General features: G+C 45.2%; 2 protein-coding genes across 2 annotated transcripts; both read left to right on the forward strand.

The window, feature by feature from the left end:
- The first annotated feature begins 4,570 nt into the window (after window positions 1-4,570).
- LOC146203943 (collagen alpha-1(XI) chain-like) lies at window positions 4,571-14,138 on the forward strand. Its single transcript, XM_084603704.1, has 3 exons — window positions 4,571-4,730; window positions 11,447-11,638; window positions 13,891-14,138. The coding sequence occupies exons 1-3, from the start codon at window positions 4,571-4,573 to the stop codon at window positions 14,136-14,138; spliced, it is 600 nt and encodes a 199-aa protein (XP_084459830.1).
- Window positions 14,139-14,754: 616 nt separating this feature from the next.
- Window positions 14,755-120,082, forward strand: LOC146203944 (uncharacterized). The gene is made up of 59 exons (XM_084585986.1): window positions 14,755-14,920; window positions 15,332-15,526; window positions 16,933-17,010; window positions 17,742-17,804; window positions 18,043-18,117; window positions 21,890-21,961; window positions 22,045-22,101; window positions 22,661-22,714; window positions 23,266-23,319; window positions 23,678-23,731; window positions 24,317-24,370; window positions 24,478-24,531; window positions 25,726-25,770; window positions 28,288-28,341; window positions 28,422-28,466; window positions 30,358-30,411; window positions 33,392-33,436; window positions 37,210-37,263; window positions 38,049-38,093; window positions 39,468-39,521; window positions 68,738-68,782; window positions 69,025-69,132; window positions 69,707-69,760; window positions 72,380-72,433; window positions 75,035-75,088; window positions 79,245-79,289; window positions 80,453-80,506; window positions 82,552-82,650; window positions 84,495-84,548; window positions 84,645-84,698; window positions 86,020-86,073; window positions 86,799-86,852; window positions 87,511-87,600; window positions 90,155-90,208; window positions 91,580-91,633; window positions 93,494-93,547; window positions 94,011-94,064; window positions 94,984-95,037; window positions 97,454-97,507; window positions 98,478-98,531; window positions 100,553-100,660; window positions 101,751-101,858; window positions 102,353-102,460; window positions 103,851-103,958; window positions 107,116-107,169; window positions 107,303-107,356; window positions 107,421-107,474; window positions 107,638-107,745; window positions 107,854-107,907; window positions 108,788-108,841; window positions 109,234-109,287; window positions 110,035-110,142; window positions 111,072-111,125; window positions 112,400-112,435; window positions 112,524-112,559; window positions 112,652-112,669; window positions 114,455-114,933; window positions 118,234-118,525; window positions 119,945-120,082. The coding sequence occupies exons 1-59, from the start codon at window positions 14,765-14,767 to the stop codon at window positions 120,080-120,082; spliced, it is 4,584 nt and encodes a 1,527-aa protein (XP_084442112.1). The 5' UTR covers window positions 14,755-14,764.
- Window positions 120,083-144,179: the final 24,097 nt, after the last annotated feature.

Raw genomic sequence — 144,179 nt, forward strand, 5'->3', positions numbered from 1 at the left:
GAAACTTGAAATGGTCTGAATTCCCTCATGCTCTTTCGCGGAACGCGCAGTAGGATGTGGCCATGAAGGAGTTTGTACAGAAATATGATATCAAGTCTGATACGACGGCAGTGAAGAGAAGGAAGATTCAGTTGGGCACTCCTGGTGGAGCGAGAGGGGGAAGTTGCGCAAGGAAAGCGATAATGAAATATCCGTAAAACTGTTGTTTGTACTCTGTCAACCTTGTCCAAGTTCGATTTGCAAGTGCCATTCCAAACAACCGACGCGTACTCCAAGAGCGGCAAGCATATGGACAGATACAGTTTTAAGAACGGAAGTGGAGTACGGAACTCTCTCGAAAATCTGCAAACGAATCCGAGTGTGCGCATAGCCCGCTGAGCAATGCGTTTAGTGTGAGAGGAGAAGCTGGGCGGGGGGGGGGGGGGGGGGGGAGGGGAGGGTGCGGTCAAAAAGTACACCAAGGTCATTAATTTTATCAACCCTGTCCAACAGCACAGAATTCACAGAATAATGGTAGAGAAAGCTATGTGTTTTACGAGTAAAGGACACAACCCTAGTTTCGGAAGAATTGAGGATAAGTCGATTCTTCGCACACCAATCAGAAAAGCAGATATATCCGGTTGAAACAACAAGCAATCTTGAAAAGAATGTATTACCTTGAATATTTTTATATCATCAGCATAAAGAAGAAACGAGGAGTTCTTTATCGCCGAGGAAACATCATTGATAAAAACGGAGAAGAGAAGCGGGCCTAGTACTGAACCTTGAGGAACTCCTCTCTTTGCAGGGTAAACGAAAGAAGTCTGTCCATTGACACTGACAAAACAGAAGCGATCAAGGAGATAGTTGCGTAGAAGGGCTACGAGTGAGGCTTCAACGCCAGAGAGTAGAAGCTTTTCAAGAAGTAGTGAGTGAGTAACAACGTCGAAAGCTTTGCTCATATCACAGTACACAGTGTCAACCTGACCCCTCTGAAGGACTGCTGCAGAGGCATACGTCATAAACGTGACTAGGTTGGTAGAAGTAGAGCGACCCGACATGAAGCCATGTTGATTCGGTACTATGATATGTTTGAGATGGAAGGAAAGTACGTTGTGCAAAGCTAATTCGAAGAGCTTAGAGGTTGCACATAGAAGAAGAGATCGGACGATAATTGGAAACATCAGATTTGTTTCCAGACTTGAAGACAGGAAACACGCGTACCATTTTCTACACGCGAGGAAAGGCAGCATTTTTTAAACAGTTATTGAATATGGCAGTCAGTACTGGTACAAAGATATAACTGAAGGCTTTTATTACGGCGGCTGGAATGCCATCAGGTTCAGGAGACAAGGATGGTCTCAGACGCACAAGACTCTCAGTTATCAACTCCTCGTCAAAGAGAATGGAATTAGGTAGTGCACCAGATGGGAGTCAAACGGAATCACAATGTGGATGTTTGTAAACGGAGGAAAAATGTTGGGCAAAACTGTCGGCAACATCCCGAATTTCCGAACCCTGAGAGTCAACTACGCTGATACTTGAATCTGATTTAATGGAACGCTTGCGAACGTAACGCCAGAACTGACTAGGACAATTTGAGGCACTCCTCTCTAAAGACTCAAGAGAGGAGTCGTAGTCCCGCTTGTGTAAGCGTTTGCAAAGAGAACTCACAAGGCGAAACTCATCTGCCCAATTGTGAAACCCAGGGCGTTTCGCTTTACGATGGGCCCGTTCCTTGAGTTTTAACGCCGTTATTAGTTCCCTTGAAAACCAGGAAGGGAACTTCGTACTCGTAGGAGTATGCAAAGGTATGTACCGAGGCGTACCATCAAGAACTATTTCTGTAAAGCGACTGACTTGTCCATCTGAATCAATAATAATAATAATAATAATAATAATAATAATAATAATAATAATAATAATAATAATAATAATAATAATAATAATAATAATAATAATAATAATAATAATAATAATAATAATAATAATAATAATAATAATAGTATTATTATTATGGCCTTTATTTTTCATCCAAATTGATACAAACAGATACATAGATACAGACAGCGCACGCATAATACACACACATATGCTCACGCAGAACAGGTCAGGCACAGTCAGGAAGTCCGCTAGGCACCGGCCGCGAGTCAGGCGTGTACAATAAAAACAGCGGCAGGGCTGCATTGCAGGTAATGATGAAAGAGATCATCCAGTTGTTTTTATATGCAGGACTTAGTCGCGCATTCCCTTTGATTGCAACTGTCACTTGGTACCTTGATCCGCAGTCTTCAATATTTTGTGCGCGTGTCTACGGCAAGAATACCGTATTTAGTGCTCACTGGGAGTGCGTTCTGTGCTGCTGCAGTAGCGGCTGCGTGCTCTTCAAGGAGAAGGTATCAACCAGAACCCCTGAAGACGGGATTCGGAGCATAGGGCTATAAAGGACGGTGCCTCCAGCCTAAAACGGGCTATCCGAACACGCAAACGTGATATGTTGAGTGAAATTTAACGCTTGTGCCAAGCGCCCCTGTATAAGAAAGCCCCCTCCCCGGTACGTGTGCTGCTCCTTACGGCCACACATTGCTTAAACTGGATGCGGCTTGCAGCGTTGTCGGATTGCCTCTTTAACCGAACATTAGGCAGCTCGAATGGGTGGGTGCGAGGTCTCGGCTGCTAGCGCTGCTTCGGCATGGAGTGACGAAACTGTACTCGCCACAACGAATGAATCAGTGCGCCTCTTCTCCACAGTGGAGCGCGCGCATCGCATTGCATCGCAAGAATCCTAAACGCAGATTGCCATGCAGAACCAAGCGCAGTGAATGAAGCAGGAGCCTTGCTATGCGAGCGCTTCAACGCGGCGAACAGCTAGTTTTTTGCGCGCCTTGCGAAGCGGCGCTTGTAACCCGGAATTGTAGATAGCATTCTTAATGGCCGCGCCGGAGCGAATGACCGGGCATGGAAAACATGCGAAGTTATGGCCACTGCGATGGAGCGATTGTGTTTTCATGAAAAAAAAAAAAAAGCGTACGGCCTACACCTTTCATCCTGATTCAGACTGTGCATTCCTGTCTGCATATTCAACAGAAAAATTAGAGGGTTTCAAAGCTGCTGAACCGAATGTGGAGTGAACGCCTTGGCTGCGGGCGACTGAGCGTTGTATTGAACACAAGTAGCATACATACACATGTGCAGCTTGAGACTATACAGTATTGTCAGCCATAACCCTCCTTCAAATGGCACTCAATCATTCCTCGTTTCATCCTCGTTATGAAGGAAACGCTTTCACGACGCCTGCCGGCGTTGCCGCCGTATTCTAATGCCCTCGCTCGAGTGGCGCGTATGCAACGTGGGGGCGTTACTGTCCTGCGCAAACGTATTTCACCGCGGACATTTTGCGCATTCCTGAGCATGATGCGACTGCGTTACTGGCTCCGGCCTTCGGCTCCCCTTTGTGATTTACGTTCCCGTTCATGCACTTGGTTAGCCGCCAAATCACTGCCCTCTTAATTCCTGCCGTTTACCATCGCACGTCGCCTCAAATATGCTATACAACATTGCCACATTATGTGACCGACCACCCGACACAGTCATAAAGCCCAGCTTTAACCAATCCGTCCCAACGCCCCTGTGTGGCCTCTAAGTTGAATGTCTGACTTGGGATACAAGGGTTCCGGGTTCGATTGCCATGTCGCTTTCTATCTTTCAGCCGCCGAGTTGGACTGTGCCACCACGATGGCGCCTACCCACCTACGATCCTTTTCCACTTTCCACCCTACACTTCCACTTTCTCCCTTTCTGCTGCTATCTTTCTGAGCTCCGAAGGAGTAACGTTCACAACGCTTGCCATAGCTTGCAATGGTTGCAATAGTGTGTACACCCGGGGCACTCCATTCTGGGTACACTTAAGCTTCGCTCTTATTGCAAATGCAGGACGCCATAGCGTCAAGGGGTGCCCAAGGATTTCAACGCTGCCATTCTCCCGACTGTGAGCGATGTCTGTGTTCCGGATGACCGTGACAGGTTGCGAGAGGCCGAGAAGAATATTGCGCCCCATGTTGGCCAGTGCCAATTTACGTATACGTAGGATAGCCCCTGGACCATCCTAGAGCTACACGCTGGTTTCGCCGACGTCGACGGCGATGCTTTGAAATCCAAAAACGGGTGTCAAGAAGTGCGGTCTAAAAGGCGCTGATTCTTTGGTCAGGTTCACAAAACCATCCTTACGACTTCGTACGGACGGTCGGTAAGCACAACTAACTGGCAGCCGCAGAATTATTGGTTATCGTAGCGAGCTACAGTACTGAGTGTTTGAATAACGTCAATACGGTAGTCTAAAAAGAAGGAAGCCAAAGACAAACGAAGAGCGCAATGGGGAATGTCACGTCAGTTTTGATTTTGTAGAATTTGTACCATTTGTACAGATAATGTTTTACATTAGAGTACTATATATGCCGTCTGGCCCATCCAGGAACAGCGACTACAAATACTACCAGCTGCTTCATGGCAGTGTGCCGTACGGCGTATTGGCACCCTCTCCCTGAAACAGGCTCTCGTCGCAGCGCAGGCCTCTGGCATCATTCTGGGGAAAATGGACGGCGAAGCTTGTGGCCAAGACTCCCAGCAGGCCGCGAACCCGACGAGGCGGCGGAGGCGACGGCGTCGGTCGCCCGGGGCCCGAATAACCAGCCTCGCATTCATCCTGCTATGCCTGTACTCGGCCGGGACGACATCGGGCCAGCTTGTGCCAGGTGCGTAAACCGAAGCTCGGGTGACTCGTGGAGGTAGAGTGTGTATGCTAGGATGTGCGAATCCACGAAAAGCAAGGGAAACAATGCGTACTAGTGATTCACAGGCGAGATAATAAGCGCGTAAATATTATATACGTATACATATATACAAAAGAAGGAAGAGAAAAGAAAATAATTCATGTCGTTAAAAGCGCAGAAAAGGTGTTTAAAAATTTTGGGGAACACTCAAGCTTTGTCTTTAAGGGTATGACGCGAGAAAGTTCCTATTTACCAAGCCGTACTAACGCGAGAGCGCGGTTTATGGACAGCGTGCCTAACTCGGAGTATATGGTTCCGGAGGTATGGTTATCGATCCCACACTCCCATCTCATAGGCGAAACTCGATTGGCAGTCTTTGCATATCGGCCATGTCACGTGGTCTCGTGACGACGCTCAGCCCGATCACCAGTCAGTTCACAACTATGTCACGTGCCAAGTGCCACGCGCGAGAGGCATGGCCGTGATTTTTCGCTCACAACGCCAACGCCGAATTGCGGGACTTTTAACATTATCGCGTTAATATTCACGGATTGGAAACCTGCCAACTGGTTTTCGAATTAGCCTACACCCTATGAAGAAAGAAATGATTGAATTGTGGGGTGAGTGGTACAAACAAACAAACAAACAAACAAACAAACAAACAAACAAACAAACAAACAAACAAACAAACAAACAAACAAACAAACAAACAAACAAACAAACAAACAAACAAACAAACAAACAAACAAGTTGCCTGGAAATTAGGACAAAGGACACATTGAGTGGAAGACTAAGAGTGGGGTGCTTGGTGTGTAAAGCTACTAACAGTGAACACCGACAAATAAATGGATCAATTATTAAGGGCTAAAGCGGACCACGAAGTCATAGAGGAATGGATTGATGCGGTAGATGACATACGGCCTAAATGAGAGCAATCATGCATATGGGAAAGTTAAGTACATGTAACAGCTAATTAGAGCCAAGAACAGGCCGGTTCTGTCGGTCGGTAGATCGGTTTGGTCCTGGATATGGTAAGCAATAACTCTGATTATGGCTTCTCATCGCTAAAAAGCAAGCAGAATTCGCAAATGCAGGATCGGTTTGTGATTCGCTGTTCCGACTGTTTTTGAGTGTTAATGCAGGGTGTATAAAAATTTACTTCAAGATTTTTAAATAAAAACGATAAGCAATCCATACAAGCCGTCTCAGCCCGTGTGTTCTGCTACCAGGCGGAAGAATCCGTCATATGGTGCACGTCATGCGAAAATAGCAAAAAAAATTTGGCAAGTGGATCGAAAAGGGATTTTTTTTTTTTTCACTTTGGACCACTAAAGTGTGATGAGGCGAAAACCTTTGCTTGAAACGCCGCTGTGCGGCGTTCGAGGAAGCATCAAATGAAAGACGTAGCACGGCCGCCTGGATCGGACGCCTGGCAGGGTCAGCTTCGTACACGTGGATGTCATCGGTCATAACCGGGCGTGACGTCATAATAGGATGCGACGTCATAATGACGTCACTTCCGAATACTACACGTGAGCAGATGTGAAGTCATGAGGACGTTTCATCTGGTCATGACGTCATGTACAGACATAACCGACGACGTCACAATTTCGCGGTATCCCGCGGTATTTCGCGAAGGAGTGTGAAGCTTCTCGCGGGCAGACACTCATAAGCCTATTAAGGCTTTCGCCTTAATATCCTCCTGTTCGACTGGCTGAAGGAATCACAGTGAATGTGTGTTAAAATTCTGGGGCGACCCAAGTGCCAGCTTTATTTATGTATTTTTTTTATTTGCACATATTAGTATCTCTGGTAGGAGACGTTGCAGGAGTGGTTACAAAATGCAAAGAAGTACTGAGTATTAGATCGTAATATGAAAATGCAATGCAGTGACAAACTCTTCTGGAGGCAAACTACGTAAGGAATCATTAAGGCTGTTCCAGATTTCAGTCGACATGTTAAAAAAAAAAAGAACGCTTGAAACAGTCTAAAAAAGCACGAAAAGGCACGATATTCAGGGTGTCAGTGCGCCGTGTTCTGTGCGATGGCTGGCCTGTGAACGCTATGGGGTAGCAATGGGTGACAGCTGATGGACGATCCTGTGCAGCATGAGAGAGAGAGAGAGAGACAGAACTTTTATTTGTCTAACAGAGTGTCTATCCCGCTCTTAGGGAGTTAGACCCAGAAGGTGGTACAGTCGCCTTAGTTGCAGGCCGGTAGTTCTTGTTCCCTGGCAGCATCTTCGCCCAGTCGACGGGCTCTTTGGGCTCAATTGGGTCTGAGCTTCGCAGAAGGGTCTCCCAGGTGCCTTTAGTTATATTTTTAGCCCTGCTTGGTGACTTCGCACATTCCCATATTATGTGATCTAGTGACAATGCGGTCATACACACGCCTGCATTTTAAAGTCTGGAGCGATAATTCCTTTGCCCGTGAAGAAGGTGAAAAGTTAGTCTGTGCTCGATGGATATTTCGCCGTGTCGACATACAGAACAGTTTGGACGCATCTGTACTAGCGCAGGAGTGCCTTGACTCTAGCGGTCCTATGACCGGCGTAGAGTTCGGGTGCATATTCTTCAGGACAGCGGGACTCTGATCTTAGTTGCCAGTTTTCGCGGGATGGAGTGGTACCTCTGTTGCTGCAGTTGTGTCGGCTCCGGGGAGCCTAGTGGACGCAAAGCTGTCCAGCCCACTCACGTGTCTCGAAGGCGCGTTAGCTACGGTCGTAACGACGGCAGATAAATCTTGTTTTTTTTTTTATTTGATTATTTGTTTTTCACTATCACATGCACAGTGCGAGGACCAGACAACTGAAGCGTATTCAAGAATAGGCCGCACAAGAGCTGTGTACGAAGTTAATTTGCACTCTGTAGTAGCGTTTTTAATGTGCGTTTTAAGTACTGAAGTTTTCTGGGTGCTTTAGCGCACATTGTGTCAATGTGGGCGGGCCACTTTAATTTAAACGTGAAGGTAACTCTATGATATTTAAATACGTCGATGCGTGTTAATTCGAGCCCATTATGACAGAAACTCGAAAGCAACGAGTTTTTTCTTGTTATTGAACGTCATGGATGCAGTTTTTTTTTTTTTTTCATATTGATAGCCATTCGCCATTTTTCACTTCAGGCACAAACTATAGAAAATGTGACATCCGCTGGTCGCCAGGATTGTTGATGACCGGGTAAAGTACGCAATCGTCAGCGTATAAGCGCAGTCTTACAGGTGTGTTATGTACTACTTCGATGACATCATTAAATCAAATGATAAATAGAAGCAGGCCCAGGACAAAGCCCTGAGGGACACCTGATGTAACGTCAACTGAAGCAGACCGTTCACGTTTATATGTAACAAATTCCGATCTCAGGCGCAGATAGTCTCTGATTCATTCTACAAGCCTCTGACCACCTAGAAAATCTTCGAGCTTTACTGAATGATTGCCGTGACACAGCGTATTAAACGCCTTCTAGCAATCTATGAAAATGATGTCAACCTGGCTCCTAAGATTAAGTGTTGTGGCAATATCAAGAGTGAATCCAATTAGCTGGGTGACCATAGAGAATCAAGCTTGGAAACCGCGCTGACGGCATGGGATAATGTTATTATTTGCCAAATACTGTGCAAGGTGTTTATGAAAAATGTGTTCCAAAATTTTGAAGCATGTAGAGATTAATGAGATCGGTCTGTATTTGGTAATGATCTGCTTCCTGGTTTAAATACTGGGATGATATTAGCGGTTTCCCAAGTGTGAGGAAGAGCGGAAAAATTGAGTGATTTGTTGAAAATGACAGTTAAATATCGGGCATTTCATTCAGAGTATATTTTCAAAAATGTGTTTGGTGTACAGTGGCCTGTACTTTTGTAGCTATATACGTTTGATAGCGTATCATGGATGTCGGAAAAAGTTATTTATATGTCAGCAAGAGGTACTAAAGCAGTGCTCGCGCAGAATCGTAGATTGCAGCCGCTGTCAGTGATGAAAACAGATTTGAAGTAATTGCGGAAGGCTTCAGAAATGCTTTTTGGGTCAGAAGACTTATCGTCATTTGTGATTGATGAGGAAGCTGACTCAGTTAGGCTCATTAATGTCCAAAATTTCAACCAATTTTCTCTCATAAACTGTGTGAAAGTGCTAGGTAGTAAAAGTAGCTGTTTTCATTTTGACTTTCAGTGTTGATTGAAACGAACTTACCAGCTCATGGTTGTCATTTGAGTGACGCTTAACTACGAAGGCTCTTGATGCGGCGGGTCATCTGGAGTTTCGCTCTGGTGTACCGGAGTGTTCAGGGTGGCGTTTGATGCATTTGGTGAGAGAAAACTTCGTTATACATTCATGTGCAATGTCTGTATATCTACACCACAGAAGTCCGTCGACGCTACACTGGTCACTGCTAAAAACACTTGTCAAAATTGATCTCATTGTGTTGACAATGGCGCCGTAATCAACAGAATTAAAATCCAGCACACCATCGTACACAGGCTTACAGGGCTTGCATGCGAAGTTAGAACTAACTATTACAGCCATGGGACCTGATAAGCAGTCAACTTGACATTCAACGCCATTTTGCAACAGCTGCTGGATAACAAAGACAAGATCCAAAATAGCATCTTTTCTGGTGGGGACATCAAGAACTTGCGGTAAGTCGAAAGAAACAGTCATGTCAATTATAAAGAATCACACATGGCCTTATCACGAGAGGCAGATCACAGGGAGCGCCATTCCATACCTGGAACATTAAAATCACCAGCGATAATAAATTTAAACGTGTCAAGCATCTGTTCAGCAGTATAATCACAGATGCTTCCAAATACGTTTTCGTTCCTACCAGGTGGGCGGTACACAGCACACACGACAATCACAAAACCATAGACAAAAATTTTGCTCTTGACGCACTCGGCACCAGCAACTTTAGGTAGCAAGCAAAATTCAATACCGTTTCTGATAAAGATAGCTACACCGCCACCCCGCCCCGAAAGCGCTATTTTTTCTTGAAACAGGGTAGCCAGGAAGCAAGCAATCAGATTGTATATTTGACCCAGGTTTCCGTAACATGTCATAGAGGGGTGGTGGCATTCAACGAGCCAACTAAAATTGATATTATTCACGAGGTAGGTATGGCGGGACAGCTTTCCTGGTTCCCGTGTGCCGGCTGGCTTGCGGACCCTCGTCGGCGTACAAACACCGTGCTACGTACTCACTCGACTCTTAATCTGTGCCTCTACAACACAGCAGCAGCTTCTAGGCTCCCCTTCGTGTATTGCGCGTCTTAGTCGTTGTCGTCATAGTCGGAGTAACACGCCACCTTCCTGCCGTGGTAGGTAGTAGCAGAAAAAATTGCCCACGATTACGTTACTTCCTAATGCGAAATTTGAGCGCAGCTGATCAGCTGTTTGACCTTTTCGATAGATTAAAGATAAGATTTCGAGCAAGACACGTATGTACAATTACACACATTCTTTTAAAGTTTTCACACGTTTTCCAACTAAAAACACTCCACTAACAGTTCTCGGCTGTCATGAAAGAAGCTTTCTGGTCGGAGAAATGAAGTGCAATTGAGTCATGATAAGGTTGCGGGAAGCAACGCGTGGGCCCATAGGAACGTTGCGCGACGAACAGGTAGTAGCGACTAACTGATGTCGCTGACGCCGCTAGCGAGTGAAGCGAGTGAGAACGGGATGCACCGTGATCCGCTGAGAGCGAGCTGGCGTTTCGGCAAGCGAAGAGCACCCTCGCCGCCACGTAAGAAAAGGGTGGGGAAGGGGGGAGGGGGGGCCCTCCTCTTTCCGCATGGCGGCGACGGTGCTCTACGCAGTCACGTTGTCTTGATTCGCTAGGGCGGCAGTGGCATCAGTCAGTCGCTGCTAGCGCTGCCTCTGGTAAACCCCCCCCCCCCCCCCTCTCTCTCTTCATGCGAGGCTCCGGTTGCCGTAGCGCCGGCTCGAACTGGGGGGATGAAAGGGGGGCGACGCTGGTTACGAGGCCGACGACGCCGACGCGAAACCCAGGAACGGGCGCCAAAGAGCTGGGCTCTAAAAGCACCCCCTGCCACAGCCAGCAAGTGGCAGGTGGTAGCGTATGGTGAGGGTGAGGGTGATGGCACCTGCCAGCTACCACCTGCCAAAGGCATGCTCGTGACGTTTTTCGCTGACAGTGCCGAAAGCGAATTTTCTAATGAATTAGGCCTTTAACGCTATCGCGGTAAAATTATCCGAAGCCAACAAAACATGCTTTCACCTTATAAAATAATATTGGAATAATTGTGACGAAGTTCGAATAAAGCGTGACGTAGTTTTCTTCTGGGAATGCTTAAAAACCCTGGCCATCACCGACGCCATACAGCATGCTTCCGTGATCGGTCTGTGAGGCAAGCATGCATGCTTTAACACTCCGACGCGACAAAGACGCGTGACGGTGTTCATATGTTCATACATCACTTCCAAGATCGAAAGACGTGACAGCGTTCAGGTAGATGGAAAACCAATGCGTTACAGGGGCAGAATATCTCTGCATGCGACAGTTTAATTAACAGGAGTGTTCTGCCTTAGCGCAGATTGAACGAAGGCAACAGCCACTCCGAATTTATTGTAAAGCACTCGTATTTCTGATAGTCAATGAATGTAAAACTGATGTGGCTCAGTTCTCCTGAATTTTACTGTTGTGGCTAATAACTAGTGTGGCCCGGTCGCGGCCTATGTGCGCGCAGATACAGTAGACCTGGTGGGCCGTGTGGACCTCGGCCTGCTTCCTCCGGGCGTCGAGGTACGACCGGGCATTTGTGAGCAGCGGCCCGCCTGGCTGGACGCCGACGGCACGCCTATGTTCCTCGGGCCGGACACCGCATACGGCCTCACGCGTGCCACCAACCTTTCGGTCCCCACAGCCGAAGCCTTTCCAGGTGAGTGCGGACGCAATATTCAAGGTATTGTTTGTGTGTGAGTGTACATGGAGGCCCAACACCTTGGTATGTTCCACTTCAAGGAGGGGTGTATTGCCAATTGTCAACGCGAATGGATTAGCTTTGAAACTTCTGCGGCCGGCCTTATTGCCCACATGGACATAGCATGTTTTAGTGAGGTTGAGGGATAGGTCTGTGTTGTTGAGAAATTTTTAAATGATATTTATGGCATTTTGCAGGGAGTCTTGCTGCACGTGCACTGAGCGGTTTGTAGACCACATAGTAATGTCATCTGCGTAGGCTAGCACTTTAATATTAGGAATTGAAGCAAGTTCATGTATGAGAGGGATAAATGCAATATTAAACAAAGTTGGGGCTAAAACTGAGCCCTGCGGTACTCCACGATTAGAAATGAAATGTCCTGTTGGTTTTCCATTTACAGGGATAGCATGTACATTCTTCAGGAAAAGGCACAGTTTGGCTATCCGATGTACGCAAAAGTGCCATGAACACACTCGGACTAATTCGAAGAATAGCAAATCGTTCTGGTGGTGCCCGATCAGATACCGCTCGCCGACGTGTTCGTGTTGTCTTTCAACCGCGGCTTCTATACCAGGCACAGTTTCGAAAACTGACAAAACGGCAATGGTCCACACTCGAGGCACTCAACCACGAGGCCATGCGAGTCATTACGGGACTGCCTCGATCAACTCCTATCCGTCTACTCCAGGAGTACGCCCACCTTAACTCGTTGGCAGAATTAACTGCCCAAAGACAGACAAACAGAGCAAGAAAAGCTTCCCTTCGTCTTGAATTAGAGAACCAGCCACCTCCATGGGACTACTACCACCTTGCTTCTAATAAGCCTCTACTCACGAAGAAGTCGCAGCTCTCATCATCATTCCCAATAACGTCTTGCGCAACACATGATGACTGTATTATTTACACAGATGCAGCCGTAACCCTAATAGGTGGTTCAGTTGCTTTTATAAGCTCAACCCACCCTCACCTGAACACCAATCGAAGTTACCTTACCAACGCCAAATAAACTCTTGCCTTCGAACTGCAAGCTATCTTAAACGCCATAGAAGCGTTACCTGCCGACCCTACGTTGAAACAAGTACACATAATGACTCACTCTAAAGAAGCCCTAAAACATTTAAAGAAAGTCCATGGCACTCTTAGGGTCGCACAGGCTATACATGCTGCTTGTCACCGTTACCAAGTGACTATAATCATTCACTGGGTTCAAGACAACAATAATTTGAATACCATAACAGCAGACGTGCTTCCTCATGCAGAAGATGTGTTACAACCTATTCATGATTCCTTGCCACCGGATCCACTCCTGACCCATTTGACATCATCAGCATCCCTCAGGTAGCGTACACGTGCTCTAATTCCCCCGTGTACGTACCCCCTTCCCCCCAATCTAGCAAGGGTGGAGGAGGTATCTCTGAGACGGCTCAGAGTCGGAGTGGCCCTTACGCCCGCCGTTCGACACCAGTGGCAAAGTACTACTATTCCAGTTCCCGACAAATGCCCACACTGCGAAGAACCCGCTTGCGACACCACTGTCCGGCATCTAATATGGACATGCCCAGGAACTTCGCATATACGAAAGATCATTTTACAAAAAGCTGGACTTTCACCGAGTAATGACTCTCATTTCCACTTATTGATAACAAACAACATTTATGCACGCAGTTTGTGGGACTTCTTGCACATGGCTGCACTCCACACATTCCTGTGACTCTACCACAACCTTTTATGCCGTGTGGCAAACTCAGCGCCATAAATAAATAAATTGTGTGTATGTGCGTACGTGCGTTTTGAACGTCTGTATAAGGATGGCTTGACATAAGTCAGTCGATTCTCTACGCCTCCACATGGCTCGTTCGCATTGTTATGCGTGTACTGCCCTTTGGCTGACTGCATTGAGAAAGGAAAATAAATGAGAACTGATTTTAGACATGAACAAACTGAACACGTGGCCGGTGGGAGTCGAGCCGACGATATACGCATTACGGCTGTGTCCTCTTGTACTTTCGCAAGGGATTTACGTTATTGTCAAACATTGGCGATGCTTACCAGTGCCCCTCCCGTCAATTGCAGCAGGAATTGGGGGGCTTTTCAAAGCCTTTATTTAATTGGAAGTCTCTCAGACAAGATGTTTAGCGTTACTCTGGCGACACAGCGTGTCGCGACACGCGTTCGCACCTATGCAGCGTGTTTCCTCTATCACCCCGCAGGAGGCTTTCCACGAGACTTTTCGGTGCTGGCCACGTTCCGAATGGAGCAAAACACCCGTGGCTATCTGCTGGCCGTGTACGACTGGGACGAAAGAGAACAGCTGTCGCTGCACGTGGGCGACAACTTGACGTTCGCTCTGCGCTCTGCCAACGGCAACGGGAGCGCCGTTTCCGAGGCGGTCTTCGCCGAGGCTTTCAACGACGGAAAGCAAGTGCACTGGCAAACTTTTACCAGCCCACACGGCTGAGGTTTTCGCTCTCTAACACCGTGTATTTCTATGCTCCCCAATTCTGAAACGCAGGATGAAAAAGAAAACTACACAGAGAATAAAACTATAACTATATAATAAAGCTATCAAGAACAAAACTATATTACGATTTACATAGGCTTTTATCATTGTTTCTTTTTGTCTTGAATCCGAGCGCGCTTCTTTTGTTATATACACAAAACTTTATGCCCTATTGGCTCAGGCCGTTGCTGACCCTAAGAAATAGAGCTGTTTTTTTCGCAGTTGCATGGTAGGCCTGGCGAAGCGATCTCGCCTCCAGAACCTTGTACATGTTTCGCTAGATCTTTGTTCCCGCTGCGCACCCCTTGCAGAGTATTATAATGAGAGGAATTTCCGGATAGAAAGAGCAAGCAGTTGCTTCCGCCAACTTGCCAGTGGCTAAATTTTGGAGCTCGTGCTGCTTCCTCCTCCAGCCCAACGCAAGAAGATACAGCGCAAATTGGCAGACTACACATATGCCTAATCACGAGCTTTAGAACGATCTTGATGACAGGAGTCGTGGCGCGCTCTTCACAACGTATTGCAGCTTCCCGTAGTGCGGTGTGTATCTTCATAACGAGCCTCCTCATTCCAGGTGGCATCGTATGGCGTTGAGCGTGAAAGGGGATGCGGTCACTTTGGTGAAAGACTGCGTGGTGCGCGAAACGGAAGAGATGGCACGCTCGGACGACGCGCTCGTCGACACCTCGGGCGTCACCTGGGTTGGGCAGGCCCTGGAATTTGACATCGACTTCTTCCAGGTGCGACCACATACATGTCCACCGTCGTAGCAAACTATAAAAGGAATAAAATAGTAGCGCGAAGAGAAAGCAAACTTGGAGGTCGAGTATTGAAGCCTATACGAATACTGATAGAGGGCGTTTAGGGCAAAGAACTGTCCCAAGAATGGTCAGCTGTGATTAAGAATTTATGTAAAGCATGGTTTCAGCAGAGTGATTACTAACAAAATGAAATGTAAGTCTAGTTCTTCCGGCTCCTAGAAACAGTCTTATTCTTCAAACTTGAGCACTGAAGCCGGAACTGCAAGCTTCCATGCTTCGAGACGTTGCAGCAACGCAGACAACCAAGGGTGAAGACACCGCTCGCGCATTCAGGGAGAGCACACTTTGGCAGCGTAACCGCCACGTCCATTGACTCGCGTTTGCATGCAGGGAGACTTGCAACAGCTGCTGGTGGTTCCTGCTCCGGACACGGCGTACGAGCTGTGTAGTAGCTACGTGCCTGGTTGCGCCATCCCTCTGCCGCCTCTCGACAGCGACTACGGAGACCCGCTCGTCAACCAGACAGATCCCGTCGAGAAGGAGCCGCACCCACACCCGACCGGAGGCGGCTTCTACAACGAAACGGTCGGAGGCGCTCGCTCGACTCACCAGTGTAGCACTCACTTATTAATGAACTGCAGTTTATTTGTTTCTTTCCTTGATTTACCGTTGTCCAACTGCACCGTGTCTATTTGGCTGTTGACAACCCATTCGATCACTGTCTCACTTTTCACCCATACCACTCAGCCACTGTCCACTAGCCAGCAGCGACGTGTGCACTCAATGGTGACCTGTTATTTTCGTGCCGGTTACAGACCACTTGTTACATTATTCAGCTTCGTTATAATCACTAAGTGCTTCATCCATCGGCTGGCTGTTTGATGCTTAATCCACCATCTGCTTGCCTAATCATCGGTGCTATTGGAGTGCGCTGGTTACCTCTACACATATAGTCATCCTATCATGTCCCGGATGCAATGTGCACAGCTCGTCGTTGCAACCTCTGGGCTTCCTTCTCTTTCTTAGTCTGTCCCCTTGCTTCCACAGATGTTGAGCACCACGACAGAAGCGCGTTCCCCTAGCCAACCTCTGTATATTCCTCACGCTGAACCTTCTCTCTTTCTATCTTAACCATCGAGAAAATCGGTAATTATATAATTTTATTTTTGTAGTTTGCGTGGCTGTTGCAAAGTTTTCAGAGTATATTTGATGTCAGGGAGGTTCTAATGTGCTGAAATGTTTGTCGTCTTTGAGGCAATACCTAAGCAACAACAAAACCAGTTCACTTAGAAGCAAGTGTGTTTGCAGGCATAATATATGCACTACAATTAAAGGCGTTTGAAAAATCTTTGCCTTTTCAGTAGGGAGATAGCGCATTACACCAATACCGGTACTTGTCTCTGTCAATGATGGGTTGCATACTCTCGTCGTACGGTGCGCAACTTTTGCGATGCGGAAAGAGTGAAGGAAGATATTACGTTACTGCATTATTCTCGGTAGAGAGCAGGCAGTGATTCATGACAGCACGAAACAAAGGGAACAATGGATGAAAGAGAGCCTCAGTCCGCCATCCATGCAAGTTGTTTTGTCGAAATGTTGGTTACCAGACTGAAGCCCTCCCCTCAAACCTTGCTCACTTTATTTTGATATTGTATTGTTATGTTGCCGTTATTACTGGACACTGTTTCATTACCATTAGCCAATGGTGTAGAAGAGGCTCTTTTTTGTCTGCTTGCTTTTTGCTTCTGTCGCCCAGGTGCTATTTGCAATGCAGCCTTGGGTCGCCATTTAACACTTCTTGTAGCATAAGAACTGCCTTGTTTCATCCTGAACTGTGAGATGTGTAGCGCGCTGTATACACGCTGTTAGTCCTTGGAAGTTCTGTTCTCCTTTGCCGCAATGTCATTCTAAACACAAAAACGTCTTACGGAGCTTAGCAGTTACCCCATAAATCTGGAATTTAATGATTCCGCGTTTAAATTCTTTTGCAGGCACCATATCCATACTACCCGAATGGAGAGGTAACACCGATTCCTCCTTATCATCCGGGGATCACCTACCCTGTCGAGGTACGTTGAGTACTCCTACGCAGATTAGGAATGCGCAAGCCTTTTTTCGGCGAAACCTAGTATCTTTAAGCATTTTCTGTAGTATATATCGACACAGTGGTTTTGAAAAATTGGAGTAGTGCCGAGAAGTATATTCCCACTGAAGATCATTTTCTCACTTTGTGCAGTAGTAATGAAGGCATTTTTTTGATTTCTCGACCTGTGACTGCGACAGGCTTACTCAAATGTCAGTGCCATTTCACAATAATAATTGCGCACATTATTATTGCAACATTAAATTAGAATAGCGTTTCTAAATAATATGCGCAATCTTATGAATCTAAAGCAAGGTCCAGGTTGATAGCTATGCATTTAAATTGTGTCGCGCACATAGCGACCACTACGCTTCAGTAAACTCTGCAGTGATGCTGCACGCTCCTGCAAGTACAGTCCTTTATTATTTCTTGAGCTTCAGGTACGCGACATGAGTCTTAGCGCATTGGCATGCGGCCACAGTTCCAGTGTCACAACAAAAGTATACCAGGGCATTTTGAGAAGAATGTAGTCCCATAAGCATATATGAATGCATGTGCTATCGTGGGCTCGTCCATATGCAATGTGGAAGAAAATTTCTCACTCTTCATTCAATGAATCAAAGATGCAAGCTCAAATATTCATGCACTGTCGTAGGCAGGCTACTGGATTTTGACACATATTCAAGCATCCTTATTTCTGTGTGTTATTTTCCACAGGGACCACCGGGGCCTCAGGGATTTCCCGGATCCCCCGGGATGCCTGGGCCTAAAGGCGACAAGGTACCGGAGACGCATGCTGCTTCCCCTATTTTGCCAATTTCTGGCACTTCGCAGTGGCAGTTGAAGACGCACATGAAGAAACTACACGTATAGATAGTTAGTTGTACAGCCATCAATGCGCCTATTTTATTAGTGTTTTGGGATCGTGTACTCGTGAGCAGATGTGCGTTTGTCCATATGTATGGCGGAAGCGTCAGTGTACTTACGTTTCTGCCATTTCTGCGTCCATTATTTTCAGGGTGATCCCGGGAGGGACGGACTGGCCGGCACGGCGGGGCAGCCCGGAGCCCCTGGGCATATTTTTATGATACCGGTACGTTTGCTGAAGTGTATGGCGAGAGGATTGACATGCAAGTTCAGCGCTGTGTGTGTCTTTTTCTTCTGCTTCGTCCCATGTCTTCGCGCTGTTTTATACGGAAATGCATAACCAACTCTCCCAAACTGCCTTTCTACTCAGTTGATAAGAGGGCCGGCAATGTGAGGCTTAACAAGTTGGAAATCCCGTCTAAATAGCGTTGCATAACAACAGCACCAGTCCTAATGATAATATGCATGTCTGGATAAAGTTTGGCAATGTTAACGGGTACTTTCGTACCACCTCAAAGTAACTAATAACCAGAGCAGTACATGTGTATATGCCAACTTTCACCGTATTGTTTTTGCTACCTCTTAGTGAAAGGCTGCTTTAATGAGAATAAAAGAATAGATGAAAATTCATCATCATCTTTATCATCATCAAACTATTCCCACTGCAGGGCAAATGATCTTCCTCAGGCGTACAGTAAACCCGGTTCTGTGCCAGCTGCGGCACTATATCCTCGTCGTTTGCGCGAGATAGCTCTCAGTACAGGGGGCTTTACGCTAACGCGGACATCATGTACGTAATGAGGCTTGATGATTAGACTTTCAACTAACAAGAAAAAAGAAATGAACTTGGTGATTTCGTGGTTTTACGTGGCAGCATTATATCGCTAAATTGAAGACTGTCAACATCAAATGTGAGAGTAGTGCTTTTACATTTTCCTAATCGGAAACGTAGTTCGAAATATCGAACGTCCAAAGTGCGCATTTCAAAGCTTGTTTAAGTGGATTTCTTGTACTGAATAATTATATCATAATGTTATTTCTTGGCAATGTCTCCAAAATAATGTCATCGTCTTCAGCGCAAAATTAAATACGGGAACGGCGTCTCTATTTTATGAATAAGAATTGTGATAAGTGTCATTTCATGATTGTGTAATGTGCGCGCATGACGGCCACAGTGTTTCGAAATAAGCTCGATCCTATTTACAAAACCGTCGTTGTCATCCCCGAAACAAACACTGGCGCAGGCATCACGCCCAATGACCTCGGCTTAAGCACGCAATTTGCACAGGCTTGACGTTGAAATTGCGGCGTTCCTGAGATAGCTGGCGGCGTTCGTTGACAGACACCTTGTCGCGGCTGTCGTGCGGCGTGCCTGAGAATATTCGCCTCTTGGCCAGCTGCGGCTGATGCCACGCAAATGCATGATCGCCTCGTTTGAAAATCAAGAAAGAAGTGCCAATGTTCGTTTTCGAAAGTTCAGACGAAACGTCTCATCATCCAAAATCGTCGACAGGGTGCAGAGTCCGGCCGATCGACGTAAATAGCCAACGGTTAGCGGAGTCAAACTGCCGCATGCATTGTACTACTACAATAACTCCGGCGAGAACCGATGGGGGTGAGTGCAAAGGCAGTTTGCTGCACCACGATTCGACTAGCAACACTGGTTTCGCTCGCGACCAACTTGGCCCAGCCGAAATTTTATTTTAGCGACATTGAGGCGGGAATTTCAAGTGAGCCCCCGGTCAGGATCAACCCTTTACGGCACGGTAATTGACCGCAGTAACGTGCAGTATGAGTCCGTGGTACCAAAAAAGAAAGACAAATGACCTAGGAAACCCCTCTCTCCCCTATCCACATAGTGAGGACCAGGGAGAGGCCTTGCTGGCTGCAGAAAGTTCTATTGATGGCCCGAAGGTAGCCGGCAGACTGCGGAGTTGATCAAGGCAGCCGTCAGGGCCAACGCAGTTATTTATCCATTCTTTATTCTTTATTCATTAATCAGTTTTTCCAGCCATTGTTTTCTTGAGGAATTTTATCATAATGTCAGGTCACCGACTTGGAAAATATAAAGCAATGGGCCGTAACGGTGCATAACTGGGAGCCAAAAGTTTCAAAGTTTATTTACTTCCCATGTAACACTACAGATGGAGGAATCGTAGAAAAAAGCTGTCCTTGGGCAGCTTTTTAGCAAAGCTTTTTAGCACAAAAGTTAGCAAAATAACCAGTGCATGCGTTCGTCATCAAACTAACAAAACCTATAAGATGAGCTTTACCTCCTGCGCTCTGAGCGCTTGATGCCGCTGTGTTAGAAAATGATAGCACTATATTTTATAAGTTACGGCCTCAGTTTACGTTTAGTGGTTCAACTCAGCATTTCAATTCTGTCATGGAAGGAAGACAGGAGGAACAAGCTACAGGCTGCGTTCAATGTTCACTGGTGATCTTTTGATTTTGGCTTATTGTGTCTTATTCGGGTTCTATTTTCTAGCATATCATGCCCCACGCGTGAGTCGCTGAAGAGAATTTTCTCTTTTCTTTCCTCAATATTTAAACAATCTGTCTGAAAGAAGTGCATTCAGCGTAACCACAATTGAGGATGTTTTTTCTAAGGATGTTTTTTGACAGCTTTTTTTTCTTGCAAACTGGCAAAGAAAGCTTATCACAAAGGTTTACTAAGCAATAACTCATTAGCAATAATGAACGGGAATTTCCGCTAGTTAGAAAAGTTCTTCGAGGAGTTTGTTTAAGTTAAGGCAGTGCACCGTAAAAACGATTAATATGAAAAACAAAAAGGATCAAAGGTCACATTAGTTGCATAAATTGTGAAATTCAGCTATATCTCGCATACACATTAATTAAACAACTAATGAATATTTCACTAATTTATAGGCTCCTTTAGGGAGCCTTTTCATCCACTGTAACAGCTTTTCATCCACTGTAACAAATGCTGCCACACGTTTCCTTTCCTTATGACTACTTGCGACCACAGCACAAACGGACACGATATGTGGCTTCAGCAGAGCATGAACGCTCGTGCATTAAGCTATGCTATGCACTAATCGTCAAACCTCTCCAGCGCGGACAGCCGATACTACTATGGCTGGTATTCCCGTATTATGCAGCTCGGCGTATGTCGATTCCTGTCTGAACTATTCGGGCAAAGTCTTGCGGATGCTTGCGAGCAGAGCTCTCGCGGCCGGCGTCCCCTTGCGTGGACCCCCTGTATATCACCCGTCACACACTTGCGGTCTCTGTCCTTCGAACTACGTGCAGTGTCCGAGAAGGGATTTTAAACGTTTAGCGGCGTCTTATAATAGTACATAAGTTCCGAGAATGGTATAACATTTCATTTAATTACGCTCATGAGCCTCCACTGTATATGGCGCTCAAGGATAGCTGGTTACCATTATGAGAACGACGCACGGCCTGCCCGAATTTATTTTCGAGAAACCGTGAACAGGGTTTTGGCATTTCAGAAAGCTGCTGCAGAACCTCCCGAGTGGCTTTCAAGACTAGAGCCTTTGTAGTGCATGCGTGAATTTTAACGTGATGAAGCCCGTTCCGTGCTGCATGATCACGACGTGTCATATGTAAGTACCGTATGTAAAGTTTTGCGTGATTTTTCTTGATTTTGTTTTCATGAAATGCGATGGGTCAAAGCAGGCAATAAAGAAAAAACGTCTTGCAATCGTGCATCGCACCCTGTGACGCTAAAGCTTGCACACAACGCGATACACATGCGAGTGGTCGCGTGCCTTTGTTCCTCCATCCCTAAGGCTGCACTTTCCTCTTCTATGCTTCTCCTCAATCCATTTCCTCTACTCCACAAGCCTTAGATGGTGTTGCTCTCCCTTCATCGCTCGGAGCCTTAGCAGTGCTCCCCCTCCCTCACTTGCGGCGCTCTAATGTGTCGTCGCCCTCCGTCCACGCTCTACTTGTGTATGCGCGATATAAAACTGTCACTGTAAAACGATTTTCTTCTCTGTGTCTTATTACAGTACCAGACAGCAGGCAGTACCAAGGGCCCTGACAACACCGAAGCTCTGCGACAGATGCTGAGCCAGCATATGGTAGGAACTTAGTCGGCGTCTTGATGCGCGGTTTGTTGCGCCTTCCCGTGACGCTCAGGTTCTTTTTTTTTTTTATTTTTCAGCTGGCTATGCGGGGGGCTCCTGGACCAATGGGTTTAACCGGACTGCATGGACCTGTGGTGCGTTTTAAATGGATGGAATTAACAAGGCGTACATTAATAGCGCGAGCAACTTACTAAAATATGCGTGCACACACACACACACACACACACACACACACACACACACACACACACACACACACACACACACACACACACACACACACACACACACACACACACACACACACACACACACACACACACACACACACACACACACACACACACACACACACACACACACACACACACACACACACACACACACACACACACACACACACACACACACACACACACACACACACACACACACACACACACACACACACACACACATAATTTAATGATAAGAAAAAAGAACATTTTACTCGCTGCTACTGTTTAGTTCGCATTGACACAATAAATTAACTAAACGGCAACAGCCAATTTAATGCGTTTCGCCTATTTCTGGGCAATTGCTGATGCTAATGCAAACCAATGTTACTGCACTAATATCGGCCAATATCGGTAGCATGCGCAAGATCACAAGCGGTTCTTATATTTTTGTATAACATGCGGTCATTTTGTTCAGGGCCCTATGGGACTACCTGGAGAAAAAGGGCAGCGCGGGGAAGCAGGAGCTGTGGTAAGTGACCGCTTCGAGTGAATGTCGTTGTGCGACGCTTTTATCGCGAGTAGTGGACGCCGCAAGATCGCCACTGTTCTGTAATAATCACATCCTATTTTTTTCCGTTCAATTTCGACCCTGTAAAAGGATAGAAACCCAACAGAAATCCACGCAAACTCTTGGAAGCATGTCGACAGTCGAGAGCATGCATATAGGCAATGCTCGCCGGTGAATTTCAAGATTTACGAATTGGAATAATGCGTGGCTTTTCACATGCCTCGACAATGTATTTATCTGATTCTTATAACCTATCCATGGTCTCAAATTTGGTGTGCGGAGCAACCATCAAAAATTGTCAGCGATTTACGACAGCATGTCATCTTCTCAAGGAATGAATCTATAGCTATAGTGCTTCTTTGCTGGTTATGAGCTATCGAAAATGGCTGTCGATAAAGTGGGTGAAGCGAGTTCTCGAAAGCACAGCAAAAGTCCAAGTTTTTGAGTTTGCTCTGCATAAAATGCGACAATTTTATCATGACATAGCGGTGGATTAATTGAATTACTCACAGGGACCAAGGGGAATGCGAGGTCAACAAGGCACAGCCGGAAAACCTGGGAGACGGGTAAGCACTGCCATTTCGAAGCTGCACCTGACAGCTGCAGACGTTGCCCTTGCTTTATTTGTTATGTAGTGCTACAGGATAAAGCTTTTGAAAAATAGGTAGCGCATTCAAATTTGTGTTGACATTTCGTTTTATCAACGTCGGAACGATGACGTCTGTGCAAGCTATTTATAGCATGCTTTTGTGTCAAAGACAGCAGTCTTACTGAACACTAAAAACCCTTAAGCGTACAAAAAGCGCCTACTCCTTCTTGGTAACTGCTGAGGCCAAACTGTTTGGCACGGCCATCAGAAACGCAGCTTGTAACAGGTACGCGCAACCCATGCGTGCACCGTTCTTGACTCCACATTGTTTACAGGGACGAAGCGGCAAAGATGGGGAGCGTGGAAAGCCCGGGCCTCCAGGATCAAAGGCCAGTGATTATGCGCTTTGATTAATTTTGAACCTAAATTTTATGTGCAACAGAGTCATGTTTTCAAGCGCCACTTCGTGGCTTTGTTTGCCACATGGCTTTTCTAGCTGATCGTGCGTCCGTTGAGTAAAGATCGCTTAGAGCAAGCAGATAGGCTCAGTCGCGGCGAAAATAACAGGGAGCACACTTGGGCGTTCTAACTTTTTTCCTATCAATGCGTAGAAGAAATTGGCGTATCTGCTGCGTCGGCTTGTGAGTGAAAGCGCACGAATTAAGCGAGCAAGATGTTCGCGTAATCGTCAGTTGTCCCTAGGTAAAGAACGGGGGTTTGATCGCCCAAGTATGCTCAGTATTATTCTTGCCGCGACTGCACTTAACCAATGAACGGTAACTATTACTTCTTTTACAACATCTGCAAATAATGGCAGAAGATCACAGTGATGAAAATTGCATTAAATGCGAATTAAAAAATGTCACGCAAGTGAGCGACGAATAAACTTTTTGATACTTAGTGACAGGCCGTATTTCCCCACAGAGCAGCCGTCGACACGCTTGCCTCAAACATTATTTCTGCTCACGACGCAGGGCGACGTCGGTCTTCCAGGTCTGCCGGGACTGCCTGGAGAGAAAGGTGAAAGGGTCAGCATTGAATCAAGCATATTTAGTGGAATGGTCGCTTTCTTACGACGTGACCAAGTGACATAAAGGCATAAACGTGGCATTCCGACTTATCCTAATCGACGCAGGGTTTCGTCGGAGCTCCAGGTGATCAGGGACTGGTCGGGCACGAGGGCCATCCGGTACGTTGTAGATACGTTTGTCCATGTAGTGCTCAACGACATGCATGTGCTGATACCGATGCCACTGGTTTAAACCATTTTACGGTTGCCACTATTGTAGTGATGATTTTCTAATGATACGTTTAGTACCAATAATGTGATGCTGTTTAGGAACTTCCGCCCATGGCATCCCCCTTTGGCATTCTTGAGCGGCTGTTTAGGAATAAAAGCGATATGTTGTAGCTGTTTAGCGAAAAGATGATAATGCAGATCATTATTTGCTTACTTCTTAATACCTTGGTGCATGAACGTTCAGCTTCCAATTATAGCTTAGCAAGTGAAAATAGTAATTATCAAAAGTGCAACCATCTTGACTTTAGTTCATTGATTATAGCGAGTCGGCAAATAAATCCACAAAACACAAAAATGCGGCAACAAGAAGCTATAGCCTAGACATTCGATTAGTCGCGCTCAGTGATCGCAAGCACTTGAAGGAAACGAGAAGTGTTATTACCCACTCGTCCGAGCGAGGCCAACGACCGCATCTTGATATCCCTACTTGCTGAGACAAAAGTGCATCAGTGAAGTTTTGGGCAGCAAATTTGGTGAGAAGTTTGGTTTATGCACGTGCACTCCGATCTTATTGAAGTCCAATAAACGCTTTTTGATTTGTTACCATCATATCAGGTTAACCCAAGACGGCTGCTGCGGGCATGGGCTTATGGCATGCCCATGCGAGCCCTTTGCAAGGCTTGAAAGATAATACCTTTTCTTCCGTACAGGGCTTACAGCATTGAACGGCGCAGCTTGAGAGTGCTTACCTTGCCTGCAAATACATTGGGAATTTCATCATTGCTTTATTTTATAGAAAACGCTAGTAACGTGCGTATGGTTGCAAACATGCTTGCGAATCCATAACATCCAAGCGTGGCATAACGTTCATACATGATAAACGTAACGCTACTTCGAATTATTTTGCGCTTTACGACGAACAGTGACCCGAATCTAGGTTATGGAATGAAGGCTCTAACTACTGATAATGCACGAGCGATGTGCGAAACAAGTAATCCGTCTTCTTCTTCAGAGTGTGACAGCGCTATAAAAATGCGGAGTGAGGCGAACCAGTATATGATGCACCCATCCCAGGAGAAGAAACTCCAGATTACAAGCTTTTACAATGGCTTATGTACTTTCATCATACCTTCCAATATCCAGGGTGACGATGGACCTCAAGGGCTTCCCGGACTGACAGGCGAAATGGTAAACAAGAGTGAAATATTTACTTATGGGTTTTCGTCGTTTTCCGAAGGAGGGATTAAAGACAACTACATATACAGCTCGTTGCGTTATATGTAGGTACATACGTACGGTGTAGCATGCGGGTTTAACGTCCCTCTATTTTGGAGGACTTTGGATGAATTTCGGCTACCATGGGTTCTTTAACGCGTGATGACGTTGCATTGCGCACTGGCTTTTCACCATTAAGCTTGCGCCGAAATGCGGTCGCCGCTGCCGGGATTCGATACCCACTCTTGGACTCAGCAGCCTAACGTTCCTCAATCCAGTGTGAGGCACCGCGGCGTGTTTCTGGGTAAAAATAGACAAGACATCAGGCAGCGCAAAATTTTCTGAGATCAAAGTTTCGTTGCCCATACAGTCTATTAGAGTGTGCAAGAATAAATGAGGTCGTTAGGACGAGAAATGCGCCAAAGGTTACCTGCTTGAAAACGCGCTGCGCACCACGTGACGAGGTTATTGTTTAGGAGGTGGCAGCACAGGCACTACAAAAGTTTTTTACGTTTCTTTTGTGAGAAAATGCGAAGGCAGCCGTCATTTGGTGGGTAAAAAAAAGCGGAATATGTTGACAAAACCTGCCTTTAGAAATACAGTCATGCCCGGCCGTCATTATGCACACTTCGGTTCATTGCGAAAATAGTCAATGAAGCAAGTCGTTGATAATAAAGGTTTGGTTTGGTTATCACGGAAGGAAATTCACGAGAGAAAAACCTACAATTATTATCAGCTTTTGTGCATAGTGGGTGTCAGTAAACTTCCAAATCAAACACAATTTTGAAGCTGCAAGCACATGATCCCTGTACCTATATACAGTGCTCTGAAACTTTATCGGAGACGTTTTGAAAAATTCTAACGCCTCAACCGATGGTTCATTTGCACTGAAACCGCGTACAAAGCTTGCACGGTATTGTCCCTTTTGTTGTGTTAGTCTTACAGTTGTTCTTACCTGATTTGATCCCGCATGATGAGAAACTATAGCTATCTGTGACGAGACTGAAGGAGCGAAAGACTCGAAGGCCATTTTCCGGCGAAGGGCCGGCACCGGTGGCGTCATCTACAATCATTGCAAAAACGTGCCATGCTTGCCTAGGAACTTTCGAATCGTGGTACTTTCCTCCAGCGTCGTCAGATGGCGCTATAGCTGCGTTTTGCTGGAAGCTGGGCGATGGCGTTTTTTTTTTTCTCCTCAATCTCGTTGCAGACGGTTCTTGGTTTTTATTATGCGCGGCCAACAGGTAATCACATGGTCAAACAAAGAGGTCAAAAACGCTCAAGCTTTCTGCGCGGTTTCAACGCAATGAGCCTCCGATTGAGGTGGGAGAATCAAAACGGTTCCGATAAAGTTGCAGAACATTGTACATCCGCTTGTCTACAATACACTCGATCGACGGCGTGTCATGAACAAATGATACTACTTCTACTGCAACTGTTCTCGTACCATAAACCGTTGCTGTATATGACAATATTCATTCGGCTGACAGCTGCTGAATGTAGCTTTCTACATGGCGCTAGAAGTAGAGATTTTTTTTTCTTCACTCCCATTCATGCAGTAGAGAGAGAGGTTAATCGATTGGGCAACTTCTGACCGTAAAGTATGACCCCACTACACACACACACGCGCACGCACACGCACACGCACACGCACACGCACACGCACACACACACACACACACACACACACACACACACACACACACACACACACACACACACACACACACACACACACACACACACACACACACACACACACACACACACACACACACACACACACACACACACACACACACACACACACACACACACACACACACACACACACACACACACACACACACACACGCACACACACGCACACGCAAAGGGGTTCATATCGCACAGTCATTTAAATTTTTTACTGGTATTCTAGAGCCCTGCTCTCAAAATGCTGAAAATAGAACACCTGGTTGGGGCAGTAGAGACTTCGTCGTTATCACTTTCCATATTAATGCGATTAAAATGCATAGATTCCATAGGCTCTGTGCATTTTCCTTTCCTCCATTGTCTGGATAGCAACTTTCCATCGCAATCAGGAGTAAATACATTGAAAAAGTTTGGTCCTCAAGAAACTACTGCCCATAATTCGAGTCAGCTATAATAATGAGTGTCGCATTAACGAGATGCAACTGCACTTTGAAATCCCGCCAATTTTAGATCTTTAAAGGATTCATAGTGCTGATTTCTGGTAACATCAAAGGGCATTTTAAGCAAATGCATAGTCATTATATTGTTAAGTACGCTTTCGTCTGAATTGAGTGCCTTATTTATCGTATGTGCAATGAAGAAATAAAATGTTTGGCAACACGATATAGAAAAAAGCATAGCCAATCGCAATAATGCTGCGCGAATGCACTTTTGCAATTGTTAAAGCCACGTTGTTTTATTATTTTTTTTTGTTGCATTCTTTAATAAGTACGTTCACATGTGTGCCTTATCCAGGGTCCAAGAGGCTTTCCTGGCCCTCGGGGATTCGCGGGTCTCCCTGGTCCACCGGTGATTACTTTATGCCTTGATTTCTTAATTGTGCCAAATTATGCATACAAGATTTCCTCGTTGAAACTGTTGCATTACAGGGCATTCCAGGATCCGAAGGACCAGTTGGATCCAAGGGAAGTCCGGTAAGTTAGAATATCAACTGACTGCTTTTGCTCATTTTTTTTTCCCCGAGTACTGCATGCTTGAATCTAATACCACAATGAGCTTTCAAAGGTTATCTCACTTACGGTGAGTCATGACAGATCAAAGAAGCTACCTAGGCAAACGAAGACTTGTTAATAAGCACAAGAAGCAACTGCCGACTGTAATTGACATGTGGACAACCTCTGTCTATAACAGCCGTTTTTGATTTCATTATTCCCCTACTTCCTTCCTTTGAAACGGCAGAGAAAAAAAATTTAGAGCTTAATGAGAACTGAGAGAGAAGCCCTCGTTTCTGAAACATCGAGTTTCGTGCCCAGAATCCAAGAGGCATGTTAAGTTTACTGCAACCTGCGGCATTGAAGAGTGGTAGAGGCTACATTTTTCCAATTTCGAATGAGTGGTTTGATATTTTTGCTGCGGAGGTGCCAGTTTATGCTTTTCTGAGGGAAAACGCTTTCGTGCTAAAATCGTAGTACGTGCGCCCATATTGCAATTATAGTCGATTTATAGTCTCGAGGGGTGCCATATTCTGCACAATAGTCCGTTGGTTGCTTCTGAGCGCCTCGTGCTGTTTATTGTTAGTAGATTAGTATTACGAGTTATCATTACGCGATAGCGGAAGGACCCCCATCTCGGGACACGCAGCGCTGTCGGCACAGCCAGCGTGCGAGGCATCGTTCGTAACCGATAAATCCAATGGAGCTCAAAGAAAACACACACACATTAAGGGAGAGATACAAACAGAGTCAAACCTGGTGAAGAGGCTCCTGTAACATATAGAAAGAAAATTACAGAAAAATATTTTGCTACTAATTAGGCCGGATATTGAGGGTAGAAGCTAGGCGTTTTGATAGCGAGATGAAGACATCACACACAGACAATGAAGGATTTTTTTTTCAGTGCGGTATTTATTACATTATAGGAATGTTTTATACACATGACCTTTGTCGAAGCTATTAGGTCACCAATGTCAAATCAATGCGAAGTAGAATACGGCACAACTGAGTACACTAGAAAATAGGCAGTGCAGAGCCCTACATTATTAAGCAGTGCCACTCCTGTTCGAACTGACTCTGCGCATACACTTCTCTTACCTATTCTTAATGAACAATCATGCTGCTGACGTGGTTTTATACAGAAACAACATGTTCACAATGCCGAACCATCATACGCATTTTTCAGAGACTGTGTAGGCCCCGAAGGCTTTTTTGCTCAGGCCTGCTAGAAGGGGACCAAGTGCATGCCTTGTAGTCTTCGGTTTACTGGCGTGTCTCGAATACGTACAGTGATCCTAAGCGTAATGATGAGTATGCTAATTACGAGCTAGTAATTGACGCTAAAGCGCATTTCCATCGAAAAAAACAAAATGCCATTGTGAATAAAAAAAAGAAAGGGACGTACAAACAAAAGCAAGTCATCAGAGTGAATCGCCTGATAAGGAGTTGGTAGCGAACGGTAAGTAGGAAAGGTGACAATGAGGTCCATGAACGCTGTCGCGTTCCAATGTGCAGGCGAAGCCTAAGCGTCTCTCAAGTTTTTTTTTATAAATCTGGGCGTTCATTATTAACTTTAATTTTTTGTTTGGTTGGGCACTTTTTCATCTGTAGCGTGACAGTTGCAGACTATTTGCACAGTTTTTTCACAAACTTGTGCGTTACTTGAACAAAGAAAATTGCTCCAACTGGCCCATTGTGCGTGTTTGCTACATCAACCCTTGATTATTGACCTACAAGACAAATGCACATGTAGGCGAAACGTATGAAACCCTGAACGCAGAATATATTTCTTCAAAGTTCTTGCATCTCGTGGGAATGAGGGGCATGCGGAAGGTAACTGACCTGCGCTCCTCCTTTTTTTTTTTTTTTTCAGGGTCCTCCTGGCATAGCTGGCCAGCCAGGGCGGCAGGGGATGCAGGGTCCTGTGGTGAGCACTCATTCCTTTTTGTTCTTGCGTGAACTTATCTGTGCGGCCGCGCATGAAATCAGAAGCAGGCGAGAATTCAAAAGTGTTAAATCTTTTAAGCTCTGCTAAACAGCAGGAGCAGTAAACGCATGCGTTGTTGCATTTACTTTAGGTGAAGGCTCCTTACTTAAGCTTAAGCTCCTTACTTTAAGTGAAGGTGTGTATAGTCTTGCTGTGTTGCACGGTTTTGTTCGTTGAGTGAGGGTGTGGGGCATATGCGCTTGTGGCAGAGGGTGAACATATTTTTATGTTCAAGTAAAGATGAGGCTGTCACCACCGAGAATCTAACAAGGTGGGTGCATTACCTTCTCTCCCAGCAGCGAACGTCACGAAAGCGGATGGGCGATAAAGGGTCAGCAAATGAATCGGCGCGCACGGTTTTGGGTAAAGTGGAGAGGGGACACCACGTGACTCTGCTCAGATTCGCGATCGCAGCTTCATTTGATGGCACTTTATCCCCATCTGCAGTCATGACAGAGTCTTCTTGGCTCGCTTCTCCCTTACAAAAATGAGTATGTAAAGTATGTGTTCCAGTTGTTTACTTACGTAAAGCCAATCAATAAATGTCTCACAAAAAGGACACACAAATGTTGTTGATATCCAGTCCACACCTATCAAATAGTGGCACTCCGAATTGTTGACTGGGTGTACTGATGTTGTTGACTGACAAATTGTATTGAAGTTGTTGACTTAGCACAGGTTGTCAACACAGCACTAATTCTGCGAATAATATTCAAGTTGTTGACTGAGTGTGTTGCTGTTGTGGAGTTTACAAGTTGTATCATATTTGTTGACTGCACACAAAATGTCAACCTTGCTGTAAAAGCATCCTACGTCAGCTATTGTACAGCAGTAACTAAGTGATGTATATGTAAATATTTAATTTATATCCTTTTATTAAATGTTTGATCAGGAAATGTATTCGAATAATGTGACATTATTTGAACATAGCCACAAAGGTCTCATTGCAGGGTCAGAAAACCGCACACTGTACCGCCATACCAATATACTAGCGACTACGGGATTACTGCCGTTGTCAGATGGGAAGGGGATTGACACCCGGAAGTGTCGTGTGACGCGGTAGGTGTCAACCGTCAGTGAATGCGTTCCCTGGATCAGGAGCCCTAGTCAGTGTCTTGTTGTTGTGGCTGTAGGAAGAAGGAAAAGAAAATGCACGGGCCTGCTACCTGCTCTGCATGTAGCTGAGCCACCTCCGCTGCCTCGTGCAGACAGAAAGAAAATAGAGAAGAAAGAAAAGGAAGAGAAAGACGCGCGCCGCAACAACGGCAGTCATCCACCACCTAAGCGGTGGCGGGCGCAATGACGGCCCACAACAAATAAAAACTCGGTGGCAGGCGAGCCCCCACCGCAAGCGGCGGTGACCGATCCGTCCCAGCCCCATCAGTGCAGCCTGACTCCTACCACACGAACCCCATTCCCCGGAACAGTTGTATACCGAATTTAGTTCCAAAGTATAACCCTATGGTTTGTTGTATACAAATAAAATTACATTTAAATAAAACCTACACATTGAATACTTCGAATTACTAATTAAAACTTAAACATATAAAATTAGCGACCGAATCCTCGACCGCTGAAACTCCTCAAACGAATCGATTTTGATTTGGGACGTTTATTAAGGGGGGCATAACTCTGTAACATGCAGCCGTACGGGAGTGGTACCAAACGATTTATCGGGATGAGATCTATAGGAAGCGATGCATCGTATATGTCAATCACGTGATCATAATTTCTCTGCTAGGCGGCGCTAGACGGCGTATGCATGAGTATATAGAGCAGTCTTCTTAGGAGCTCAATTTTTTTCTCAGCATAATAAACGATAATTTTCTTGTTAACAGGCTGCCGCGTTGAAACTGATTCTATTATTTTTTTGCATAAGTAAAATGCAAGAAAACCCAAACATCTGTTATTATTTGCAACGCGTTTTTTATTTTTTTGTGCCAGAAGGGTAAAATGAAATAAACATGGAAGCAGACTAATCAGCAGACAAAAAGCACTAAAGGAAGAAAGAGAAAAATCACTAGCAAGAAAAATGCTGACGGAGTTAAGCTATTAACTAATGTCTCCCTGATAATTTTTGAAGATCATTCGTATAGGCTTCAGCCAGTCAACCCATAGTTAACAAAATTTACACACATGTTAGTCAATAACTATATGTATTTACTTAGGTCAAAACATGGTTAAAGAACTTTACACAAATGTTAGTCAACAACTACGCTGTTGACTGAAGGTAAATATCCATTTCGTTTACACTTGTTTACCACAGTCAACAACATGTGTGGAAGCTGTTGACTCTACAAGTTTTCCACAGTCTGTCAACTCTTTGTCAATGCTAATTTTTGTAAGGGCTGGCCTTGTCATCTCGGTGGGGGCGGCTATTTCCAGGCAAGTCTCAAATATTACACTGAGAGCTGCAAGTTTTAAAGAATTCTGCTCGAGCTAGCAGCATTATTATAAAATATGAGACGGCCTTGCAGCGCATTTGAGTTTTAAAATTATTTTGAAAACTGAAACATTGGTCGGTAAAGTAATATAAAGTAAGCTATGTTAGTGAGATACTGTTTAAATAGTGCTCTACTCCATAGGTAATACTTTCACTGTGAACCCGAAACATCACTTTATTTTTGTTGCTTTGGTCAGTACGTGGCCCCTACATCCTAACCAATAAAATGCAGCAGAAAACATTTTAACATACGACGCTTTCTTATTTGGTCGGAGTTGCATACTATGCGATTTTTGCACCGTGCGCCTTGCCCCTGGCTGAGGGATTTGGTATAACGCCTTACAGGGGGTCAATCTCGTAAGGTATGAAATGTATCATATTTGGTCTCTTGTGGTTGTCATTACGTGGCGTTGTTTTAAATGAAAAAAAAAAATTAATGACCTGCTTTTCATCCTTTTATGTCATTTCTTATTTCAGGGCTCCCCAGGTCCTCAGGGTGTACCAGGACCACTAGGGCCTCCGGTACGTTTACTTCTGCCAGAAAAAAAAGTGACATAAATAAAAACAAATGTGTTCTTTACTGCAACTATACGGTATTTAAAGTTGCGTGTCCGTCAAAGATATGTGGTGTGAGCTAAATAGTTGCAGTTTTAGCATGTGTATAAAAGAATTCACAATTGTTAAACTGATTTACACATTAACAAAGTAGCTTGAAAGAAAGCTTAAGGTAGCACAATAGAATGAAGCCCTGCCGTCGTGGGGCAGTAGTTACGGCGCTCGACTATTGTTTCCAAGGATGCGGGATCGAATCCCGACTGCGGCGGCCGCTTTTCGATGGAAGCAAAAAGCAAGGCGCTCGTGTGCTGTGCGATGTCAGGTCAAGTTAAAGAACCCCAGGTGGTCGAAATTTCCGGAGTCCTCCACTATGGCGTTTCTGCTAACCTGATCGCTTTGGGACGTTAAACCCAACAAAACAAACCAAGTAACAGAACGAAGTAAAGGCCTGTGCTAAGTTTTACAATAACAAGTAGCGGGCAGAACCCATTAAGTAGGAAGCCAACGAGGCCGAGTGATGTCATAGCTTAAAGTCCGGCTAAACAGATAGCTTAGCGGGATGTGATAGCAAATACTAATGCCATTTGGCTAAAAGAAGGCTTTAATAATCCAGACATTTGCGTAAAAGCGAAGTACACGTGACACAACTACTTGTAGATTCCAATGTTATTTTGCTGTCAAGTGGAAATTACCGTCGAAATAAGAGGAAATCACTGCTGCACGCGTATCAGAGAGTGCGAAGTCTCACAAACCCTAGACGCAAACACCAGCGCTGAATTCTCGCCTCACATTATGTGCACTCAGGCTGCGTTTCACCGTTGTATTCAGCAGGTTCAGAATGTACAGCAAGCCTTGAATGGCAGTCATGCTGTATTTGCTTGCTAGGTGGCCGGTGTAGCGGAGAATTAAGACTACATGCGCGCAACATTATCTCTCATGGCTCACTAACAGAAAAAGTTTCTCTTAAGGGGGGGGGGGGGGGGGGGTTCATCATACATGAAGCACTTGAGCTGCTAAAACGAAAGGCAGGATTTCTCGTGCATTCGTTTGCCCATTCTCTAAAGCGAAGCTGTGAGGCGGTCTGCGTTTTCATCTTACCGCTATAACAGCCAGCTCTACCGGCCACGGGACCGGCGGGCGGGCTAGTTGCGGTTTCCAACCATGTTTCTGGTTTTTAGAAGCGGTTTTTCTGATTACTCGGAGTGCTTCATTGCGAATGCATCATAAAGTTACGTCACTGCGGTTCATTTTTTTTTCTGCGGGCGCTTTGAATGCGGAAAGTAACGAGGAATTTGATTTGCAATATCCTCAAGAACGCAGGCAGCTTTCTGCGCAGCGAAAGCGCCTGTAGCGCTCTTGAGGAATAATCTATCCATCCTGCTTAGTTTTATATTTATCTTTATTGTCCCCTTATATTTAGAACAATACGAAAAATGCCAAGCAAGTCGGTCTTCGAAAGTGAGGCATTTAATACCAATGGGAAAGAAACGTTATCGGGGTCGGTAGAGAATGAGACAGAGCGACGAAGGGAGGAAATTTTCTTATATGTTCTTTTAGCACATGGTGCAGGAGAGAGACATCAGATGCTGCGATGGAATTGTCAGATGATGACGGATATGATTATGTAAGAGCAGGGTTCTTTCTCCTTTTGAGCAGGAAGAGGAAATGCAGTGTAGGAATTGTATGCGCGTTGCCTTACTGAATAATTGTGAACTTTATATTTGGTTTTGATGACGCATAGCATTGAAAGTCATGCAAGGACAGGACCAGACGTTCTTCGTGCCAAACGTGGGTAACGTTTTCAGTCACGTGTGAAAATGGCTCTGCTTTCCCACAAATGACATTTTGTTTCTATAATTAGGTCATTCTTTTCCTGTTGGTCTTCTTGTTCCTGAATCGCTTTTTTTTTTTTCATTTAGAATATGTCGCGCAGGAAATGAAGCTTCGTTCGAGAACGCCGCCGGCAATGGCGCAAAAGCTTTAAATAGCATCTGCGTCATTGATCCGCTGTAAGTGAATCAGCGCTCTCGAAAATGGCCGGTTGATCGTCAACAACTTTCACACGTTCACCTGCGATAATCAAATGAGCTAGAAATAAAGGCAATCGTTATACTTGACAGCGCGACTGACCAATATGGCCGACCAAGTTGCCGGGTGATTATTTTTTACGTTTACAAATTTCGATTTCAGAACCTGCCAGAGCTGCTTCAATGCGGTCTGTGCAGGCAGATTGTACAGGAAGGTAGACGTTATGTCCATAATAGAGTGTAATTTCTAGACATTTCATTAAATAAAATTACCTAATGAACTGTGTTCTTGATATTGAGGAGCGTTATTATATTGCGAAACTAAAGGCCGCTTACATAGAATGTGCGCCCAATTTATAAATATTCTTAATCGGCAATAGTTCGAAATATCTAACATCAAACAAGCACGTTTTAAGGCTCTTTGAGGGAGCTTTTCGGCATTGCACATTTCTGAAATGTCGTCGCTGCGCATGGTATTGTAGCCAACAATCACGTTAATTTCTTCGACATGATGAAATGCACAAACGGAGATTGTATTTGAGGAGTAAGGAATGCGAGAGACGCCTTTTTATAGATATGCAGTGTTGGAAAACCAGCCAACAATCAATGAAATACGATTTTAACGCTCGATATATCTACCCACAGTGCTCCTTAAGTAAATAAAAAAAAGGGGACCTACTCTTGATGTTAATGGCCCTCAATTACGCAATTATTGCCCCTGAATTTTATAATGTCCTGTAGAAAACTTGATTACTTAATTCTAGCAATTAATCCTACAACCGTTAATTAAGTTATTCCCGTAAATGAGTGCTCCTTGCTGTACGACCACTTGTACAGTCCTCACAGGTGTATCTATCATAGCTTATGAAATACAAGCATGTAAAGAACATTTAAAAAATTCACTCCGTATGTGATCGAGAAGTTGTATATTTAATGCAATGCGAGCTCTACGGCACTGAAAATGTTCTCATTCAACTGCCGGTCCAAAGCGTGCGTGTCATGTTTGGTGCCGCTTATCACAGCGCTCCTGTCGGTGCAAAGCGAAAACTGCCGTATAGCAGTCAACGGCCTGTAGCTGGCAATGCAATTGACATTGGGTCACGTTTCGTAGACAAGAGACGTTACCACAATAGCCAGAATGGTTGTCGAACGTCGTTTAGAGACGAACTCCCAAGGTAGCCGCAGAGCATGGACACTCAAAATGTTTGCAATAAGAAAGTGATCATATTTCTCATTGCAATTGACGTTTTAAATGAAACAAAGCAGCAAATGTTTGTATGACGGAGGAATTAAGAACAGGTAGATTGTAATTATCGGGAAGGGGGGTCTCAACAATCTTTAAAGGCGTGCGATACTGTGTGCGTGCCTACGAGACTTGCATACTTCTTATGCTAGCTTCTTATGCATCAGTGTGGTTGACATTTGTCCTTTTTCGCGTGCATAGAAGCTGCTCCCGTGAGCACACAACTTTGTATTGTGTGCAGTGCCGCTAGCGTCGTTGTAGCATAAACCGATGAATTCTTTAAATAAGAACATCATGCCCAGTTACATAAACATACTTTTGATATTCCCACTTGATGCCAATGTCAATGAGTAATCTATGCAAGTCAGTCATGAGTCGCTATCGGCGAGCTTTAGAAAAAAATTAAAAGAGCGGCAGAATATTTATCATGAATTGGCGGTGTTTAATAAATCTTTTTACGGACTTCCCAGGGACCCAGAGGTAAGCCCGGACTTCCAGGCCTTCCAGGAGCGGACGGAATGCCCGTGAGTAGAAACCCAATAATTATAAGCGAACACTTTTAAGAGTGGAAATTACTTTATTTCCTTCTGAGGCTGCAGTCGCAAAAAAATATTTGCGCATGACGCATGAGGGACATATTATGGGCAAGCAAAATTCGAGAAACGTTACAGTAAAGCACACCTGAGTGCCCAGCTGAAAAAACAAAGTGTATGTGTGTGTGTGTGTGCGTGCGCGTGTGTGTGTGTGTGTGTGTGTGTGTGTGTGTGTGTGTGTGTGTGTGTGTGTGTGTGTGTGTGTGTGTGTGCGTATGTGTGTTGTCCAGAGCTCAGTGTTTTTAAGAGAAATGAACTGCATTATAGTCCTCGCATGTGTATCGTTTTCGTGCTTTTGTTCATGGCCCTTGTTTACTAGGTGTTCAGAAATATGAAAACAATCAGAAGTTCTATCTCTCGTTATGTCTTCGGTGGAAGGCCCCGTCAGTAAAATATAGGGAAACTGTATGATTTTTTTATATCGCATCTTGATGCGGACAACGTGGCAGTAAAAAAAAAAGTCTGCTAATTGAGCATTCTATTAAGTAACTAGCGTGAGGGACATGAACAGGTTTCACATGCTGAGAAGATAAATGGCGGCACCCTCAAAGTACCCTTCGCGCCATTATACTACTCTGAAGGCATATTCTTATAACGACATTTAATAAGCTAAATATTTGAGCGTATATATACTCTAAATAAACGGCGGGAAAAAGGTACGTATTGAACGAGAAGCTGACCTGATAGATTGCGCGTGCATTTGCTCTTCATTCCAGGGGCCGCCCGGAAGTTCCGGCCCACCAGGCAGCAAAGGAGATATGGTACGGTGCATACAATACATGTGCGAAGCGCAGCGTGTATGTTGTACCCCGCAGTGCATGAGCTAGAGGCGGGATACAACTCCCAGAATATTAGAACGAAGGCTGCGCTCTATGGCAGTGGACGAGCGCGGTTTGTATTCCCAGCTGATCATGGTGTAGGAACGTGGTCGTGCTTCGTACTCGCATCGCCTCGGCAACGTACAACAGCAGAGAGAGCAGCTTTTCGCCATGGAGAGAAGGGGTTGCAGCTGAGCAGGGCTGCTTGCGTGGACAGAGTAATCGTGCTGTTAAATAGTTTGAATGATAAATTGTACATCTAGGAGGAAATACGCACCCGAGTGCTCCACTTCATTCCGGAACTGAAGCAGCAGCTGCATATGCGCCCTCTATTTCAACTGGCCATCGAGAGCCTGGAATGAGCGGCTTGTTTTATTGGACACACATGCCCATAGCGTCCATGTGTTTGTCATTATGTAAGTCCTTCAAAACCGATTTAAATGAAAATTAAGAGGCTCATCTCTATCACTTACAGTGTGAACGTAAAGTGCTCTGGAAAACACTCATCCATGACTGCCGCGAACTTTGTTTGCAAGGGACAGATCGGAGCCTGTCAGGCTTATTCCGAGTGCTCGAATGAAACGACCTAACTATAGATTTATAGGCCGAGCCTACTCTCGTACTTACAGTGCAAAAGTGTACCTCCATGTCGGAAAAAAAAATTAAACTTCGTCGCAGTACTAAGCCGATTCAATAGCTTGCTCATTCAATGGATTCAATGGCTTGCACGAGAACTCCAAGTGCGATGATGTTTTTCTTTGAAGCGCAGGCGCAGCTTTGAAATGGAAAGAACTAGAGTAGATTACGCGTCGCGAGTAACTGTTCAAAGTCGACTGGTACGAGCATACAGAGTTTAAGTTTGGGGTACTCTGCGGCCGAATAATCTCCCTATTACTGCGCAGTTGCGTAATTTCAAGGTGCTTTCATTAGTTTCGGCTGCCGCGTTGGAAGACACGGACTTTCTTGCACATTCATGGGCAGTTAGCTCATGTGTCATCCCGCGAAATTTTTCAGCTGAATTTCGAACAAGCGTCATTCTGCTTTGTATACAATAACAACAAAGAAAATCGATGGTTGCAAGCAGTTTCACTAAGCTTGCGTAACGTCAACCGAGCACGTTGTTACGGAAGCTATCATAATAGCAATCTATGCGGAAGCAGCACCTGTCCTAATTGCTATCGTTTCATTTGTTTGCAGTGTCGCTGTGCGTCATAATGAGTTTTAACGGCTTTGATTTTGCTGACACATGCAGCGTCAAAACGCACATCTGCCATCGTCAGCACCTGATTTTCATCCCTGCTGCTGTTCTGTTTTCAGGGGCACGCCGGCCAGCAGGGGCCCACGGGATTTCCGGGACCACGTGGTGTCAAGGTATGGCTTGTTGGACGGCGTGCATTCTCTAATAATGAAGACTACTGCGAAAGGCGAGAGGAACGTCTGATATGCGGTGAGATTAGAGCCTAGTTGTCGTCTCGGCTTGTCATCACGTTCACACGGCTTCAGCAAGTTCTCTTTTAAGGCCGAGATACATGTGACGTTTTTTTTTCTTTTCATGGTGTTCGCGCGTCGAAAAGTGCCGCGCTGACGCGACGCCCAGCTGGACGTACCTGAGCGATCAAGCGGCGAGCGCCGGCCCTTATCCCTCGATGTGAAAGCAAACGCGATGAACGAGTGGAAATAACCGCAGAGCGAGGTCCGTGAGAGCTGCGATGCTGCCCCTTTTGTTAATATCGCCCCGCCGGGGTGGCGCAGTGGTTACGGCGCTCGACTACTGTTCCCAAGGGCGCGGGATCGAATCCCGGCCTCGGCGGCCGCTTTTCGATGGATGCGAAAAGCAAGGCGCCCGTGAGCTGTGCGATGTCAGTGTACGTTAAAGAATCGCAGGTGGTCGAAATTTCCAGAGTCCTCCACTACGGCGGAAATGCCAGCTTTCCGCGCATCCGCACGGTTTCAATGACGCCGCGCTGGCCGCGCCACCCACGCATCAAATATCTGGTAGGCCCAGATTGGCGGCGGCGGGCGTTTGCTCCAATGCAGGGCGTCGGGTGAAACACGCCGGGTTAACGCGGTAAAAGCGCGCGATGTATCCTGGGCCCGCTTGCACAAAACAATCTTAAGACTGTCTTAGCTAAGTCCAGACTTAACTGGAGTCTAAAGAATAGGCCACTAGCATGGCCGCTTAAGACTGGAGTTAAGACTGGGCTTCAGTCCTGACTTGAATAAGTCGCTTGTATGATTACGACTCTAGTGCTGTCTTGGTTAAGACACAAGGACGCCAGGTGTCTAAGTAGAGAAATTAGGGAAATACAGGGATGTGCTGTCACTGTCCCTGCTGTAAGATGTACACATTCCGTCAATTTTGCGTTGTGTAAAATTCTTGTCATTGCTTTTTGCGGCTTAAGATTGTGTTACGAGGAAAAATGCCCCAAGTGGTTGCTGAGGCCGTTCTGGGAAGCCACTCTGGTGAACATGAACCCGAAGCGTTCGACGTTCGGAACACGAGCCGTCTTAAATAAGCGTGGTCTTTCTAAAGACACCATTTAAGTCTGGACTTAGCTCGGACTTTATCGTGCAAGCCGGCCCTGGACTTTAGGCGCAGTCCCCAAATTGCGGTACAATTTTACCAGTTGATGCACTTCCCACAGCAGCATGCGTGCATTGACCTGCGTTTGTGCCACTTGATAGTGGTCGTTTCGTCGGGGTTTAGCAGTCGGTTTGCCATATATTGTGTTCAGGATAATGAAAAGACGACGTTGCAGCGACGACGACTTAATTGTGAAGCTCAACGAGCGTATACGTGCTTACATACGTGTGTTAGTCTTAAGTCCGCGAAGAGTGCCGGGAAAGCGATCGAGAACGGAAACCGAGAACGGAAAAGGGATGGAGGCCAAGAATGCAACTGATCGTGGCGACAAAATCGACCTGTGAGACGCCCAATTGGACAGTCACTTGAGATACGACAACACGGACCGTGAGACGCCCAACTCGGCTGCCCCTTGTGAAACGAAAAGACAGGTCTGTCGCTCCAGACTTGCCAGTAGTTAACACCAATCTGCTTTCATCGAGTAATGCACTCAGCAGGCAAATTAGTGGTTATAAATCTTCTTCTCAAGAAATTTACCCTGTGGAAGCAAGCGTCATTACCATATGTCGGTGTTAACACAGCTTTGTGACATGCCGAAGGAGCAGAAAAGCAGTCCGCGGAGGACATACACCTGACGATCGAGTACTGCGAGCGCAGAAAGAGACATAGTGGAGAATTGATCGTGGAAGGAGAGCACTAAATTGGATGCTGTCACCGCAACGCGTAACAAAACCGGCTTCTCCTGGACCCAGGTAGATCGAGGTTGTCGAACCCAGGTAGAGCTTGTCGAAACGTTGGCTCGACCTGCAAACTGAGGCTTCCCCCTCTACCCTTGTTGAGGCGGCTTCTCCTGGGCGGGTTGTCACATATTATTAAAGTAAAAAAAATAATACTAATGCCATAAATTTTGTAATGCCATAAATTTTGTCGTTTGGCGTAACAACACACTGGGAATACAGCCCTGATGCTTGCGCACGGGCATGCCCATTCACGTATCGCGCATGTGCGTGCACGTTGCTCAGGCTTAGTTCTGCGGTTCACCGCCTTACTCTGCTAATGACCACGGCTCCGTTCGCGCACACCGGATGTGCGCCCCTGCAAGATCTGTCCTCGGGTACGGTTATTATATTACCTGTTATGTAACACACTGGTGAATTATGTGGCACACTTCATGTGCCATGCTGTGCCCCCGTCTGTTATAACTGTATTGTTTGCAGCCCTGCGCAACACGTATTGTGTACGGGATGACCAGAGTTACGGACAACCACATTTCAGCCAAACCTCCGCAGTGCTGCAGCGGTTATAGAAAAGTCTCCTTATCTGTGCACGCAGAGCTTCTAGTTTCGCGTACAGTGTACCGCCCATGCACGTTTAGCTGCTGGTAAAGAGGCAAGAGCGAGAAGCAATACAGCTCTCATAAAACCAGAATCACCTACCGCCCAATACCAGGATCTGCGGATTCTCAAGTGTCATTGTGTGTTTTGACGAAGCAATGCTGATGGCGTACAGCGTGAAAGATTTTGGTAGAAAAAGGGGAAGAATTCTCTGAGATTACACTGGTCAGAGAGGCGAGTGTCAGGGACACCGCAGTCAGAAACACGACGGTGGTGAAAATCACGTTCTTTGACAGACAGAGCAGCTGGAGGGACCACAGTGGCAAACAATACATGCGTGGTACTTAATGACAGTGGATGCTGGCTAAGCGTAGTGAGTACACAAGACTCATTATGCCGATTTAATTTACTATAGGGAACTGTAGGATATATCAGTCATAGTATGCTGTTGTCCTATTTTTAAAGGCACTCCTAGAAATATTGCCGCAAACCCTTCAAATCTTTATTTGTTCTTTTTTCGACAGCTGTCGCCATGCGGCCTTATCACTCGGATTCTGGCATGCGGGTAAAGTTTGTATTCTTTGTTTGTTCAGGCTCGTTGTTGCGAGACGCACCTTTATCAGTTTCTTTGTCGTGCAATATATGCTGTGATGTCTCGAAGGTTACGGCCACTAGCGTATGTTTCAGCAATGGTCTAGGTTTTGCTAGTCACCGTTTGCGGTTTTATCTATAGTTTTATTCAGCCCCTATAAATTGAGCGTTGACGGGTTCGGCAGGCATCTTTGTTGCTATCGATGCCGCCGATTTCTTAATTCTTTTGCGGGTGCAAGTCAGCGCAATAAAGAATTTCTTTAAGCGAAGTTCAAGCCTCCTCATTTGTTGACTACGGCATTGTCACCGCTATGGGACATCTGATGGAGGTGCTGCAAATCGTGTCCCGGCTTACGCCTTCAAGCCAGGACCACAGCCATGTTCCTGTCACCCTGGGCGGCCAGCCAACAGGCCGCCGAACCAGCCGCCGACTTCAAGGTCTCCAAACCGAACATGGTCTTCTGCCGGACCCCGTTCGACTCAGAAAGCGTCAACATAGGCAATGGCCCAGTCTACAGCACCGGTTGTCTTCCTGCAGCCCCGGGAGCCCCCCCCCCCCCTCCCCCATTTTTCAAGGTCTGCCCACTGAAGATGCGGAAGACTGGATGGACCTTTTCTACTGTGCGGCAGAATCAATGGCTGGAACGGCGCTGAGAAACTCAGGCAAGTCTACTTTTCTCTTCAAGGACTTGCTCGAGTCTGGTTCGAAAATCATGAGACCTTTTTGAAGGTTTGGGAGACATTCAAAGCGGAGTTTTTGACGGCCTTGGCAAGTTCTGTCCGAAAAGAAAGAGCCCAGGCCCTCCTTCAATAAAAAATTCAGCTTCCATATTAGCCTTTCCTGGCTTATGTCAGCGTCTCTTCCGCCGTGCCGATCCTGGCATGACAGAGGAGACCAAGGTGAACCGGTTAATTCGTGGTGTGAAATATCAGCTATTTGCAGGTCTTCTTCGCCAGCCGCCAAAGACTGTTGCGGAGTCCTACCAGGAATTAGCAAATATCGAAGACCTTAGAAGCAAGGACGCGACTTTACAACCTGCTCCTTGAAATGCTGTGTGCAAGCCACTACGACACCACACCTAAATGCGGAGACAACCTCCGTGAGATCATCCGTCAAGTTGTTCGGGAAGAAGTGCGCCGACTCTTGCCGTCGCAAGCGCAGCCACAGGCTACGTCGCTCACGGGCGTCATCCGTTAAGAAGGCCTGCAAGTACTGAACGTTCCTCAGGCGACGGCTCCGACAGCTCAAAGGTAAGAAGCAAGAGACATGAATTATGCTGCTGCATAATGTCGTCCTGCGCCCCGACGTGAACTTCCAAGCCCTCGCCGCTATACCGTCCTGTTTCCGAAAGCCGCACTTTGGCTCGAGCCCGCAAAGCGTACCAACGACCTCCAAGCCCCTGGAAACGCGACGCCTGGAGGACGTATAGCAACCGACCACTCTGTTTTCACTGTGGTGAGGCTGGACACATCCTCCGTCATTGTCCGTACAGGCGAATCGGCCTGCGTGGTTTTGCCATCGTCGCCCAACGACCTCATCCTGGATAGCGACCACAGGAAATCAGGAAATCGACGACTTCCTGAAGAGGGGACAGCACGCGTCGCCAAGTCGTTTGTCACTCTCCCCATCACTGTTCAGGTCGCGCTTTGCGTCGCCGGACCAAAACTACGTGCGAGGAAGGCCCGCTAGCCCGCGCAGGGGAAACGAAAGGCAGAAACCTTTGAAGGTGAGGTTGCTCAATGGAAGAAAACCGAAGATCCTCCGCCGACGACGACGAGAGACGACGACACAGCTTTTACAACGACGCGCCCTATGAAGACTACATCGACGATCTCGCGCCCAGGCTCTAAAGTGATACCGCTGCAATGCACAACGACAACAAGCGAGGACAACACGACCAGAGTGCAAGTCGACACCGCCACCCAGCGAAGTGATAACGCTGTGTCCCGGCCGTGACCTTAATAAGCGACGCAGACAAGATCGGACACCAAGGCCTATGTGCAATGCAAGGACGTGAACAAGAGACCCTGAAGTTGCTATCGACGGTCACACAGTCACTGCCCTTGTAGACATCAGAGCTGAGTATTCAGTCATCAGTGGACCGTTTTCCTCCTAGCTCAGGAGAGTAACGACCGTTTGGGATGGCCGGCTGATTCGCACCACTGGTGGTAACCTCAATACTCCCTTTGGACGATGCACTGCAAGATTAACCGTAAACGGGCTACTTACCCCATGAGCTTGGTGGTTCTACAGCCTTGTTCGCGTGATGTGATTTTGGCATATACTTCCTAAATGAACATAGAGCGATCATCGACCTCTGATCCAAGCTGATCAAGCTCTCGGCGGACAATGCCATACCTGCTACGACGACTTTGATGCAACACTTTGCTCTTGACCATGCCGCGCCGATCAAGCGTCGTAGTCTCTGTGGGGAGCGCAGACATCGAAACCGCTGAAGACATCATCGAAGCAAACACCCAGTTGCTCTTGGAATGAGGTCTCGACATGACAAGAGACATCGCGAATTTCTGGATAGGAAAATCTCAGATGCTGGTAACAAACTTATCAGAAGAATACCGACATCTCAACAAGGGCACGTCAATCACGTTTCTCGGCAAATTAGTGGACATACGAGATGTATTTGCTTTCCCCGACAAACCCCTGGAAGATGCACCTGAGCAACTTGGACAGCCTACGTTTGACATCAATCCGGCACTACCCCAGAATAGAAAAAAAAGCAAATTAGCAGTCTTCTTCAAAGCTACAGCAAGTGCTTTCTTGTTAACATCGAAGCTGCGACAAAAAACCACTTGCCAAGCACCGTATTATGGCGTATGAACACGCTCGACCTTCGCGCCAAAGCACCTACCGCGTATTGCCACGAGAACGCCAAGCCATCCTCCGCGAGCAAGTTCAGGACATGCTTCGTGACGACGTCATCCAGCCTTCAAAGAGCCCCTGGGCGGCACCGTCGTTTTGGTGAAGCAGAAAGGCAAGACATTTTGTTTCTGCGTCGATTACCGGCGTCTAAACAGCATAACGAAGAAGAATGTGTACCCGCTCCCGCTCATCCACGACACATTGGACCGGCTTTGTAATGCAAGGTCGACAAGAAAAATGTGCGGTTGATGCGGCGTTTAAATCGGAAGCACCGCAAGTGAAAGCTTTTAAAGAACTTAAGCGTCCCTTACAGTCCCCTCCTGTCCTCAGACACTTTGACGAAAACGCCGAGACAGAAATACATACCGACGCAAGTAGTGTTGGCTTAGGCGCAGTTCTCGTTCAGGAAATTGGCGGACAGGAAAAAGTTACCGCGTGCGCTAGCCATTTCTGTCGAAAGAAGAAGTCAACTATTCCACGACGAAGAAAGAATGTATTGCCATCATTTGGGCCACATCAGAATTTCGCCCCTATTTGTACGGACGACCATTCAGAGTTGTGAGCGATCACCATGCTCTGTGCTGGCTCGCCAACTTAAAAGACCCCTCCGGCCGCGATGCGTGATGGAGCCTGTGCCTTCGAGAATTCGACACCATAGTCGTGTATAAGTCCAGCTGCAAGCGTTCCGCGCAGACTGCTTGTCACGAGATTGATGCGCCGCTGACCGAAGACGACGAAAACGGCTTCTTGGGACCGGCTAGCGCGAGCAGGTTTGCAGAGCAGCAGCACTCGGACCCTGAGTTGAAAGGCCTGGTTGGCAGATTACCTGGAAGGAAAGATCACTTCTCCTCCTCGCTGTGCTCAGGCGTCATTTATTGTCATTCGCCTTAAACAATGATATCGTGAAGAATAATTTCCCAGCTAACAGAACCGCGCAGCTTCTCGTTATGTCCAAATACCTCAGACCGGAGGATCTGCAGGCGCTGCACGATAAGCCGACAGCAGGGCATCTCGGGTTTGCGCGCACGTTGCATCGGATACAGGATAAATATTACTGGCTTCGGTTACCTGCCGACGTTGCTCATTATATAAAAACGTGATGTGTCAGTGACGCAAGACGCAGCCAGTCAGACCGGCTGGCCTACTCAACCCGACACCACCCACGATTATGTCATTTCATCAAATTGGGATGGATTTCTCTGCCCTTTCCCAACTTCATCAGCGGGGAACAAATGAATCAGCGTGGCAACCGATTGCATGATCCACTAAACCGAAGCGAAAGCCCTGCCAAACGGTACCGCAGCAGAAGTTGCTAAGTTTTTCGTCAAATGAATTCTCCTGCGACACGACGCTCCTGAAGTGCTCATCATGGACAGAGGAACTGCATTTACGGTGCAGCTCACGCAGGCTATCTTGCATTACAGCCAAACGAGCCACCGGAGGACAACAGCCTATCATCCCCAGACCAACGTACTTACGGAGCGCCTCAACAAAACGATCGTAGACATGATCGCCATGTAGTACGTCGACGCCGAATACAAGACCTGGGACGCCATCCTGCCGTACGTGATCTTCGTGTCGACGCTCGACGCAATGCGGCTGCACATAACCGACGAGGAGAACCTGCACGTCACCGCCTATCTTCAGCTTGCAGAGGAAGCCCGATGGCTTGCCCGGCTACGCATAAAAGACCAGCAATACAATGACGCGCGACAATTACAACTTGCGACGATCAGACGCAGTTTATAGGCCGGGAGACCGGGTGTGTGTTTGGACGCCGATACGCCGCCGCGGAATGAGTGAAAAGCTCTTGCGGCGGTACTTCGGACCATACAGAATCCTTCAGCGTATCAGAAAGCTCGACTACGAGGTCATCTCCGACGGCACGACCACATCCCAACGGCGCCGGGTGCGCCCAGAACTCGCCCATGTCGTCCGCCTCAAACCGTATTATGCGCAAGTAATGCCGCAAACCATTCAAAACTTTATTTGTTCTTTTTTGGACAGCCGTCGGAATGCGGTATTATCCCTCTGATTCTGGCACGTGGGTAAATTCTGTATTCTTTGTTTGCTCATGCTCATTGTCGTGAGACGCAGCTTTATCAGTTTCTTTGCCACGCAAGATACGCCGAGATGTGTCTCGAAGATTACGGCCACTCGAGTATGTTTCCGCAATGTTCTATGTTGTGCTAGTCACTGCGGCTTTATCTAGATGTTTCTTCGCCCCCTTGAAATTGAGGGTTGACAAGTTGGACTTCAAGCCTTCTCAAGTTCAAGCCTCCTCATCTGTTGACAGCTTTGCCCGCACTACGTGACAATATGGTCTGATCCAAGCTTCCGTCAGATCTGTACAAAAGCCACGGTTGTCAGGTGCACAAACCTGGAAGTCGCATGATTGGTTACGGAGGGATTAGTTTCTTGCTGCATAGATTAAAACAGAACATTCAACGCATTTTACTACTTCACCCTTCCGCACGGCTTCACAGCTACGGCAGATCTAATCCTAGTCGGGTTGAGGTGTTTCTGCTCGTTAAATGGGGCGGCCCGGATAAGCTGTTGAATGCTGGCTGCTGCAGTACAACGTTACAAATATTGTGTATTGCAAAGGGCCATTGAGGAATTAGGGAGAGCGGGCCAAAGTAGACACAAATTTGAAAATTGCTGATTTATTTATTTTTCACAGGTGCAGAAAAACAAATAATGCAGCAATATTTGACACATCTCTAGCCTCCCGCACAGAAAATTTGAAAAGCTGAGCATTAGCGGAAGAGTGCAAAAATTTTAAGATTTCGAAAAATTCAAAATGTTGCATTCTTTCGGGCGACCCATTCTTTCTTGCGGTGTCGTGACCCCTTGGCACTCTTGATCCTTGGCGTAGATTGATTTTTCAGTCATGTTTTGCATACTGCATTAATGCATATCACCCTTTTTTACTGCTTGGGCTGTCCGGTGACATTGAGCTGAACCAAGGTGAACCCTGACTCACCCGCATTGCTTGAATCCTTTCATCACCAATTGCACGCATCGAGCTCACCAAGGTGTTGACACGAAACATTATACAGCCTTCGAGCAGCTCCTGGGCGTCACCTGTCATGCTTGTTAAAAAGAAGGACAAATCTGGAGGTTCTGCGTTGATTACCGACACCTCAACAAAGTTACAAAGAAGGACGTTTACCCACTTCCCAGGATAGATGATGCCCTCGAGCGCTTGCACGGTGCCAGTTATTTCTCTTCGATTGATCTTCTTTCCGGTTATTGGCAGATCGTGGTCGACGAACGAGACAGAAAGAAGACCGCCTTCGTCACTCCCGATGGCCTGTACTAATTCAAGGTGATACCTTTTGGCCTGTGTAATGCGCCCGCTAAATTCGAGCCTATGGTGGACTCTTCTACGCTTTACCCCGCCAGGGTGGCGTAGTGGTTACGGCGCTCGATTACTGTTCCCAAGGACGCGGGATCGAATCCCGGCCTCGCCGGCAGCTTTTCGATGAGGCGATAAGCAAGGCGCCTGTGTGCTGTGCGATATCAGTGCACGTTAAAGAACCCCAAGTGGTCGAAATTTCCGGAGCCCTCCACTACGGCGTCTCTCATAGCCTGAGTTGCTTTGGGACATTAAACCCCACAAGCCAAACCACCATCTTCTAGGCGGTTTCAAATGGATGACGTGCTTATGTTATCTTGATGACGTCATTATCTTTTCTTCGATCTTTGAGAGCCATTTTCACCGCCTTGATGCCATTTTTGGAGTCTTCCGAAGAGCTGGCCTTTAGCTGAATTCAAAGAAGTGTAGTTTCAGCCGACGTGAAATCAAGGTACTCGGACACTTGGTCGACGCCCGCGGCGCTCAACCTGACCCCGACAAAAGTCGTGCAGTAAGTGCGTTGCCTACACCCCGCAGTAACAGTGACGTTCATAGTTTTCGGCGGTTTGTCCCCAACTTTGCGAAGACGGCTCGTCCACTAACACTTGTTTTGAATTCCATTTTTCGGGGGCCAAGAACAATCTCAAGCCTTTTTTGTGCTAATTGCAGCCCTCACCAACCCGCCCGTCCTAGTCCACTTCAACCCTTCAGCACCAACGGAGGTACGCACCGACACCAGTGGCCACGGTATTGGTGCCATTCTCGCCCAACAGCAGACGGGCGGCACTCACGTCATTGCTTATGTCGGTCGCCTCCTTTCAGCGGCTGAGCGGAATTACTCGATCACAGAGCGTGAGTGTTTAGCCCTCGTGTGGACCATTACAAAGTTTCGCCCTTACTCGTTTGGCCGCCTGTTCTCCGTAATCAGCGACCACCACGCCTTATGTTGGCTTTCTACGCTGAAGGAACCTACTGGTCGTCTCGGGCGTTGGGCGCTGCGTCTTCAGGAATACATTTTTTTTTATCGTCCTCAAGTCCAGCCTGCTATACACTGATGCCGATTTGCCGATTGCCTGTCCTGCAACCTGGTAGATCCGTCACCTGAAAGCGAGTGTGACGATGACACCTGTGTATTGTCCATCTCTGACCTTTTAAACATTCGCTATGAGCAGCGCTTAGATTCCAAGCTTTGCGGCATTATCATCCGCCTCAGCACTGATCACCCTGACACTACCCTTGCTTTGTTTGTGCCCCACAACGACACTTTATATCGGCGGAATCTGCGACGAGATGGCGCTTATCTTCTGCTCGTGATCCTCGACCACCTATGTGACACCGTTCTTCAGCAGCTGCACGACGCGCCCAATGCGGGCATTCTTGGCGTATCTCGTACGTACGACAGCGTCCGCTGGCGCTTATTTTGATCAGGCCTCTACCGTTCTCTTCGTCATTACGCGGCTTCTTGTGGCAGGCGTCCGCGACGGAAGTCTTTGGTTGTGCCTGCTGGATCCCTACAGCCGATCGGCATCCCAATAGACCCAATTTACCGAGTTGACGTTGATCTCCTCGGGCCTTTCCCTCTGTCTGCTTCGGGGAATAAATGGATTGCGGTGGCTACGGACTATAATACGCGCTACGGCGTTACATGAGCGATACCCACCAGCTGTGCAACCGACGTGGCTGCGTGTCTCCTCCACGACGTTATCCTGCTCCACGGTGCTCCACACCAGCTGCTCACTGACCGTGACCGTTGCTTTCTTGCTCGAGTAGTCGAAGAAATTCTGTGTTGCTGCTTCATTAAACACTACTTCACCACCGCTTACCATCCACAAACAAACGGCCTCACCGAACGCCTCAATCGCACACTCACGGACATGCAGTCAATGAATGTATCGGCTGATCACCGTGACTGGGATATTACTTTACCGTTTGTTGCCTTTGCGTATAATTCCTCCCGTCACGATACAATGGGCTTCTCGCCCTTCTATCTTCTGTTCGGCCGTGACCCCTCGCTTCCGTTTGACAGCGTACTGCCTCCCACCGCTAATGAAAGTTCCTATATTCGTGACGCCATATCCAGAGCTACGCCGCCCGTGTTATTGCTCGCCGCTGACTGGCTCCCTTCCAAAACTCTCAAAAACGGCGCCATGATTCTCATCGTCGGGATATCTACTACTTTCCGGACTCTCGTCTTGCTATGGACTCCCGCTCGTAGAGTTGGGCTCTGTGAGAAGCTCTTGCCGCGCAACACAGGCCCCTACCCGTCTCTTACGGCTAGTCACTTCCGTTACATACGAGATCACCCCTGTGCACCTACAGCGACAGTTCGATATGCCACGTACCAAAATCGTTCACGTCGCTCGCATGAAGCCGTACCACTCCAGCTGTAGTTCCCCGACGTAGAGCGCACTGGGACGGTGCTTTTCGAGGCGGGGTAATGTTACGTATATGCCACTGAAGAGGACGACGATGGACAGCAGAGTGAGGGACGACGGAGCTGAAGCAACGGCTGGTGCTACCCAATTCTTGGCCGATCCCCCTCTGTGGGTATGTGCCATATGTTATTTGGCCAACAACAACAACACTTACGTCTGTCATCAGCTGTTGTGGCTTCCTGAACTAGCCTTCTGCCACGTATCAATATATTGTCTGAAGTTTCGGTAATCCGAGCCGCTCAAAAAAGCATCGAAAATATGATTAGTAGTCTTTCAAATCGTGTTGATGCGCTTGAAAATATCATGGATACTTACCAATCCGAGGAAAACAGTTCTAGCTCGGCCACTAAGCTTACCATCGAGAAGTTATCTTTAGGTATCAAGGCCCTTACGAGAAAATGTGACGACTCTGAGAATCGTCTTCGTCGCACAAACCTGCTTTTCCTTGGTATCAGGTATGTAAAGGGCGAAACTTGGGCGGAGACGGAGGCAAATGTTATCATATTCTGCTCTGAGAAGCTTAGTTTAAACATCGATAGCTCTGACATTAGGCGTGCCCATAGACTGGGTCGCTTCCAAGAATAAAAGAATCGGCTCGTTGTGGTTAAGCTAGCCAATGACAAAACGAAGTGTAGTATCCTCTCTGCTGGGCTCAAGTTGAAAGATCTGCCATATTCAGTACGCGAAGATTACTCGGCGCGTGTTCGATTTGCCCGTGGAAAACTATTCGAATATGGGCAGCAGAGCTCTTCTAATTTCAAAATGCGCTTTGACAAGCTTATCATGGTGTACATTTATAACGATGACTCCGACTCCGTGCAGGAAATAAAAACATAGCAGTCATCGCGATAACACTGGCACCCGGTCTTGCCGCCATATTAGCCTGTTCAAGCTTCCATCAGTGCGCCTGCGTATCGAACCATGTCTGTCGTGCTCGCAAACGTTCTTAGTTTCATACCAAAAAAGGAAACTGTGAAAACTATCTTAAAAAACAATCAAATCGATATTGCGGTATTCACCGAAACATAGTTGACTTCGGGCCTCAGTAATGATGAAGAGCTTGACGACATGTCATCTTTCACCGTTCATAGGCTTGATAGGGCTGGTCGTAGGGGCGGTACTCAAACTCGGTTACACCTTCCTTCACTATTGATGTTGCATGTCGCCATGAAATTTTCTGCGTAAACTTTTAGCCTCCCCGAAGCACAAATATGCTGATTGCCTGTTATTGCCCACCGGATTGTGATACCTCTTTTACTAACGATCTGCACTCGCTCCTTCTTGATTTGAGTTTTCGCTTTCCTAACGCCAATTACATTCTTTGTGGCGATTTTAACTTTCCCGTAATTGATTGGATAAGCTTATCTGCATCCTCCCGCCATTCCAAAGATTCGATTGATCTCGTTCTTATGTTTAACCTTGCCCAAACTGTAAGCATACGAACTCGCAATAATAATAATACACTGGATCTAGTCTTTTCCACCGATCCCGATCCGATACGGTCAATTCAATGTGTCAGTGGTGTGAGCGATCACAAAATGCTACTATACAACGTATCCTTCCCCGCATCTATCAGAAAGAAATCCATAAAACATATACGGGGCTGCAGGCGAGCAGACGTGCCTGGTATATACAAAGAGTTAGTCATATTTTACCATTCCTTTCGTGAAACTGCTTCTCTAAAATCTGTGAACGAAAACTAGCTTTTATATAAGCAGAAACTCTTATCACTGATTCATAAGTAGGTCCCTCTCGTTTCTATTCGTGGTAATACAGGAAACCTGTGGTATTCGAATGCTTGGAGGAAACTATACCGAAAGAAAAAAAAAACTATTTTTTCGTGCAACGAAGGCATCGCATTCTGAACTTAAATGGGAAAAATATTTTACTTGCCTGAAGGAATATACACAGCTTTTGAGACGATCAAAGAAAAAAAAAAGAAAGATGGCTTAGCTCTGCTATGCCTGGATATCTGTAGCGAAAAGCAGGGACTACCTCGGGATGAGAAGAAGCTAATTTCTCCAGACTTCTGCGCCACTCGCCAGCAGCTAAACTCTCCTTGGCTTCCATCTCGAGCGCGTCTTAGTTCACGGGCGTTCTATAACTCGTTTACGGATGGATGGATGGATGGAATATAGGAGCGTCCCCTTTGAAACGGGGTGGTAGCAGTAGCTATCATGCTCATTTTTCTCCATATATCTTAATTATTGATTTAGAATGGTTAACTAAACCATCATTCTATTTATTAAATTTTGCTCCTACATTACTAACATTATGTCACTTCTCTGCTTTTAAGCCACCAATCTTCCAGCCGTTTTTTGCTGGTTTCCACCGCCGGTTTATTCACCCGGCCACTGTTATCTCTAAACCCCAGAGCTTCAGGAACAGTGATTGCGCCTGCATCAACTTCCGGATGGATACCATTGCATTCGAGTATAATATGGTCAATTGTTTCACTGGAGTTTCCACATACAGCACATGCGTCATCTCCATTGTTAAATTTCTTTTTGTAGCTGCGTGTTCTAAGGCACCCTGATCTAGCTTCAAAAAGTAGGGCACTTCCTCTTGAGTTATCAAAGAAATCTTCCTTCCTGATCTGCATTTTCCACTTTCGGTATAATTCCACACTCTGTTTTTTTTTCATCGAATTTATCCAATTTTTACCTTCTGTGTTTTTCACCTGTTGCTTAATGCTCTTTATTTCTCCGTCCTTGTTACTAGCATACTTACTAGTTAGTTTCCTAGTTCTTTTCCTCCATTGTGAGTCAACGCTTTTTAGGTACAGGTATTTAAATACCTTAGCTGCCCATCTGTTACTGTCCAATTTCCTCAGGCGTTCCTCATATAATATTTTACTCTGAGCTTCCCGTACTTCGAAAGATGCCCAGCCCATATCTCCCTGTACCGCCTCATTTGTAGTTTTGCCGTGGGCACCTAGTGCTAATCGTCCAACGGATCTCTGATTTGTTTCTAATGTCGACTGTACCTCTGATTTTAGGCACAAAACCGCATTTCCGAAAGTAAGTCCTGGCACCATAATTCCTTTCCAAATACCCCTCAATACCTCATACCTATTGTATCCCCACAATGCCTTATGCTTCATTATCCCGGCATTCCTTCGCCCTTTGGCCTTAAGTGATTGCTCATGCTTTCCAATGTATGCAAGGCAAGAAGCGCCGCCCGGCGGCGTTGGGGCGCACTCGTTCCCGCCTGTCCTTCATAGCTGACAGCAGATGGGTGACGTCACATCCTTGATGTCACTCTAATTGAGTGACTTGACTGTTTTAGTCTTTGGTACTTTCAAATTGCGCGCCAGTCGCAGTATCTGTCACTTGCGGAACCCCGCTATCATCCTCACGGTAGAGAAGCGGAATTATGAAGAGCGTTTCACGACCCGGGGCGTTGCACAGCGGCGAAGCGCTCGGCTGGGGATCCAAGGGATGGAGGCTCGATTCCCGGATGGAGACTAATTTATTCTTTAAAGAAGAGGAGTTGCACAAAACGCCGGCAGAGCTTGGTGAGGGGGCTGCGTAGCTGGCGCTCAGCTGGGGATCATAGCGATGGTGGTTCGATTCCCGGATGGAGACTAATTTTTTTTTTTTTTTCAATGAGGAGGAGTCGCACACCTCTTAAGCGTTGCTAGGCAATGCCGGCAGAGCATGGCGAGAGGCTGTGCAGCTGGCCTTGGCTGTGACGTTACTCGGTCGCGGCATACGACATACGCGAAGCTCGGCTCCGACCCTCGCAGTGAATCTTTTCGCTTCAAAAGTTTCATCACTAGGACCTACTCTGCAGTCTTCGTACCAATCCCCAAAAATTTTGGAACATACTTGCTCCTTCGCGTAATAAAAGCCACAGCATTTCCTTATTTAATCACAACAGCTCTCAGTGCCGATTGATCAGCGTTCAAATATCATAAATTTATACTTCTCTTCTATTTTCACGCGTGAACCGACCCTGAACACACCCACCCTACCTCCTTTAAACTTTGCTCAGATGCCTCCAATTCATATCAGTTCTGAAGGAATCGAAAATTTGATCGACAGCTTGAAAATGTCAAGTAGCCCTGGCCTTGACAATATCCTTACAAAGGTACTAAAGTCCACCAAAGTTATTTCCAGCCTTACCTTTCAGGTCATATTCACCCAGTCCTTATCAGTTCGATTCCGGATGATTGGAAACTAAGTAGAGTATCCCCAATGTTTAAATCAAGAAACCACTCCGATCTATCCAATTATTACCCGATTTCATTAACTTGCATAGCCTGCAAAGTAATGGAACACATCATTTGCTCCCAAGTTGCAAGCCACCTTGATAGTAACTCATTTTTCTTTAAAAATCAGCATGGCTTCCGCCCCAGTTTTTCATGCGAATTCACTACTGATCTTCACTTTAACATTGACTCATCTCTCAAAAGCGACGTCATATTCCTGGATTTCTCCAAGGCATTCGATCACATTCCCCATCAAAATCTAATGCTCAAACTTTCCCGTTTTTGTATTGATCCATTTACTTTATCCTAGATTAACTGTTTTCTCACGAACCGCTTTCAATACAGAGTCATCGGAGGGCATCATTCCGCCACACACGAAGTAATCTCGGGCGTGCCACAAGGATCCATGCTTGAGCCATTGCTATTCATTAACTTTATAAATGACCTCCCTTTTGGCATAGCATCACCCATTCGCTTTTTCGCCGACAATTGCGTATTATACCGTCACATTTCTTCTCACGATGACCAAGAAACCCCTCAGAACGACTTACGTAATACTGAAATCTGGTGCACAGACTGGATGATGGAGCTGAACGTAACCAAATGAAAATTCAGGCAGGTCTCACGTAAGCGTTCAAACATTTCCTATACATATTCACTACAGGCAACTGTTATATCACAGGTTGAAACTTATAGGTATCTCAGCGTCCTAATCAGCAGTAAACTAACATGGAATGAGCATATCACAAAACTAGCTTTTCGAGAACTCTGGGCTTCATAAGAAGGTCATTTTCACTAGCAGTGCCATCCATTCGCAAACTTGCGTACGAAACTTTCATTCGCCCGAAGATCGAATACGCAGCCGCAATTTGGTACCTTCATCAGACGTAATTAATTAACGAAATTGAATCCATCCAGAATCGCGCTGGCCGTTTTATATCTTCAAATTATGACTTTCGCTTCAGCATCAGCAGTATTAAGACATCTTTCGGTATCAGCCCACTAGCCCTAAGACGCAACATTCCTCGCCTAGGCCTGTTTCATAACCTGTACCACAACTTCAACTACCTCCGTGATTCTCTACTACTTCCACCATTGCGCACATCTCGTCTGTTCAACTTCATGAGCATCCAGCGCTTACATGGATCTACTAACGCCGTTAACAAGTATTTTCTACCAGCCGCAATTCAAGAATGGAACCAGCTTCCCGAACACATTATAACTGAACGTGACCCTACTAGATTTAAAGAACGCGTGACATGTCATTTCGCATCACAACCGATTGTCTCCTCTTTCTTTTTATTTGTAGCGCCTCCTTCATTTGAATTGTCGTATTTGAGCATTTTGACTTTCTGGGCCTATGTTTAGACCATGAACAATTGTTATTTTATGTGTTACCTCCCCCTCCCTTATGCAACACCCCACTCCGGGACCTTAAAGGGTATAGTAAATGATGATGATGATGATGATGTCCCAAGTTCTGGGGCAAAATGCGACAGTGCGTGGGGCAAAATGAGACGCCCTTAAAGAACTAGACATTGACCCCTTATTTACAACAAATAGACACATAGTTCGCTCAATGGGCATCAACACAATCTTCGTGAGCCCGTTGCCCGCATGAACATCATTGGATCCAGACAGACCCCTCATCGCTGGAGTCCCAACGGGCTCTGACGAAACGGGCGAGGGCGGCGGCTTTGTCCAGCGGGGTCACGGACTAAGGACTCCACTCATGTAAAGGGTCCTTTTTGGGCCTGCACACTCTCATTTTCTAATTAAATGTTTTTCACCCCCACCACCCCGGAGTTGTTTCCTGCCATAGACCGCCACACACTAAGCAACTCCAATCTTTCGCTTTGTACGCAGCTTGGGTATGCGAGCGTTTTGAATTCCCACCCTTCTTTGCTCCATGAACGCACTAACCCAGTCTGATCCAGCCATTTTCTTTTCTCTGTTGAACGGATGGGCAATATCATTGGACTCTCAGTAGTTGTAAACGAGCGTCTCGACGTAATTGTAAGTCAAAAAGAAAATTGCTTCCTTCATAGATAAAATATGCTGCACAAGCAGCTGTTCTTGCGCGTCAGAAAGGGTGCGCCGCTTGGACCCCGAAACACTTCTTCATTTTTGTCACTCTTCTGTGGAGTGCATTTTTCGGAACACCAATATGCTTTGTGGCACCGCGGATGGAATATATGTTATCTTTGACGCTCTTTGGCGTTTTTTTTTTTTCATATTTTCTTTCTGTATGTCCGGACCATCCTAAAGAGCAAGAACGTACACACATGTCTTAAGCAGTAACAAGTCACTATCGTTACTTGTTGATCGCCGGTCCGGCGTGAGTTGATCGCAAAGCGAACGTAGCGCCCCTCTGCTCCGCTTAGGTAGATAGGTGAGGCCATTGAGCTAATACACAGGCGGACATTTTAAAATACTACTAACCCTCTTCTTTCAGCAATGGAACAGAAAATAAAATTGCGTTTGCGTTTTTAACACACTTTTGTGCGCATATGAAAGACACCACGTCAACTGATGGGTCTGAAGCAAGGAGGTTGCAGACGCGGCTCAAGCGTCTCGTCTGCTACCTGCCTGCTTAAGATACGTCTGCAAACGCGGTGGCGTTTCATGAATACAAAGACATGTTAAAACCGCAAACGCAATTTTATTTTCTGTTGCATCACTGAAAAAAGAGGGTAAGTAGTATAAATTTCCGCCTGTGTATTAGCTCAATCGCCTCATCCAGCTACCGGAGTAGGGGAGAGGGGCGCTGCGGTGGCTTTGCGATCAACTCACGCCGGACTGGCTATCGTTTAGGCCCACTTCGCAACGCGCAGTTTTCCAACTGTCTCTGTATAAGAACGCTGTATTGAGCCATGGAGACCCTTCTCCATACATAGAGCGTACACAATGTCGCGTTTTGCCCCGTGCGTAGCTTCCTACCAAGATAATTTTATCGTTTCAAGAGGCGGAAACAAAGAGCTGCAAAGCTTCGAATAAATAAGAAAGGTAACCAGTTGTAATAAATAAATACTTACATGAATCCAGAACGCTTGGAAATCCAGCTTGCACGGTGTCGAAAATTAAGGCGTGCTGAAATTCTCACCTTTTTCAGACCTTTCCTGTTCACGGAAGCGCACTTGTTAATATTTTTTTCTCTTCAAGGAGAACCAATCCCGTTCATCTTTAATACGTACACAGTGGACATACGGCGGCGCATGTTGGCTAAATACACAACGCTAGAGATCGTTAAGCGCTAAGAGGTCGCGTTTTGCCCCGCTCTCCCTAAATCTAGTTTTACAATCGTAGCTGCTTTAGAGCAACACTGAAGAGAAATAATAAAGTAATCCAAACAGGTAGGCTATTTCTCGATAAAGTTACCGACTTTCCGCGCGGAAAGTCTGTTGCGTTACAGAAAAATTAGCAATGTAAAACTCCAAAACATTTTAACAGTCAAAGTATCCGCGTAAACTGAGCTCAGTGACGTCATTCGTATGACGCATTTGCCGAGGACCAATTAGAATCTGCTCCTATGGAGACAGAAAACACGGCCGGAAGCCGAAATTAGCCTGCTAGTCGAATCAGTCATTAAAACCGCCATATGCCAATGACCCGAGCATCGAGCATACCTCGAAGCTTGTCCGCCTTCTCATTGTGCAGGAAACATTGAAGACGTTGTGCTCGCATCGAGCTTCACATGTACACGACATGCATGTATCAGCGTGTTAGCACTGCCGCGCAAAAAAAAGATAATCAGAATAAAGAGGCACTTTTAAATTTCAAATCAGTCTATGGCTGAAGTGAGAGCGAACGTCCTTCACCGAATCCCTAGCAAGCACAATAGAGGGTAAATGACGTTGACAGGTTGGCGTTCTGGAATTCGCATGCATGCAACGGCCACACGCAGCCCGAGTGCACGGAATGCTACAGGGGAACGATGGGCGCTCGATTGTTTGCGTCTCGTTCATTTCTCAGTTGTTTTTATAACTAGGCGACTATTTGCATTTCGAGTGCGTTCACCGGTCTGCTCTCATATTTCAGGAGAGATTTCACACTGAGGGGGAAGTAGCGTTACTCGAGAAAGCGGCATAAATAAAGTGACTCACCTCATTTGTTCGAATACGTGAAAGGTCACGCCACGTATACTTGTTTTACGTAAAAATTACGCATTTGCTATATTATGACGCTAACTTACCAATCCAGCCAGACTTCTTATTCCACTTTAGGTGCCTTTTAAAGAGTTTAGGATCAGTCTGTAAGGCACTGCCAGCGACATAATCGAATGTCATAACTGAAACTTTTGCTGCTAAAATGAACACGTACACGTGATTCAGGGGAGCTTGATCATATCGGCTTGGTAAGAAACATAGTGGGGCGCTGGAAGGGGGGCTTTACGTGTAGATGATGTTGTGAGAGGATTATAAATCGGGTGGTTCTGAGAAAAAGAAGTTAAGTAGTCGGCATTTTGGCTGTAGTATATACTAACAGTCTACGTCACTACAGTCTAGTCCATGCCATTATCAGCCAGTGCACTACTCCGACTAGTTCAGCTAGTTTTATTCAGAGCAGCATAGCTCGCCGACCTGCGTAAGCCTCTCAGTGGGTGGTTTCAAGGCCGTGATCCAGTTTTTCATCGCGGACGTTTGCGGATGCCATGGGTTGACCGGGAACTGACCTCAAACGTCGGTGGACTTCTTCACGTTGGACGGTTCGGACTTTCTTGCATAGACGTTCCAGCGCGTGCCTCCTCATTATCTGGAGTCGGGCGAGGAGAAAGACAATCCGGGCCACCTTCCGCGCGTTCAGGCGAAGTTCGGCGACGGCGCCTTACGCCCCTTGGTGGACGAATACGCGGACTTGGCTCGGCAAACTTCTTCCAAGGCCACAAATCGCGAGTAGAGCAGTTGTCAGTAAGGGTCGGTCCGTGCACAGTAGAATTGTAGCGACGCAGTGGTGGAACACGCCAGTAGCCTTCTCCCACTCCTTCATAAATTTCACAGCCGTCCGCGTCTATGACTGGCTTGACCTCTTCGACTGGTTCTGACGATTCGGGCTCTTCCTTCTGTGCTTTGTTCGGCGACTCACCGGTGATCATGTGGTAGATCTCATCGAAATTCTCATCAATTTCCGCTGCCGAGGCTCTTGCAAAAAACTCTGCTAGGATTTGTGCTTTCTCGTCGTTGGAAGTTTGATCCTCGCCAGATGCCATCTTGTTACGGTCCGCAGTATTTTCTTTCTTCTTTTGCGGTGGCTGGGGCCTTTTCGTCTTCCTTCCTCGTTCTTCCCAAATGTGTCGCAGCTTCGAGGTGCGCAAGTGCTGCTATTATTGGCAGCGTATTGAGCAACAGAGGAACAATAACGCTGCCTCGTAGCTTCCGTCGCGTTTAACCCCTTACAAAACTGAATTATTAAAAGCGGCGGATGTCTCTCAAAGAAGGCTCTTCTGCCAGTGGTGTCGACCGATCCTTACGAAGTGTTGATTATTTTGATGAGGATTCGTACCTACTATAGTGAAAAAACCAACACCAAGTTCACAAAACTGTTTCATCTCTCAGGAGGATAGCTGGTACAAAGGCTGGGTATTGCTATTAAAGGCTAAAGAGGGACCACCTGAATGCAGTTCACTTGTGTCCAGAAGTAGATTGTTTTTTTTTTTTTTTTTGTCGTCCTTCGCGCAAAAACGATTAGCCGAATGATTTCGCAAACGCATTTTCAGTAGCGTTAACACCTGGCGGCATCTGGGTTAGATTTGAAAGTTTATACCACGAGAACGATTGCACCAAGCCCGCAGGTGCGCATGTTGAGCGCTAAGAATGCACCAGCGGAGTGGTTATAAGGGCGCCTAATAGTTTGCTGCGATAGAATCACTCGCTTACGTTTTTGGTTGTCTATTTTTTGCATACAAGTGTGTAGCCGGCCAAAACTCAGCAGCTGCCATTGCTCTTCTTCTCGACACAAGGCACAGGCTGGTCCCTATGCTGGAGAACTCACATGAGAGCCATAACAGACCACTACCTGTTGAATTATAATCTGTCTATCGTAGGCTGAACAGTTGCCTTGGCTGGCTACATTCTTTGTATTCTCTGTTCATGAAATCACTGGTCATAAATAGTAAACGGTTTATGATGGCTCCTAAAATAGAGGGGGGGAGTTTATACTCTTCCTTCAAGTGCACTACGCGACAGCGCTAATAGGTCCCATCTGCGGCTTTCTGAGGATTCGCGCTTGCGTGTATACACTTGCTGTTCGCTTAATCAATAAATCCATTTGTGCCTCTGTTATCTTTCACATGCTTCTTAGCATACAGCCGCACGCTATCACATTATTTGAAAGACCACCTGACCGGGACATAATCATCCTCTTCATCAAGTAGTCCTTGTGAAGGGCTAGTTGGGTCATTTTAGACAAAGATACACCCGATCCTTAGGATTTAAAAGGAGAAGGTTAAGAGACGACCCAACATTAGAGCGCGAGAACGTTTGAGCTTAGACTTTTGTCTCGTCCCTTAACCTTGTCCTTGTAAATCTTAAGCAGCGCATATATATTTGTCATTGTCACCAGCCTGGCAATAACCATTGAACGGCACAGCCCTCTCCCATAGCCTTACAATTAACGCGCTCCTGTGCCAGCTGCATCTACCTGATTCCGCAGACTTCATAATTTCATCCGGAGGCTTAACTTTTTGTGTCGTCACTGCTATGCTGTCTCCATATCGTCCTTAAAGCTTCCGACGCCTTTTCGGCGCGGAAAGGCACCTGCGTGTCGGATAAAGTTGCAAAGTAAAGCTACGAAACTGGTTCCCATTCAAAGCGCCCGCGAAAACTGACCCAGTAACGTTAGTAGGATGGCGCATTTGCCAAGGATCTGTGACCCATTAGAGCCTCCACTCCTAAAGACAGGAAGCACGGTGGAACCTGAGCCCAACATTCCATTAGAGTCAACCGTTACAGCTGCTAGATACAATGATTCCCCCCCCCCCCTCCCCTCCCCATTTCGCTACACCCCGCAACGAAAGGCTGGTTCTCCACTGCATTGCGCGCGCCTGCGTCTATTGGGATAGCACACGTATAGGATAGATATAAGCGCCGTGGTGCGGAAGCCGTAGACTGCAGAAAAGCAATTACCTACTGCGTTTACGCCCGTCTACATCTTTGACGACGGCCAAAGCTTGTGGTATTCGGTGCGTTGAACGGTGTCATGAAGTGCACACGTAAGTTTACAGGAATACTCAAAAGTATTCGAGCGGCAGTTACTTCTGACGTGTTGAGTTTAAAATAAGATCTAAGGGAAAAATTGCATGCGCATTGCTCATCGAGAGACACGCTGTGCTGTCGACTAATGCATGCTTGTTGACTGGCTGCACAGTATACCCGCAGACGAATCTTGTTCATTCTGCCATGGTTGTTGCGATTTTTACGTTCGTGAATTGTTCCCTGTCGACTGTCAGTGGAAAAGAACCAGGGTACTAGTTTCGGATTGCACTCATTGCAATCAGATGGCTGAATATAATTCTCGTTGGAGGACGTCTACCACTAATACTGACTTAACTTTATGAGCGCCTGTATGCTACATGTTATCGAAGGTAGCGAGCCACTGAACGAATGATGCTAAAATCAGACCTTCAGTGCCGGCGCCTGGTATGCCGCATGCATGATTACCCGTGTTAAAAAACACTCTCCTTTAGGGAGCCGAATGAGAGGTGGTGGCACGCTCATGTGTCAGTTCCAAGGTTTTCAGCATACCTCAAAGCATGTTCGCCTTCTCACTGCGCAGAAAACATTGCACACTACGCGCTCGAATCGAGCTTCAAAGCTTCTCATGCACGCAGCATGCATATATAAGCCTGCGTTCATGATCATGCAAAACAGGAGGCATTTTTTTTTTTTAATTTTAAAACGCCCGCAGCCTGCAAAACGTAGACGATTTAGCAGCTGTAGTGAGAACCGACCTCCTTCATCGAAAGCCTAGCAAACACAACAGAGCGTGAATGCCGTTCAGTGCTTAAGTTCTGGAATTCTGCAAGCATGCAACGACCACACGCAGCCCGAGTACACGGAACGCTAGGCGAAAAGTCAGCGCTTGAGAGTTTGCGTCTCGTTCTCTTGTCGGCCGTCCGGGTTGCTCTTTAATAACTATGCGATTCTTTTCATTGCTTGATACGCTCAACTCTGCGCTCTCACATTCCAGCATTGCCCAAAGACGGCGAAGTAGCGCTTCTCGAGAACTCGCCTAAATAACGTGACTAACCTGCTTGGCGCGCATGCGCAAGTGATAACGCCACGAGTGCTTTGTTTTAAGCAACCATAATACAAATCACGCATTTGCGGTCGTATGACGCTAGCCTGTAAGTCTAGCGACATCGTATTCCACTTTAGCTCGTTTTTAATTAGTTTAGGAGTGGTCTATACGGCGCTGCCAGATGCATAATCGAACGTCACAACTGAAACTCTCACGTTCGCCTGCTGGTCAATGAACGCGTCATTCAGGTGAGCTCTTGATCATGTTGGCTTGGGGAGAAACCTGTTGGGACGCTGGTGGGGCACGTTTATTTACAAATCACAAGGTTACGAGAGAAAAACGATTCGCTTACGCACGGGTAGTTCTGGGAGGAGGAGAAAAAGTACTCGATTTCTGGCTGTTGGCTGATTTCACCATCGGCTAAGGTACAGTCTTTTCGAGCTCATTTTCAGCCCTTGCACCATGTGGAACTAGTTCAGCCAGTTCAGCTAACGCACTATGTCTCACGAGTAATCGATGTCGCATGCTTTTGCTGGGCTGTCCGTGTAAATGCTTGCGGATTCCCTGAATCTCCTTGAATCTTCCTTCCACATGAGCGGACCTCTTCAGGCTGCACGGTTCAGATGTCTTTGAAGCGGTAGCGCTGGGTGTTTACTATTAGTCTGAAGGAGCGCTCGGAGGAAGACAGTCTGGGCTATCTTCCACGCGTTTAGGAACTTGACGGCGACGCCTCACGCCCCTTGGCGGTAGAATCCGTGCGGTAGGCTCCCCCAGGTTCTTCCAGGGCAGCGGGACAGGAGTGGGCAACGGGATGTCTCCGTGGACAGGGGCGATGTAACGTGGCGGAGGAGGGACACACCATCGGCCCTCGCCCACACCTTCATATATCTCGCAGCCGTCAGAGTCAACAACTGGTGGCTTTACCTCCACGCCTGGTGAGCTGGCCTGAGACGGTGGCTGATATCGTTTGTGCGGAGACCTACCTGTCAGCATACGAGTCACTCTTTCCGAGCAATCGCCTATTTCGTGCGGTGTCGCTGTGAAGAACTTTGCCAGTACGCGTGCCTTTTCTCTGGTAGAACTTCCATCGTCGCTGGCAGCCATGTTAGTGTGGGCTGTTCAGTATTTTTTCTTCTTTTGTACCATTGTGGCTTCTTCCTCTTTCTTCCTGGTTGTTCCCATTTGTGTCTTATTGGCTAGGTGCCAACACGGCTTTATACGCAGCCGCTTGGTAACCTGTCCAACAGCACAGGGCTGATAACGCGTTGACGGCTTGCATCAGGTTTCAATAACCCGTCATTCCATGAACCACACTGCAGTACAAAATTAACGCAGAAGTTCAAATCCTATATAAGCCCTCAGGCGGACAGCAGGTAACCGGCCGGGCTTTGTTATTGTAGACTAAAGAGAAACCACCGGAAGACAGTTTACTTCTGTCCCGAAGTAAATTGCCTTTTTTTGCCGCCATTCGGTGAAAAAAACTATCAGAATGATTTCGGAAGCGCATCTCCTGCTGCTCTCACACCCAGCGCCATCTCCGTTACATTTGAGAGTTCGTATCAAGCGCAGGGGTGCATTACGCCCACAAGTTCGCACGTTAAGTATTGAGTGTTCACTAGGGGTGGAGTTATAAAAGAGCCTAGTATTTAGGAGTAATAAAATCACGCACTTACCGTTTGAACTTTTTTTGTAGGCACGCCGGTCGCTGGGCTGAAAACAACAACCATCATTTCCTTACCTAGCCATAATACACAGAACCCAGCTGCGGTGGTACAGCGGTTAGTACGCGCGACTGCTGTATTACCGAGAATGAAGGATCGAATCCCGGCCGCGGTGGCTGTTTTCGTGTGGATTGAGAAGCATGGTGCCCGTGTGGTGTGCGATATCAGTGCACATCAAAGAACCCTAGGCAGTCGAAATTTTTGGAGCCCTCCCTTACGGCGTCTCTCTCAGCTTGAGTCGTTTTGGGACATTACACCCCATAAACCTAAACCTAAAAAAAAAACCTAGCGTTGGTTTAGCTTGTGGTTAAACCTGGAGTTACGTGAGAGCAGTCTGCATGGCTATGCATAGGCTCGTCTTGAAAGTAAAGACATGGCTTTTGCATATAATAGCTATTGGGCGATTCCTCTGCCCGGGGTAGACGCAAGACACACACACAGCGGACCGTGGAAGAAATATCTTTATCTCACTCGGGAGGTCCGTCCATGCAGATGTGGGGAGAAAGGGGTCGATGGGAGAGTAGTCAGGCAGCGGCCAGTGGGAGATCCAGGAGTGAAGAGTCATGAGAGAGGCGACGGCGTGCGCCTCTCTTTATAGGGTCCGAGCGGGGACAGGTTTATCCCGTTGGCGGGAGAGGAGAGGGGCAAAAGGACAGCGCACAGGGAGTGCTGGGAAGTGGCGCGGCCTCCAAATGTGGTGCGGCGCGCCGCAGGAAAAGCGCTCCCTTCAAATGAGGCTGACGCGGTCTCCACATCTCCCCCCCCCCCCCCCTCTTAGCGTGCGACTCGGGGTCCGGCAACAGTCGGGCCATGTCCATGTCCGAGTCCTCGTCGGCATCCAATATGCATGATTGTCGCCTGGCTCTAGCGGGATGCTATCTCAGCTAGTCCGCATGGCGGCAGGGAAGCAGCAGGCATGGCGGGATTGTTCCGGCTGGTCCCTCTGCAGCATCGGCCAGTTCCTCGGGGTCACAATGCTGCTGGGCTCGGCCGCGGATACGCCTGGCAGCGGCCCGGAGCTGCTCCTCCGCATCGCCGTCGACCCCTTTCCATGTGGCGCCGCGCTGGATTCACCGGGGACACCTTTGCAGGAGGCGTTTCCACCCCGGGCACACCTGGCTCCCTGAGGCCCGTACTCCGGGCTTGGGCAGCGGGCTCCAAAGCCAGCCTCTTTGAAGACGGCCAGCATGGCCGTGGTGGTCAGGATGGTAGGCCGCAAAACACGACAAACTGGGGGGTTGCCCCAGTTTAAGTGGGGGCGTCCCCACTTCCATGCAGATGCGGGGGGTCAGGGGTCGACGAGAGAGCAGCCAGGCAGCGGCCAGCGGGAGATCCTGGAGTGAAGAGTCAAGAGAGAGGCGACGGCGCGTCTCTCTTTATAGGGTCCGAGCGGGGACCGGGTTACCGCATCGGCGGGAGAGGAGAGGGGCAAAAGGGCAGCGCACAGGGAGTGCTGGGAAGTGGCGCGGCCTCCAAATGTGGTGCGGCGTGCCGCGGGAAAAGCGCTCCCTTCAAATGTGGCTGGCGCGGTCCCCACAAGCTTTATTTATGCCATAGAGGAATCACTTAACGTGTAAGCACCCCTTGCCTCTCGTCGTTGATCATTCTCATGCGGGTGTAAAACACTTTTAGTGGTATGACATCGCCTCTACGTCGAACTCTGGGGCACACCGCCATCACAACGTCCGAATGAGCCTTCTGTCCTAGCAATTCGCTGTTGTCGTTCGCCTCTACAAACTACTGACTTCTGCTTCTTCTTCTTTTCGCGGACAGGCATGGCAAAATGGCGAGACTATGGCCAGGGTAGCTCTCACTACAAAAACACACACAGTGGTCCCCAGTGTGGAGAACCCACTGTAAATGTCATAACCGACAGCTAGCTGTCGCACTAGACTGTGGATTGCAAACTGCAGCAGTTCGCTTGGCTGGCTGCTGTCTTCATGCTCACTGTCCGCCAGCTTACTTAGTGTATGTTCTAGACGGTTCCTGACTTCTACAGTTGGAGGGCACTTATGCTCCGCCTTTACAGGGACACTGATGGGTTCTCAAACATGCAATCCTGTAGGATGCTGAAGCACAGTCTTCGTTGATCATGGCCGGGATGTTATTTAACGCGTTAGCATTAAAGACCTTGTTTTCCAGAAAATACGGCGTTGACATTGTGAGCGAAAATTCATGGCCGTGGCTGGGAAAATTCACATGGCTGACCACTATTAATCGTAGAGTTGTGTGACATCACGCCACCACGTGAAGAGGCCGATTTGACAGGAGCTGCCAACTCAGGCTTCTGAATTTGAGATGGGAGGGTAAGGGGACTGCAGCCATCCAGGGCCCTTGCATTATGAGTCAGACATGCTACCCCTAAACCACGCTTTCACGTACGGCTTGGTAAATAGGAGCTTTATATCGACGTGAGATGATCTTTCACGCAATACGTTTTTTTTCGATTACATGCTAAAGTGAATGTGTAAGATAATTAGGCACGTATTAAAGGGTTAGTTAATTTATTATGCGAACTAGCTTCAAAGTCCTGTAGGTGAATCAGGATCTGCAATAGGAGCTGCGCACAGAGCCGTGAATGCCGCCGAATCATATCTTCAAAGTCAGAGCTTAAGTGTTTCACTCCCCCCCCCCCCCTCTCCTCGCCCAATATTTTTCGATTATGCGTAAAAATCCGGCCCAATCATCGACTGACAGTGCGCCGTTAAAATATCCCGCAGTCTCCGGGAACGCTGCAGAGAACAGCGGAGAGGTAAAGCTCGCTCATGATGGCCGTTGTGACGTGATAAGAAGGAGCTGAAGGTACTCCAGGCTACCCGAGAGAGCCTTCAGAGAAAGGTTATCTTGCTGGTGTTGTGGATGCACAAAGCACGTGAACTATGTTTTGTGAACCCTTTCCAACATGATGTACCGCTCTAGTTCGAGTGCGCATAGCGCCGACTTCTTCACGATGTCGCGTGGAAGCAAGCAAGCATTGAAGCTGTTCACATGCGGCATCATGGTTTTGGAAAAAAAAAAGAAATTGTCATACTTGTCCTCGATTAGGGTTGCTTATTAAGTGGGAGAAATGAACGCTAACGAAGTTATTGTTAGAAAAAAACTGCATTTCAAAAAATACTTTGACATGAGATGGATATTACACAACCACCCTCAGGCAAAGTGACTCTTAATGGTTTCCGCGCTATAGTCACGAACCGTTTTATACATAATTTCTGTCCCTCTGAAATTGCAGGGTGACGACGGTCCACGAGGGCCGCCTGGCGACAAAGGCGACAAGGTGAGTGTTTCTCTGACGTTGCAGTGGCAGGTGTTCTCGTCAGCTCGTGTCTTTCTTCATTCTGACTTATTTATGTGCACTAATTTGGGGGCAGAACCTTATTGTTATTAACTTTGTCTTTCTTTAGGCGCGCTATAGATTTTCTACTTAATTTTCTCAGTGTCCACTAAAATCGATATAAACAAACGTGGCGCCCACGAGGGATGCGGCGTTTTCCCGACACGCTATACCTGTTATGGCAGGGCTCACCCGGTGCCGACGGCCAGAAGGGCGACCATGGGCTGCAAGGTGACGTGGGGCCTCAGGGGATTGAAGGCGTCCAGGGGATAGAAGGCCCTGAGGGTCCCAAGGCAAGTATATGACTGCTGCACAGCGTTTTTGTAATCCCAATCTTGTTAGAGTGCAAGGAAGCATGAACCATCAAGTACTGTTAGTGAATTTTTTATGCTTTGCTCAAATTCAGTGATTTGTGGCTGCCGTCTTTATTTTGTTGCCATAATATTGACTGACACTAGGAAGACCAATGAAACCAGTGTAGTCGGCATACTAGCTGGCATGTCAACCTACTGAAAGATTAACGTACTCAGGAAATTACCCTGATGCCTCAGGGTGAATTTTTGATGTGACGCGTAAAGACTATACGCTGGAGGGGACCAGGTTACGCGATCTTGTCCCTGAGAAGGTCGGACGCCAAAGATGATCGTAGCAAACTCCTTGCTATCAAACGACCGCTCAGCGCTTGGTACGTAGCCATTAGTGCATGTCCCTGGTCTAATACACGTATAGCGCTCCGAATGACGGGCAGGCCTAAGGCTTCACTCTGCTGCGCTACATTTTGCGTGCGCCATTCATAGTGTTGATGATTTTTTGCCTTTTATTTTTTCTCAGGCTTTCTGCACTCACATTTTACTGAAATTCTCGCAGGGGTTCGAAGGACCGCGGGGTGAAAAAGGGCCACCGGGAGCCCCAGGAGAAAAGGTGTGGCACTTTTTGCATGCAATTAAGCGTCGGGAAGTTATTCGCAAGGTTTATATTGGCCAGGTTCGTGTTTGACTGGGACTTTTGCCTGGGCTATGAATAGTCGTCGGTTACACTGGGGTGGACCTAAACCCCATACTGTATTTTCCGGTTCAAATTCGCACCTGGATGCCGCTGAAACATGCTGTAAGCGGGGAGTCTTCCGAAATCATGTGGCGGGAAAATAATCACGCCTGTAAAGGGCTCTCTAAACAGAGCTCACGTGCGTTGGAAGGTTCAACTGCGGGGAATGCAGCGATATACGTTGCATTTTTCTCTGTTTGAATTTTGTCTGAATCGGTTTGATTCGTAGCGTTTTAATTGCTTAGAGGTTTGTTGTTGTCAGTAATTAAGCAACATGGAAGGCATGTGAGATTATGTTAGATACCTTAGCACGTGTGAGAGTTCTGCATGAATATTGACTACCTGCTCTCGAGATAACTTGGAGAAAGCGCGACTGTGCAAGAATAATAGGCACAACGGACGCAAGTGGAACTCTCACAGATATGTACCTTTCAGAAGCTACAGGCCTATACTAACAAAAGGCTGTTATGAGCCGCAGCTGCGGCATTCATGTCGGGCACAGTGAGTCCTTTGCGCCCTTCGCCTTCACTTGGTTTCTGCCGAGTGAAACATGCCATAAATGTACTCGTTAGAGATGGTATTACTAGTGAAAATGCAAGCGTGCTGCTGTATAAAGCATGTTGCCATTCTCCCCCCACCACCTGCAATGCGCTATTTCCCAATTCTTGGTTGTACAGTTGGCACTAAAGCGTATGAGCGACGCTCAGGCAGCCATGTTCCTGCGATATGAATACGCTAAAAGACTAAGAATGATCCGGAATCTATGAATATTGGAAAATGCTAAATGAACAAAGAGGTAATAGGCGCTCTGCTGCTCAAGAATAAGACATAATTTCATCTGTGTGCTCGGTCTACCCTACTATAACCACAGTAATGACGATTACGCCACGTGTCCCAACATAGTGTGACCAACCTTTTAAGAAAGACGGACTGCCCCAGCTCAGTGAATCTAGCTGAGGGCTGTTGAGAGCGTTCGTCGTCCTCCGTGGCTAATTAATTGACAAATGTTTATTAGCTAACAATCTAATTATTAGATTAAATAGAAATAGAAAAGTAACAATTGAGAGGTCGTATAGTCTCTTGGAGAACAGCTTATTGAAATGTTTGCACCAAGGTACCATTTACGCACATTTATTTGTTGTCCTTACTGTAAAGCTCTCACGCGGCCAGCTGCAGGCGCATATTTCTTGTTCATCACGTAGACAAAGCCTCATCAAGAGCAGCACTCTGAAGAAAAGCAGGTTTTGTTCCCTGAGATTCGTTTTGTGATGCTAAACTGGCACCGCTGTCAGGTGCAAGATTTTTTTCAATGTTTGAGTTATCTTTTACGGCCTAAAAAAGCTGCTTTACGTAAACCATACTACGATGCAAGCATCTCAGTCAGCTGTTTTTCAAAACAATCTAAAACTTCGAAACTATGGAGTCCCTGATGTCGAATAAATAGAATAATTAATTAGCAGGTGCTATTGATCATATTTGGCCAACAAACTAATACTTTAGGCAAGGTCACATGATTCTCAGCCGCCCTTAACAGCAGAGTATACAGATTAAAAAAACAAGCGCTAATCAGTCACCCTGTGTACTCTCTTGTTCTTTATTAGTCGTGGTAAGCCTCCACTTATATCTGGCATCTTTTCACTGACCATTATGCTAGAATAATTTTAAGCAGTCTGTGACTGTTGCATCAACTCTAGGAATAGCTCCGGAGAGTTATGATTAAGTTCGCAGAGAGGAATAATATACCGATTATGAATACGCCATTTGGTAATTTGGAGAACAAAAAGTGTACGTGAAAGAACCCGACAGTAGAGACTAAAAATGAAATAGTCTCCTTCTGTGCGCTCACCATGCAATCGCGGAGGATATGGAGATCCTCAGAAATGGGAGATGTAGTTACCCTAGAATTTTAAGCTCTTTAATTTGCGTTGTCTTAAAGAGGGACGGGAAGAAACTAGTACTAGTGAGAAGCTGGTAAGATAGTGTGTATCTTATCTATTATCTCTAACTCTAGTTGCCGATTGGCACTACAGTTTTGTTTGCAGTAACGCTGAATGACAGCCTGGGGCTCATAAAACTGAACGATAACCAGGTTTCAATTTATTTTCTTTGTCTTCAGTTCGCAGACATTTTCGTGAGGTTTCTGCACTTGATCGGTATTACTGCTATTACTGCACTTTTCTGAAAATCTTACAAAGCAGAAACTGTGAGCAAAAATAGTCATTCCTTGGGACATTCTGATATAGAATAAATAATATAAAGTGAGGATGAGAAGCTGAAAACGTAATAAAAAAGCTATCGACAGCACAGCACAGTGTCAATGCGCCGTGATGTTTAATTCAGTAGATTCCTGTTCATATGTATAGTTTTCATTATCCGCTTTTACTTCCGGGAGGCCTTTGCGAATTCTAAAGATGAAATCTATCTTTATTAATGCCCTTTAGATTTCTAAAGAAGTTTTGACAATTACTTGCTGTTTTTCTTTTTTTTCTCCACAAGGGTAAAATGGGGATCCCCGGCTTTCCAGGATATCCAGGATCAACTGGACCGAAGGTATGTTATACCCGCAATTTTTTTCCCCCGATAAATTGAAACTGGTGTTCGGTTGTAAGGATACCTTCAAAGAACACGTATTCGTTCAGCAGTATTCGCACTGGATTGGTAGCAGGAATAAAATTCCTTGCTTAAATCATGATATTGAGTCATGATGAATTTGTTATGCGTATATCTGGATCCTGACGTTTCTATTACTTCTGACTTTGTAGCTTTGTAAACGCAGTTTCAGCGTGTTATGGGGCCGCTGGCATTGCTTTTATTTCTATTTTGACCACATAGCTGTGCATGTAGCTCTTGACCGTCAAAGAAATCTTGTCAGTGTCTCTTGTAACATAGCTTCTGTATGGTGGCCTCTTTTTTGCTTAAATTGACATAATTAATTTCATATTTCCCATCCTGTTAATACTGATGCATCGCACTTTAATACACTTGGTGATGAACCTTCCTTTTCCCGATAAGCAGCGGATAAAACTCAGGCTGTGAACATCGCAAAAAATGAGGAATGGAAAAAATGCATTGATGATGATAAAGAAAGAAGGTGCTTTGTGTGATAATTTAGTTTTTGACATTTGTAGTAATAAGAATACAGTTGGCCTTTGAAGTATTATTTCGCATGTAATTAATGGTGATGCCAGCGATTTTTTGAGAACAGCCTGTCCAAGAGTCAGATGTGATATCGTTTGCTGTTGAACCCATTGACGTATTATTGCCGTTTTGACGTTCCGCTTCTTATGTTTCTGAATTCTCTGTCATTTCATTATGTTACATTATCTTTAATTGACATATGCACGCTGCATTACTTTAGTTTTTTGCAGGAGTCGAGTGCGACCGCAAGTGGAACAATGAACGCTAGTCGCTAAATTATATCAATTTGTGTCAGCCGTTGGCCGACGTCTCACAACCACACAAAGAAAAAATACAAGAAAGAATGTTTATTGCCCATTTAGTCATTGAAAAAGTGATTTTCCCGTATTGCAAATTTATTAAACGTAATTGTGCTTTAAATTGAGACGCGTTTATGATACTTTCTGAGCTTTAATTATCGGTATCTACAGAACGTAAATGCTAAAACGGGAAAATGTCGATGCGAGGCAGGCGTTGCAATTATTTTTTAAGTAATTAGTATGCCCCATAAACTGTTGAGCACGGTGTGTGTGTTTTGAAAATTACAGGGGGCACTTTGGCCCACTAAAGTGCAATGAGGCGAAAGCCTTTATAGCGAGGCAGTCAGCAGCCCTCTTTTACGGCACCTCTTTCCCTATTTCTTCTTTCAGTCCCACCTTTTTCCTTTCCCTTACGGCGTGTTTCAGGTGTCCGCGAAGTGCGACAGATACTGCGCCTTTTCTTACCTGTATACCTATTTGAAACGCCGCTTATTCTCCCTTTACTGCGTCTGCTTCTCTATGCTATGGGGTGCGGCGTTCGAGGAACCACCAAATGAAAGGCGCCGCACGGGCGCCTGGATCCGACGGCCGGCGCGGCCAGCTTCATATACGCGTGAATCGGAATCTCGCGGTACTCCGCGGAATGTCGAGAAGAACTTAGACACTTCTCGCGGGCGCAAGCACGGACGGAGGCTTTCGCCTTAATGCCTCTTTTTCATATCCATTACAAAAAGCTCTTATATTATGTGACAGCAAGGTTTTAATGTGTTTTTTTTTTTTAAGCGAAATAAAATTTAGGTAGATGATACCTAGCGGCTAAAAAACTGTGAACATTCGAGTGTTTGCTTATGTGTTCTAAACGTTCAGTAACGAGCTCACAGCGACGACATTGATAAATTTGCTGCGTTTTTGCGGTGTTTCTGCTCTGTATAGTCAGAAAACATTGCAGGCTGTTTGCACTAAGCATATATACGCGGAAATAAGCAGCGCTGCCCCCTTTATATGTTTGTCAGCTAGCCAAAAGGATCACTTTATTGGGAAGGTCCATCTGGTTCTTTTGTTTCAGGCTCAACTGAGACACTGTAGAAGCGCTAGAAGCATCGAAATTGTGGCCCGTATTGGCTGGACTGAAATTATTGCAGACGCACTGTCCTCATTTGCATTATAAACCATTAGCTATGACATCTCTGGATGGTGACTCAATATTGGCAGAAAAGCCTGCAAATACTCATCAATTTTTATCACCACCTCTATAACGCCTTAATCTTGAAGATTGTTTGGAGCGCTGTAAGCTCGCCGCTAGTTCAAAGCTTAAAGCATTTTCCACAAGTGAGTTTGTGAGTTCAATAACACACCTTTCGGCTACTCTGCTGTCCTGTTTCGACTGCTCGAGACTGCGGTACTCACAACGTCTGAGGAGGTGTTCCCCTCTCCAACGAGCGTGTTTGAAATGTTTCATTCATCAGTAGCGAAGCAAAAGTAAAAAGAACGGTTTCTGTTCGCTCACACATACCTGTCATGGTTTCCTTTTAAAGGCTGACTGGCGTTGATTGTCCATAAATGCCACATAATTTTTCATTTTTTTCTTTAAAAAAAACTTAATCTCTATCTTGTTGTGCATTCTGGCTTTTGCTTGTAACTTCCCTTCACGCATACTTTCTCATATCCAAGAATTACTGTCCTTTAAGCTGAATTTCGGGAACTCTGGCCGCAGGGAGAAAAAGGATTTCATGGAAAGCCCGGAGAGAAAGGAGACAAAGGCGATCGGGTAAGTATGGGCTAGTGACGCACGGCTGGGAAACATTTAAATTTTTAGTTCCACAGTGCGGCAAGCACGCGAACTATGGTAACCGAGCGTGCAGTAAATGCGGCTAGTCAAGCAGGACAACGATAGCAACAGCTTGCAGACACGAAAGGAATTTGAGAACACTGCAAAACTTGCACTGGAGAAATGCGAAAGCGTGGGCGTAGTTGCTGCTGCTGTTGCTACACAAGACGCGTTGGCAATTTTATTTTTTGTTTTTCTTCATTGTTATACTTTTTAATTGTTTATTTTTAAAATTTGTTTTGTATTATTATTTTTGAACTTATTACTTCTCTATTATTATTTTCTTTATAATTTGTATTTCCTTATTTCTTTCAACGCTGTATAGCGTTCTTACGCTAAGGAAGGAGAATTACAGACACATTTGCAGGAATGCGGTGCAGGCGCGGCTTTTAACACATGTTTTGTGTTTGTCACGTATTATTTTGCGTGTGTAAAATCAGGTTTTGAAGTTGGAAATAAAGACCAAAAGAAAGCGGCGTAGAGTGAAGTGAAAGTATTCACAGGCTTATTGAAGTTTTGAAATCTGAAACATGTGTCCCGGACTGGTTTCCATGGTTAGAGTCCTTGGTTGCGCTTCGATAATTTTAGTGTATCAAAGCCATACTCGACGGAGTTGGCGGGTCACAATTTTTTTTCTGTGATGTATTTTGATGTATGTGTATTAAGGACTGATAAAGTCTGGCAATAAATATATGAAAACAATTTTCTGTGGCCGAAAAAAAGAGCGGCGTAGAGTGGTGGTTAGCACTTTCGGCTGATGCACCGAAGTATGGTGGTTCGATTCCTGGCATGGACACGATTTTTTTCTTACGCGACTCCTACGGACATGCTCTGTCCACAGTTCCTGGTGACACCACTCATGAAAAAAGAAATGTTTTCGCATTAGAAGAGCGTGACGCAGAGTCATAAAAGGGCAACACAGTTTCCCAAGCTTGACTGGCAGCTGCCTTGTTCGTTCGTTTGTGCCGTTGAAAACACTCGACTCCCCACCAACCGGTTCGGCTCCCACCATCGGCGCGTCGTTTTTCCGTCCAATTTTAATTTAATGTTCTTTATCACTGAACATCATAACAAGACTAATTCTTGTCAATGACAGCGATAAAACATAAAAAAGATACACAGCGTTTGCCTTGGACTCGTAGACTGTTGGCCCCTTTCAATTCTATATATATATATATATATATATATATATATATATATATATATATATATATATATATATAGAAAGAAGTCGATAGTCGACGAAGCCAAGGAAAGCATTGGGGATTGTACTTTGTCTTTTTTATTATTTTTACTTCATAATCACGTAAATTAGTAATGTAATGTGTTTAGCACTGGACTGTGTTATTCGGAGGTCGTGGGTTCGGTTCCCACCATCGGCACGTTGTTTTTCTTTCTACTTTGTGTTTATTTATCTTTCCCCTAAACACATTACATTACTAATTTACGTATTTATGAAGTAAAAATTAAAAAAAAGGCAAAGTACAATCCCCAATGCTTTCCTTGGCCTCGTCGACTGTCGGCTTCTTTCCTTCATGTATTATAACGAGTACCCTCATTTCCCCTTCATTTATCTGCTTGTAGCTTACGGGGGTCTCGGTTCTGGCGGTCTTGAAGCCATAGGTAGCGTAAGAGGGTTCTAGCACAGTTTTCGCCCTCACTCGTGATCACGTTCTACGTGACGCTGGCGGTAACACAGGACGTTCCAGTCCACCGCTATAGTTGACGGTGGCGCTGGTGAACACTCTCAAGGTTCGTATACAGGCAACATAAATACCCAAGAAAGTAGCAGGGGGGACAGCGGCCGATGTAGCTCAGTTGGAAGAGCACCGGACGCGATATTCGGAGGTCGTGGGTTCTGTTCCCACCATCGGCACGTTGTTTTTCTTTCTACCTTGTTTTTATTTATCTTTCCCCTAAACACATTACATTACTAATTTACGTGATTATGAAGTAAAAATAAAAAAAAGGCAAAGTACAATCCCCAGGGCTTTCCTTGGCCTCGTTGACTGTCGGCTTCTTTCCTTCATGTATTATAACGAGTACCCTCATTTCCCCTTCATTTATCTGCTTATATATATATATATATATATATATATACCACAGGATATGCAATCACAATTCGAAATTTGTTTTTTCTTCAGAGGATTTTCAGATATCTGCCCTCCTTTCGTATTACTATTACACCATGTGGGACCTAGGGCGGCTATTATTGCAAAAGCAATACTACTCCCATTTTCAACCCTTTGCGTAGCCACGGTCGGTAAGTACGTTTGACTTTTAATGACCGCAGATGGCTGTGACGCCATACAAGCTGCGAGAGATGGGCTACCAAGTCGAGTCGTCTGGTGGCGGCGGTCGGTAGGCACGGCGCGCTGCAGCAGGAACCGCGCTGCTACCTAGTGGAGGCGCCGCTGTCACCTCTTCTCTCGCAGTTGAGAGGAGGAGGAGAAGGAAAACGATGGGTATATAAATGCTAGCGCTTGCTCAGCTGAGGCACGCGCTATGCATTGTGATAAACAGAAAGGAAGTGACGCCGTCTCGATGAAGCCAGGAAACGACAGCGGGCTACAGAGACAGATGAAGAACGGGAACAGCGTCTCGCTTGACGGCGCGCTCAAGATGCAGCTGGACGAGCGCGTCGCGCTTCTCTTGAATTGTCCTCAACCGGTGACGGCTTCGAATGGAATGTAATGGACGCTTTGAACAGTGAAGACTCTTCGTCGACATGTTCACTCAGCAGTCAAAAACGTAGGAATGCAACGACGCGTTCAGGAAACAGAAGAAGAACGGCAACGGAACTATAGCGTAGCCATGCTATTATTGCTTTCGCAACCTACTGCGCTTAACTAAAGCTAAGCCCCAGCTAATTTTTTATGAGATATCCTTCACAGTCGCGGAAACGGCAGGTGGCAGGGGCCGCGGAAGCAGGTCGCACAGGTTGCTGGAGGCGCGCGTATACGTGAATTAATGGATACTGCACGCAGGAAAAGGAAAAGGTACAGCACAGTAACTGAGTAAATTACGATGAACACCTCGCAGTTTCAGGAATTTGAAAAGAGAGAAGAAAACGTTTTGGACTCTGTAAGGGCAATTTTTGACTGCGGATGGCTTTCAAGTGACGGGTCATCTCTAAAGGGAACCTGTGTTACGCGATTTCAGTACCACTGCACTTTTATACTCAACAGATTCTGCAGCGTTAACGATTCAGTGTTTGTGGCCCCATAGGCTCCCTGGCAGAGCCTTGAAAGTACAAGGGGATGTTTATAAATGAAGAATCCTCAGATAGTAGATTCGGTTACTTCATTCTTCCAAGCCGGATGATTTGCTGCGGCTGCCGAACGCTCAGTAGATGCTTTTGATAACCGAGCGCCTGAATTCCCGTTTGCGCAGTTGCTTTTTTTGGAAATAACTTGACTCTGCCACTATCTCCCTCGGACCTCGTTCTCGTGAATCTCTCTCTAGTTTCGCTCCCGGTGAAATCACTTTTTATTTTTTTTTTTAGCTCATGCATGGTGCATCGCTCCAATTAAGTGCGAGACATCGAGGTACCCCTGAGTTTTCTGAAAGACCAGTTACGCGGTGAAATAAAATAAGCGTGAGAGGTCTTTCACTTTATTTTGCGATATTTAGTGGATTATTTCGTAATAAAGAATAGAAGCGAATAACTGGACATTTGGCGTATGGGAAATGAGTGAACTTACACGTGCGAGTCGCTATCAAGTCATCGCTCGATTGTGAAAGGTGTTGTCGCTTGCAATACCAAATCTTAAAACGGCCAGTGTGTTTATACAAAGAGTTTCCAAAATCAGCGACAGAATAAAATAATCTTCACGATAAATGACAAGAAAGGCGAGCATGCCGATAACGCGCAAATAACTGTGGCATGCTGCGCGCGAATGCTGGTTCTGAGATTGGAAATACCGGTTTGGATGTATGTGAAGTCAAAACTCACAGTAGGGGCATCCCTGCAATTACGCGGATGTTGGGTTTGGAAATCTTGACGCGCGTTCAGACTCTGCGGCTTCGGCATATAGCTACTGTCCCCATTTTGTGTATGTACCTGACAAGCGGCGTCTCTTTTTTTTTCTTTTAGGGACCTACCGGCCCACAAGGAGAGAGAGGCCAGATCGGGCCACGGGTAAGGAACAACTAGCGATCTCTCTTGATTGTCAGGCAACGTGTCTAAAAATGATATGGAAACGTGCTTGTTTTGTACATATAACGGACGCGCTGCATATTTTTATGCGTGTCCGCGACCAGGGCTGCAACAACACAAACGAAACAACAAATTGCTTGCTTTCTTCTTACTCATGTTGACTACTGCAGTCTTCAATGAGCATAAGACATGATGCCTAAACAGTGATTTTTCTTCACTTTCCTCTTTGAAGGGCACATCATTGACCTATTTCAGCTTTTACCTTTTACTCGAGTGCAGAATATGCACTTAGGCAGCCAGTCAAAAGGCGGCCAGAAACTGCCCCAGCTCTCTGAGAGAAGCTGACCAGGTGCTTTTAGCAGCCTCTAGAAACAGCCAGCTGCAACATGCATGGTGTGCGTCAGCGTTCGAAGAATCGCCACCTTTTGCTCTGCCATCAAATCAAGTCCAGATTTTTGGAGCACCTTTCGATCGTGAAACAAATGTGGGATATTGTAAGATACTGTTATGCATATGTTGATGGGAATGGTCCTAGCTCAAATGCGTGGCCATAATGTGATAATAAAGTTTTTCTCCATATACGTAAGTTAGTTAAAACTGCACAAAAAAGCCAATGGTCAGCGTTTTTGAAAATAGTTTTGAAGTATAACTGTGGAATAATATAAGATATTTTATGAACATATTGATAGATATGGTGTAAGATTTTAAACCGCAACAAAATATTGCCTGTGAAGTTTATCCTGCGCTCACAACGCGTGATTAAGAATGCCATAGAAAACCACCATAGAAAACCAATGGGGGAGGGGGGGGGGGGGCGTTTTTAAATATCAATAACAAAAAAAAAAAAAACTAAAAGCTTGCTGAGGTACTAAAGCTTGCTAAATGTATTGATTGTTGTGGTGCAGTTATACAATATGTAAAAAAAAGGTATGTTTAAGGACTATTTTCCAGATCTGCCCAGAATTTTCGGCGGCTGTTTACACCGCTTGAAGTCTGGGCCGCTGAATGCTTCCTTGGCGTTTGATGAGCTGCAAAGGAGGCGGCATGTTGCTACAAGCTACTGCGTACTTTCTCCGATCATATGCTTATCCTACATCGTAATTTGCTCCTTCAGCGTGCTCTTTCTTTTCTGTGATATTTTTCAGGGCAACAGGGGACAGCGAGGAAGAGTCGGCAAAAGAGGGGCGCCTGGAGAGAAGGTGAATAATTTTCTACAATTCACACGATTTCTTCTCGGTCTAAAGGCCTGCACAGAATTCAGAAAGCTGCCTAGGACCCTGCGGATATTTTGCGCGAACGCACATATTACACGCACGTGCACGAGCGCGCACCCACGCACCCACACATAAAATATGGCCGAACAGTGAACGCGGCACAACGTTGCTTGTGCTTAAGGCTTAAACTCGATATAATGTAAGCTATAACGGTTACGGTTGATGCGCTTGCGACGCCCATCACTTTGTATTATTGTGACAGCTTTTTCTGGCCTCAAAGGTATAAGAAATGGCTAAAAAGACACAAAGCAGGGAGAATAACCATAACATAAATTGTAATAAACGAACATGAGGCCGAAATTTGGGTTTGAGTCTTGGTATGCAAATGCGTTTAGTTCCGTTTATCGGTGCTGTTTGACGTGATTCAAGTCGTGAAAATAGCACCTCAGATACTTCTTGAAGCCGCGCGTTTTAAAGGAATAAACTTCAGATGCATTTTGATGGCTTTACCAGAACCCGGTAGGAGTGTATGTCGTCTGATTTATTATTTTCCTGAATTGGACAGCAAAATCTTGGATTTGACTCGAATTTGGGGGGTGAACATCGAACACCTGAGCTCCCGAGCTGAAAATGAAACGAATATTCTATTTTTTTTTTTTTGCAAAGGTTTAGCAATCGAGTTTCATCAGGGTATATTTTGCAACAAAGTGACCTAAACGGCGACAGTCATTTCATACCGTGACATAACACCTAGCGATTGACCAATAAAACCTTGGAATGCTCGTCAGCAAAGAAATGCGAATCATTGAAGGGCTTCGTTATGAAATACATAAGAAGGAAGGATATGCTGCACAAACGAAGTGTTTGTTTGGTGACACGTTTCCACTTGGGCTTCAAATTATTTTCGTCCGTTTTTTTCACGGTTTTCCTACTTTGCACTTGTGCTCACTCCCTACACTTTCCCAGATGTACGACCTTAGCCATAGGTATTCAGACCACGAGCTGGGTTTTTGAGCGGTGTAGATGTGCACTTATAGCACACTAGAAGTTCCAAATAACCTTACGTCAATGAACACTCTCCCTCCTCCGGAATTTGTGAACTGCAGAGGTGCTATACGACACTAGTAAAGCGTGCGTGAATATCTTTTGTCCAAGACTTTACGTGTACTGTAACCGGACAAGAACACATTTTCGATGTTACAGGTGCTATTTAGAATGAGAAACAGCTAGCGTTGGTTAGTGGCCAGCACCACCACCTGATTTTTGCGCTGTCTTTTAATTGGCCCTCGTCAATCGCAATAGAAAAGTACGTTCCGAGTAAGCGGTTTTCAGGGAGAACTGTGGTTAATTCACAAGTGTACAAATCGGACATTTGGTTCCGTCTGAGAATGGGCGCCGCCTATACGTGCCACGGGGAGCCGAATTTTTTCATTTCGTTCTCCAAGGACGGGCGTGAGACGGTGTGCAGAGTAATGGAAATATACGGATGGGAAGTCATCCCATGATGTTGAATAAGCTCATTTTGTTTCTAAATTCAGTGCAAACCAAAGGCGCTAAACGACAAGAAAAAAAAAAAAAAACTGAAGAAATATGACACCATTTTAAGTAAAATGCAAAATAAGGGCTACAGTAGCTAACAGAGTGGCATTGGTATTGACGTCACGACATGAGGCCACAGCGCAACTTGTCTTGGGAAGCTGAACGGTTGTTTCCCCTAAGTTTGGTCTTGATGGAACGTGCAAAAATCAGTCATCTGCTTTTTCGGGTTTCACTAACAACTATCAATTCACTTGTGACTCTCATCGAGTGTCATTTCATTACCAATGCGAAATTTGTCAACTAGAAATCAGATCCATAGCCTGACGCTGTATATTCTTAACCACATGTCGTTTCCTCTTGGTCATATTTTTCCCATAAGTTTTTATGTATTGTCCGCTATAAACGGTCTTGTTTCCACTTCACTGATCAAAATTTTTAGTAATATTGTACAGTTGCTGCGTTTGTACAAAGTTTATGTCGCGTTATTTCAGGGCAGCTCCGGGGAACCAGGACCGCCCGGAATCCCGGGTGAAAGAGGCCCCCAGGGCCCCGAGGGTGCAAGGGGATTCATGGGAGTACCCGGATCACCGGTGAGTTTTAGCAACTGTGAGCTTCATTTCCTCATTTGTTAAAAAAAAAAAAAAAAAATGGCGGAAGACTTTCACCACACTCGTATTTTGTATTCATTTTAACTAACAAAAAATGTCAACGGTATTCCTAGTTGCTGTTCGCGGTTTAATTTGCGTATTCATCGGTAAATAATTAAATTTCACACAAACACATTTGAGATATTTGTGTGACATTTTTTTCAAGATTGAGTTCACGTTTTTTTCATCCATGGTTAATCTAATTACTCACTATACCGTAGCTCAAGGAAGCCGGCGACTACCCTCCCACCGCGCTTGAAAATCAAGATTTCAATGGAAGAACGATGACTCAGTCGATGATGGTTGGCATCAGAAGAGGTTTAAAAAACGTATGAAAGCTCGCATTATGCATTAACTTTGATCTTCACAAGAAACGTCGATCCCAGGCCGTCCTGAAACCCGAGTCACGATAGCCATAGTTTCAACTTTTGCCGTTCCTGTCAGCGAGTTCTCGATCCTCATTTAATGTCACCAACATGTTTTTGGGGCGTCAAAGAAACCGAGCTTCAACGTTTCAAAGAAAAGTGCCTTCTATTTTAAAAACTTTAGCCGTTTCATGAATGACTTTGTGGGCGGACGACAGCCATGCATTTATAGGACGATGACATGGCGTGGCCATGAAGATGTTGTTGTTGTTGTTGTTGTTGTTGTTGTTCTGTAATTTGGTGGCACACACCCACACAGGGGGATCGGCCAAGAATTGAGGTGCAGAAATATTAGATTTTGTGATGTATAACTACATCGCAAAAAAAAATAAATAGAAATAATTACTAGGGAATAGAGAAGGAAATGTAAATATGAAAAACCAAAATCAAAAAGGGTAATTACTAACGCACGCAGTAGGAGAATACTAAGATTTATATGTACAGATTGTGGTGGCATGTATTAGGAGTTTTAGGCACAAAAAACAAACAGGCTGAATAAGTGTCGAGTGCAGCGTCATAGCAAAACAGGGGCAGTGCCCCCAAAGCACCAACTAATTGCCGAAGAAGACAAGGAAGAAGAAGGGATCAACGTGCAATTCAAGCTGAAAAGACAAGCTGAGGATCAAAAAATCGCAATGTGGGCAGTTGAATGAACTCGACGCGGTAATCGCGAGACAAGGAACGTAAGACAGCGGTTCCTGGAACGAGGTGGCATCGACACAGGATGTAAGCAGGCGAGTGAGAACAAGTTTTGTGGTGCCGTGGACCGTGCAAAACAAAGAAGCGAAGAACAGTGGCAGGTGTGCTGTTAGTCTCAGGCTGAAACAATGTGCGCACTTCGATATCGCTTAGCATTCGCAGAGGAATCGAGACTTGAAGCGACGACCGCAAGCAGCATAAGAGATGTTGTTCTGTTGGGGACTTCCCCGTAGGATGTCTGCGTAAGGCTGTACTTAAATCCTGGCGTGATACACATTCAGCTGAAATGTATGCATGTGCTCCTCGTAAACCCTGCGGGTGGCTGCGACGGGAGTGATGGGCTCTTTGCTACGTACAGGGCAAATGTCATGCGGCAACGGGCACGTGCGTCCGCCGACTAAAGAGCTCTACTCCCTTAAAAAGTGTGACTGGCCAGTTAGATTAATTCCTCATTTGAATAAACGCAGGATTAATATATTGATAAGGAGGGTATGAAATTATTCTTGAATTATCTCCATTCCTTGATTTGATTTTTAAGATAGGTAACACCAGCATACCCACTTCAACAGGCATCAGGCAGGCGAAGGGAATATCTGAAAATTGACGAGAAAGCAGTGCTGTGGCGCCCTGTAGACAGCTGTGACTATCTCGACACTAACGCAGGGTACTCCAGGAAAGGACGGGCCACCGGGACCTCCCGGAGAGCGAGGACCACCTGTAAGCTGACAGTGTCCTCAATCTGGATATAGCTATTACTTATTTAGTTGTTTCACTTCAGTTAGCCCTGATCAAGATTCTCTTTACTAATTTCAGGGAGAAACCGGCACTATAGGACCGCCTGGACCACCCGGAGTCATTGGGCCTGCGGTACATCATTTTAATACATACACTGTTAATTGTCTCCGATTGAATACTGCTACCATAATTTGGTTCTATGACTACTCAGCTCGATGGCTGCACCTCCTCCTATGGTGTGTACAATGTGGATAATTATTTGAACATAGGTTGAGGGTGGAGTTAGCACACTTCGGCGCAAACATACTGACACGTTCAGATGCAGCGTCTGTGGCACTGACATTTACGAAACGACTGCAGGCCACTTCACTCGGAAAAGCTGTTCTGAGGCTGTAGATGGTCAGTCTACTGCTTCATCATCACCAGCCGGACTATACTCACTGGAGGGCGAAAGCCGCTCCCATATTACTTCACTTAATTCGGTCCTGTGCTAGCTGCATCCACTTCACCCATGCATGGGAACTTAACCTCATCCGCCCACCTGACTTTCTTCCACCCTCTGGTACGCTTAGCTTTCTTTGGAATCCAATTTTTTACCCTTAGCGACCACTAAGTATCCTTTCTCTGCACTACATGCCCTGCCCATGCCCATTTCTTCTTGATTTCCACTAGAATGTTATTAACTCGAGTTCTTTCTCTGATGCACTCTGCAAGCTTGTTATCTCTTAACGTTACACCTACCATTTCCTGTTCCATAGCTACATGTGTTGTAAACTTAAGTAGAACCCTTTTACTTAGCCTCCACGTTTCTGTCTCATAGATGAGTACCGGTAAAATGCAACTGTTATATACTTTCCTCTTGAGCGATATCGGTAAGCTGTAGTCATGAATTGCGAGTATTTGCGAAATGCGCTCCATCCCAATCTTATTTTCAGAGTTATTTACCTTTCGTTGTCCGGATCTGTGGTTATAACCTATCCTACGTAGACATATTCGCCTACCAATTCCATTGAAATGGACAGTCTTGCTCGCTCTTTAACCGCGAGTTCCTGTTGTTATGGTAATCAAATCAAACAAGTTAAACCCCTGGTTAGCATGTAGAAGCGTATAGTCATGGCAAATTGTGGTTTCTTTGTCTTGAAATCCCGATCAAATTCTCCTTTTTTCCTGTTGGTTCAAAAAGTTCGTGTAAAAGAGTAATGGTCTCCATAAAAGTGAGGGGGGCTTTATAGGCGTGCTGCTAGTTGTTGCTACGCATGGGGCTTCTTTGCGGGAAGTAAGGGTGCTGGAGGCATGTTACAAACATGCTTTGCGTGGGACTTTTAGCGGCACACATAATCAAACGGGCAAAGATTAAAAGAAACAAGAGGCAGTGTGCTTTCCTTATTTTGTTACGGTAACATAACATTCATAACCTTCTTTATGGTAACACGACATACGTATTTTCTTGCAGGGTCCTCCCGGTGAAACTGGAGCCTCCGGAGACATCGGACCTCCCGGTCGTCCTGTGCGCACACGATGAGCTTTCGTTTTCTTTCTGTCTTATCGCCACCGCGTCCTTGCCGCGTAACGTGGGAATCGATATCGGGAAGGATTCATGTATTTCTTCATTACGGCTGCTTATCCTGTACTCGCATTAGAATTTGTGATGTTGAATACGACCCCATTTTCTGACTGTGAGCTTCAGCGCAGGCACCTAAAGGCACCAAAGCGCCTCCAACTATACCATATCCTTTCCCACAGGACGCGCGCTGGTTTGGGTTGGTTTATGGGCTTTCACGCCCCAATGCGACTCAGGCTATGCGACACCGTAGTGGAGGGCTCCGGAAATTTTAATCGTCCGATCGATTTTAATCGTCCAACCATGTTCCAAGTGAATGCTAGCGGAAAAACATTTGGGTGAATAGTTTCGATGACCATTAGTAACAAAATTGCAGTGCATAAAACCCCTCTGGTAATAAATTTCATGTTCTTCTTAATTTTTTCTTACATGGTCTCTACAATGTTTAACATCCCTTAAGACACAAATGTGATTAAAGGGTTGCGAATTGCAAACTGAGCTCCTGTGCTGATTTTATATTATAGCCACCACATTTTTTCATCTGTGATAGCACGTCCGGCACCGTTCTTGACGGATTGTGGCGTCTGGTTTAATGAATGCCATGTTGTTACTGCTGCTTTTCGATATCGTTGCCCCTCCCCACTCCCTTCTTCATTTTCTTTCGTCGCCAGGGTGTGCCCGGCGAGACAGGCTTGCCTGGACCTTCTGGCAAGGAGGGCCTACCCGTACGTTATAGATATCTGTGCCTTCCTTTTAACCCGTGTTCTACACTTCCCCCATTACCTATTTTGGCATTGTCTAATTGACTGTACTGCATCTGTTGAGTCATTAACAAAGCATGCTAACAAATTTATGATAGCGATATATTTTCTCTTAGCATCTATTAATGTGATTTGTTAACATGATCATTAATAAAATTTCGTTGTAATGTATCCATAAGTTGATCACGATGCTATCGTTATACTTGGTTCACGCTCGAATAAAATTTATTCTGCTGGAAGGTAAGCGTGCAACTGGTTACGAGGAGATTTTTTTTTTTGTTGTCCTCAATGGCGACAAAGCTTAGCCGTGCTGTTTATCAAGCGTTTTAAGGCGTGGAAACTTTCCTGTGATTCGTAGAAACACTATTTTTTTTTTTTTTGCAACGTTGATCAATACTTTTTATTTACTTATTTTTTTCCTGGCATATATGACGCTATTATTATTATTTCATTGTTTCTTTACTTACTTGTGCAATTTGATTGTAGAACACCCATTTTATAGCAAGAAACGAATACACACTGGGCGCTCTACTGGCAACGTTGCATTGCAGTATGAGACGAGCAATGCCTACGCGGTAATAGAGCCAAGTTTTGTGTTTCATTTTTATCCTATCAACGTCAGGGACCTCCGGGCCCTGCAGGCAGCAAAGGTCCTTCCGGCCCTCCGGGTCCTCCTGGATTTCCTGGAGAAAGGGGTAACATGGGACCACCGGTAAGTGCACTTCCTGATGTTTTAGAATGAATAGAGGAGTTCGTGTGCTCTGCTCTGCAATTTGATGTATTTGTAAAGACCATCTATTCAAACGGTGTAGAGAAGTTTAATCATGACTGTCATCTTTCTTGTAGAGGCTATAATGACTACAGTACGAAAAATTAAAAGGAAAAAGGCAATAAAAGCCTCAGGGGTACATAGGATATCCCTTAATTGTTTACATCACCGGAAGTTGCAATGGGCGCTGTAAAACGATCCCGAAGTGAAAGCGGACTTAAAGGGTAGCTTTAACGGTATGCCTCTCAACTGTGGAAGTAAACGAAATGACTCTGATGTGCGCTAGCGTTTGATATTCATTTTGCACTGCCTAAGGCTCTAAAAGCTTCGCGCGGCGGCGCTTCTGCTTTTGGCTAGGAGTGCCATCCAGGACAGAAAAAGAAAAATAGGGAATAAGGAGGCCGTCTGTTCCCTTTGTAATTCCGCAATGTGGCTGCTTTCCGTGCGCGTGCGGACCTCTTGCGGTGCATCTGGGGCGCGTCGCGATGTACCGTCTGGGGCGGGGCTTCAGAAAGGTGGGTTTGCTTGACTTTTATTTGAGGTTTGGAAGATCGTTGACAACGTGTACTCTCCGAAGTAGAAGGTCGACAAAGGGGGTATGTAGTGCGCTTCGAAAATAGGCTTTCACATCACATACGCCGCGTCTTTCGTATTAGACATTTTGTTACGTGCTCGAACTACCGAAAGCTCTATAAGCACGAAGCACTCGATGGCGCACTGGATCGTTGTTCAGCGCTGTCAAATATGATGAGCACACTTTATTTGTTTTGATATGACATCCTTGTAGAAAAAGTAGTGTCCTCTCAGAGACGAAAGTTAACGGCATGCGAAAAACAATGGTATCTATCCACTGAAAATCCTTAAAAGGTAAGAGACGCGTTCTTCATGCATTGAAGTATCATCCACTGAAATGCTCGCGAGGCAGCGCAACTCATAACCTTTGAAAAGCTAGGCTAGGCTAGAAGCTAGGCTGAGAGGCTAGCTCTGGAGAAGCTAATCTCATGTATTTCGGCTCTCACGCCATGTTTGAACTTCAGTTTAGTGAGAATATGGGCTTTACAGGCGTACAACTGGTTGTGAAATCGCGGTGTTTGGTGCCGGTGGGGTCAAATCAGTGTACGCGATGCACACGCATAAAAAGCTAGAGCGCTAACACATGCTCAACGATGTTAAGAAAAATTTATAACAAGTTTTAGTGTTTTATGTTTCTTTGTATCCGCTCCCCGATTATTGGACATAGATGCAAACAAGGCTAGCATTTGCTGAGGAAAATTTGGGAAGCTAATAACATTTGTAAAACAGCGGTAAAGGTTTAAGTTAGTTCACATTCGTTTATTTCATAGTATTTTTGTTCGAGACGGAAGACGCCTTTCCAAAACTAGAATGTACGTTCACTGCAAGCACGAAGCTGCGGTGGCCTTCACGTAAATTGCCACGAAGTAGGTTTATGCAGCAGTGGGACAATAGGAAATATTTCGACCTCTTCGCCCACGAATTAGTAGAACATTCATGGAGTATAATGCAGTCCTTCGGTAAAATCAATGCAACAATTATGAACCTATGTGAGATGATTTTCGGTAAGCAAGAATTCATTTTATATTTTAAGGAGCAGCTTCCACTTTTTGAATGAATCGTTGACCTGCCCAAATCTCATCCTATCCTTCATACCAGGCAAGGACACCGGCATTCTTGAACCAAAACCCACTGAATCAAGCCTTTTTAACTTTTCGGACATACTGCGAGTGCGCATGCGCCTGGTGCCGCTCCCCTTCTACTCCCTGCTCGGATTGAATAGCCCGTACGCGTTCGTGCTATCGCCGCCATATGACCGGCAGCGCCCGCCGCGCTTCACCCCATTAGCTTCGACAGATCACCGCCAGGGGAAGCGCGGCGCTGACGTCGCGCGACAAAACTTCAGCTTGGGTTTCCTATCGCACTACAGCGATGAATGCCTTGCAGTTGACAAGGTACGGCACAACAGCTTCTTGCGACTTAATTTCACGAGGCACCCTCTATTTAGCCATTTGCTGTCGACGCTTCTGCGTATACCTTGCCGCTACCATCGTTTCGAGGGCTGTAGGTCCTTTACTTTGGACCACGTGAATTCACAGCGATCCTGTACCGTTAGTGTGGTGCAGTATTTTCGGCCGCAGACCGAATTCAACACACCGCCTCCACACATCAAAAAGTCCATGTGCATTTCAGTTTGTTTTCCTCGAGCGGACTCTATTGATTCATTTTGAAGCTTTGTGATGTTTTGTGAGGACGCACCTCAGCTAAGCGAGTAGTTATTGTTTTCTTTATTACAGATTGTATGTTTTACGTTCATGCATATCCCTTTATTCTATCGATGCTCTATTTATGTTAATAAGCTGGTCTGCATGGGAGCATCACGTTGAGAGTGGTGTAATCCCGCTTTTAAGTTATTACGCTTCTACGTTTGAACAATGTTCGTCAATATATATTTAAAAGAGGTATTGCATATGCGTGTGCGCAGGGTTTTCCAGGCCCTAAGGGTGAAATAGGGCTGCCTGGAGCACTTGGACCACCTGTGAGTAGTTTCATTCTGCGATGTTATTTCGACGTATCCGCCGAGTTCAGGAACGTTACGCTATATTGGCTGCATCAAGTTATACAAAAATTTTCCAAGTGCCATAATTCATGCGATTAGAAATGTTGTGTGCACTTCCTTAGCTCACCATGGTAAATATAATTTCATCTCACTGTTTCACTGTTTTGTGCAATCTTCCTGTCGATTACCATTAATACACTCATAACGTGCTGTGGATGCCCGTGTAACATTAGCTGTAACACAAGCATATTTGAGCAGCTTCTAGATCGAAAAACAAAAAAGCGTCATACTGGATTGAAAATGTAAGGTGTTGCTAGAGCCAGAGATTCATTACCAGCTACAGGCCATAAGCAACTTGCGTACTTCCGGAACCTTTAATTTAAGGCGAGGTAGGAATTCAGAGAACATTTCAACAATGCAGCCCGAACTCCGAAAATTTCTTGTGTTATGCATGCAGTCTTTATTCGGTGTCGTTTTCGCGCCAGATTGATTGAAGTGCAGTTTTATTCATAAACACAATGTTAGCATGTGGAATAGCATATAATTCTATGGCATATAGTATGCCTGGATACCATAATGCGCATGAGCGACGAACTTCATTTCGGATAAGAGAGCTAGCACACGAATAATTTGATCGAACTGGCCTTCACCTTATTGAATGCTGGACCGTTACTAAGTGCGGCGAATTTCTCAATACACCTCTCACAGTGTATCATTCACGGTGAATTCATTAAATGCCGCCTTACGGACTTTCTTCAGTAAGCATAATTCAGCAATGATATTTATGCCATCACTAAAGCGCAAGCCTCCAAAGCAGTGAAGACCATGAACTGGAACCAACGCTTTTTAGTGTAGTCGAGATCCAGACCGTTAATGTAGGTTATGGGTGATGCCAGCTGCCGTGGTAATTGAATCGAGTGGCACAAAAATGTCTCAATACACAAGTTACCTGTCTCATCGTACCAGCAACCCACATTACCATGTCTATGGAAGATACTTTTTTTTTTTTTTTTTTTTTGGGGGGGGGGGGGGGGGGTTACGCAAAACGCACAGAACTACTCTTCGTCGTAGAATCGGAGTTTAGAGGGAGCTCTACAGACAACTTTAACCCAAATGTTTTCTCGAGTAAGGTGTTCAAGAAGATAAAGAACCTGTTCACCATTTGCCGTAATAGTTTGTCTAGAACACTGCTAATCGCTGATGCTTTTTTAAGCCGTGTCCTGCAGGTTTCTCCTGCCTCCAGTGTCGTAAAAAAATGTTTGAGCGTGAAATCGCTTGGACAGGCAATACTAATCGCAAATGCGTGCAGCAGAAACCTTAAAGGCAAAAGGTGCGCTCGCCTCTTCGCAGGGCGATAAAGGGGACATCGGCTTGCACGGTGACCCAGGACCTGCTGGGGAAAAGGTGAGTCTTTTGACTAACACACACACAACCATGCTTGAGGCGCATGATTACCTGTCTAACATAATTATTAAAGAAAATGAGCAACATTAACAAATTTATTTAATAATTTATTTACAAATATATAATAAGTTTGTATAAATCGCATTAAACATTTTATTTGCAGTTTAAAGACAAGAGCAGTGCTTACAAGAGGAAAGCTAGCAAAAACGGCAACAATGATTGAGGAATCACTAATGCAGTAGTCGAAGGCGGCTTCTGAATGAGGCCACATTTGGTCTTGCATCTTGTGTTCATAACTTATTTTCTTACTTTCATCGATTAAGTACAAAAATAATGTTCGTCCCCATTGCATACTTTCTTCAAGGGCATTTAGCTGTGTATGGCGGATAGCGATAGTATTCTCAAAGTACAGCTCTCATTTTTCTAAAAATTCTGCAAACTATTCTACGTCACTGGCTGTTAGGATTAAATGAGTGATAATATTTTGGTGTTCGTACGCATGCTCAAAAGTATACAAATGAGCAACATAGAAGGCCATTCATTGAATATCGCTGACCGTTTTTAGAACACTAGTTGCGTTTTGACGGGGATAATCTGTTTGATGTTACAGAGCAATGTGATGAGTACAGGTACTGCATATCCGGACAGACAATAACGTTCTCGTCAGTCATGAAAGGGATGGAGAGAGAGAGATAATAAGAAAAGGAGAGGTATTTACCATAGGAGAATTCTTTTCGGTCACCATTCACCAGGGAAAGGGAAAAAAGGAATGGGGAAAAGAGATGTGCAAAGGGGAGACTGAAATAAGAAAATGAAGGATGCGAGAGGTGCTGTCACAGCCTTTAGCACATGGTAACGCCCTATTGTATCGAACGAATATACCTGGCAAGCTTTTAAAGCTGGCAACAGAGAAATTATATCGGCTTTTGTAATTATATACTGGCTCCACGTCAGTATTCTTTTGGATTGCGTGATGCATGTTCAGGGTACCTTTAACCCCTGTGCTCTTACTTATCAGTGCATATTTTGCTCCGTATCTGAGCAGTTTTAAGACTTGCATATTATGTATGTACCTCGTGCATAAGTCTTGACCTTAGCATTAGATTCATTTAATAAAATAATGACTTCTACATCTAATAACTTAATAGGTATTTTGAAATTTACCGTGATTCCATCGGGTGCGTTTCGAAGTAGCATAGTGGGTGAAGGTGTACTTCGCTGTTTAAGTCCTCCCTTTTCCGTACTATTCCTTGCGATTCTTCCGGGCCTGTCGACCCAAAAGAGTCGGCTCTCGATCCCTTTATGACGCCTGTTAGGAAGCCCTCTTTCTGGATTCAGTCTCGGCTGTGCGGTATTGTTTTCAACTATGCCCGGCAGGCCTTCCCTCGTTATCAAACATTTTTCAGCTTGCTCGGAGCTGTTTTCGTCCATTGGGAGTCCTTATGGGCGCTTGGTGCCGCCCTAGCTCGTAACGTCTACTTTCTAGTTACTTTGCTTTCTAATAATTCTTCGGCAGGCCTTTGCTTCAGGTATTAGGTTTTGCAGGTTTTCAGGCAAGCCTTTAACAGTACCTTGTGTGGTAGTCAAATATATATATATATATATATATATATATATATATATTTACGCTGTACTAGGTCCTTTCGAGCCCAACTCTCTAAGTTCTCGTATGCATCAAATTTTCTTCTCTCCTCTCTTGTTGAAGGTCCAAACTTTGTCTCGTGCTATTTCAGTGCTGCTATATCTTTGATTGGGATGCACCGCAGTCACGCATATTTAAAGGGGTCTCTCTTGGTGATCACTTGTCGAGCTGATATCGAAGTTTCGACGACCTGCTTATATTTTTTCCCCCGCTTGCAGGGACGCAGCGGTCCTGTTGGCCCAGCTGGGCCTATAGGCCCCAAGGGTGACAAGGTGAGCGGGAGTGTTGAGGGTGCTGCTCAGTTTGATCGGAACACAAATATACGCAATGTTGCCACGCGACGAAACAAGCAACATGCACTTTCAAGACGCAATGGTGTTTCTGTTGAAACGGCATGAGTATTGCGAAGTGTCAGCACAAGATAACAGGTAGTCTTTTTGAACGAAAAGAAAAGAAAGCTTTATTATTCGGTCTTGAGTGCACGAGTTCGGGCAAGATCCTTGCCTTGCCAGCATTTAGTTTAGTGTCATGCAATCGGGATAACATATCAGTAACCCGTAGCAAGAGATGCCCTGTTCAAATCACTCGTAATAAAAAAAAAACATATATTAATGACGTTTAAAGCCAAATTTCGGTCTCATTGCTTATCTGTTTTGCTGGTCGAAAGTCATTTTTGTGAAATGCACAATGTACTGGTGGTGCGAAAAACCATGTATTTTATTTACTACATGACAGGGTGACCTTGGCGGTCCTGGTCCTCTTGGCCGTGATGGACTACCAGGGGCAAGGGTGAGACCTCATGACAATATCTTATCAATAATCAGTTGCTTATTTGGTGCTCTCTGCCTCATTAGTATTTAATGTATTACTGATATCGTTGGATTCGCATATATTAGTGTAATAAGTGGGTTTGCCAATACCTCTTTCTAGCATCAATTTGTGTCCTGCAACATACTTGAGCAGATCTCGACAGCAGGAGAGCAAGAAAAAAAAAAGGATGGTATTTTCTTGAAATTGAACTGTTGTATTAGTGTGCTAAAAAAAAATGTGGCTGCGCATTGTTTTTTCAGTATATCCAAGTGCACTACATGTATACTCCACCTCACAAGTTTTTTACACCAGTGCAGAACCTACGACTTTCTCTTCCAGTTAAGGCTGAAGAAGAACAGCAAGTAGTTCTTGAAATGCTTGAGCGTTGTTTGAATATTTTGATAATATTTAATAATACTTGGAAAGGCAGTACTTCCTTTGTTGTCTGGAAAATACAAGAAACGCTTTATTCATTGGTTTAATTAACAGAGAAAATCCGCACGAACACAACGCCGCGGAGCCGTGTTGCTAAGTGCTGCTGCGCCATTCGCAAACATGGCGTCCGCTCAGCCGGCTGATGTCTCTTGCGTGCAGATTCGCACACTATTTTACATAATCTCTATCGCCTGGGGTTCTTTAACGTGCATTGACCAAGGCTTTGATATCGCAAATCACACGGGCGCCTTGCTTTTTGCCTCCATCGAAAAGCGGCAGCGGCGGCTGGGTTTCGATCCCGCTCTCTTGGGCACAGTAGTCGAGCGGCCTAAACACTGCGCCACTCCGGCGGGAGCACATGAATGTGTTATTGTGATAAAATTCTGAATTGCACATTTAACTTCACTTGAACGGAGGCAGTATGTCGTTGCTTAACCTTATCTTCGTTTAAATCTGCTCTCAGGGACTTCCTGGTCCACCGGGACCTGTCGGAACACCGGGAGAGGACGGCGACAAGGTGAGCCCGAGCTACGTTTCAGCATGTGGAGCCATTTGGAAAGGATTGTTGTTTGCGTCCAACACACTCTTAACTCATCAGCTGTTTGCTCTGTATTGGTGTTAAGGAAGTCATTTTATTAATGTGTTTGTTGTTTCCGAAATATTCACTATATTTCGGAAAAAGTTGCCCCTAAATCTCTTTCTCTATATAAAGTACGTCGCGTTTCACCGTGTGTAAAGCAACGCTTAATTATTTATCGTTCTATTTCATGACATTAAAATTCGCGTAGTATTCTTGGTTGTCGCCTGACGCTCTCAGGAGTTTCTTTAGTACTTATTTAGAAATCGGTTTATTAAAGTTTTAATTAGTAGTGTACTATAGTGATTTTCAGTCGCAAACTTATTGACTCATCCGGAGACCAAGAGAATAAATATCAAAATACTTTCTCAATACAAACACTTTCAGCTTCTGTTATACACTGAAACGAAGCATTATGTTAAAGTTTTCACGCATTAGGCCGCACGTCAGAAGCCCCGCATGCTGCCGCTCAAATGTATGGCTTGTGCCTGCTGAGAGCGAATGGGGCGGCATTGTCTCGGGAGCGACAGGCAACGATAATTGATAAATAGATGGGCGACATCCAGGCAGGAGTCTTAACCTTGACGCTAATTCTAGGATGGCTTACGTGGACCGCATAGCGATCGCTATGCAGTTGGACAAGGACTATGATTAAAGTTTACATACTTATCTAACAGTCACAGCTAACAGCTTCGGTGTGCACTGTGGGAGCACCATGCAATACGTCTCATTCGAGCCATCTACCATATTTTCGCGATTCTAACCACCTCCCGATTCTAAGCACCTCGCCCCCCCCCCCCCCCCTAGCTTCGCAAAAAAGTTTGAAAAAAAAAAAAATGCTTACATGCGAACCTAAGCCTTTTTTGTGAGGAACCTGTTTTGTGAGGAAGAGAGCGTAGACAAGGCTTCCAGCGCGCTTGCTCGCAGTCACTCAGTCGAGCCAGAGCCGTTGGAGACCGAGGGGGTGCGATGAACGCGGCGCGATCTCCACTTATTGTGTTGCTGCATTCAGAGACTACACGACAGCTGGTGCTGCAGAAGGGCAAGAGCTGACTGAAAGAGACCCCGATTACTGCATCAGCATGTTGTCACGAGGACCTAGAATTGGCGGCCATTCGTCGGACCTTGGCAGGTTTCGCAGACATCGCGGGTCCGCGTTGCGTTGTGTGGTATCAACTGTTCGAGATCCGTACGGAAGTCGGAATTAGCTTGAAGAGGGCTGCCACTGCTTGAACATCAAGTGCAGTGCAAACGCGTTTGCGGAAGATGTTTGCCAAATAAATTATTTCTCGTGTCTGCCTCGTCAAGATATCTATGTAAAACATGGAGAGGAGGAGGGATGTCTATTTTATATTTTCGAATACCCCCTCCCCTCCCACTCCCCATATTTTTGGCTACACGATCGTGAAAATAATGGAGTACTTAGAATCGAGTAAATACAACAAATGCACTTTACTTTCTCACGCACTACTTGAGCGCTTAGATTATTCGCTACAAAAATGGCGGCAGCGTGGTCTGTTGTTGCGCTGTATAGAAAGTCTAAGATTTTGAAAGATTTCGAAGTCATAAAGTCATGTAAAGTCAAAGACAATGTAAGTCATATTGTCTGTTACTGCCAACTGACTGCCTCGTTAGATACGAAACCGTATTATAGTTACCAGCTGACTGCGATCATATCTACTCTTATATCTTTATTTTAAAGAAAATTCCGCGCTTTTTTTCTTGCAGAATGCAGCGAGGCTAGTCTCAGTCGCTTTAGACGCTCTGCGCGTAACAAACTTATCACTGCCGTGGCCTAGTTGTTCGAGCATCCGCGTGATGTGCGGGAGGTGTTGTGTTCGATCCGCAGTGCTACAAGTGACCCATCCCTTTCCAAAATCACGGCTTGGTTTGGTGCGTGAGTTTTACGTCCCAAAGCGACAAGGCTATGAGAAACGCTGTTTTCCAATGATTGCCCAAGCTTTGCCCTTATCATGGCGCTCAGATTATATGGTGTGCATTGCTTAGGAAGTGAGCCTTTGACTGCACGTCATATAAATTTGAGTTATAGCATAACGTTCTTCGGCCGCAGATCCCATCACGTCTTTGAAATCAGATCATCATCAGCATGAAACATGTTTTCTTGAATTTATTTGATTTAAAAAATCGTTTTAATGCACTACCCCAGGTAAGGCGGAGATATATCCCGGCAGCAATGTAAATGTCGAGCTTCGGCTTGCGGCTGCGTAAGGCACGAGATGACATTAGTGGTTGATCATCTTCTAGCCAGGAAATTCCACTTGAAAAATTTGTGACAGGCATGTCGGCAATGTTCGTATAAGCGTCTACTATATATGTTTTGTTTTTAATTATACAGGGTGACTCTGGCCTTCCTGGACAGAAAGGACTGAAAGGAGGCAAAGGAGACACGGTAAATTGCTCTGTTTTGTCATTATTTGCAATTTCATATTGATTACTGCAAGCAGATTAACAATGCCTTTATTTCCTTTCAAGTTCACTTGAGTTCACTTTATTTCATTTCAAGTAAAATTGGAAAACGAGGCAAAAGGCGTGTAACCTGACAAGGCCTCGTCTGCCATGTGCAGCTCGCAACAGGCAACACGTTCAGATACATACAACGGGAATCGTCCTGATTAACTGTACAGCAAATGAAAAAAAAAAAGATATATAAGATACATATCAACGCACAATACAGATAACAGATTAACAGCGCTTTGTGGTGAAACAAACACACAAGAGAATATGTGACAGCACGAAGATGAGAAGAAAAATGCAATAAAAATATGGATGCGTGTTTGACAGCAAATAACATGACGACATAGACTTCAAGGGAAAAAATCAGAAAGAAAAACGAAGACTGATTATTTGGAGTCGGAAGGGTGCACCTGTATTCAATAAATATATTATATGGTCTTTAGGAATGCTTTATATGTTGATTTGAAGGAATTAAATGGTAACGTAAGATCAATCCTATATTCATGAAGGTTTAGTAATTTTACTGCTTGATATTGTTTTTAGTGTTATATCTTTGCCGCTTTTGAGCGGTTGTTTCGTATGTAATGCGCATTGCTTTATGTAAATCTGGCTGTTACAGCTAACTATGTTGCGGGCGCCTCACCTGGCCTGGTTTGTATGAAATAATACTTCTTACGTAGCATATTTTATACGCTGAAAAGTATTTCGGCACGAAAATAAAATGGTCAAGAGGCTGGCGATTGACGAACGGCGCGAGCGAGGAGCCACAGTCTGCACTGGGGTCAATCTAGAAGAATCGTATGTTTTCCCAGTCGAAGAAGCTGCATGGTTGTTTACACTATTTGTGCTGTGCCTTTATAGCAAGTGCTTAATAAAAAGGTATGTTGCTCTCGCAATATTTCCAGGGCATCCCAGGTCCACCTGGGCCTCAAGGATTAAGAGGAGAGCCTGGAGTACCTGTGAGTTCATGGTGTTTTTTTTTATTTTTTTATTACGCCTGAATTACACTTTTGAAAAGGCGGCACGAAACCATGGGTGTTGCTTAGTCTAAGAACATTGATTGTTATTTTGTTGCTGCTGGAAGGTACAATCTCATTCCTGCGCTTTATCTTCAGCGTTCATATGCTGCAAATCTAAATATAAGCTTAAGGAGCATACTGATAAGGCTGAAGCAATAAATGAATGAGTTTTCATGGTCCCTTGAATAGGACATTAATTATGAAATTAGTAGCTCAAATCATTTTTAGCTGTTTATTCCCATTTCGTGCAGCTGGGACGGAATGGCATTATAGCTTAGTAAATATCATTTGGCTAAATTAGAAAATTCATTTAATGTCTTTTTATTTCTGTTTATATTTATGAATGCATGATTCATATTTGTAAACCAACGCTTAAGGCGACAGAAGGTACATTCAGGTCGGGCGAAAGAGAAATGCAGGTGGGGCCCGCAGTAAACGTTAATTCAGCACCCTTTCGTTCTTAATGACAGCTTAGAAGCTTATATTCTAATGGAATTTATTTTTATGCAGTGTCCTAAATTCAGTCAGAAACCTTAAAATATTGAGAAACTAGATCTCATTGAGCAACAAATTTTGTTCGTGCGGTTTGAAAGTTCAAATTCTAGTCATGCTACAGAATAGAGAAAAAATATTAAACATTAGATAACCTCGCTAGGTTATTATATCACCTTAGATTCAGTAATTGGCTGCAAACTATTTAATAACAACATACAAAACGTAAGCGTTTGAGGTTACACATGTATCAGTCACAGAAAAATAGAATAAAACGTGGTACCGCAAGCTAGTAAAACTAGCGTCCAAATGATTTTGAAATAAATTAGAATACGTATAAAAATAAAGTATATAAGAGGCCTAGTATTCTCGCTCAATAATCTGGCACTAAAACGCAAACACATAGGCGCGGTACGCCTCATGAAGACTGCAAGGTCTTGTCAGTCAGCTCACAAGGAGTTGACAAAGCGGGTAGGGCCTTATACCAACTTTTGCCTGCAAGCCTTTAAGCTGGCCCAAGGGGAAGAATTAAAGTTTGCCTGTATTACCGCACTGTATATAGAAAACTTATACTGAAAACGAAGCTTGTACGAGGAAGAAGATATAAAAAGAAATACTGGTACTGCAACTACCAACTGTTTTTACAAGCAAATCGAGAGGATTTGCGCAGTTCTGGCTATGCATCTGTGATGCTATGCTGCACCACCATTCACCTGCAACGATGATCACGCCGTGCTTTCCGGTCCTAAAGTTTCTAGCTTAAACCGAGTGGTGGAAAAATCAAAAACAAATGTTTCAGCTTAAATCCAATTTTCCCCAACAATAAATATGTCTATTGCTGCCAGACAAACCTCAACATAAACAGGAATAGCAAGGGCATGTATCTTTACTGAAAACCACAACTGTATGGAGTGGTCCTCAGTGCCCTCTTAACATCGCTTTTGGAGACAATACCGTGATCCACCAATCACGGAGTGTCTGCTTGGATGAGGAATCCGCCCCGAGAAGTTGTTGTTCAGCCTACGAACGCAGTTACGGAAGACTGAGGTAAACTTTGGCCCCGTCCACTTGTGTTAACAGGAGAAAGTATTATTCTGACCAGAGGGCCAAATGCAAGTGAAAGAAGCCTCCAGCGTTTCCAGTTATTCTCACCGCTTCCTAGTCTGATAATGTCAGCTGGTCTCTGTTACTGTCTCGCACTGTCATTCTCGTAGAACCTAATCAATAAATGTTGTATGTCTGATGAATTGTCATTAATTCGATTGAGCATTACAGCTCCTTGCTTTTGTCTTTAAAGGCAAACTGTAGCAACTGTTTTTTAAGAGTGCTCGCACTTCAAGTACAAATGCAGAGAACAAAATTAGCACAGCATGCATAGGCACATTGTTTTCACTCGGAAGATTTCCCTTCTACTTCATAGTGACAGAGTAGAGTTGATGTTTGCTCCTCGCTGTATCTTTTCGCCGCAGGGTGCAGACGGTGAGCAAGGTCCTCCCGGTCCCGCAGGACCACGCGGGACTAAAGGAGAAGATGGCCCCATCGGCGCCGTCGGCTCGGCAGGCGCACCGGGACCACAAGTAAGAGAGGCTCCACCCTACAATCAGTCAGGCGCAAGCACCATAAACGGAGCCTCTGCTTTGAATGGTCAAGCATACGTGCGTTAATATTCCGAGAGAAAACAGTTCCACGCAGCAAATATCACTCGAATGTAGGCTGGTCTTCTGGTAATTTTTGTTGGACTCAGTACGGCCGTGATGTGCGTAAAAGTGTAACAGGTTGGACAAGATTTACACCGTCATAGACTGTCCTCTTCACGGTATGACAAGGATATATTCAAATACACCACTGCAAATGCGCGAGCTGGCATGCCGCTCACGAAGCTACCATAGCCAGTTATTCCTTGACGCATCCGCTACGCCGTATTCTTGTTGAGAATCTATCTAGGAACAAGACGCATGGGGTTAGCCACGCTGGAAACTGGCTGATTTCCTCACTCAGGTAGTTAAGAATTCACCACCCCAATTGTAGCAACCTCTGCTTCCAATTTGTTTTAAAGAATGGCTACGGTATCTCACAGAGGCTGAAATCTAGTTGACGAAAACTAAAAGGGATCCTGTCTTATGTTTGCACTCAGATGCTAGAATAAAGCCTTCACCTCTAGCACGCATGGAGTTTTTCAGCCTAGAACATTTCTGCTGGATAGTTTGTGCGTGTCTGGCTGGAATTGTTAGCTCAGAAAGCGACGCAGACAACAGAACGCGTGGACACAGCGCAGCGCTTCAATGAGTTTAAAAACGGTTTTGTTTTCTGCATCGTCTAATCTGTTCAATCGCGGGCGTATTCATCACTGAGAGTTATTATCAAAAACACCACTGTAAAGATTACCTGTCACTCCCATTCCTCTTCCTCAGCGTGTTATAAGAGCCCAACTCTGCACCACCGAAAGCTTAGCGCATCGACATCGTTTTCGCAACGCCGCTTCAACGAGACTTTACCTTAACCACTGACTTCGATCGCTTTAACAATTGAAGCAGATGTGTGTGCTTCAGTAGGCCGTAAATTCAAATCCGAGTTGAATGTGTCATCAGAGCAGCCTGTGGATGATGCCGGAGTAGCTCATTATCATCCAACCTGCTCATTTTACTTAACCTTGGTGTACCGTTTCAGGGTCTTCCTGGACCTCGTGGAGTTAAAGGCGACAAAGGAGACATTGGCAAAAAGGGGCCTCCCGGACTGCCAGGAATGACCGGTGAGCCGGGCCCTGTCGGAGCCAAGGTGAGGCAGGAGCTTTGTTTTTCAATTTCACCGTGTGTAAAATACTGTTATATGATTTCTAGATACATTCCTGTACATAAACGACAAGGTTAGAGAATGATGGCAATAATTTTGGCCTAACAAAAACGGTTAGGGAATTCGCTAATTTTGTGCTGGAAAGGTAACGTCGTATATGGCCTCAATATATCTTTTTTTTTTTAGCTTTAGAAAGCTAAAAGGCGCTAGTGAATGGAGATTGTATTACCCAATGCTTGCAAGCCAACAATCTGAGCCGGACAGGTATCTATACAAACATGTTGATATACTCGACTGTCAATTTGATCTGTCTAGAGGGGTTTCATTCTGTGAACATTATAGCTATATTAAAAAAAAAAACAATAAGTACAGTGACCTTCGCGTCGTGTAACCTTAACGATGGTATTTTATTTGGCACCAAGCTAAATATGTGTGGAGACTGCCACTTTCGAAACCTACATGCACTAATTATTCAACAGGGCGGCGAAGGTATACCCGGCTCTCCCGGACCCGAAGGTCCTCAAGGTCAGAAGGGCGACGACGGCCCGCCTGGCCTTCCTGGTCCAACGGGTAAAGACGGCGAACCAGTACGTATGCGCAGGGACCATTCGGCGTGTTCATGCGCGTTTCGTGTTTGTTTGTTGAGCGCTGCTTTGCGGATATAATTTTTTTAGCACAAAAGTCAGAAAGGCTCACGCTTTCGTGACCATTTGTCCTGTTGCTGCGTTATATAGTTGATTCATCACGAAATTCTACCTTTGTGAATCAGTTCAAATCTTTTTACGCAATACAAGGTTTCTAAAATACGCGTTTTATTCTTGCGCTCTAACAAAAGCCTGTTTAGAATGGCTTTCTGCAGAAATAAAAATAACAGAACGGCCAGCGCTCGAGATCATGCTGGCTGCAGGCGCGCTTTTTTTGATGCCGTGATGAAATGCATTTAAAGATTGTTTCCTTTGTTCGTGTACCCAACAGTTGCTCTTCACTCTTTGTGTGCAATCTTCGAGTGGTGGACGCCTTCACGCTACTTTTAAAGGGCGTCATCCTGGAGGTGCTTAAGAGAATTATTTTGTGCGACGTACAGGACGGAGAGCATCATGTTTTATGGTATGCGCTGATCTTTGAACGCTCCACATTTTCTTTGATCTTTTGCTGTTCCAGTAGGCACCCCATTTTCTGACACTCCAGATGCACGATTTTCTTCGAGGCGAATGTAGCGAGCGCCAGCAAACATCTGATCGGGGCGGCACCTGCTCCCGAAAAGACATATTTTTCCAGTTGGTACGGGAATTCACCCTGCTGTTGTTCCGAAACGAACGACCAGAATAAAGCAGCCCGATTAGCCAGGGCGGCTGCACCAAATTTCGTGCAAATGCTGCCGTTACTGGAGTGAGCCCATGACCGGGCGTCGGCACAATTACAGTTGACACTTCCTAGCTTTGTCATTATAGGCGTCAAGCAGAAATCAAACTATCTCTCATGTCCTCGTGAAAACGAAACAGCAGAGCCGTTCCGCTATCATACATGGGCGATTACGCTATACTTCAACTTTCCAGTTGGCTCGATAGCCACTGACGGAGCCATTAATGCACCAACCATTCCTCTCCGAAAGTGAATGATTGGGTGGTACATGAATGGGCGGTGGTAAAAAAGTGACCTTCCAGAAGTTTTTCGACACTGTTCTTTTCCCCTATTTTTTTCTACCCTTGATCTATTCCTCCCTCCCTTTTATGCGAAAGCTGAAACCCAGCGGTTAACCTTTCTAACATGTAACCATGCAAACATCCTCAATTCGTCTTATTCCCCTCGAACACAGAGCATCCCGGTTCCGGCGGCATTATTTCTCGGAACGCTTGAAAAATTTTGTCTGAGCTGTAAAATTGCTGTGGGGTTTTTATTTTTCAAAATAATACGCAGGACATACGTCAGGTACACTATGAATCGTTCTTATTGCCTTGCATCAAACTTCGGTTTCAGGGACCGAGGGGCCCTCCGGGACCGAAAGGTGAGGAAGGGAAGCCTGGTCTCCAGGGAGTACCGGGAGTCAAAGGACCTCCAGGACTAGAAGGGCCGAAAGGATCACCCGTGAGTCCCTTTGGTCAAAATTCCCCCGCAGCCCTGGTGGCACCGTATGGCACGTCACTTTGCTAACGAAAGAAAGAAAGGTCCACCTAAAGTAGTTGGCTTCTTCAGCAAGCTTCACGATAAGGCCCCGCAGACCAGTATCACGTCATTAATATACGCAAAAGTGAAATCAGTCATGTGCACAGACAACCACAGTAGTCTCTGCATCGAGCGGCCATATCGCACTATTAATTGCTTTCTAGCGATCATGCTAGAGCCTGAAGGTGCCTGACCAAAAATAAAAAAAGCCAAGTATAGGCTGGAAGATCAAGTGTAGCAAAAAAAAAAAAAAGAGTCCGCAGTTGATTGTACAGCATTTTGATATATATTCTCTCTCACAAGGGCGGTGGGTAAAAAATTTATCTCCAATTGCACGAATAACAGAAGAGAATACCGCGAATTATTCCGTTTAGTAAGCAGGCTATGTTGAACTTCAGAAGTTAAGCTGCAATAATAGAACCATGGGCAATCGAATATGCTAAAAGATGATATTTTAAGTCAAAAGCGCTTAAATTTATTAAAAAAAAAGCGTAAGAATAAGGAAGATATTTACATGGCAAGCAAACATGTAAGCTAGCCTAATTTCAAGATATCTGGGGGCTCAGCTGAAATTGTGGCTTTTGCCTTTAGCTGTCAAAAATGAAGCGACAAAAATGCGGCGAGTAGGTGGGGCACGGGTAAATTTGTTCGCGCTTGTTAGCCTTTTCTCCTTGGTTATGTCGGAGGAGCAAGAATGAAATCAATTGACAAAAGTCACTGAGGATAGAGAGAGAGCCCTGGGCAATTACTGTTCTCACTAGAAATCGGTTGCTTGGCTTTTCCTGGCTTCCATATTTCACGTGAAAGCTATGTGAAAGAATTTCATGTCAGAACAGTAGCTTATTGATGCAGGCAAACTTCTATTACTCTTTAATGTCCTTGTGACGGCCTGCAGAGGCACTCCCTGACGATAGTTTCTGAGCATCATGTTCATCGGCGGCCGCTATAACAGATTTAAAGCTGCCGGGAAAGGTCCGACTGCATAGATAAGAGGTGGTACTGCACAGGTAAGGACACAATCTTTGGTGAACCATGAATCTTGGAGCCGCGTCCTAAATACTTTCGTTTCTGGAGAAGCGTCTGTGACGGCGCTCTCCTCTTGTATGCAAGAAATCGGGCAACGGTTGACTTTCATTGCAGCTGAATCAACATAGGGCTTTTGATAAAACGTATATTTAGGGGGGGGGGGGGGGGGGGGCGGTGAGCGACTGATCAGAACGCACTGGAATAGGGCAAGGTGAGAGCTTTCAGAGGCGTTTTACGTAATGATTTATCAATCCTCGTTGCCATCATATGCGACTTATCGTGAACCTTATCCCAAGTACGTAGGGAGCCACTGCGGTGACTGTGGCTGCCTACGTCATTTTTAACATGTGGCTCGTATCGGAGGCGAGATACGTGCAAAGGTGTATCTTACACATGTGTCATATCTTCCATTTTTTTTTCTCATTGATTAACTTTAGATAGGTTTTTTAAGAGGGCACGGACGACTCCATCCAAAGTATTTCCTTAGTATTAGAAAATTATATATTCCATTTAGCTTTCGGGCTATGCTGATGCCTGTTCGGCAACAAAAGATGCATTTGTTGCTGCGAAAATTGCATATAAAATTGTCCCGCTACTCGTTTCTAACTCGTGACGTCAACACTAAAAGGACTCCGTGATCACTGTTGCGCAAGTGAATGGCGTTGTAGCCTAGCCTTAGAGATCCGCGACCGAACAACTGCGTTGAAGTTCCCGCAGCTTAGCCTACTTGCGAAATTGACCGACGATTGCGACTGCTTTGTGCATTGTGCATTTTATGTTCAGGCAGTTTCTGTAACACAGAATCCATTGTTTTAGTCAGAGGCGCGTTTTTTTCCCCAATTAAACTGGCGTAATGTATCGATAGAGGCCAACTTCATTTTCCTCCTGAAATTCCTTAAGCCCCGCATTATGTTTCGGCTGCTGTGTTGCAGTGCAGTGTGTAAATCAAATAACGAACAAAGGGGGCGCTAGACAACGTTAATCGCTGTCGAGCGGATAACCGTAGGTGACAAAGTGCGCATATGGTGCATGTGAATCATTTTAGTGCGCGAGCATTGTAGAAGTTATAGCTGGTCGTCAGGAAACCAGGAGCTGAATATTCAAAACAATTTGCACGTTAGAATGGCCGGTGATTAATTACCGCTTTGGCTGTAAGTTGTTCTCATTTGCGGCTAGCACGTAGATTTCACGCTGCTTTGAGGTGACGCTAGGAGCTGCTTTTGCGACGCTGCTATATTTTAGATAGATGTAGTGGTGCCTTTATCTTCGCGTGTGTGTGTGTGCAAGCAAAGCTGGACACGGAAATATGCTACATGATTTGCCTTCTCTGTTCTCAGTTTCAAACAAAAAAATAGTTTTGTTTAGCTCTGGTTAACCCTAGCTGAATTGCGAAAGCAATGGCGGAAGCTTCTTTTGCCGGCTACATTATTCCTCTATCACGCCATATCAGTCTAAGGGCACTTAAGCTCATCATTTAAGGGTACGGCGCCGGAGCCTAAGCTACCAGCCCACATATAAAGTCACGCTTAAACCAAGCCGTACGGACATGCCTGCGTGTCGTAGAGGTAACGAGAATGCAAACGGTTCTGGCAGGTTGATTTTGATATCACCCTCCCATATGAAAGGTGCGACCCGAGTTGGCAGCTCCTTGGCATAGGCGTAACGTGAATTCAAATGTCATGGCAGGCTGATTTTTATTTTTTTTTTATGAGGAGATCGTAGCTACACCTCTTCACGGCTTAGCTGCGGCCACCCGATGTCTCGCTGTGCTTGTCGGAAATAAAAAATAGGAATTCATACGGTACGAATATCCGTATGCATGTTCTTGTGTACACGATTAGGTTGTGGCAGGTATGCACTTCTGTACAAGTCAGCTAGAAGTAGTACAAGTCAACTAGAAGTATTTCAAACTTTAAAACCTTAAAAACTGAAGTGCAGCATGACAGCAACTTATTACGAATACGCGGAGTGAGTAAAGCAGGCGAATGAACGGTTCTCGATAAGTTTCTCCCTTCACCTGTGCTGTAGTTCTTTATGGATTCAAACATTTCAGGGCCCACCAGGATTTCCGGGACCATCGGGTGAAGCGGGACTGCCCGGAATAAAGGTGAAAATTAGAATAAGATAGAACTTTTTGATTTGAAATTTATGTATGCAAAAACAGGGAATGTTTTACTGTCTTAATCTTTTTATAGCGCCTAGCGGTTGTGCGATATGCTTGTACTTATTTTTCTTCGCAGGGGGAAAGAGGGGCGGATGGAGTTGATGGTCAACCAGGAGAGCCGGGTCCAATGGTATGACCTAGCTTGTTTTGCATGGCAGGAAAAACCAATTAATGTGCGGCCGTTAACCTTCCAGGGCCCGAAAGGCGAAATGGGAAAGATGGGCATCCCTGGAGCCCCTGGAAAAACTGTGAGTCTGGTCATATTGTATATAAAATTTTCATAATGCGCTTCAAGCTTTTCCGTCTTTGGAAAGATTTCAAAATCTGTCCTTGTATCGTTTGGCTGCACTTACTTGGCCTGCGTTTGTTCTTTTCTGTTTTTGCCTTATTGATTTTTCCCATCGTCCAAAGGGCCCGATGGGTCCAGCAGGCCTCCAAGGGGACGTCGGTATTCCAGGAGAGAAAGGAGACAAAGGTCAGGTTGGACCGGAAGGACAGCAGGGTTCTACGGGGCCACCGGTTAGTCCCTTTTTTATCGTGCCTTTATTTTTCGCTTAGTCGCTACTTTGTATTTATGTTGAATGCGCTTTGCAAGGGTTAAACAAGTGAAATGCTACCATTTCGCAGGGTCCACCAGGACCAGCAGGACCGGCTGGATTGAGAGGGTCACCTGGCCCTGCAGTGAGTGTCGTGACGCGTATATAGCATGCCGTTTATTAGAAAACAAAGTTGCTTAAGGTCGTTGATATGCTAGAAAGAGAGCGTAAGAAAAGGACGCCGAAATGGGTAGGCCCTGCTTTCAACTCGTTATTTCTAGAAACTCGCGCATAAACCACTGGTTGGTTTTAACAAATAACCGATCTCATAGTAGCTTCCGTCAATACACGTCATAATTGTCCGTGTTCGACTCCCTGCGCAGCCGAAATATTAACAGAAACAAATTGCATCCCATGGCATGAAAAAAGTAACCAGGAAAAACACCGAAGTGGTAAGAAGTTATAACTGGTTTCATTTGCAAGTTGGCTAAAAGCCCGTACTCTCACTTTCCGACAAATCATAAGTTCATATTTCTTCCACGCTCCGAAAGTGATTTCGGGGATGCGGATTTCTGAAAAATTTTCAACTATAAAGGCTGTTATGATGAGACTATATATAAAAGCTGTTATAATCGTATCAACTACATTCATATTGTTAGTAAGATTAAGACTAGCTGCTCGGTAGTGCTATTTATGAGCATCGACTGTGTATATGGGAAGTTGCATATGATAGCTAGGTGGAGGTTGAAAACTAAGGTTTTGCTTGACGCCCTCCGGGGTGGTCGCTTACGAGGAGGTAATCTGTTACGATGTATTTCTCTTTCTAGATAACAATAGTCTCGGCTGTTAACACAATTTGAATGTACAGGAATGAGGTACACAGTGGGCCTGAACCATTTTAATCTATCGTGTGCATGGATAAAAGCTCTCCACCTTCAAATTAGCCATGCTGAACTGAAAAAAAAAACTGATAACTGAAAAAAAAAAAAGATGAAGTATTCAGCAACATATATATATTCTCGCAGGGCGACGTCGGACCTCCGGGCTTGGTGGGAGCACCGGGCCAACCTGGAAGCGTGGTATGTGACACCAATACCTGTTTTAAACTCAACGGGTCGACTGTGCCGCTTTGCTGCGTTTGAGGAGATTTGAGGGGTACAAATAGCTCTATCATACTTGCTGCTTAAAGGATTCAATTAGGGCGAGCAGCGGAAAAGTTTCGCTGCGTTTTGCTTCTCAAGTGTGTGAACGGTTTCGGGCTGATCAAAGCTTGCTTGAAATGAGCCAGCGCCGTGGACAGCGAAATGCCCAAGACTGCATTCCTACACAAAGAGCTTTCAAGTACGAGCCACTTTGCGTCTCTGGTCCCGGTGCTTCGTCTCACAAAACACTGTACGTCTTGCGCGTACTGAACTGGATTGGGTTAACACTCGACCTGAAATGTGTCATTCTTTTTCTTCTTTCTTTTCAGGGCGCGCCAGGCGACAAGGGCATGAAGGGCGACCGAGGCAAGCGAGGACTGAAGGTATAGGCTTCACCCTAGCATTGTTTGCATGATCTAGGCATCATGTGATTTCTCCCCAGTTAATATGGGTTATAACATTTGAAACTGCTTTGGGGATTTTCACTGCTTGAAAATTATTCGTGAGAAAAAAAAAGAGGAGCCGCATTACTTTGTCTAAGTTCTATGGGAGGCACATATCATCTACACATTGATACTCGGTTGTGACAACCAAGAAATCCTCGTCCAAGCAGGAAAAAAAAGCAGGTTAATCGGCCACCACTCTGGTTGTCTACTCTACATATGACACGGCAGATAAGCGCAGAAAAGGCTAAATGATGAAAAAATCGCTGCGCTGCATATACATGAGCACCAAGCTTAAGCATGTCACCAGGCAGCGAGTATCTCCTGAGGCTTACTGCTTCAGCGAAATGCAAAACTGTAGTCTGAGGACCTTAGCTTCTGTATTTGATCAGACTGGTGTCGAAATCACTTAGTGTCGCTCGCACATGTTCTCGGATATCAGGTTTTGCCAGCAACAAAAGTACGTCGCTCGCGCTAGGGGCCTGTTTGCGCCAGCTTTACACTTAAGTTGCCATGTGTTGAGTGCAGACACTCAAACTTCGGAGTGTAATCCTGGGATCGAGCAGTTTCATAACGCCAACCTTTGTACCTACAGTCCAAGCGCACAGCTCTTTAAACTAATGAACTGACGCCCATTTCACAATGTGCTCTCTGCTTGTGCGCCTAATCTACGGATCTGATTCTCAGGGCCACAGCGGCCTGTTGGGCAGGACAGGCGCCAAGGGAGACACCGGAGAAAAGGGAGAAAAAGGCCAGCGCGGTGACACCGGCCCTCCAGGACCTCCAGGAGCCCAGGTTCTTTCTTTCTTTCTTTCTTTCTTTCTTTCTTTCTTTCTTTCTTTCCTTCTTTCTTTCTTTCTTTCTTTCTTTCTTTCTTTCTTTCTTTCTTTCTTTCTTTCTTTCTTTCTTTCTTTCTTTCTTTCTTTCTTTCTTTCTTTCTTTCTTTCTTTCTTTCTTTCTTTCTTGTGTGCTGTATGAAAGAAGTTCTTATACACATATCAAGAAAATTCTCCGTAGCTTAAAGTCATGATGCCTTGGGGTGGCAGGAAAGAACCACGGAGTAAGTGCCTTCTACAAGTGAGAAAACCATCTCGATCATTTATTTTGCTCTTCTCGCTGTTGTGTAGAGGAAGCTGTGTGCTGTATTTTCTCTGGGGTGAAAAGCTGCGGAGTTCACGTCGTGGTATGCCATAAGCGCAACTCCGATATTCACTGAAAGACAATATTGTCCCGGTGGTCTTGGACCGCAGGTACTCATGAGGCTGGGATATAGGGCGCTCCTGGGAGTGCGCCAGCTGTGGTCACGTGATCTAGGTGCGCAAGAGTGAGTGCGAGGGCTGGGTGGAGGCTATATGGTACGACTGTCATTGCCGCTTCTTCGTGCTGGTACACAGCAAAGTCGGGGAGTATTTAAACCAGCCTTAGCGTTGATTAATGCAAACCAGCCACTTTGTGATTTTTAGCGTTCCCGCATCATTGCAATTTTTTCGAGAACCTGCATTCTTCATTAAAGCGAAACACCCTTTTTTTTTTTCTTGCGCACTTCCGGCAGTACATTTGTTTTTGTATAAACGGTCTTTACATCATACATTATTTGTATGCATGTCTGTGATGTGAACGAGTTGACAGATAGTTATTATTTCATTCATGCTGCCGCTCCGGCAGAAAGTTGTGCTTACAAAGAGGGAAGGTAACGAAAGATTCATTGCAACTTGCTCTTACAGGGTCCAATCGGGATGGAAGGGCCCAAAGGCTCGGATGGACCGCAGGGAGAGCCGGTATGTACTGAGCACCTGGCACATTGATTTTGTCATGTTCACTCACGTTCACAGTCAGTTTTTGCTTAAAACATTTACTGGATATTTTATTTCACTGCATTTCGGACGCAGTTTTTCAAACGTAAATTCATCAACGAGAGTCGAACTTCAGAGTAAGTCGTCGCAATCGTAAATGAGTCTTTTACGTAAAAAAGAAATACAAAAAAATTAAAGATCTAAGAATTCTGGCAGAGGCAGCCCGCCTTAGCAAAGGGAACTATAGTCGCGAACCATTATAACTTTCGGAAAGGTATTGTAAAAAGAGTAAATGCGTTTTGTGAGCAAAATATCAAGCTGAAATTTCCGTGTGAAACCTGGGCTCCACAGTATAAAGCTATGAAATGCTCCGAAGGTGCCGCGCTACATCGCTTTTGCGAACACTGGAATCTGGACAGCATAACACGCTGCATGCTTTCTGCATGCGGCATCACTGTTTTCAACGCGATGCGTCAATCTTTTCGTGGAGCGTGTTTGGCTGCTCCGTTCCTCAAATGATCACGATAATTTGGCTTCATTATGTACTTTCATCTATATACTTCAGTGAGTAGCTATGTTGGTTCATTTTAGAAAAGCATTCTAGGGAGCAGGACGATGTATCCGCCCTTTCCTAAAGTGAGCATATACCGCGGAAAAAGAAACAGCGTGATGACGGCGGAATGATGACGCCGTGGCCAGCTGCCCTGATAACCTGCGTAAAGTGAGACTAAGGACGCCTTTGGATGACAATAAATGTACTTGTTTTTGAGGGCGGTATGTGGAGGCCTGGTTACTTTTAGTGAAGCTGGTGTGGGATTGTTTCTTAAAATACGTCGACTGTAGGTAGTGGCAGTGCCTGCGAACACGATGTTGATTTATCCGCTACGGATTAAGGTAAAAAAAAAAACGGAGCATGGTGACTTCATGCTGGGCTCTAATTCGGAATGCGCACTATTTAGTGAAAGTGCACAAACGAGCTTAAATGAGCACAGGTTTCAGAGAATTACAGCGTGGGTCATGCTGTTTTAACTGACGAAGTGTACAATAAAAGCAGAAAAGAGGGAAACGTTTCATTTACCAAGCTATTGTAATAAATAAACATTTGAATAAGTTTCTCGCTGTCTAATTGTGTTATTCGAATGCAAACAATTGTTTCGGCTTCTTTTTTCGTACGCCTCCAGCGTAATGTGTGTGACAGCCGTAGCCTTTTGGGCAACAATTATATTTTTTCTTTGTTTCTTGCGGGCGTGGGGTTGCAGGGGTCCGAAGGAATTCCGGGACCTAAAGGCGTCCAGGTAAATAAATTGCGTTTTTCCACTGCAAGACATTTTCTAACACTGCCACGCATATTTCCAACTTAATCAAGTTCTTGCTTTCGTGCAGGGACCAGCTGGAATGAAGGGTGAAACTGGACCTCCTGTAAGCAAATAAAGCGTCTAGCGCATGAATACCGCATTTTTTTGCCACCCGTAACCTATAATTTGAGCTCTTTACCCTTTTCTATGTTGCAGGGACCCGCAGGCCCTCCTGTGAGTACCTTTTATGACATGCCTCTTTCATTGTTAGTTGTGCGCTATTTCGCATTTTCTCGTACCAATTACATTTATTTTTATTTTCTTTACTTTTAATTTACGCCTGGTCAGTGTTATAAAAGATGGACTCAATATAACAGGATGCAGACATCTTTCGACAGGAAAGATGCTGGATTTAGGCGCACTGGTGTTATATCCCCGGTCAAAAGCACATTTCGTTAGAAATGATATTTGTGTAAATGATTTATCATAAACTACGCTGGCGTCAATGCAGTGATGGCGTCTACGCATATCACAGTTAACAATGCACTGGAACAACTGCAATTTTACCCCCGTGCACCAAAGCCCAATAGACTACTTGTAGGTATTGGAATAAACAAAGAAGTAAAAAATAAATAAATAGCTTCACAAGCAAGACAAAAAAATGTCAGTCAATGCAGCACCAATTTCACCTGGTCAACTGAACGAAGTTATCGTAATAAAGGCATCTAAGTAACTATTAATTCTAGGCTCTCGACCTTGTTTAAACACTAGATCATCTTATTATAGACTTCAGACCACATTATTATAAAACTGAACTGCGAGTTGAAAACTACCGCAGTTTGGCATCGGAAAAGTATGGCGGCCAGAAGCTTCTGACAAGAGATTGAAGTGGAAGAGTGAAGAGGACAGTCTTATTCTGGCTACATTTGCAATAGAACGAGACAAACAGCTCAGTGCAATCGACAGATGGTCGCTATGAAAGCCGCTTATTCCAGTACCACAACTAATCTCCTGTGCTCTGTAAAGGTCAGACTGTTAAGAGGATCTCGTGTGAAAAGGAAAGCACCTACTCAATATCCCTCCAGCGTCCCGAGCTACGCATGGGCTGCGATAGAAGTCGCTGTGAAAACTACGGATTCATCTCGTTTCTTTGTTTTCTTTAACTAGAAAACACCACACAGCACATGAGCATATTTTTGCATTCCGGTCTGCCGCAGCGGCGCAATGGCTTCAGCTTTTGGTTGCTAATCCCAAGATCAAATGATCGAATCCCCGCCGCGGCGGCCGCATATAGAGGAAGTTGAATTTCCAAAGCACCCTATTGCTGTGCGATGTGATCGCGCGCCAAGGTACGCCAGGTGGTCGAAATTAATTCGCAGCCCTCCGCCTCGGCGTCACTTAAAGTCCAAATGCACGTGAGCATACTTTGTGGTGCTAAATTCTCCATGTCACAACAAATTATTTTTGTACTGATCTTCCAAAATGTGGCGGCAGCTTGTGGAATGTTACGCCGTATACTTAGGCTCAGCAGTGCAACGGCAGACGCACTGAGCCACCACAGTACGAAAACATTTAGTGCAAAGTGTAAAATAGCTCTCACCTTCACAATGCACAACGTACAATTTTCCAGCAGAGATACCCGCTTTTGGTATGCAGCTGAACCTTGTTATAGCGAAATCGAAACAGGCCTGAGATTATTTTTTAAGGCTATTATAGTTGAAACTATAGACAACACGGGCCGTGCCTGTTACATATCAAGAGGTCCTTGCAACACTTCAGTTTGAGGAAAAGATATTTGGCATTTACTAAGTCACCGACCTCCTCTTAGGGAGTCTTCAGCATATAATTAAAGCAATGACACTCGTCGAAACATGCACGAATCAAATAACTCTGTTCAAGCACAGGTGAGAAGAATAGTCCTAAATAGGCGCCACGTATACGGAACTGATGGTAAAGCACAGGGTAGTCAAACCAGGTGCGGCTCAACCTCCTAACGCACGTGACGTGCGCGATTTCCAGGGTCCTCCGGGCGAAGGGCCCCAGATTCCCCCAGAGATGCTGTTCCAGAGGGACCGACATAACAGGTTCAAGCGTAGCCTCGAAAAACTAGACAACACCAGCGCCGAAGAGGACTACGTGATATTTACTGGCGACGACAGCGACGACGATGATGAAAAGAACTCGACGGCCACCGCAGAGCCAGTGGACGAAGCAGCGTACGAAAAGATCAACCGAACGTTGACGCATATCTTCGCTAACGTGTACATCTTGCGTCGTGAGATAGAGCAGATCCGGCGCCCTGTAGGCTCTCGGCCCAACCCGTCTCGATCGTGCCGCGATCTGCGGCTTGCACACCCGGACTCCCCTGACGGCTGGTATTGGGTGGACCCCAATTTGGGCGTGCCAGACGATGCAGTGCGTGTCTACTGCGGCATGCGCGCCGGCGGAGAGACCTGCGTGTTCGCTGACGGAGACACGGACTCGACGCGCTTGTCCAGGTGGGTTGGCCGGAGATAAGTGCTGACCAGTTCAGCGCATCCTGGCCTTGCTTAGCACGAGCTTAATTTTAGATTGCTCTCGCTTCTAAGGCCCCCCGGCTGTTTTAGCAATAATGGCAAATTTGTTTCCTCCTTTTTTTGCGCTGTATGCGGGCTGCAAAATTGTTTCAATGCTCGAGACAGGTGAACGTGGGTCAGAAAGCCGGTTAGAAAGTCGTTGCACTTCAATACGCTTCTTGGCTTCATAGGCGGCTAAGTTTAGAGATGAATTGGGTGACATCGTGTGAATGTGGTCGGCATAATTCTAGAACTATCGAGCTAAAAAACTATGGAAGAAAACTGGGAAGCTACAGTTGGAGTTTCGACTCATAACCCTTATATATTGCATGACTCTGTGAGGTAGCTGTTCAAGGTAGCCATACAATGTGCCAGTACTAGAAATATTCGTGCAATATTTTTGTTTCTTTTGAGGGATTTGCACTACTCTTCGCCACCTCTTCTGAATAAATATTCTCGCCAGTCTTATGTGACACAAGACTCTCACGCACTGAAATGCTCCTTTAATTTTTCTCTCTATTCTTTGCAAGCTTCTACGTACTTGACTACATCGGGCCAGCATAACGTTTTCTAGCTTTTTTTTTTTTTTCACGAAATGAATATCGGTGTTTGTTTTTTCACTTATGTGCAATAAATTCATGTACGCAGATTCCTCTACAACATTTTACAGCTAACGCGGCGTATATCTGTCTGGCCATCACATTCTTCGCTACTTTTCTCCCTTGGCATTTCCGTGCTTTGTCCGGCGCTTTTCTTTCCGACGCACCTTCCTCTTGCCACAGTCTCAATCACCCGGGGGCCTAAAGGCAACAAGCCGAATGCCGTCTTACGTATTCTTGTACACTGCATGTTGCAGGATTTGTTTTACTAAAAAGTATTTGACTCAGTAGAAACCTCGGCGGTCATGCAGGCATTGCGAAATCAGGGCGTAGACGAGCCGTACGTGAAAGTGCTGGAAGATATATATAGAGGGTGCACAGCAACCATAGCTCTGTATAAAGAAAGTAACAAAATTCCCATAAAGAAAGGTGTTAGGCAAGGAGACCCGATCTCCCCAGTACTATGCACAGCTTTCTTAGAAGAAGTATTCAGAGACTTGGAATCGGAGCAGTTACGGATAAGAGTAGATGGAGAATACCTCAGTAATCTGCGATTTGCTGATGACATTGCCTGGCAAAGTAACTCAGGGAATGAACTGCAAATAATTATTGATGACCTAAGCAGGAAAAGTAGAAAGGTAGGCTTGAAAATCAATATGCAGAAGACTAAGGTAATGTTCAACAGCCTCGGGAAGGAACAGCAGTTTACGTTAGGTAGTGAAGCACTGGAAGTAGTAGGCGAATATGTCTACTTAGGACAGGTAGTAACCGCAGATTCGGACCATGAAAATGAAATAAGAAGAATAAGATTGGGATGGAGCTCATTTGGCAAGCACTCCCAGATTATGACTAGCAGCTTACCGGTATGACTCAAGAGGAAAGTATACAACAGTTGCATCTTACCTGTACTCACCTATGGGGCTGAGACGTGGAGGTTAACAAAGAGGGTTCTACGTAAGTTGAGGACAACGCAGAGGGCTATGGAAAGAAAAATGGTCGGGGTAACATTAAGAGATAGGAAGCGTGCAGAGTGGGTCAGAGAAATAACTCAAGTTACTGACATTCTAGTGGAAATCAAGAAGAAGTGGACATAGGCAGGACATGTAGCGTGAAGAAAGGATAACCGATGGTCGCTTAGGGTATAACAAATTTGATTCCAAGGGAAGGAAAGCGTAGCAGGGGGCGGCAGAAAGTTAGGTGGGTGGATGAGGTTAAGAAGTTCTCAGGGGTCAAGTGGATGCAGCTAGCATAGAACCGGGTTAATTGGAGGAATATGGGAGAGGCCTTCGCTCTGCAGCGGGTATAGTCAGGCTGAGGATGACGAGGATGATGATATGTCACTACCCTATCTTTTGAAACCACTAATAGGAATAAAACGAGTTTCGTGACCATGACCTGGAATATATAATGCGATGCTTAACTAGCAATCAGGTCAGAAAAAAAAAAACAGTAGTTTAGCTGAATAGCTAAGTTCAAGTTTTACGGGCGCAAGTACACCGCTACGAATCACTTCATTTAGTTTGCTGTGTTTCACTTAGTGGCTTAGGAAATACTAATAAAGCTTAATTACGGCTATGAATTCGTAATTGCGGCCCATGTCTGTTCAGGCAGCAGCGTATTACTGTTATGTGGCCTTACAGACTTTTGGGCCTAGCTAGGCCTATTAGGCTGGACTAAGCTTAACGTGTTCAGTTAGGCTCATGAAGGCGTAATTATGCCAGTGTGTTCAAGCGCTCTAAGACTATATTTTTGACCCTTATTAGACCTAATTAGCGTTTTCCTTGGCCCTGGTCATGGTCTTATTCATAGTAGTGATGGTTAATCATTGCATGTCATAGTATAATAATGTATGGCAAGTGTGTGCTTGGTTGTTGTCTGGTCAGTGGGACAGAAATGAGAATTCAGAAATAAGCGAAATCTATTGTGCTAGGCTATACCTGTTTCGCACTAAAAGGCCGGTGACTCAAAAAAGCAGTTTTGACAAAGCATCAACTTTACTTAGTTTGCGCAGTACATGTGGGTCGAATCTGCTTGCCAAATAAATATTTGTTAGCATGAGAAGAGCCCTCCTTCGCCCCTAATTTACGACAGCAAGTAGAGACGTCGGTGGCTGGCTCAAAACCGTGCACTCAGAGTGCAACTGTTAAATGATTCTGTTAAAGCTCATAAATGTCACTATAAAGGTAGTAAACTATAAATATTACAGTTGCCCTACTCTTACATCTCTGTCAAAGAGGTTTCTTATACGCTAGGGGGTGGATAGTTTTTCCCTCCAAAAGCATTGGACATGGTGTAATATCATTTCGCATAGCCCTGACATATTTCGCTTTGTGAACTGCCTGAAGCATGTAGGTCCAAGAGTGCCGAGACGCAGCTTATCGATGACAAAAACTATGACGGGAGTGTCCAGAATGTGAGCACTGAATATGTCAACATATTAAAGAGAGAAGTCAGCATTTTTATTTTTCAGCATTTTTTGGTAGGTACAGAGGGATCCAAAGTTGGGCATTGAGAAGCAACGCTAAATGTGGGGGGAAAATGAGACAGCATTGGAGGGAGTAGAATTGCATGCCACAGCTTACAAGAGCCTCGAGAGGCACCATGGATAAATACATAGTTTCTTCCGTCTAATCATGGCGTGCAGGTGGGAGAAGCCTGCCTCTGTCTCCGCCGCCAGGAACTCTTCCTCGTGGTTCAGCAACTTGAAAGGTGGCTTCAGGTTGCGCTACCGTACCGTGGGAGACGTGCAGCTGCGCTTCCTCGGCCTCCTGAGCAGCAGCGCATACCAAAACTTTACCTTCGTGTGCAACAACGTGAACGCCTGGTACAGCCAACGGACCAAAGACCACACACGCGCACTTCGTTTCCGGGGCCGCAACGAGGCGCTGATGAGCTTCGAGAAAGACAGTCCAACGGTGCCCGTGGACGACTGCCAGGTGCGATGTTTGCCGTATATGTTTAGAGGCTGCTTCTTTGCACACATCTGCAAGCAGTTATTTTATTTCTAGCGTCTCTGAAAGCTGAAAGAACAGCAGACACTACACGACAATAACAACTGTGGCTAGCGCTTTTGATGAACGTTGAGCCTTGCTCCAAAAGGAGTGAGCACGGGGCTCGAACATAATTGAGACAAAAGATAAAACTGCACGAATAAAGAAGGGCAAGAGAGGAAAAACAAAAAAAAAATGACAACACTGGGCCCATGTTGTCGTTTTTTGTTCCTAGCTCTCTTGTCCTGTTTCATTCGCGCTGTTTTACCTTTTATCTGTAATGAACCAACTAGACCGTAAAAATGTTCTACTTCAGTATAGTTGAGGCGGCTTTAGGCTTTGAGGTAGCTTGGTCCTTAAACCTGTGTTCTTAGTTCGGTGCTGGCTTTTTTCGAACTGTAGCGTCCTGCACTGATAGATAAGGATGCGGTGTTATTATTCAGTGCCATCCAGGAAGACCGGACGCGCATTTTCGAGAAGACAGTGGCGAGAAGACAGAAGACGAAGGGGTGTCTTGGGCTACGTTACAAAGATATTATACGGTTCCTCATAACGGTGCATTATCTTGATTATTTTTAGGCGCTGTTCTTGCTATAACAGCTCTAATGATGGTCGGGGGAGGGTTTGATTGGCATTTGGTATGGTTTTAAATGTCTTGTTGAAGAACCTATTCTTTACAGTGGGAAAGCGTGCACAGTAACATACGCTTTAGGGACTTGCGCTGCGCCTGCTAGAAGGCCACTTGACCTCTCTGTTCTGACTACACGACACTCACTGACTTGATAAGAGTTTTTTAAAGAACAACTGAGGCGCCATCAAAAATTACTATTACATTTTGCAGTGAGAAGGGAAACAGGTTCCGACGACAAACTTTTTAGCACCAGTTACTAGTGATCAGTGAAAAAAAAATTACGGAACAGTGTCTCATTGCGCTTATATTCATAACTTGAGATACCTAGTTAATAAATCGCCGCAAAAGTAAGGTTGCAAATTCACCTCACTAATTAGGGCGCGTGATCCCGTTCTGTGAAAGTGCCTTTGACTACGCGCTCAGGTCCACATAGAAACGTGTACACGTTTTGTTTGGCGTCAGTGCAGGGGCACTAGAAGTGATTGTGTAAACAAGCATTTGGTGACTTCAAATCAGGTCGGGTGACGTCCCTTCCGGTTTTCATGTTTATTTGAGTGAATGTTCACTTTTTCCCCGACGAGGCGTACAATGCTATCGCATTGAAGGACGCGGCCGCCTGGAGTGCATCCTTCCGTTTTTTCGGAAATGTAGTCGTTGGCGATTAATGTTGACGCGGCAACGGCTGTGGCCCCCGTGGTTAATAATACCAAAGCAATTGTCTTCTTTTGTTTCAGTTTCGCGACGGCAAGACTGTGTTCGTGTTCAAGACCAAGCAGACAGCCACACTGCCAATAGTAGACTTCCAGCCATTCGACTTCGGCGGCGAACACCAATCCTTTGGTTTCGAGATTGGACCTGTTTGTTTTCAATGAATAAAGCCTCGTTTATATTTTTTTACGTTAAGATGCATCATAAAATAAATTAGATTTTCATATGGGCCAGGTATAAACTCACGGAAATAAACATATATAACTAGACATCTTGCAGAAGACGTGGCTCCGAATTGACGCTTGCTGGTGTTATCAGTAGTAGTGTATTCAGTGAGAGAGAACTGTTCTTTTATTTTGCATATGCTTGCTGATTATGTCTCTCCTTTTATTTTAAATGCTTTAAAGATAGCGATATACGAAGGGATTCAATAGTTACCGACACAAAGGAAAGCATGAGGGATGTTTTTTTTAGCAACGTGAAGTATTAATCCAGTGTGGAGATAATTGACTGAGTAGTAGAAGAAAAAACAACCAGATTCGTTCGATGGGATCCGAAACCCATGACTTCCAAATTTCGCGTACGGTACTCTACTGCTGCGCTACGGTTACAGCTGTGTGTACTTTCTACTCTTTAGTATTTATGTTGCGTGTAATTTGATAGCATTTGCCAGCGCCGCCCTCCTCTACAGCGAAGGACGTGGACGTTCTTGTGCTTACTAGCTAGTTATCTCCACATTTGATTAATACTTCACATTGCTAAAAAATTCCTTTTAATTTCCTTTGTGTCAGTGGCTGTTGACTCTCTTCTTATCTGTTTCATAACGAAGCCCTTCATTTTCCCCTTCAAGATAGCGAAAAACATTATTTAATATCCTGTTGGAAAGACAAAATGCCCTGGTATAGGTTGGCTCGTTTTCCAGCTATTGTAAACTTTCCAAAGCAGGCTTTCGGCCAATTTAGCGAATACTACATTTATTTTCAACGTCTGAGAAGTTGCAAGTGATTCATTAAAATAAGTTCCACATATGAGGAGGACCTACGTACTCGTTGAAATATGGTTCACGATTCTGATAACGTCCGAAGTGTCGTATACACTTCATGCGATTAAATTGCGTCCGCTTGAGTTCATTCCATAGCACCAGCACAAAGGCTGCGAGTACTCTTTTTGCCGATGAGAAAAGGGCTCTGTTAATTTCAGCACCATTTCTGGATGGGTTACTGCACTACTACGGACTAATTGTTGATTTGTCCTTCGTGCAATGGGAATATTTTAACCATGAATTATAGAGATTTTGTGTTGGACCCGCTACGTGCATCTTGTGGGCATTTCTAACTTTAACATGAAGGTAACTGTCGGTAGCTTCGGTGCGGCTACATGGGCTATCGTTATTGTGTGTAAACATATCAAAGCATTAGAAATTCAGAGTGGGTTTTAACTTTCTGCAGGACTTGAACGTTCTGTGAGGTCCATATTACTGCTGCAGCGGCTTCATGTCTTTTTATAGAGCAGTCTAATCGATTAATATTTTTTTCATTTTTAGATTGTATTGTACTTAGGTCCTCCTGAATCCTGGGATTGGAAAACTAGCCAACACCTATTTGGCAACAGAATCCAAGGTGCGGCAACGATCGAATGTACTTTATGCATTGCCGCAAGAAGATTGCTATTAGCTAACCTTATACCGCGGGCTACTATAACCAGCGTAGTCACAGTTATGGCTTTTTGTCCTCTCTAAGAGGTTTCGAAATGTGGGAGGTTATGCAATCGCACTTTATGGTGCCGCATGAAAAAAATATAGAGCGGGTGAGTGAATGTATGTGTGTTTAAACAGGGATAGAGCACTTTTAAGCCTTTGCTAACCTTCGTTACACAATAGCCAATTAACGTATGTCATGCATATTTCAGATATTATATACCCCTGCCGTGCAGAAGCTTGAAACTATTTATATTTTACACATCCCACTAACGAAGCGGACATTCGAAACAAAGCAAAATGTAATGAAATTATGCCCTCAGCACTTCAAAAAAATTTTGACGCAATTTGAATTCGGGGTCTAAGAACAATTTTCCTATTTTACTGTCTTATACTGTGTACTAGTTCAGCCAAGCATATATGGCTGTCTTCTTAGGAAATATTGCAAAGTGTTACTGCTCTTGTTGCGGAATCGACTATGCCAAGTTCCTATCCAATAAAAATTGCGATTTTTCTCGTTGTAGCGAGTAAGGGTAAACGTGAAATGCCTTGTGGTACCGGCGTAACGAATTCTAGAACTTGCAACTTGTTCCAAAGTGTCTCTTCCAGACACAATCATCCGCCATCGGCGTCGCTCGGGAGGCAGTGTGTGATGCCCACGGCCGCCTTCGTCCGCCGCGCTCACTGCTCACAACGGCTACCGTGCCGAGTCGAAGGATCCCATTATGGCCCCGCACGAGAACACCCACGGGCGCTCGGATTGCGCAACGGGCACGGCGACCCGGCTTAGCTCACACTAGGGGTGCGTTATTTAGACGGCTAGCCGGGCAGCCGCCATTTTGGGACGCGTTCCAATTCTCGCGAAGCAGTCTCACGAAGACTGCTTCGCCGCAGTCAACATCGATCGATGCAATCTAATTTGCTGCCTAAAGGCCGCTGTACGGTTGCTTTTTAGACCCGCTCCGCACGTATGCGGGCGCATCGAGACGACCGGTTCGGAGGGGCAGACAGTAGCGCTCACCCGCATCCGTCGTCCGCAGAAAAGTTGACTCAATCTCAACTTTTCTCCCGCACGTGCTGATCAGCAAGGCGATCGAATTTGTAGGCGACGTCTCCGGCTCCTCCTCCTCGATCTCGCCAGGGCAACATGGCCACCAGCGAATCGAAGCGAAGTGACGAGCGAAGCGCAGATGGTGGTTGTTGCTTTGGCGCAAAAACCAATATACTTAGCGCGCATTGCTAATACTAGTGTTGCTATCGACTGTGAGCATTTCCCCTCAAGTCGGATCATATGCGCCATTGTTATCTGCGTTGAGCGGAAGACAGTGATCTTCCAACTGGCGAAGTGTACGTCGCACCGGTGTCACGATGGGTTTGTGATTATCGCAAGTGTTTTTAATACCCGAGAAGATCTTCACAGCCGACGGCCAATAACAGTAGTTCACGGTGATTTTCATGCGCACGAATCGGCTCCTCAGCGCATCGAAAAGTACCCGTGCATGTGTTACGAAAGTGTTTACGATTTGAGCGACAGCCTCCTAGCAAGGAAGAGAACTGTTGCAAAGTTCGTCACACACTGTGTTCACACGCTGGTCACACGCTGGTCGCAGTGACCGAAACAGAAACGCACACGACGTTGTTTCCCGGACGTGTGAATCACGTGTTGATCGCGGTTCGTGTGTGGGCTGTACTTGAAAAATGCCGTGCGTGCGCCGAGCCTTTCGAAAAGGACATTGTGCACAAAACGACCTTAGCTTCACTGCTTTCGGGCTACTTGCCACTATTCTGAGGTTTGCGCTTAGGGCTAATATGGGTGCTCGACGGTACTGTGTACACTGTGAATATATCTGTGTACTTTCACGGCAGCTGTCACTTCGAGAGCATCTACCTGTTTCTTTATTTTTATTTCCGGCTAGCTATGTGCACCTATGTCTACAATACGTATCTGTGCGATGAATCAGTTGACTGAACACAACTTCTGTATCTGATGGGCTAAACACTTTATCGTCACGTCCAGGTCTTTTTCAAAAAAAATAATAATCTGACGCGATGCCAAAAAAAGATAAGTAAAGTATGGCGGGGGTAATGCTTATGAAAAAAGACACACCATATGCAAATGTGCCTCATGATATGGATCCTTTGGTGTACCTAAGACATGTTGAGCATACAAACATATTTGGTTGAAAAGAAAGAAAAAAAAATTGGGAAATTATTGTGATTACCCCCCCCCCCCCCATCTGCTTTCTTCCTACGTAACCTGGATGAGTTAAGTTCATTGGACAACAGCTTAGACAAATGATGTGATGTTGGCTTTATACATGGAGTTGCACACATTACATCCCGTACTTGTTGCTTTGACAGCTCTACTCTCACCAGACTACATGCCAACTCAGTTTTATCGCTATTGAGCAGCTATTTAGCTGCGTTTCTTTGCTAAGGTGCACCAATTGAGATATTTCCGATGCCATCAAAATCAGATGTCGTCGATGCACATATAGGTGCCTATTTGCTGCTTTCATTTTGCTGTGGTGCCCACATTTGCGCAAACCTTGCATTTTTCGACAATGTAGGATGCATTACAGATTTCTTTAGTCCTTTTTGCATTTGCTGCTCGCCTATATTTGTTTGCACCTTGCACAGTGATCATCTGGGGTTTCTGGTGCACATATCATTTCACATTTGTTGCATGGCCACCACTGTAAATGGTCTCATACCACATTTGCAAAGATTAATTACCTTATTTTATCACCATTTTTTCAAGCATTATTACATTGTTATTGGTTCTATAATGCTAATGTTGATCCATTCTAAAAGCTCTGAGGCATGGTTGTAACATCTGACTTGTTGACACTGAGGTCACATGTAACTTAATCTGAATTCATTCCTTTTCTGCTTGGATTGTATTTGCTTTTTACATTCACAGATTCACTGCTTTGCTTTGCACCTATGCAGACGGTTACCTTAGCATTGCAGGATAGGGTTATAACAGAATGGTTACAATCTAAGTGGGCAGCTTAATCAGGGGTGGAAGCACTGCTTCAATTGCTCCATTCTTCTCCAAACTGCTTTCCCTGCTGCATTCTGCTCCAGACTGGCTATTTTGATGTCCTGCTATCAAATTTAGCAGAACATGGGAAGAATGCCATTGCACCAGTAGCAGAGATATATAGCATATTGCGCTCGGATTAATACAAATTAAATTTTTGTAAGGGAAGGAAGCGTGGAGCATAACAAATATTTGTTCGCAAGTAAATTTAGTATGAGCCACCAGCGATTGGAGATAATTGCGAAAAAAATACACTGTGCATGTGATGTAGCACCTCTCCTGTTTTTTGAATTGCTGGTGGGGAGAAGAGAGATCAGCAAGCAAAGCAGGTAGTTAGGAAGAACACTTGTCCGACTCCAAAACCTGCATGAGTTATTTTAATGGTTCTGCTGTGAAAACAAGCTGGTACTTCACCATCGAGCCTCTTTGTCAGTGATGAGCTTGCCAGGCCTATGGCAGACAAAACCATACTTGTAGCGTTATGGGTTGGCACGCCAAAGCTGTCAATCACTAGGGAGCATCTCAATGGTGTTGGAAAGGCATACGGGCTCCATCACCAAAATATTAAAAATGAGCACCAGCATTGCTCAAGCAAAGCAGGAGGCAATGAAGTAAAAAAGCTGTATGATGGACAGCCTACCCTTCAATGCCATCTATCTATATCCCAAAGCTCTTTCAAAATGCTTCAGCCTGCATCCACACCTGTAGACCTCCGCCATATTTACAAACGGACAAAATGATCGAGGTCGTGCTGTAGTCGTCTGCGATCCCACAGTAGGCAAAAAGCACGGGAGTGGCACTAGCACCAAGCTTGTCAAGGCGCATATTATTGTGGTCTTAAGGTGCCTTTTTGGCAGACAAAATATCCATGTACTCGGGAATTTATCAACCCAGACATAGGATCTAAAAGGATCATGTAATAGCCCGTATCTGGGGGCTTTGAGGTGTATTTTAAATAAATAAAATAAAATAGATATCCACAAGATAGCGAGCGGAAATATCATGTCCATTAATCTGAACTCCAAATTAGTATCACTGCAAGAGCGTATTGAAGTGGTAGACTGGGCATTTGAATCTATCAAGTCAAAATAGGTAAACACATAGGTCAGACTACATGTTCAGTTATGAAGCGCACCAGCAAGCTTTAGAACAGACTAGCGACAAACGTAAACGTTTGTTGCTAGTCTGTTCCAAGTTTTTGCTATGGTCCGCCTGCGTTATATTATATACCTTTACATGCTTTGACCATTTGTCATGTGAGAGATGAGTGTGAAGTTGCAAAGGCATTGAACTTGCATAAAAAGGAATCAGACTTGAGATTTTGTATTTCCGAAAAAGAAAATTGGAACTATCAAAGGCGTTTGACCTTAGAAACGTGCTCCAAAACATAATTCAAATGCTCCAAAACTCATTTCGTTGCTCCAAAGCTGCTTCAAAATGGCTTTACTACTGCTCCTAAAGCTGCTCGAAAATGCTTCAGCCTGCTTCCACCCCTGCTTAATTAATTTTTTGCAATGACTAGCAAATGAGCTGCCAAGCCTTGCAGTGGTGACTTACTGCTAACTATTTTAACATAAGAAAAAGTGATTTGGGAACCAGAGTGTGAGCTGAAGTACTCAGTGCGCCTCACAGTTTATGAGTTCACAAAAATATTGTGCACAGTGCAATGAATGGTACGATGCCAGTTTCACAGCATAACAGCCATGTAATTTGATCTGTTTTACTTTCCTACTCAAATACAAAGAGCCGTAAAAGCCCTCACACACTATAATATAAACCTAGTTACCACAGTGGCAGTTTTGTTTGCAGCATTGCCGTGCGTATTATTGAAAAATACATGGATCACAAGGCCCCAATAGGCTCTTGTTTATTGTCCAAATAGCAAACTTCCATGTTAGTGAAGTGTAGAGGCATTGCAAAGTTCATCTGCAGGATATATTTCCGTAATATGAGCCAGTACATGTCCATATTAACAGGGTCCATGTTAACGAGGCATTGCTGTGTATGCTAACCCATTTATTTTTGAGTTATGGCAATGACACAAACAGCCAGGCTGTGCATTTTAAAAAGATAATTGCAACACGGTGTTTCATGGAACAGAAGTTTTCTGAGTGAAAAATATTTCAGCTTAACCTGCTCTTAAAACATTTACACAACACATTAAAATGGGTCTTGTGGAGCTAGCAAATACAAGGCTACAGGACAAGGACAGTAGGAAAGAATAAATGCCAATGTACTAGGCACAATTTTTGTTCTCCTTGTTTAGTTCTTCATGCAGTTTCTTTTTTTTTCCGCAAGCTATCCCTACAGTGCACTGGATCAAGCCCTTTAGAATTTACGCAAAGTGGCGACAAAGCAAAGTGCAGGAAGCAGTGTCTATGTGTACTTGTAATGCACACTGTAGTTACCCACCTGATATACATTGGCCTCAAAGTGCTGCTTATTCTCATCATGATCCCAAAATCATGCACTCCTTCCAATACAAAGCATCTGATAAGAGACTACAGGACTATTTGAGCATTGCATATGACACACACGTCATTTATACTGACTCTGCCTATGTAGTCTTAATGCATTACCAACCTGTATAAAGAATATATTGCATTGGCAGTTAAGGATAGCACTTCATTTCATACTGAGCGCAACGTATAGTCTCAATGCATTACCAACCTGTATAAAGAATGTATTACATTGGCAATCAAGGATGGCACTTCGTTTCATATTGGGCACAATGTATGTTGTGCAGTATATTTCTAGAGATAGCTCTTGAATCCATGTAACAGCAGTGACAAATGCAACATACATCCTTCACATCACTGAAGAGGCATATTGAACAAAATTCTAAATTGCAATGTTGATGAAGCCAATTTTCGAGGCCTCTCTCTAGAGTGCAAGCTGATGCCAGAAGCAAAGGTTCTGTCGTAGAGGAAAAGGCTGCAGAATTTCTGCTAGTTTGTTCAGGAGAACATTGTTACATGTTGTTGCATGTGTTTCCAAAGTGCAATGTGACCAAAGTGGACATTAGTTTTCCTTGCATAGCAACCTTAAATCTACACCTCAAGTAAATATGACCTGGCAATGCATGACATGGTCCATGGCATGCAGAACATGTTAATATAATATGTGCTGAACAATCAATCTTTTTCATATCACAGTGGTGGCAGCCCCAGGGTTTAGTTCTAGGGGGAGCAAAAGGGCTTCCTTTTAACTTGAAAAGAATAGGAACAATTTCCTTGTTTACCTTTTATTTGTCAAACAATACCTTGTGCTCTGTTGTTGAGCAATAAATGGCAAACAAAGTAAGTGTTTTAACTTAACTCATGCTTTGCATACAACGGTTCTGTGAGCAATATTTATATATAATCATTTTTATATTTAGCTTACAATATTCTAGCTTGAATAATAGTGTTCTGCTTCCAAATTCTTTATGTCTTGATTTGAAAAATGACCAGTGGAAAATTTTACTTGCTAGAAGGCTTCAGGGCGGGGGGGGGGGGGGGGGGGCAGCTCGTTCAGCTTCCACCATATCAGTTAAGGCCATAGCTGCATCACGACCATTTCACTTGCAGCTGACCCCTAGAGGAAAGCTTACCCGTCTTTATGCCAGCAAACCATGCATACCAAGTATCCCGGCTGAATTTAAGCAAACTTTAAATTAGTTAGAATGGTCTAAGCTAGTAAAACCCACAAAGAACTATTCAGAGTTGATTGCCCTAGTCTCCAGTGGCTTTTCATTTGCCGTGGTTTTTCTGCATTTAGCAAAAACTAATTAGTGACTTCTTTATTTATTTGCCCCAAGAGCTAAGCATCAGTTCTAAAGTTGTAGATAGTGTTGAAAAACAGCTGCCCACAATATTTGCATCACGGTATGATTTCCATAGATTTATTCACTGGCTTCCCAATCGAGCTACCATATCACTAGCTGTGTAAAGAATTTATAAAGAGAAGAAATACCGAGCTCTTGCTCCCGAAAGAGCAGCCAGCAAAAGTCAGCCCTAGGTATAGGCATGGTCCACTTTCCCGGAACGACCGGGGAACGCGCGATTGGGAACAAGGGTCGGCGTGGCACCCCGCTGAGGAGAAGGAGGGGCCTGAGCCGGCGACGAGGAGGCTGTGCGCACGTGCGGGGTGCGAGTGCTGCTGGGAACGACTGGCGGAGAGAAGAGGGGACGAGACAGTGTGGAACGCACCCTTCGTCGGAAAAAGACGCGTGTAAACTTTGATGAATATATCCAGTGTTTTTGTTACCGTTAAAGAGTTTTTGTCCGCGTGTGATTTCTTCACTTTTATTCGAATCCCCTAAAGTTCAAAGTTGTAGTAACAAAGTTCAGTCTAATATAAATTCATCAACTACTACAAGCTGCTCACACATTTCTCTCACTCACATCATTTAAAGCCACACCATGGATAATACCTCTGACAAAAACCGATTTTGTTCTCTGAACCATGTTTTGGGGCATTGAAGTGGAATTGCTGTCATGCAGATGCATCCTTTATTGGGTTTGTTGCCATTTAAGATCATGAAAGAAAAAGTTATGTAAAATAGAAGGCACCTTGATGCAAACATTTCTCAGCTGTTTTGGAAGGCAGTTTACTACTTCCTTATTGATACGAATTGTTCTTGAAGCCAATAATTTAAATACTAACTATATAGTTCTAATCATTATAAGGTTCAATAATGAAAACCAAACTATGCCAGGCAACTCTCAACAGCCCGCAGTTGAATTAATTCACTGGGCTGGGGCACATCGACGTTTGAAATATAAGACACATATAACACACTCCATGGTCTTTTTTTTTTGTTGTTTTAATGCCACAGCCAACTTCAGTTTTAAGTACATCACACAATATGCTAGGATTTGATTTCTGGAACTCTAGGATTAATAGAATACGTTTTATTGCACAAGCATTTCTTGAATGAAAATAAATTGCATTCACCCGACATCAATGTTTTATAAAGCAGCAGCACAAAGAGAGCCCTGTGGAACAAACATGTAGTAACAATAGGGCAAACTTCAGCTAATGTAAATACCTTAATTGCCATTTGTGGGTAATAATTATCCTGGCTCTAGTCCCACATAACAATAGCTGCACGTTTCATGCCGAAATAATCATGCTTTAGCTTGCATGGGACAGCCCTGAACTGCATCCAAGTAATCAATCAGTTGTAAGTTAACTCTTTTTTTCTTCGGGTAATGCCGTTGAGTCTCCATTTACTTTTCACACATCTATCCCATATTTCATTTTACTTTTCCTTCAGGGGGATGGGGCTGAAGTTGAAAGAGAGCTTGCAATTGTTCACACTTGAGGTTATGCAATGTTAGATCCTATTCCATAACTGGCATCTTTCCCGGGTTGCGCGGGTTTAGGTTTCACTACATATTTTTTTTAGTCCTTCTGTATGCCGGAACCGCCATATCATTTTTTTTTAATGTTTCTTTCAGCATTCATGATTTTAACGCCTGGTGAATGTCGCCATTGCAGATTCTCGTCTTTTATCCTCACTGCACACATATACATTGGCATCAACGGGACCGGTGCGTGCTTCTTTTGCAACTATAACTCTTTATTGGGCTGGCTTGGGCCCACAAAACAATAAAGCAAAACGGCTTCGTCAATAATAGCAATCGTGCTCATTGGCCATCGAACTATGAATGCACGTTCATTTGACAGTGCTCAATTTAAATTCGGCGCAGGAACATCTAGATAAATCAGCGAAGCCATACTATAAAAGTCAGAAAAGTGTACAGACGATTGCGGCGGCAGCTACGAACCGTGCGAGCAAAGGCCAATTCAAATTTACGGTGGTGGCCATGTAAGCACTCGAGAACTCTACTGAAGCGCTACTCATTTGGCAGCTGACGAGAACCCATGAGCGCAGCAATAACCACGTCATGGTGATCCCGAGACAAGCGGACTGCGCCGAGGTGCCGAAATCGGTAGCACCCCGCAGCATGGGTTGCGCGCCAGCATTGAATGTCATTTGAGGGAGCATGCTATTGGAGAGAAGGCGATGCCCGGGCGCGCCAATCGGGACGTTGGAACCGCCCGGCTGAACGGCAGTCGGCAAAACTATCGGAAAAACCCCGTCCGCACCACGCCTGCAAGTGGACAGAAAACGCGCGGACCGCAGGCGTGCGGAACCGGTCGAAAAGCGAACGTACAGCGGCCTTAAACAACATGGCGGACAGTGCGTGAGTCATGTTTACGGTAGTTGCAGTAGCTGTACACTGGTTGCGCTCTTTGCGAACGCTGGAGTATGCGTATGCACGATCTTTGAAACGTGAGTTGTTAGGTACGTCAATGTGTGCGCTAGCTAGAGGCTAATTCAGCTGCCTTCATGGTCGTGAGACTCACTGCACTGCAGATTCTTGAATCGTGCTCGAAGAAGGAAGCATGCGGTAGAGATTTTTGCTTAAGAGTTGGATGCTGTTGGTCTTCTTTTTTAACTTGACGACGAGTTTCTCGAGTCTTCGATGTTATCGACGAACTGGTCGCTTTCTGGGCCCCTCGCCTGGAGTAAGGACGGCTGCTGTACGGCAAGCATGTGTTTCTCTCTTGCTGTAAATAGCCATGGTAAACTCTTCCATGCATTTTCAGTTATTCTCGGAAAAACGAACTCGAATGATGATGCCGGTTTGTTGCGCATTCATTTTAGCCTGCCTGTATATTATTAAAACGAGTTGCTGTCTTTGGTTTCCTCGCCTAGTGACTGCAGACGACAGGTGTAACGGCACAAAGTTTTTCTATTACAACCTTTCGTCCGTAATCCTCTCAACTTTACAGTCTTTTGCACGTTTTCATGCTTACAGCTGTATGCATTAGACATCCGAAAGGCATGTACACTTCAGCATCAGTAATAAAGAAATAAAAACGGATTAACATTATCTTCCATCAAGCCGTGAGTGGGGCCCATTGCGGTAGGTACGGCCTGCTACAAGTTAACCGATAAACAGTCGATCGGCGTTGCGATTAAACACGTAATACTATTGCCACAAAAAAAAAAAAAAATCGGGGAACCGTTAAAAACGTGAGTTTTACCTGTAATGTCGTAAAGTGTTAAAGATAGCACCATTATGGAGTTATTCAAACGTTTTAGTTCAACCTTTAGGCCGCGAGGTGACGCCAGGCGTAGACAGGTAGACGCGTTTCATTACGCGAACGTGTAGACGTCTACGATGACGTCTACGAAGTAGTCTTGCTAGACGTCTAAGAATTGGAACGCACCCCTAGCTCCCGCGTCACAAGGACAGCGCGTGCGCAGCTCGGGATGCAGGACAAATCGTAGCACGGCCGGTCTCGGAAAGAGAGCGCGCGCTCTTTCTTACGGCCTTCTCAATCGCCCCGTGAACAATGGGAACTTTTCTCCTTGAGTCACGCTCTCCGCCACCGCAAGGGGCGCGACATGCTCACTGTTCGCTCCGCATCTGCTTCAGTGGCGGCGGGTGGCTTTTGCCTGGTTTCGCGCTGTCGCCCGCGGGTTTCGTGGTGAGTGCAGCCCCTAAATGAAATATTACAGAAGGTAGATGCTGCAGCGGCATCCTGTCAGCGTGCTACACACGTGAATGGAGTCTTTATATTAAAAAACACTGTCGCTCAGCAAACGCTCGACAAGCATATGACATATATTGCTGCACTGTATCTACTTTTGTTCATTTTAATCTGAATTTTTGCCCAAGCCTGTACAAGAAGATGAATAAAAAAAGTGAATGAGCAGTGATCACATCGAAGCTTCTTCAAGGCAAACATAACAGCAACAACGGCAAAACCGTCTCAGCGCTAGATGAGAAACCATCGAGGTAACACCGAACATGAAAATAATTTTATAAAAATGTAATGCAAGTTGCACAATGCTTACATGGCATAAAGTGTTAGTAGTATAACGTCAGAGTAAACGATTTTAAGTTTTGTTTTCAATTTTGCTATAATTTATAGACCAGCAAATGTTTTATGATGTATTATATACATTATTTTAATTTTGCAAATAAACGTTGGTTTAATGAAATGTTTACATGATATCATGATTATTTCATGAAAAAAACAGGAAATCTATTTCAAGCACTAATTCCTAGCAATATTTTCTTTCTTTTTCTAGTATGTTTTTGAACTAATAGTTCCTTGTAACAACCTGTGCAGTAATGCCTGCCTTAGAGAGCAATCGCTGCCCCATTATTTTGGTAGAATGCGTTGCTTATTACACATTCGCCACTGTTACTCAAGGGACACTCCTCAATAATGGATATAAAAGCTTTTCTCTGTGCTATTTATTCAGAGGTGACTATAGGAGTTGTATGTCGCGCTGTATTGCGCGCCTAGGCACCTAGTGTCGACACCGACGAAATCATTTCAGCTCTACCGCGATCAGTAACCGAGGAACTGAAAGAAGTGATGGTATCTCCTGTCATCCCATTACCCACTGTCACGTATTCTGGTTTAGCTTACGTCGCTGGATACATTGTGAAATTAATCAGTGACTTCGGGTGTGACGCTTGTGCTATCCTTCTTGAAACCAGCGAAAGAAGCAGCCCCATGTACACTATTCTGCAAGGACAAGATTCTAGCGGACTGCATTATCCAAAACCAGAGTTTGCAGCCCTCTTGGACAAGGTTGTGCCTTTTTTTGAAAAAGCTGTCGTGCACCTACCACACACAAATGTCCTTGAAGTCCTTTAAATCTTAATCCAGCCAGCACTTGAGAACTCACCTTTGCTGAGTTGCCCGGAAGGCATTGACGATAGCCAAGGTCCGCTATCTTTAATATGTGAGAAATTTCTCTGACTCCTTCTTGTCAATTATGCTAAGAAGGTGACAGACAGGAACGAAAGGCCAGCTCCTTATGTGCACAAACCGTCCAAAAAGATTGTGAGTCTAATTTTCTAGCCGCATGCACCGTTTTGATGAATGAGTGCAATGTGTTAACTTTGAAGGATATTTTTTTTATTGCTTGCTGCTCTTTTCAATTATGCATATCTGTTTATGCCCATATTTCCTTGATTAAATGTCTTTTTTTTTTTTACTGGTATTAAACTGACTACGACTGTCTACGTGTGCGTCAGTCGCGAGACTACGTATACATCTGCTGTCTTTCAACCTACTGATTTATTTTAAGCGAAGCTAGAACAGCTCACTCCACTAGACAACTGAAATTTTAACTGTATGCGTAAATTTTTGTTCCTTACTCTGAATCTGAGACGTGCTATGAATTTTCGTCAGTGCCTGTTTTGCTCTAAACGAAAACGGCAGCGGTTGACAGAATACTTTGAATATCCACCGAACAGTTTGCCATGCAGACTAGCGTCAGGTCGCGCTATACCTGCTTACAGCTTTCAAAGGCACACTGCATAAAATGGTACATATAGTTTTGTGAAAAATTTAGGGGCAAAAAGTGTTAATGTAAGTGCACCCGAAACTTCATTCGACCGTGCGCGACAGCACTGACGAAGGCGCGCGCGCTCTCGCGCGCACGCGCATTATTGACTATTTTATTGCTCATACACGATAAATCAGACGCAGATTACGGCTTCTTCCTATAAGCCATAAGGGGTGAAATATCAGGACCTGCCGGTTGCAACCGATGCGGGCGGAGCGAAGAGCGAGCGCGCTTCCCTTGCGCGTGAACGGCTGTAGCGGAGGAGCAGCAGTGGGGCGGTGGCGACCCCACCGAGGCGCTACGGGCGGTGGAAACAGACCCCATTGGAGAGGCCGTAAGAGAAGAGAGAAACGCGCTCTCCCTCAAGACCGGCCGTGATCGTAGGTTCTTACGTGCCGCGCTCGCCACGGGAGATGCTGCTGTCGACGCGTGTGCTGTTTCGGCGGCAGCGCAGCCCGTACGCAAGGCAGATCAGGCGGAAGTCTTCGGTAAATTTTGTTTAGGTCTTCCTGCGGCTCATTGTCGTGTACTCCGTCAGGTAATGCGCCCAGATCACTCGCGGGGCACCTACAGCGCGGTATAAAATCATTCCATACTTGTTCTCGCGTACGGCGAACAGAAATATTATTTCTTGTTTTGTGTCAATATTAAATGCGGCTATTGCCGTGTAATTTTTCTGCTTGCATGTGACTTGGAAGTTTTCGAACAAAACATATTTTCCAGAAGAGGTTTATTGCAATGCACATGGAAGTCGAGATATGATAGGAGTGAAACGCAAGGTGCCTATGTTCACTGCGATGTCAGTCATAACCAGAGCTGCTTTGGGGCTTCAAGTCTCCTAAACAAGATTTTGCTTTGATTTTCGTCCTACGTACACAAAATGTTCGCAGCTCGCTGGATCAAATTGTGTTAGTAGGGGCATCATTAGATGCACTCCAGAGACATCAGTAACGCTTACTATCCAGCGCGCGTGAGTTCCATCCTAAGGGTAAAAAATATTAACTACTGCCCCCTCCTTTTTCAGAACATTAATAAAAAAACGTCGACCACCCAAAGCACTGAACTACCATGTTTACTGACTGGAGCTCCGCACTGTACAGGAAACAATTAAAAATAATCAGTGAACAATTTGAATGATCAAATATCAAGAAAATCAATAAATGATTACTAAATAACTTTTCATTCGTACTGAGATTTTATCGGCGTGCCCTGGAATTCAATGTATGATATGGACGCGCGACGTACTGCTTACCCTATATGCATAGCGAAGACAGTTGCACTGGCTTATGGCTTCAGTACGCAAGATGACGACGGGAATCAATTGATCATAATGGTTTTTCACTCTCCGGTAAGCGTGTTGTAGGGCTACGGGCACTGAAACATGAAACCTGAATATGATTATTATGTTGCCACACTGCTGAACGTTCGTTCGTGCTCACGAAGTCAAAGTGTGATGTAAAAATACAATAATCTCCCCCTCGACTTACGGCTGGAAGGCTAGATTTGTCCACTGCGCGTGCAAAAGGAAAACGATAAACGAAAAAAAATAATTACAAGGTCCCTTAAAATGTCTCTTTAGAGATGAACGGTGGAAGCCTGATAGTAGTAGAGGTCGTAGTAGTAGTGGTAGTAGTAGTCGATTTAGTCATTTCTATTTATTATTAGGCATTTTTGTCATTTACAATCAATTTTAGTTACAAGTCGTGGTCAGATATATATGTCATTAAAGGTCATTAGTGGTTATTTTAGTCACTACTACTTATTATTAAGCATTTTAATCATTTCTAATCAGTTGCAGTCGTTACAAGTCGTCGTTGGACATATTGGTCATTATGACTCATTACTAAGCCATTTTAGTCATTTCTAATATGTTTTAGTTGTTACAAGTCATTGTTCTACATTCTCGTCATTAGAAGTCATTATTAGTAGTCATTTTGGTCTTTACTAATACTAATCATTTTAGTCATTTCTAATTATTTGCAGTCGTTAGAAGTGGTCGTTAGACATATTGGTCATTACAAGGTATTAGTAGATTGCAACTCCTTAGTAATCATTCCAAGTCAGTAGGTCATTTTAGTCATTACTACTCATTACTAAGCATATTTACTCATTTATAATCAATTGTCGTTACAAGCCGTCGTTGACATATGGGTCATTACAAAGCAGTAGTAGTCATTGTTATTCATTACATCTACCAATCTCTTTTATAACCTCTAGTAATCAGTAACTGCCAATATCAATAATGTTTCCTGATTTATTGTCTTCACACGGCGGACATTTTCTGATGACGCGTCCGGCGGTCAGGACTGGCGGCCACGTCCGGCGGTCACTTTCTGTCGATGCCCCATGTGCCTAGAGAGGCTTTCGCCTTAAAACAGATACAGATGCTTGGTGTTGATCTCAAAACTATTTTGTACGTATGCGCCCCGACGCGAGTGGTTCACTGGTTACGGCGCTTGATTGCTGACCCCAAGGACCCCCCACGGCTGCCGCAGTTTATTCTCCCTCTCCAATGAATGCGAAACGCCAGGTGCCCTTATGTATACTTTGTGATGTCAGTGTGCGTTAGAGAACCTCAGCTGTGAAATTATTCCGGAGCCCTCCGTTACGGCGTCCGATAGCCCATGTCGGTGTGGGACGTTAGCTCCCTGGAGCCGTGTGCTGTTAATATGTTATGTACAATTTCTCTTCTGCCCAAACGTTTTGACGAGGTAGCTTAAGTCTCTGTTCTGCAGAAAATCTGGCGTTGGCGCTGTGAGCGAAAAATCAGAATCTTGTGGCAGGAGGTTGTTGGCAGATCACTTCGTCGGGGTCTGATTGTTCCGAAGTTTCTGTGACATCATGAGATCCCATGACATGGCCGAGTTGGCAGGAGCAGAAACTAAGCTAAGTATAGATTCTTTGCAGTGTGAGTGTGACATGGGAACCGAAATCACCGGGAGCCCTGGATCCTGAGTCAGACACGCTACCCCCAGGCCAGAAGACACATTAGTATGGCTGTATGTCGGGTGGTCTTAATGTGGTAGCTTACGACTGTATGCTAATGACTGCGAGTGCTATAATAGAGGCGCAGATTAAGGGATAAGTGCATGGACGTGAACGATGATCCGCAAGTTGCTGCCAGCAGACGGGAGCCTTTAACGATTTCGCGTCATACCGTTAAAGGCGGAACTTTTCTGTGCCCCAAGTTTTCAGTGCGTTTGCGCCTCGTTAATTATACTGCAGTTCGCGGTCAAAACCGTAGATAGGGTGAGAATGTAGAGACTATTTAGATCCAGGTATTTTTGTCGCACTTAACATGGACAGGGATGACAACGACCATGGAATTGTGTTCTTTACTGAATTAAGGATATAAAAGGTGGTATTAGAACATGATAGCAGCGTTGGGTGCTCCTTTCACATAAGGGGACAAACCGTTTCATTAACGACATAAAGCCTAACAGAGCGCACAGAACACAAGTTATGTTTGCTCAATATTATAGCGCAGGACGTCAGCAAAAAGCAGTGCGAAAACGCCAGATGCCTAAGTGATAAAATGAATTTTTTTTTTGGCTTAATGCTGAACACTGACAATGTGGACGGCTTATACGCATCACCATACATCATATCGCTTGAATGGCAGCGAAGAATACTTTATTTGCTGCTTGTGCTACGTTGAGAGCAGACTAAATTCAGACTTTTATTGGCAGTTCGTGCAGAGGGCATGAAAATTGCAAGAAGAGATGCACCATGACGCCATGAACAATGACCAAACCTGGCTACAATTAAAACGTCGACTAACGAATATGAAGCTTCTTAAGACCCAGATCTTTTGCAAACGTTGAAGTTGACGCCCTTGAAGCTAGTTTTCTTTCATAAAACGTAGCTAGATATTGTAATGAGGGATCTCTGCGAAAGCCACCCGGGAGTGTATATTTAGAGAAGTGCCAACGAAGCTGTAATGAGACGCTTACATTATACGCGGGAACCAACTGTAAGAGGAAAAGCGGCAAGACTTGTCAGCTGCCTCCACGAAGGTTGTCCTGCACACGCGCTTATATGTGCGCACGAGTATGCAAAGACCAACAAATGAGCGGTTACCTTACCTGTAGGTGTCTCGGCCAGTCATTCGTGAGCCGCCAGTCTACGCCTTCACTTATCCCGCAGTCGCTTCTATTGCATGTCCATCTAACGTCCTTTTTTCATGCGACGGGGCATTGCGAATGCAGCATGCTGAATGTGCAGTTGCTTCAGAGGAGAAAAGCAATTGCTGGAGGTAAAAATAGCCTGTCGTGAGTGCGCAATTATATGTCGCGAAGCGATAATGGCACATTATAAGGTACAGTATGCAACTTTGGCGAAACGCTCTGCTAACTTTCCTGCGATGACAGCGATTTCGAAAGCGATCATTTGCACGTCAGGTTTCACACAAATCTAAAAGTTACAAATCTCTGAGAAGAATTGAGTTCCAGGAAATGTGAGAAACAAGTGGTGAAATCATGGGACGGAATAAACTGCCGCATTTACATCCGACGCGCCAAATAAAGGAATTGATTTCAGGTTTTCTTTTTCTTTTATATATGACAACTGTACGCTACTCTCTTTCTTTTATGAAAAGATGTCAGCGTGTGGACATAAAAGTTATTTTATCCGCACAGCATGCGCTTATCAAGTGAACTGCACCTTCGCATTAACCAGACACGCGAAGTCTCTTTGCAGAACCTGCAAGGTTTTTGATATAGCGAAACGCGTGTGCCTTAGAGAACCAGCCGAACGTGCCCGACTACCTGCTATATACGCTTTTCTCGTGAGATTGAAAAAACAAAGAACAAGAGAAAGTTTTTTCACAGTAGAAAGCTATGCGTCTAGTAAGTTCGTACAATACAGGCAACGCTGGAACCTTTGTTGTTGATGATAAACGGAATGGTTTAGAACAGTAGCTTTGTGTTGTTAAGGATGGCGAAGGCGGTAGCTGGAGCCATCCAGCGGAAAGCTGCGGAGGACGGCGATGGCGAGATGCGACTTGAAGCAGCCAACACAGAACATCTAAAGAGGAGTGCGGTGTTGTTTTACTGGCCATCGACTCGGCGAGCGGACGGTCGGGAACAAAAGGGCCCGTCCCGGTACTACCGGTACTCTGCGACCGGTAGTACTGCTTCCAAGGTAGCCGGGCAGGGGAATTAAGGGACCGTTTCCGTCTACGTTTCTCCGTCTGCGTGCCGACAGTGCGCGTCGTCTCCCTTGGCACAGGTATAGTGCTCTATAGCACAGGTGTGCATCCAGAACATTGACTACCGGCAAACGCTGGGCACGTTTTGTGCGCTGCCATCTTCGCCGCCACAACGTTCTCCTCACCACCAAGTCCGTAGCCATTCTGTGGGGCGTGTCATCAGGAGTTAGCCAGTGCGCAAGTGTGCAAGTGTGCAAAACCCAATTCAAAATGACACTACCTTAACTACCGGCCCGCCTTTCACCTAGGGAACCTAGAAAATACGAACCATATAAAACTCGGAGTGTGTCTGGGCATTGGACTACGTTTTCTTCATCCGTCTGAAATGAAAATAAACTCAGTATTCTTCGTTCTACCGTCAGCCAAGCGTCCTCACTCGTCAGCACTTCTCTCTTGAGTGGAACGGGTGGCGCCTTGACCGAGGAACCGTCTTATGCATCAACCGAACACCACATCTAACAGTGTATACGTTTAAATTATTTGTAGGCGCGATGGCAGCCTTGAAGGTGATTGCCACTTGGCAATGCCGGTCTGATCTGTGGCTTTACTAGATACCTTATCAAGGACAGTATATGCTAAGTTAGGCATCTAGTGCCGCGTCGGTAACTCAAAACTGTCTTTCTGGACTTGGGAAAAGGTTCTGAATTCTCAAATTGAGTTTGAAAGTCAAAACATTGAAGCAGGGAATATGGCCCATAGAAGCATATGAGCCTGCTGCGCACGTGAGAGTTTAATTGCTGCATGCTTGCAAGGTGTTTTATTTTCTCAGCAGCTGTGCAAGAGGATATCCTCTCGCATTACACCGATCGAGATAGCGCGACAATTTAGTTAACATTTAGCAACTTTTCCGCATGGTATACTATCACGCTGTCATACTAGCATCAACCTATAGAAAATAAAGAACGGCAAAAGGCTCTTTTGGGAGTCTCATTATCATTACATAAGGAAAAACCACGGGGACGAGACAGCTCTCGCGGCGCTCGGCTGGGACAAACGCCTGACAACAAATTGCAAGAAACCGGTCCGTTCTTGAAACAGCACTTTCAATGGGGTGCCATCTGTACGCGCATCACGAGTGCGTCATGGATGGTTGTGTTGCGTTTGTATCGAAGAAGAGGCAAAAATCAGTTCGAGCTTTTCCCCAAGGGATCCTTCTTCAGAATGCGCTATGCATACCTGCACATATGCATGTAGTTGCAGCTAAACTATTGCCGAGTATGCTCCGGAGACTAGAATTGTATCAAGGCGTCCGCAGCGAATTCTTGATATGGTTTACGTTGGGCTCATCCCACGGATAGTCTTTCCCAGTTTTCGCTTGGCAAGACATGATAAGAGTATTGATAACTAAAGGCACTTCGTATTAAGACCAGGAGTGTGCTTGCATGTGTGTATGTGTTCGAAGCGAGGGCGAAGGGAGAGTAATGATGTGTTAGTATGGGTGCAGGAGTGCACAGGAGAGGTAGTCATTGCTAGTAACTGCTTCTGTTTGCCTGGCGGCTAAATGAATTCTCGGTTACTGGCGTGTTCAAGATCTGCTGTATACCTTAGAAAACGGGGCTAACAAAAAGCAAGTCATCTCGGTAAGCGAAATCCCTTGGAGGTGAGAACAGAAGAGAAGTGAGAACATAATGATACATCGAGGCTTACTGCGCGATTATGCACGGAGAACTCATCGATGAAGTCATGGCATTAGTAGAGAGCTTTAAAACAGGATACCCGAACTTCGAGGCCGGCTATTCGCCCTGCGCACGGCGGACTTACTGTGTGCGCACACACGAGAGCTTTAAAATAGCCTCACCATGAATAAGTAAGCCGCTCCCCGCGCCATTTCAGTTGAGCAGTGAAATGGTAATTGCAAATATATTTTTATTTCTTTAATTTGCGTGAGCATGAAGAACTTTAAATGGCATATACAATGTAAATGTGTGGAAATCATTAGTTTGTATCTTTAAGAATCACCAAACATTTTTAACATCCCGCGCTGTCTAACGTCGTATCTGGCAAAAACCGTGCGTAATTCCAAAGAGTATGAATAAAGAAAAATTGCTCTCAGTGGATGGCTACAGTCCAATCACGCTGACAAATGGGACTACAAAATTTTTGCGAATATACTATCAAATCGTTTACAGTATGCCATGACGGTTAGTCAACAGGACCAGATGAAATCTTTAAATTTGCGGCGGTTTATTGTTCGAAGTTCGGTTCGGGCCTCTTCAGACAAGTAAAAAGGTGGCCGTGGTTTACCTGTGTTGTGCCGAGTTTGAGGAGCGAGATCTTGAACGGAATTGCGCTTTCGCCTTCGTTCACTGCCTCGTTCCCGGTTTGCCACGAGCTTATAGCCTCTATAGTTCGCCCGGTGTTTCTGCATTTCGTTTCGCTTGATTTTGTTGTCGCTTCTTTGCCAATTTTCTTCTTGAAGAACTATATCAACTGCACGATTCAATTCAGTTCTTCGTTTGCGACACTGCCGATGTATTTCATTGTAAGCTGCACTGTCTGACGGCCCGATCGCCCATGAATGGCGAAGTAACGCTCGGCAGTTGCCAGGGGTTGTTGCCACTGATTGTTTACCTTGGATGGTAACCTGAAGGTCAAAGTTATGCACAGGACAAGGTCCTCGACTACGGCATTGAGTAGAGCTATCGCTCGATAAGATTTTTGTCCCTTTCATTCGCGTGAAGCGCGCTAATGGCGCAATATTGGTGAGGCGAGCGGCCCGCTTCAAAGGACGCCGTCTTGTTGACGACCCCATTCTGCTTTTAGGCCGGAGCCACGCTATTTCACAGATTTTAGCTTGATATTGCCTACTGACTCAAGCGCTTAACGCTGCTGGGAACGCTGCTATATCACTACTGATACAACTACAAATATACCATCATCACCACCATCAATATCATCGCCGCTACTCCTACTCTTGCTATCAAGCTATCATCACTGCTATTACCGCTAACGCTTTCCCACCATCTGCAAACTACTTTTACTGCTACTACCAACAAGCACTTCCACTTCCACTTCTGTCACTGCTGCTATTCCTACTGGTAATTGCCACTTAGCGCCACGCTTATATGAAGGCGAGCGGCAACCCACCAGTCAGATAGCTGACCGCATGACGCGAAGCACAATCAATAACATCCTTGGGCACAACGCAACAGAGTATATAGGACTCGAATATCGTGCTCAAAAAGAACAAACCACGAAGGCCTCCCTAAAGCTAAAACCTTTAGTCACTGCCCGTGGCTGCTTTATGACCCGTCCTTACTTTGTGTTTATTACTCACGTGGCGGAGGAAAAGGCGGAATGTGAAGCTCGCAGTGCGTGGAACGAAAGCATAAAAATTAGTCTTGAGGTAATGTAATGTAAGAAAGGTGTCGATGTGGACAGGCTGCGGAATAATTTCGACCACCTGTAAATTTGTATTGTCAGCGCACAGCACATTGATAAATTTGCGTTTTCTCTCCGTAGAAACATTGCCTCCGGGGTTAGGACTGAACCCGCGTGCACGGAATCGCCAGCGAAGCGCTTTAGGGAAACTGCACCGGTTTTAAATTTCGATGAACTTCGAGTGGTTGAATGATTGGAGCTTGCCGTTTAAGTACGCGAAATAGTTTGGCGCTAGCATTTCAAGCAATGGAGCAATTAAAACCACGACGGCTTTCAAGCTTACAGCACAGCACAGCGACGGGTGAGGAGCAAATTATGACGTCATTGACCACTGCATTCCCATACAAAAATTTCCTATGGTCAGCTATAGAAAATCCTTTGTATGGTCGGCTATAGAAATTTGGCCCAAATATCTATAGCCGCTTCTATGGCTGTCTTTAGGTTTTTCTATGGTCTGTTCTATAGAAGTCTTTAACCTGTTCTATGGACTTATGGCTCCCTATTTACTGCAGTCTTTAGCATTTTTTATGGTCAGGTACAAACGTTTATGGTCAGCTATAGAAAATTCTTTGTATGGTCGGCTACAGATATTTGGCTATAGGGACCGGGCGCCCGTTGTATGGCGCCACCGTCGCCTCGGTGGAACAGCGCCGCCCGCGGCTGAGTGCCGAAGCAGCGGAGTGCCGAGGCAGCTGAGCGGCGCAGTCGTTTCCGTTCTGTGAGGCGTTTTTGAGCATGCCCCTACCCGTCGTTTTGCGGTGTGGCTTTGAGAACTTTGAGCTGCTTTGAGTAATCGCAAGGATTATTTTTCGACTGGGAAATCTTGAAAAAGGAAAGGGCCGCCCTCGGCGGGGCGTGCGTGTTTTTCTTTTTTTTTTTTTTTTTTTTGTAACCGCCCGGCGCATGGCATTCTGAGACTGTTATATACTCGAAAATGCCGCGCGCGTGATTTCATCATGCGCTAGGAACACCTTCGTTAGGCGCTTGTAAAGACGACTTCGAAGACGGGAATTACGCCTGCACTGCGCGTTCATCTTATATTAGGTCTAGTCGAAACCCGCCTGAAGATCAAATACCGCCAAGCCGTGTAGCCGTGGCGCCGTAGTAGTGGTAGTTGTAATGGTCAGCGTTCATGTAAAATGAAAAAGATACTGCACCTGCCTTTTTTGGTAATAGCTAGGCTCAAACGATTCAAAGTAGAATAATAGCAAATGACATTCCTGTTTCAACCTTGCAACGAGAGCTGGAAAGGGAGAAGAATAAGCAAGCAAGACAAAAGTAGGATTCTATTTATGGTTGGAAAAGCAAACACGCATACCTCCAGGTCTTCCTGCCCAATTACGCTACAATAGCTCACTGAACCCGGCCTTGAGACTATCAAACTTAATCATAATATAAGCCAATGAGTAATACCACCTCAGCATCATTTTTACATATACGACAATGCTCTTGTTGAACACGTCGGAGCGGCTACATATAAATGACTTAGAAAATATTATACTATAAATCCTTTCTCCCGACATGCTGCGAAGGATGAAAAGAAAAAAATTAAATTTCTT

The sequence above is a fragment of the Amblyomma maculatum genome, chromosome 1, assembly GCF_055883805.1.
Source record: "Amblyomma maculatum isolate TAMU_Amacu chromosome 1, ASM5588380v1, whole genome shotgun sequence".
NCBI classification, from domain to species: domain Eukaryota; kingdom Metazoa; phylum Arthropoda; class Arachnida; order Ixodida; family Ixodidae; genus Amblyomma; species Amblyomma maculatum.

Bases quoted from the DNA above. Each gene is read 5' to 3' on its own strand.
- LOC146203943 (XM_084603704.1), top strand. From the start codon at position 4,571: ATGGACGGCGAAGCTTGTGGCCAAGACTCCCAGCAGGCCGCGAACCCG. The intron at 4,731-11,446 runs GTGCGTAAACCG...ATGTGCGCGCAG, and splicing joins ATCGGGCCAGCTTGTGCCAG to ATACAGTAGACCTGGTGGGC. The intron at 11,639-13,890 runs GTGAGTGCGGAC...ATCACCCCGCAG, and splicing joins CACAGCCGAAGCCTTTCCAG to GAGGCTTTCCACGAGACTTT.
- LOC146203944 (XM_084585986.1), top strand. From the start codon at position 14,765: ATGGCGTTGAGCGTGAAAGGGGATGCGGTCACTTTGGTGAAAGACTGC. The intron at 38,094-39,467 runs GTACGGTGCATA...TTCTGTTTTCAG, and splicing joins CAGGCAGCAAAGGAGATATG to GGGCACGCCGGCCAGCAGGG. The intron at 107,357-107,420 runs GTATGACCTAGC...TTAACCTTCCAG, and splicing joins CAGGAGAGCCGGGTCCAATG to GGCCCGAAAGGCGAAATGGG.